Raw genomic sequence first — 140501 nt, 5'->3', positions numbered from 1 at the left:
ATGGACGGAAGGGGTGAGCCGCGTGGGAACCTGGAGGGGGCCCCAGCAGGGGACAGGTGGGATGAAGGCCCTGAGGGGCGGGAGCTCGGGTACCCAGGGCACAGTGGGGAGGCCAGTGTAGCGGGCAGGGTGGAGGGTCGGGGAGGTCACTGGGCAGGACTGGTGGGGACTTTGCCTTTGAGCTAGAGTGAGTGGATGGAGTCACGGGGTCTGACTGAGACCCTGTGTGGGAGCTGGACCTCTGGGGCAGGGGGAAGGACCAGAGGGACCATTGAGGAGGCTTTTGTGTCATCCAGGCCAGAGCCTTGGGGTGGGGACCGGGTGGTGGCAGGGGCAGAGGGAGAAGGCATCAGACTCTCAGGGGAGGGAAGTGACAACGTGGTCACCCCACCCCAGCCAGCTGTCTCTCCTCCATTTCCTTCAGAGGTCGGAAGGCAGGAGCAAGCGATGGGTCCGTCTTCCACCTTCCTGGGTGGGTGACGAAGGCCTCCCGAGTCCTCCACAGAGACATCCTGCCAGGAGCCCACTTGGCCTTCGGTGACGGGTCCTGGGAGGCCGCGTCGGGGCGAGAGGCAGAGCTGTGAGTCCAGTGTTTGGGCAACGGTATCAGCTGAGACGGTGGCCGTGGAGGCCAGTGCCCCGTGGGCAGGTGTGTGTTGTCTGGACACCACCCTTGGCCACCGTATCTCATGCCCCTCAGCCATCTCGCAGCGTGTGGCCCTTGCTCGAAGGGTCTGCATGAACCCGGGGTGCAGATGCCTCATGATATAGGAGCTGAGTCCCAGCTCTGCCACTCACTAGCTGTGTGACCTTGGGCAAGTGACTATGCCTTTCTGAGCTTCAGTGTTTTCATGTCTAAGTTGGGGACTCAAACAGTGTTGATTTCAGAGGGTTACGGAGGGGGTGAAATGGGATGATGTCATTAAAGCACCTGTAAATGCTGGTAACTCATGGGCCCTCGGTGGGCTGCAGGAACAGCCACGAGACTGAGCAGTTCTGCCAGTCAAGAGGTGGAGTCTGTTTGCCCCCCACTTGCTGTGGCCTGGCCCTGTGGCTGGCCCCGTCTCCGGGAATGCAGGGGCGGCCGCGCTGTGCAGGTCTGGGCCTAAGCCTCAGTGGCTTTGAGCGTCTGCCAAGTGGAGAAGCCTGAGCTAGCCTCTTGGAGGATGAGGGACCTAGAGCCCTGCAGCCCTGCAGCCCGGCCAGCCTGGTGAATGACGCCTAGATCGTCCAATCACCATCTAACTCACCAGCTGCCTGCAGACACCTGCGCAAGCCCCATCAAGATCAGCCCAGCCCGCCCAAACCCCAGGACGTGGCCAGCCAGCTCAGAGTCATGAGCGAAATCGAGGGTGGTTGTTTTGAGCCACACATGTTGGGGTGGTGTGTTGTGCAGTAAAAGCCAACTGCCCCCCCCCCAAGCCCCCTACGTTATGCCTCTACCTGTTGTCCAGACCCTGGCATATGTGGGAAGCTAAATAACGGCCCCGCAAAACGTCCGTGTCCTGGTCCCCCACATCTGTGCCGGTGTGACCTGGCCTGGCAAGAGACTTTACAGGTGTGACTCGGTTGAGGAATCTGAGATGAGGGACTGTCCTGGGTTGTCCCGGGGGTGGGCCCAGTGATCACAAGGGTCCTTGGAAGACGGGGCGGGAGTGTGAGGATTACGGAGAAGGGAATGTGACAAGAGGCAGAGAGAGCTCTTGGAAGACGCCGTGCAGCTGGCCCTGACCATGGAGGAAGGGACCACCAGCCAAGGGATGAGGGCGGCCTCTAGAAACCAGAAAAGGCAAGGGAACCAATGCCTCCCAAGACGCACGGCCCTGCTGACGCCTCGACTGCACTGCGGGCCTCCGACCGGGAACATGTGCTCTTGGAGGCCACGGAGCTGCGGATGTCACAGCAGCTGGTGCGGCACACTCGCCTCTGTGCCTGCTGATGTCCCACCCTCCCGCCAGCGAGCTAGGACTTCCTTTCCCCAGGACAGGTGACCGTGACGGTCAACGAGTCACAGTAGCGCCCTGATGACAGAGCCGGTCCTCTCTGCGGCCTTCTCAGGTGTCGAGCACACCAGGCTAACGGCTTCCTACGTATCCTGTCAGTTCATCTTCACAAAAGGCCAAGGAGGAGGTACTGTTACCATCATTCCCATTTCACAGGTGGCAAGGCTGAGGCACAGGGAGGTTGTAAAATGTGCCCGAGGCCGCACCCCTGGGAAATGGCAGGGCTGGGGTTCGCACCCGGGTCTGTATGTTCGCCAAGCATCAGTGACACTTAAATCTTCCTGGACTCAGCTTGTGCGGAAAGAACCCCCCTTCTTGCCTCCCCCCGCCCGGGGGAGGGGCCTCCCACGCATTTCCCTGGCCGCCACTGGCCCCTATCCCCTTTTCTTTCTCCTCAAGCCTCCACAAAAGGCTCTGTCTCTCTTCATATGCCACTTCAAACGGCACAGACAGGCTGGCATTTCTGAAAGGAACTTTATTTCTTTTTGGCTGTCCCTCAGCTTTGTAGCAAAGGAAATAGAAATCGCAAAAATATAGACAAGTTCTCAGACCGCAGATTTCTGATCCCGAGAATTCCTTCCAGCCAGGATGGGTTGGCACCGCTGACTGGCACCATGCCTGGCTTCCTGTCCTCCCAGCTCTAGGCCCCCACCTGCTGGGCACATCTTGTCTCCCATCCTTGGCAGAGGTTTACCTAAAATTAACAGTACGCGCTGGTCCTGCTTGCAGAAACATCCGGGCTTTTCCCTTTACCCCTTTTTATGTTACAAGCACCCCAATTTTTTTTTTAGGGCAACCACAGCTCACTCCCTCTGAGGACAGGTGGCCTTCATGGGGCTGACCCTACCCCCAGGTCCTGGGATAGGCAAGTGAACCCAGGCAGGCCAATGAGAGTACCACATCCCCTCTCTCCACAGTGATTGGCTCAGGCATGAGCACATGACCCACAACGAGCCTATCAGAGCCAAGGAACAAGGATACCTGAGGTCTCCTGGGGCTATTGGGTAAAAAAAAGTCACTCTCCTTTTTGCTGTGTTCTATACCTGGAGCAGCCCGGGCCATCTCTGCCAATGTATGAGGAGAGGCTGCTGAGGATGAAACCAACACGGAGGAGAGCACGACTTTCAAATCGAAAAGGAGACCAAGTTGATGACATTGCTTGGGGCCCTGGATCCAGCTGTGCCTGAAGTCCCAGATATATAACTATAAACTTTTCAGTCAATGAGAACATAAAGTGTTTCTGCTTGCCACTTTGACCTGGGTGTCTAGCTCACCCTGCTCCTATGATGCAGTGGCTAGTAGTTATCGAGCCCCGTCTTAGTGTGGGTTCCCCTGGAACCAGAGCTTGAGACAAGGAGGTGCGTACAGATCATTTATGTGGCTGCCAATCTCCAGAAGCTCGAGGGAGGGACGAGGGAGAGTGATTCGGGGAAGGAGGAAAATCAGCATCAAGGTGCATTACTGAGGTTGTCAGTGCAGACAATGGAGACTTGATTTCTCTGGGACCTCCCGAGGAGTGTAGAGAATGCCTTCCAGAATGATCTATGGAAGACCAGAGGGCTGGAGCTTTGTCCCCTGACTACCATCCTCCACTTTCTGAAGAGCTGAGCCCAGGGGTGATGTGGTAGGTAAAATAACCCCCGAAAGCTGTCCACGTCCCAGTCCCCAGAACCTGTGAAATGTTAGGTTACATGGCAAAAAAGGGGTGCAGGTTGCAGACAGAATTAAGGCTGCTGTTCAGCTAACCTTAAAATAAGGAGCCGGTCCTGGATTGGCTGGCTGGGCGCAATGTAATCGCGAGAGTCCTGGTAAGTGGAAGAGGAGGCAGAAGCAGCAACCAGAGATGGCAAAGGGAGAATGCTCGGCTCAATACTGCTGACCTTGAGGATGGAGGGAGCGGCCACGAGCCAAGGAATGTGGGCTGTTTCTAGAAGCCGGGAAAGGCCAGGGAGTGACCCCTCTGAGAGCCTCCAGAAGGAAGCTCTCGTTAGTCCTTGATTGTAGCCCAGTGAGACCACGTTGGACTCGTGAGCTCCGGAACTGTGAGATCGTAAGTGTGTGTTGTTTCAAGCTGCTGAGTTGGTGATCATTTGATACGGCAGCCAGGGGAGACTCACAGAAGCCCCAGCCTAGATGTCCAGGCGCCCTGTGTACAGCTGAGTGGGTTCCCATGGCGTCAGACAGTGTCCGGGCCAGAAGGAGGAAAGCCACATGGCTCCTGCTTCAGGTGGGATGCTGTCAACACAGACCTGACCCTCAGCTTGCTTCCACAGACCGGCGGTTAGAGGTGGGCTGGGGCATGTGACAGGAGGAGCCAGAGGCAGCGGCCACAAGCCGTCCTCACGTGCCGGGCACTGTGCTAAGTGTGTAGCATTCGATATCCTGTTCATGCCTCATTCAACTCAAAAGGGCTTCTCTCCTTTCTTTATGCACATCTCAAGGGCCCCCAAGGGCCTCTCCCCTCATGGGGGTTCCAGTCCGAGGGACCCCCCTGGTGTGCGGCTCATTGGCACAATGATGCTGATGACCCCTGGCTCTCACTAATGATCGAATGGCCCTTCCTGTCTCCTTGGCTTTTGTAGGAGTCACCCTTCGGGTGCGCCCGTCTGGTCACCTCTGACCCCGCAGTAGTGCAAACGTCCACAAACAGCTCAGTCCCCGGAAACGCACGGGGATCGTCCTTTCCTCAGAACCTGGAGGCAGCTCCCGGGGAGGGCAGACGGGTGGAGGGGACCCTGCCCGTGGCAGACGTCACCAGTCCGTGGCGGATTCTTGCCCACTAAGCCCAGACACGCTCGCAGCATCTTTCTCGGCACACGACTCCCGATGGCGCCGCCAACGTCACGGGAGTTAGAAGAGTGGCCACCGGTGACCACTCATGTCCGAACCGGCCCGGCCACAACGCAGCTTCAGACACCTCCCGAAATTGAGACGAGAAAACGCTGGTGGGCAAACAGCTTTGCCTGAAGGGAAATGTCGCCTGAGAGCCCCACTCTGCCCTCTCTCGCCTTCACCCCCAGGGCTGCCAGTGCCCCGGGCTCCTCGCTGGCAGCAGGATCCGCAGCAGGGAGCCAGGCTCATGCGCTGAGGCCCCCCATGTGTTAGGCGCCTCCGTCAAGCATCTCAGACCCTCCCACGGCGAAGGGACCAGCCTGCTTTGCAGGTGAAGAGACTGAGCTCCAGACGGTTAGTGCCTCTCACTTGCCCGGGGGCACACATCACTGCCACCCCTGCTAAGGGAAATGTCCCTTATTTATTTATTTTATTTTTTTATCCTCACCCGAGGACATTTTTCCATTTTTTTTGTTCAGATACAGTGGGAGGGAGAGAGAGAGAGAGAGACATCGATGTGAAAGGGACACATCAAGTGGTTGCCACCCACACGACCAACCAGGGCCGGGGACAAACTGCAACCGAGGTACATGCCCTTAACGGGAACCGAACCCGGGTCTCTCTGGACCGCAGGCGGACGCTCTCACCGCTGAGCCAAACCGGCCAGGGCAGAAATGTCCCTTTAAAGGAACAAAGTGAGCCCTGGCTGGTTTGGCTCAGCAGTTAGAGCATTGGCCCTCAGACCGGAGAGTCCTGGGTTCGCTTCCCACTAAGGGCACCGAACCTTGGTTGCGGTTTTTCCCTGGTCCCAGTTGGAGTCCTGTGGGTGGCAACCACTCGATGTGTCCCTTTCACATCGATGATTCTCTCTCTCTCTCTCTTCCTCCCTCTCTCCCTCCCGCTCTATCTGAAGATAAATGCAGAAATGTCCTTGGGTGAGGACTAAATAAATAGATAAATAAATAAATAAAGTTAAAACCTAGTAATAGTCCATTGAGTATATCACCCTTATAGATAAAAAATGAAAATAAAAAAAAATTTTCAAATGAAGGAACAAAGCGAAGTCACACTGCCTGGCTTTAACCCTGCGGTACGAGGACGGGGCTCGGGTGATTTTAAAACACGCAGCGCGGAAACCGAGCGGAAAGGCGTGTGAGGAGAGGGGTGCACTGGTGTACCCTCAGGGCTTTCTGAGCACCCACTACGCGCGAGGTGCGGGGCTGCTCCGCGTCGTCATGGCGTCTACAGCCTTCTGGGCAAGGGGAGGCCAGACACACACACCAATGAACAAGTGACAGGCTTCTGGGTCCTCTTCCGTCTCCACAAACACCCTACCGTCCATTTCCTGGGAAGCCCCCAAGCCGATCGTTGTTCTCCTCCATGCCCACGGGCGCCCGGTCCACTTCCTCAAATATTTAGCCCGTGGGCACCACTCCACCGTCACTCCCACCCGGTCTCCCTAATGAGGGGCTGCGGTGGAGGTCGTCGCTCCTGTCCTGATCAGGCACTTCCTGGGCATCGACTGTGTGACGAGCACGGCCCCAGGTAGCGCGAATGCTGTGGATGCCCGTGAGCTGTGCCCGCCTGTGTACCCAAGCTCCGGCGACAGAGGGCTGGGGTCCACCTCCCACGTGTCAGTGGATCCCTGGCGCCGAAAGGGTCCGAGGTGTTATGTGCAGGGCTTGGCAGTTCAAATGCGCACAGTGGCCAGGCAGGAGCCATGAAGAGTGGTTGGGTGGGAGATAAAAAGTGACTGGACGGCCCTGGCCGGTTTGGCTCAGCGGTTAGAGCATCAACCTGTGGACCAGAGAGTCGAGGGTTCGATTCTGGTCAAGGGCACGTGCCTCGGTGGCGGTTCAGTCCCTGGCCCTGGCCGGGGTCACGCGGGAGGCAGCCAGTCAGTGTGTTTCTCTCACACTGATGTTTCTCTCCCTCCCTCCCTCCTGCTCCATCTGAAGATAAATACAAAAGAAACGTCCTCGAGTGAGGATAACAAAAAAAACAAATCACCACCAGAAATCCAAATGTTTATATAAAGTCTTGCAATTTTTACAGTTTGGTAACAAGGGCAACAAAAACTAAAACCTGAACCCGGCACATAGAACTTCTCGTCCACATACAGATCGGACTCAGGCGTCTCATTTTAGAGTTGGGGAGACGAGGCTGGAGTGGTTTGCTTAAAATTTCACTGGGGGTCAGCCTGGCTCATTTTCCTTAGAACCAGAAGCAAGTGGCACTCGTCCTCCAAGTCACTGACCCCGTCCGGCATCCCAGGCCGGGGCTTCCGTGGGGCGGGGGCGCCTCGTGGGGGCCAAGGCCAGCGATTTGTGTGCAGGGCTCACCCAGGCTCCCAACACACTGCTCAGGGGCGGGATGCCCAGGGTGCGGGTTCGAGAGTCCTCTTTCCTGCTCCTGGTCTGTCTGTCTTGCTGCTTGTCTTTCTGTCTTCTGGAGACAAATGTTCTGGCTGTCCCTCGTCGGTCTCACTGTGTCTTTCCCCCTATTTCTCGGTCTCTGTCTCTTTGTTTCTCCCCCTACAGCCTTTCCCCCTCTCTGTACCTTCTTTCTGCATCTCTGTCTATTTCTTGGTCCGTAGTCTTTCTGTCTCTCATAATCTCTGCCCCTCTGTCCGTCTGTCTCTCTCCGCATCCGTCTCTCTGCTTTTTCCTCCTCTCTCTCCCTCTCTCCCCATCTCTGCCCCAGTGACTGACTCCCCTCCCACGCCCTTGTCCCCGGGGCCTCGCCCCCCTGCCCTCCAAGTCCCTCTGGCCACTATGGAAAGGTTACTGTAAACGGGAATGAAGCCGAGGGCAAAAGTAATCAACCCCCCGGCTGACCTCCGATCCCACTCCCCACGCCCAGGATGACAGAGCTGGAGTCCAGGTCGCTGGCTGCGCCCCCTCCCCTGCCACCACCCCCCGCCCCCTCCCTCCTCACCCCCAGGTCCCCTTGCTGACAAAAGGCCTATCTTCTCTCTGCCTAAATGATTTAAATTCTAATCAAACATCATTTATAGTACATCTCGGTACCGTCTCCTGGGAGCTGCTCCCACATGAGACGTTGCCATGGCAACCGGGGGGTCTTGTTTCAGAAATGTCAGATTGTATTATTGTCTTCACACTTCTCTGATAACCTAGTGTCTCTCTCTCTCTCTCCCGCTCCCTCACTCACACCACCATCCCCAAGATTTTATTCCTCCTCTCTCTCCCTCCGTCACTGCTCCCTATCCTCCACGCACCCCCCAGGGCCCCCGCCTCCTCCCACCCCAGGAGAAAGTGACCTGATCAATCTCATCCCCAGCGTCTCCCAGGCCTGCCCCCTCCCCCGAGTCTGGCCCTGGGGCCTCCCCGCGTTGGGAAAGGTGTCTCCCCCACCCCTTGTTGTCCACAGACACGCTCCCCCTCTAGGGGTTTGCTGGAGTGTTCTGGTGTCATTTTATTTTGCTAGATATGAAAATGAGACATAGATTTTTCCCGGTGATGCGTGTGTGAAGTTCTAATCTGGCTTTTCAGAATCTTTTTTTCTCTTGGGGGAGGGGGTGGTGGTGGAAGAAACCAAGCTCCTAACAGGATCCAAACGGAGGGTAGAACACTAGGCAGATGTGCTGTGGCATGTGTGTGTGTGCAGATGTGCCTGCATGTGTGTGCTGCGTGTGTATAGTTGCATGTGTGTGTCTGCAGGTGTGTGTTGTGTGTGTGTGCCTGCATGTGTGTGCCGCGCACGCGTGTGTCTGTGGGTGTGCCTGCATGTGTGTGTCTGCAGGTGTGCCTGCATGTGTGTGTATGCATGTGTGGCTGCATGTGCATATTGTATGTGCATGCATGTCTGTTTGCATGCATGTGTGTGTGATGTAGAAGATGCCTTCCCCAGCCTGGCTTTTGACAACCGACAGACAGCTGATGGGCCTGCGCAGCTGCCTCTGTCATCACAGTCTTTCCTGAACACAAATGGGCACATTTTACCAAGATTTCCACATTCGGGTCAGATTCTTCACTCCATCTGCTGCCGAGATGCATTAACCCTGAAAGTGGCCCAGAGAGATTTTTCTAAATCCAACAACCTTTTCATTCCATAGACGAGAAACTGAGGCCCAGGAGGAGCCGTAGCATGCACCAAGACCGAGGTCACAGTAGAGACAGAGGTGAGCCCGCCTCCCCTTCCCAGCTCACGGGGAGACTGGCAAAGTGGAAGGGGAACTGGGGCCATCCACCCTTCGGCGAGTTGTCACTTTGGAGGGGCTGGGGCTGGCCGCATGTCCGGCAGCCCCACCACGTCCCGCAGGGCTGGCAGGCCAGGTCCCTGGGTGCTGACACTGCTCAGCTCCTACAAGAATTATGTCTCCATTTTGCAGACGGGGAAACTGAGACTCAGAGAGGTTACGTGAAGCAGCCCAAATGTGTGGAGCCAGTGAGTGCGGAGGCGAGATTCGAACCTGGGACTCTGTGGCCCTAATGTGTTCATTTTCCATTGACCATGCCGCTTCCCGTGGTGGAAGCCGAGGAAGCCCTGCCCCCTTCAGCCCTGAGCAGATGAGGATGGAGGCATCTGGCTTTGTCCCTGACATCCAGAGGGTCACGTCATGGGCAGAACGGGAGCTGACCAGACCGAGGCCACCAGGCACGAGTGGGCACAGGCAGGGCTCAGAAGAGGCGGAGGGAGAGCGGTGAGCTCCTGGACACCGCTGAGGGTGTCCACCAACTGCAGCGGCCAGGAGCAGAGTGTGGGCTGGAAGACCCAGGGCGAAATGACCAAAAACTAGATTGAAAACAGCCCCGAGATTCTCCCTCTGTCATTTCCCAGATCGGAAAACTGAGGCTCAGAGAAGGTCAGGAACTTGCCTGAGGTCACACAGCTTGTAAAGGGCAGAGGTGGCCCTCCACCCAGGCTCAGGGACTCTGACCATTTCTACCATGTGGTTAGGAGCCGGATCAAATCCCAGCTCTGCCCCTCACTGGCTGTGTGACCTTGGCTCTACACCTAACCTCCCAGAGCCTCAGAACGGTACCTACCTCATAGGACTTTTTTTTTTTTTTTTTTTTGCATTTATCTTCAGATAGAGAGCATGAGGGAGAGAGGGAGGAAGAGAGAGAGAAACATCGATGTGAGAGAGACACATGGAATGGCTGCCACCCACACGACCCCAACCGGGGCTGGGGACAAACTGCAACCGAGGTACGTGCCCTTAGCGGGAACTGAACCCGGGACTCTGAGTCCTGACTCTCTAACTGCTGAGCCAAACCGGCCAGGGCTAGGACTTTTTTTTTTAATGTCCGCTCAGGGACGGTCATCCCTGAGAAGTTCCAGAAACTGGGAGCCCCTACCTCTGAGCGTTTGGGGGATCAAACCCTTAAGAGATGCCAGCCTTCCCCACTTCCCCAATCTCCCCAGTGAAATGGGGACAGGAAGAACAGCGAGTGCAGATGGCCGAGCACCTCTGCCCTCCTGAACCCGCATGCACACGCTCGAGAGGGGCTTGGCGACAGAGGCCAGGAGGCCACCTGTGCAGTCGCACAGAGCCACTTTGAAATCCTGAATTTTTGAACAAGGGCCCCACCCACATGTTCATGCCTCACTGGGGCCAGAGAGGTGCGAGGTACGGACCCTGGCCGAGGCCGCTAGACACAGAAAGAAAACATGTTGCCTCTCTGTCCCTCTGGGTCTCTCTCTGTCTCGCCGTCTCTCTGTGTCCGGGCAGAGACAGAACAGGGAGGCGAGAGACGAGCGGGCCGAGGCCCGGCGGGGGAGGCGGAGGCCCGGGCGCTGTTTGTCCAGCGCGAGGCTCATTGATCCTGCGGCCGCGTCACCGTCGGATAAATCCGGCCGCGGTAATGAACCTCCCCACACACCGCTCGCAAAGCACACACCAGCCCTGGCCCCAGCGGTTAATATTTAACTGAATAAGGGCCATAAATATGGAAAATGGGACTTTTAATTAAATAAGCAGCTTTTAAAAGGGCCCTTGGGCGGGAGAGGCTTTTGTTTAAATATGATTGATTTGACATGTCCTTTAGCTCTCACACTCTCAGGCTGGCTTCCGACGTTAACTCTTGGCCCCAGTCGGAGGAGCAAGCTGGAGAAGGCCAGCCCCTGTCCTGCTGGAGAACGGGGTCTCCCAGGGGGAGGAACCGGGGTGCCCTGGGAAGGAGGTGCCCCGGGGATTAAACATCCAGCTGCCTGGCCTCCCACATTTTGGTTAAACCACATCAGGCTGCCTGAATCGGGGGGGGGGGGGGAGGGGGGGTATGTGTTGCATCGTTGAGAAGAAATGGGTTAGTGGGGCAAGATGCCCCCAGATGTTGAGGTGTAGGTTCCCAAAGACCCAGCTTTAAGCCACTTCCTGCACCTGCATGTTCTTTGTTGGTCCAGCTGGTTGTTTTCCCTGCTCTGCCTCAGCTTCCTCATCTGTGATATGGGAAGATACTGAGACCTACTTGACGAGGCTGTGTGCAGAGTCAGTGCATTCCAGTGCCCTGGGAGGGCTCGAGATGTCGGTCCCCTTGCTGGTGCTGCAGGGTTGTGGCTGGAGGCCGGGTGACCACCTGGAGGCTCAGAGAGGCAGCTTGGAGGGCGCATTCCTGTTCCAGGGCCAGCCTCGTGGGTGTGGGACGGCTGCTGCAAGACCTTGCTCTGGAGGGCCCGTGCTTGGTTCAATGCTCTGTTGTCGCCATCTTGCAATTCGTTGTCATTTTGAACAAGGGGCCCCGTGTTTTCATGTTGCACCGGGCCCTGCAGTGCATGGAGCCGGTTCTACCTAGACCCACCCACAGCCCCACAGCCTTGGTGGCTTGGGAGGTAAACATGATCGGAAGAGCCTGGGATTCTCCAATTCCTGGGTTGGAAGGAGGACCTAGCAGCCAGGGAGGTCTGCCTCCTACCTCCCTGTCGGTGGCCTTGAACTTTCAACGCTTCTCCAAAATAAGAAATCACGTTCTATTTATTACAGATTCGATGTCTATGAAGCACTTTCTACAGGCAGGATTCTGTGCATGCCTGACCTCACAGCCCTGTCGGTCTGCCCACGTCCTGGGGCAGGGACTTGATGCTGAGAGAGGCCGAGTGATCAGCCTGGGGTCGCCCAGCTAAGGAGCAAGCAGAGCTGAATTGGAACCCAGGACTCTCTGTCGCCACTTTTGTGTCAAGTCCCATGCAGGCCCGTGTAACGGTCGCTTGTCTGCTTTCGTCCTGACTCGGAGATAACCTAGAGAGCTGGAAAGGGCCAGAGAACGTGTCTCTTCTGTAGTCACATCCATGGGCAAGTCCCTCCTTTGGTGCCAGCTCCACGGACAGTTGAGGGTCCGTGCACCCCTCTTGGGGCAGCCAGAGCGCTGGGTGAGGCTCAACGAAACCTCCCATGCTGCTGGGCCAGCTGCCTGTTGCCACAGCAACCCCTCTTGGGCAGCGCCAGGTCCTGGGTCTCTTTCCTGGGCCCAGTGTTGGAGGTCAGCGGGGCTCAAGCTGGTACTGCTTTGGGTGGAGACAGGGAGGCAGAGGCACAAGCACTTGTAATGCGGGTCACCAAGTTCTGGTCACCCACGGCCGGGACAGCGCAATGGGAGTTGGCACCTGTGACCCCAGAGCAATCTGAGACAAAACCCTGTGTCGTGGGCATGTGAGCGGGGACCTCCCTCCTAGGCACCCCCCTCCCAAGACAAAGAGCCCCACGATTCCACCTTCACACAGCCTCAGCCTCTCCCTCCTGGGTGCTGGCAAAGCCTCCGAACGGGGCTCCCGGCAGGAAATCTGCCCCAGGTGCCCGTTCCCCCTAGAATGCAGGGGAGCGCCTGGATCCAAAGGTTCTCCATTCTCCACGCAGCAAACAGTCGCCTAGGCCGGCCTCCCTCCCTCGGTCCGGGTCGCGTCCACCGGTGGGCAGGGTGACTCCCGTCAGGCCCAGGGAACAGCGGGAATCAGGGAGACCAGGGGCAAAGGTCGGGGTGAGGCCGACTCTGTTTGTGTCAAAGAAGATTAGGAGGCCTGCTCTCAGAGCTGAGGGCTGGGGCCGAAATCAGCCTGTGATCCCAAGTGAGATGAGTTCAGAGGTCACCAGCTGGCTCCTTTGTGTGTCAATATTAACACGAGAGTCCCCTAATTGGGGTGGGTCAGCCAGTGGACACAGCCGGGACGCACATCAGAAGGAAAGGGGACCGATGGTCCCCCAGGCACTGTGTTGGGTGCTTCACAGAGTTGGCTCAGTCATGACATGAATATTCCTACTAAGAATCTGAAGGCGCAGACGAATAACCGGGCCGTGGACACTGAATGCCTATAGGAATCATGCTTGGGGTCCGGCTCTTAATTAAACTGTGTCCTCCTTCCAACCCCCTGTGAATTAGCTTCTGTCGCTACCTCCTCCGACGGCCAAGGAAACTGAGGCACGAGATAGTGAATTCAGCGGGCCAAGGTCCAACATCTTGAAGGGAGGAGAGGGGCGGGGATCCAGCCAGTCTGCGTCCTCACAACGCTAGGAGGCGGGGTGCCCATCTCCATGTTATCGCTGGGGAAAGAGAAGATGAAAGAGGGTACCACTCAGTTGTTCCGACTCCGGAAGCAAGGGGCTGACTTTCGCATCCCTACATCCACCCGGCATTGGCTGTGGGCTGCCCCAGGGGCCGGGGGGCACCCCCCTGGCAGCTCCCATTGGCAGAGGGCATGGACACGGAGAAGGAAAGCGCTGGGACAGTGGGGGACGGGGGCACTGGGTGAAGACGGTGGGGTATCGCCTGTATCTACTGTGTGTCGGGCACTGTTTGCCCTCGTGGTGTTGCCCACTTCACAGAGAGTGGCTGTCATGCGCCATGGCTGATTCCGTTCTCCCTCCAATCCCAGGAGACGATGAGCCCACTTAGCAGATGAAAAGGATGAGGCTGCTGGTACCAGAGCCGAGCAGAACACGCAGCTCACCTCGTGTCCCCAGTCCCGTCCCCGGGCCTGGGACGCTCCCTGCCGTGCTGTCGCCAGCCTTGGAGGTCACGGGCGCGGTGGAGACCCAGCCAGCAGCAGGCGGGAGCTGAGGCCGAGGTCAGCCTTAATGGCCCGGCGCTGTCTGACATTTGGGTTTCACTCTCTGTGGGAAGTGTGCTAATTACTGCTGTTCACTCCGAAGTCTGGCCGAACTACCACTTGGATTTTATGGAGTTCTTCGGGGTGGCCATCACAGCGTGACTCCTGGAGACCACGGTGGCAGAAGACACGAGTCTTCCCCCGTCCCCAGCCGGCGACTCCCGGCGACTCAGGCCCCGTGCTGGCCACCGGCTGGGGGCCTCCCTTCCCCACTTTCCGTCCTGGCACGCACCAGCCACCCCAGGAGGCGGTACCGTGAACCACCCCCATTTCTCAGATGGGGAAACAGAGGTTCCAAGAGGTACGTGGCTGGCCCTGCTGCCCACCCCGAGAAGTCCCGACGGCAGAGCCTGAGCCTGGCCACTGCATCACTGCCTCAGCCTCTTCGACGGCCCTCGGCACCCGGAGGAGGACCCGAGCCCCACACTGCTCACCCCGCCTCGTCAGGGCTGCGGGACAGCACAGAGAGCTCCACGTGACAGGTGGGGAAACTGAGGCAAGAACCACGCAGCGAAGAGGTTAAAAGCATGGGCCATTAAGACGGACAGTGGACTCTGGGTTGGTGGCCTGGCTCCCTACATACCATTGTGTGACTCTGAGCACCATTGTGGGCCTCAGTTTCCTCCTCTGTACAATGGGGCTAATAATAGTACCTGCCGGCTAAGCTGGTTGGGAAGATGAAATTGAGGTGCTTCGGACAGCGTGAGGTGGGTGGAAAGCTCTGGACAGAGCTGGCGATTATATGGAGGTGACCTCAGGGTCAGCCTGGGGCTCTAGTGTCTGTCCTCACTGCCCAGGCTCCACGCCCTCCTCCTCCGAAACGGCAACTCTCCTCCTGCCCCACTGGGTGTCCCGAAGTCCTCAAGATTGGGGACTGCTAAGATCTCTGCCCAGAGAAGGTAAGGAAATCACTTTCAGGTAAAGGGGGTGGTTCTGTCTCCCCCAAACCGGCGCATGTTAGAGCAAGAAGGAATTGTCCTGTCCAACGGCCCATTTTACATATAAAAAAACTGAAATGGCATCAACAAGTATTTCTTCATGAATGAATGAATGAATGGAGTCACACGTGAAAATCGGGGGCAACACCTGCCAAGCCCGGGGTTAAGGGCTGGGATTCGGCGGCGGGCAAACTGCCTGGTAAGGTCACTTAGCCTGAGCTCTGCATCGTCAGGGCGCTGGTCACAGGCCACCAGGCGGCGGATGCCTCTGGAATGGGCAGGAGGTGGCCTTATGGTGAAGACACAGTCCGCTCCCAGACACGCATGGCGAGAGGAACAAAAGACAATCACTCATTCACTGCGACTAATGTCATCATAACAGGTGGCGGGGGCTCCGGAGCGGCGTTTGCTGAGCGCCCGCGACACGCGAGACACTGCTGTAGGTGTTCTAGTCCGTTGCATCTTTTTTTTTTTTCCTTTCCTTTATTGATTTGAGAGAGAGAGAGAGAGAGGAAGTGAGAGGGAGAGAGAGAGAAACATCGATGAGAGAGAACATCGACTGGCCGCCTCCTGCATGCCCCCCACTGGGGATTGGGCCCACACCCTGGGCATGTGCCCTGACCGGGAATGGAACCAGTGACCTCTTGGTGCAGGGTTGATGCTCAACCACTGAGCCACACCGGCTGGACTCTGTTGGATCTTTTCATTAGCCCTGGATAATGGCTATTACCACCCCCACTGTACAGACGAGGAAGTGAAGGCTCAGAGAGGTTAAGCAGTCAGCCCAAAGCCACACAGGAAATGGTTGATATACACTCCAAACCCAGCTGGTCTGGGATGGTGGCATGTCTGCTGCTTCAGAAGAGGGAGGAGTGTGGGGCTGGAGGGTTCTCCTCTGGAATGTGACCCCCAAGATGGGCAGCAGCCACAGCAAACACAGCTAAGTTCATCCAAGCCAGAAACTTCTTAGCAAACCCCCTCCCCGTCCTCGCCTCCTCCTGGGATGGGATTGAAAGTGAGTTTCCCCTTTGTGTTCCGTCTGGAAAGCAGACATCCTGCCCCCATGGGGACTCTGGCTTCCTCTCCACCCCCTGCCTGTCCCTAAATTCCAGTGGCTTTCAGCGCCCCACCAGGCCCTCCCGACAGCTGACATTTCACACTGCCCTGCGGTCAGCTCTGGGCAGCGATAACAGGATTAGCTCCGTGGAGGCAGATCACTTAATTAAACTTCGGGAGGAAGACGCTGTCTTCTCCACTCCTTGCATTTCTGGGGAAGGGCACAGGGGCTCCTAATCGGTCAGGCTGAGGAATTTTAACTCCTTGTCATCAATTCAGGCTCAACCAAAGTCAAGAACTTTTGTCCATCATCCCTCCACCTGTACATCCACCCCACAAATGCTGCCGAGCTCCTCACCTGTGCCCACACTGTGCTGTGTGGGCACAGATAAATGGTGGACCAGACTGGCTTCCAAAGCTGGTTTGGCCCATAAAATGCTGCAGAAGACACGTCGTGCCAGCTCCGAGCCGAGACCTCCAGAGACCCTCAGCCTCCACCTTGGCCTGCAGCCCCGCCTTCCCCTGGGGCATGAGCCTGGGCCAGCCGGCTGGAGAGTGTGACCACGTGGAGGAGAGCCATTCTGGGCCAACTGCCAGCCAGCTGACCCTCAAACACGGCCGAGAGGCCAGCCTCGGTCAGCAGTCACCTATGTGACCCACAGCTGACCATAGCTGCATCGGAGAGCCCAGCCAAAGGCAGACCTTGACCCACAGACCCACGAAGCAATAGAAAATGCTTATTGTTTTAAGTGACTGGGGTGATTTGTTTCGTGGCATTATTTAGCCATAGCGATACAGCCTCCCTGTGCTTTTTGTATCAAATCCAACTGCCCCCTGCCCTCGTCTCTCCGCCCCTTGCGCTCTCCCCTCACTCACTTTGCTCTGCCACGGTTGCCTTCTTTGTTTCCTTGTGAGAATCTTGCTTTTTCCCTACTTCCTGGTCCTCCCCACCATTCCGTCTGGCTCATGGTAGGGCCCCGATCAATATCTGATGCATGAATGGATGAATAACAAACAGATCAGCCGTCCCTGGTACACTGGGGCTGGCCTGCCGTGGGGGGAGGAGATGTTACCAAACCGCACGCTCTGCACGCCGCAGGGGAAAGCATGTCAGGGCTGAGGGACGCAGGCTCTGCCCCGAGGAGGTGACGTCCGAGCTGGAGCTGAAGGGTCGATTAGGCCCGGAGGGCATGGACGAGCATCTCGGCAGAGGGAACAGCATGTGCTGAGCTTGAAGGGGTAAAGAGAAACAAGAGTAGGGAAGTTTGATGTTTTTGTTTTAAGCAGCGGGAGGGTGGCCCCTTCCTCTGTTGTGCGTGCCCACACTCTTCCTCCTTAGAGAAGGGAGGACCTGAATTGAGGCGGGAGATCCTAGCTTTTAGCCAACCACTCTGGAAGCTCCCACCAGGATCTGTAAGACCCAGCCTCTTCCATGTGGGCTCGAGTCTTCCAAACGAGGCCACCAGAGGCCCATGTCAGAGCCAGGAACCACAGTGCCCGTGCACGGGGCTCTTATAAGACGTGTGCTGGGGGTTCCACGCTTTTAGCTCAGATCGCAGGACCTCCCGGGCCCAGAAGAAACTAGTTTCTCTGCCTGAGTCTGAACAGCGATTCGCTTCGATCTCCAAAGCAGTGCGATCTGGCTTAACGGGCGCCCAAAGCAGGAAAGAGTGTCGCGGTCGATTACTCACGTCTGCCGTGGCACAGAAACGTGGGTTTGGTCACCTGCGCCACGTTTGCCATCTTGCTTTAGAAAGTGCTGTGGCAGGTCTTCGAAGAGCCCAGCTCAGCGTGGGAGCCAACCCTTGGAGGTCAGCTCCAAACTGACCGGCCAGGGGAAGACTTCCCACCAGGGCCAATGTCAGAGGCCCAGCGAGGAGGAGGGGGTGGGGCAGGGAGTCCCAGAGGCTGCGACTTGGACAGCCGAGGACATCCAGTCTGGCCTAGGTAGGTGGACTGGGGAACCGATTCAGCTTTTGGGACTGCCCCGCCCCCCAGGCCTGATGCTCAAACGTGTAACTGGGGTCACTGTGTCCCCATAGAGCCCCGATCTGGGTGGGTTCCTCATGCTACGACTTTGCCATTAGACCGGGACAGTGAGGCCGACTATAGACTGTGTCCTGCGGCCCAGTCTGGCCTTCAGCTTGCTTTTGTAAATACGTGTTATGGGGACCCCAGGACAGCACCTGTTGCAAGTTGTTCCTGTCACTGGGCTACGCGGCCGAGGAGCTGCGGCAGAGACACCTGGCTGCAGGGCGGCAGCGTTCACCCTGGAGAGAGTGTGCTCGCCCCGCATCGGTCACCGAGGGACGTGGGTGCACCCCGGATCTCGGAGCAGAGCGCAGAGACCGCCCCCAGCTGTCCGGGGGCTGCAGCCCTCCCAGGCTCCCCTCCCTGCCCCCACGCAGGAGGCTGAGAATTCCCACTGCACGGGCGTGGAGTGGTGTGAAGAGGAGAGTCCGGGGCGAGGGGAGGGACGGGGGGGAGGGGCGGGAGTGATACCAGAGGGCTGGCGCTGTGGGAGGCCAGCAGCCAGCACCTACCAGGCAGGGCCCACAGCGCACTTCTGATCTTCCCAGCGACCCGGGAGGCATCCCAACTCCCTCTTTGTGGATGGGGAAACTGAGGCTCATGGAAGGAAGATGACTTGCCCAGGGCCACACAGTGGGACCTAGGGCTCAAACCCATGTGTCGGACTACCGATGCCGTGTTTTCTACATTGAGCCTCTTCTGCAGGTGAGACCTGACCTCGGAGGCCTTCCTCCTGGTTGACATGGGTCGCTGGGGGTGGTTCCCTTGTAAGTCTCTATTGTCTCTGTTATTATAATTGAGTAATTCATCCGACACGTTATACCTGGTTCGCCTTTGCCCTGACAATCACCCCGAGAGCGAGGTCATGTTCTTCTCCCCAGTTTACAGATGGGGGAACTGAGGCCCATACAGGGGCTGTGGTTGGCCCAAGCCCTCCCTGGGATGGTGTGGGATTGGAGCGCACCCCCACCCCTCACCCCAGCCTGCAGGCTTCCTCTGCCTTTGGTGAACACGGTGCATCACCTCCCATATCTTGTATTTTCATGGTCCAGATTCTCCAGAATGTTCCCATCTGTTATCTCCCGTGTGTGGGAGGGGTGCAGGTGCTGAGTGGAGAAGGGAGTTCGCAACCGTTTTCTCTATGGGGAAACTGAGGCCCGAGGCAGGTAGGCCGCCCGTCCAGCTGCAACGGCAGGGTTGCTTCCCTCCAGCCTCTGCAGCCTCCCCTTTCCTGGGCCCCGAGCCCCATCCTGCCGGGCCCTCCCCGCAGGGTCGGCCCCCTGGGGAGAGGAGGACAGTGATGGATCTGGGCCAGCCCTTCATTTTCATTCTCAGGCCCAGCTTCTCAGCAGGCTCCCCCTCCCTCCCCGCCGCTCCTGCAGACGGATGACAAGCGAGAATGTCTGTGACCCAGAGAAATTATCTTCCCTTCTCTTTCACCGCATAATTTTCTGCCCTCTCGTCTGGACAAGCCTGGGTGATTTTTAGCTACAAAAAAAAAGGGGGGAAATTATCATTCAGAAAAAAAAATAGGAGGAGGCTCCTAGCTCTCCGACAGGCTGTCTGCAGAGTGAAAATGAGAATTTCCTGTCTTGTGAACTGTGGGGGACTTCATGGAGGGGGGCATTCACACTCATGGGGTGACTGTGGGCACCCCCAGGGCCAGGACCGTGGCCCCAGGAGATTCCAGTGGTTGCAGGCACCTGCTGACTTTGCCAGGGGCACCCTAGTGCCCACCCATATGTGGGTGTACACCTGGAGGACTTCCGAGGACGACAGCACGGTCGTGGGTCACCTGTGAGAGCCATACCATCACCTGGCAATCCAGCCTCACGGTGCCTAGGACCTGGGCAACCATCCGCCCAGCTTGTGGCTTTCTGGAACTTTCCCCCATCACACCACACACACACACACACACACACACACACACACGACTCCCTGGGTTCTTCACCCAGCACTACCACTTACTGTGTGATCTTAGGCAAGTTGCCTAACCTTTCTGAACCTGTAAAAAGGCCACAGCTATGGATTGTCCGTTATGGGGAAGATCACATGAATTAATAAATATTATATGCTTAAATAGGGCCATGCCTATAGGAAGTGTTCCAGTTCCGTGTTGTGGGGCCCTGTGCCTCTAGTGGGGTATCTCAGGTGGGGGAGGGAGACTCGGAACACATGCTCCCCCAGCCCCCACCAGAACTTGAATCAGCTAGTCTCCCTTTTATTCTACACATCGAGTTGAAAAACTAGCTTCTCCTGTTAAAACCACACACACACACACACACACACACACACACGGTTGTAAAGCCACCGGCACTGAGATCTGAGTAAAGGTGTTGTTGCCAGAGTGAGCTGGTCTAAACCTGGCCGTGCTGTGTGACCTTGGACGGGGACTTTGCCTGTCTGGGTCCCGGTTTCGCCATCTCCAACAGCATCACGGGCTCCTGTGAGCAGTCGCACGATGTGTATGAACCAGATGCAGTGTCTGGCATGACAGAAACACTCCCCCAGTAGATGTTGTTATTAGCTCGGGATGGGACTCTCATCGGGTGGGTCGGAGGGGGCTGTGTTCTTGTTCAGGGCCTGGAAGCACCTGTGGGCTGTTTGGGGCAAACCAACTGGTCTGTATCCTTCACCTCTGGAAGACTTCCCTCTGCCCCAACCGTGGCTGCTACTTTAGGTCAGAGATGGGCCTCAGGGGTTGGTGAAGCCCCTGAAATTATGCACATGCACACTCTTCTTGCATCCACTAAAATGTTTTTTTTTTGGCTTTCATCAGATACTCCAAGTGGTCGTTAACCCAGGAGAGTTAAGACGTTCTGAGGCTTAGCACGGGCTCTCTCTTCCTGCGGGCCGGCTTCTCCGCTGGGGGGGGGGGGACCTGCACCCTCCAAGGCAGTGTTCTGAGGGCGCCCGGAGTCCCAGAGACCCTCCAGGGGATCCGCAGCCCCCGCCCCGCCCCCCCCCCCCCCCCCCCCCCGCTCCACTGGCATCTTTTGTGCGACCAGATTTTCTTCCTACTCCACCAAAACAACAGACCGCATCAGACAAAGCAGAAGCAGGCTGGAGAAACCGGGCGCCTTCTATGAAGCCAGGCGTTACAGAAATTTGCAAAAATGTCCAACAATGCCACTCTTCTCATCAAATGTATTGTGTTTTTTGGAAAATATTAGCTTTCCACATAATATGTGAATTGACTTTTAAGTGAATTCAGTATTTTTAAGTGTTTCCGTTTTAATTTCTGAACACTAAGCATCAACAGCTGGCAGCTCTCGGAGGTCCAAGGTTAAGTGTCCAAAGAGTTCCTGAGACTGGAAAGTTTGAGAACTGGTGCTGTGTGGCCCGTAAAGACGGGGCCGAGGAGTCTCCCCCGGGTATAACCCAGAGGCTCGTTCCCGTGAACGTCTGCTGTGTGAACACCCAGGTCAAGCTCCCTCGGGACCCTCGGTCACTGCCCCACTCCCAGGGGTAACCACTCCCTCACCACCCACTCACGTCGTCTCTCCTCGGGCTTCGGACCAGCGGAGTCACATAGCCATTTCGCCCCCTTCTTTCACTCAGTGCACCTGCTGTGTGACGTCCACTCACTATGTGTGGTCCATCCGCGCTGTGACGTCCATCCGCTGCGTGACGTCCGTCCGCGCTGTGACGTCCGTCCGCGCTGTGACGTCCGTCCGCTGCGTGACGTCCATCCGCTGCGTGACGTCCATCCGCGCTGTGACGTCCGTCCGCTGCGTGACGTCCATCCGCTGCGTGACGTCCGTCCGCGCTGTGACGTCCGTCCGCGCTGTGACGTCCGTCCGCTGTGTGACGTCCATCCGCTGCGTGACGTCCATCCGCTGCGTGACGTCCATCCGCGCTGTGACGTCCATCCGCTGCGTGACGTCCATCCGCTGCGTGACGTCCATCCGCGCTGTGACGTCCGTCCGCTGTGTGACGTCCGTCCGCTGCGTGACGTCCGTCCGCTGTGTGACGTCCATCCGCTGTGTGACGTCCAACCGCTGTGTGACGTCCGTCCGCTGTGTGACGTCCGTCCGCTGTGTGACGTCCATCCGCTGCGTGACGTCCAACTGTGCTCTGATGTCCGTCCGCTACGTGACGTCCATCCGCTGTGTGACGTCCACCTGCGCTCTGATGTCCGTCCGCTGTGTGACGTCCACCTGCGCTGTGACGTCCGTCCGCTGCGTGATGTCCGTCCGCTGCGTGACGTCCATCCACTGTGTGACGTCCATCCCGCTGTGACGTTAATCCTCTGCGTGCTGTCCAGCCCGCTGTGGCGTCCATCCGCGCGGTGGCGCATGGCAGCAGTTCCCTTTCCATGGCCGGCCGGTCTTCTGTCGTGCGGACGTGCTACCCTCACCGACCCCGTCCACTGCTGGCAGGCGCTGGGCGGCTTCTGGTCCCAGCTGTTGCAAACAAGGCTGCCTGAACATTCTTGTGCAGACCTTCCGCTGTCACATTCTTCCTTACATTTCATCCCTGTCACCTTCACCTTATGCCCCACATCCCACTTTTCATGGTACATGCGCAATACCAATACGTGGAGTTGGGCAGAGGGTGGGAGACCGCGTGGCTGCCTCTGAAGCCGGAGAAAGGACCAGCTCGCTGCAGACCAGGGGAGACCGGCCACGTCCCAGTGACGCGGGGTTTCTGCACGTCCAGCTTCCACCAAGTCTTTGTATTTCCAATAACACTGAAGCCTTGGGGTCCTTCCTCTAAACGGCTCTATCCTGACATGTTCCAGACGAGACTAACGCGGTCAGAAGCCTGATCTTTGGCCTTTACGCCGCACCTGGAGTTTCCCAGGTGTAGACTCGTCACGTCCTGGCTGAGGACGGCTGCGCCTTCTTCCCAGCACAGAACGTGGCAGTTTGAACCTTCTTGATTCTGAGTTCTGGCAGCTTCCATGACACCCATCTTTTACATTAACAATCCTCTGGTCTTAGATGACTGCAGCACCCAGGACGTGTGTACGCAGTAGGTCTTTCACACGAGTTTGGTGATTGCATGTCAGCACGCGGCCGGCCGAGGCAGACAGCCACGGCATCGGTGTCCTGGGCTGCGGTGTGATGGTTTCTCCTGGCCCCGTGGTGGTTTCTCAAGGCCCTTCGAGAACCTTGACCTCAGCTGGGACTGGATTACAGGGGCAGCCTCAGGACTGCCCTGCGGAGCCGGGGCTCACACATGTCCAGGCCGTGTGATGCATGCTCTCCACCATGCACATTAGTGGGGCCTCAGCTCCAGGCAGCTGGGCCTGGCGACTCTGGTGCGATTTCTATTTCAGCGCACGGCCTCGTTTGACAAGAATTTATGTGGGCCTGAGAGAACACACAACGCCGAATAAATGTGCTTTTCTTCTTCTATCACTGTGTAAGTCATTTGCCCATTCTTAGAATTTTTCTTTCCTGTTTCATACGTGTATTGCCGCGATGCGCCTCGAACCCTGGAGATCCAGGGGTAGTGCAGGGGCCTCTTCAGAGCTTATACAGAAACATTTTCCTCTCGCGTCTCCATCACCTCTGGCCCTCCCCCATCTGGGGTCAGTGGACACACGAATGAACCCAGGAAGCAGTCTCTCTCGAATGGTGACGTGTCTGCCAAACTTGCTTGTGAATGAGGTAAGGGCCGTGTGTGGAACAAGGATCCCCTAGCCCTTCCCTGTAAACTCGGAACTGGACGTAGATGCTCACGTCTCCGGGAAAGGTGGCTCCCGCCCTGCTCCACCCGAGCAGCTCAAGGCTGCTGCTTTAGCTCAGACTGACCCAAACTGTTCCTTCCCTCTGCCCGGCCCCAACCCCTCCCTCCATGCCCAGCCCCCGAATGCTCCTGACAAATAACAGTAAAACCAACTATCTTTTTAAAAAATGTTTTTATTGAATTTTTCCTGCAAGAGATAAAAACGTTGTGAGAAACGTGGATCGAGCCTGCAACCCGGGCATGTGCCCTGACTGGGAATCCAGCCGGGACCTGTCCACTGAGCCACGTAGCGGCCAACCAACTGTATTCCCTACACAAATGGGGGCCATTTTTGTTTTTTTTTTCATATAATGAAAAAGTTGGATGGGGATAGGTGCTGGTGTGAAGTGGTCCGTCTTTGTGAAGCTCTTGGTTTTTCCCTCGCGGCTGCTGTGGCTCCAGGCATCACGTCAAAGGCAACAAGAAAGGAAGAAAGAAGAGGGTCTGCAGTTCCGCTACCTTTTGATCAGGAAAACAGTTCTGGAAAGCTTCAAGCAGATTTCTGCTTAGATCTGATTGGCTAACTGACTCACACACCTCTTGCTGCAGGGGGAGGGGGCAGGAACAGCGATGGGAAGGCAGCACAGGTGAAGGAGACTGGAAACAACTAGTTGTCCCACATCTGCCCCGTCCACCTCCCACACGTCTCTGTTGCATCGTCTTCTGAATGGCAAGCCTTCTAGTTGCCTCTGTGTGACTCAATATCCCTCGCGTCCCTTCCTTCAATCACCCACTGTATTCCAGGACCCTGGCCCCCTCACACCCTCCAGCACAAAGGCTTCCTGCTGTCTTTGACCTTGCTGGTCTCTCGGCCCCAGATGCTGCTCGCCCACCATTTCCCACACGCACAGGTGTCTTCCCCAGTCTTCAGCTCTTGGCTTAAATGTCACTTGCTTGGAGTGGCCTTCCTGGCCACCCTGCCGCTTTCTCTAGCTCTCATGCCCATTTGAAATGATGCATTTATCTGTTCCTGGTTTATTGTCTCTTTCCCCAGGAGACCTAAGGAGGTACAACTTTGTCCTGGCCGTGTGTCCGCACGCAAAGCACACGGCCAGGCTCTCAAATATTTACTGAATGAATACGTGAATGGGAGGGGAAAAAATGTTGCGTCTTAACTGTTGGCAGATATTGTCGAGTGGAGACTACAGCTCAGATAAGCCCAGAACTGTACATGGTTTACCCTGGACAACCTCAGCCGCCGTTCCACCCCCTCCACACACGCCAGCCCCTGCTCCAGTCGGCTGGGTTCCAGCTTGCAGTCTGCCTCTGAGACCTCCCCCCACCCAGCTTCTGCTCTGACCCTGACTTTGTGGGGTCCAGGGACGTGGGCTCAGGCACTTGTACTCACTGCTCCCTCTGCCTGTCGGGGTGACCCGAGGTGGAGCCCACAGGAGGTGGGGGTTACCAGACAGCAGACACTGGGGACCCTGATGGCACCTCCCTGCTCAAGGACGGGAGGCGACCATCTGGGCCTCGCTGGGAGCCGGTGGAGACGCCACGGGCTTCTCTCTCCAGCGATGCTGTTATCAGAACCAGGGGAGGGCGTCTGAATAGAGGAGCCGGAGACAGTCGCCCCGCCACTGCGGTTTCCAGGCGACACGCAGCCTGTCGCGGTCGCTGTCATACAAACCCTTTTCCCGTAAGACGGCAGGTCCCACGGGGAGAGGGGTGAAGCAGAATATTTTATCAGCCGTGTACACATGTAACCAGAACCAGGGCTGAAAAGCAGAACCTCGTTTGCCTGAATAGGGGGGAGGGGGCGGGGTGGAGAGGGCCCATGGAGGTCAGTGGCCAGCGCAGGGCGGTGGCCGCGCTTTTCGTCCTGTGTTGTCGACCAGGAGGACGTCCCCACGGAGGGCGTTGTGGGGACAGAGTTTACAAGGCACCGTGTTTCGGTATTTACACAAGAGTCCCATATACATATCAAAGGCGCTGGGGGGGGGGGTAAGTATTTAAACGCTACGCAGTAGCAGCAGCCGGATTTCTTGTGCCCCGGCCACCTTCCGCTTCTGGTCTGGGGCCAGGACTCGCCCCCACGGCTCCCGTTCATTCCGCGGCACGAGCAGGTCAGTGTGCGGCTTGGACGGAGTCCGCCTGGCTTCCCCCGCCGGGTCTGAAGAGGCAGGAGGTCGTCGGGCACAGACGGGAGGGTGCAGTCTCGTGCTCTGTTTGGAGAAGGCGGCCATCTCTCCCCGCCCTGCCGAGCACCACTATCCAACGACCTGAAGAACGGGGGAAATAATAGTCATGAAACACTCGCTTTGCTCAAGATTGATCGTGAAAGCGAGCAGCCTTGCAGACAGCCCCCAGTCTGCTGCCCAGCGTGTCTGCTAGTTTGGGGAGTCCAGGGGAGCAGGCGGACCCACATGCCGTCTGGACACGTTTCTGAAGAACAGAGCCCGAGACCCAACGCCCTCCAACAGCTCCGCCCAGATGTGCAGGGCGGGGCTCCTGCCACAAGCTCATTCCGAAGTTTGAGATGATTCAAGTTAAGCAAAGATCGATGGAGAGAGAGAGAGAGAGAGAGAGAGAGAGAGAGAGAGAGGGAGGGAGAAGGAAAAGAGGGATGAGAAACGCAAGAACCCATCTGGGCAATGCATCACATTGAAATTGCCCCGCATTAAAAATTCACCAGCCAGTGAATTTTCAAGGGATTTGTAGTAATTAGATGACAAAATGCTGGCAAGTCTCAGGCTTGCCAAAGATGTTACTCAGGGGTCAAAGACTCGACACTTTCGGCTGGGTAATTTGTAAGTGTCAATCACTCGCGGCCATCAGAGAGAAGGGAGCGATCTAACGGCTGAATTCTAACGACGTCCAGGCGCCCGTCTGCCAGCAAACCCCAGACCCGTGCGCTCGGGGCTCGGAGCCCCGCGGGCCAGCCCGCGCCCGCTGTCAGATGGTCTTCCTCCAGGAAAGCGGTGACGCCCCTGGGGGGGGGGGGGGCTCCCGCTGGCGACGCGCTGTGTGCAGGCGGCTGGTTTCAAGGCCTCGATGCCCATGGCCTCGGTCTTCTCATCTGTGAAGTGGGACGGACGCACTGCGGGCTGTTCTGACTGTAGGAGGCAGAGCCGCTCGAACCACCTACCAGATCCCTCCGCTTGGTGTCCTCAGGCCTCGGCCCCAGTGCTGGTCCAGCTCGGAGGACTCAGCAGTGACCAAGACAGCACACCTGCCCCCGTGGAACGTTCTGGTTGGGGGAGGGAGGAGGAACAACAAACCAATAAAAGAAAGGCCAGAAGGCGGCAACCGCTAGGAAGAAAATGACGGGGTGGTAGGAGGGAGGGCCTCCTGGAGGAGGCGGCCTCTGGGCGGAGCTGTAACCAGAGCCGGAGCGGCTGGCCGAGGCAGGAGACACAGGGACAAAGGCTGGCGGGATACACAGGTCTGCGAGAAGCTGATCAGCATGGCCCTGGTCAGAGCTGCCCGTCGGCGGCACCTGGCCCTGCCCAGTGGGCCCCGCGAGAGGACCAGCTGACTAAAAGCCTGCTCCCGGGCCCAGGAGTTTGCGGGGTGATGGGTGAGGGGCCTTCCTTCCCCTCACCGCTCCTGCCCTCGGGCGTTCTCTGGAAAGGACACTGGCTTTGGAGTCAGACTGACCTTGGGCCCTGAGGCCAGTCCGAGCTGTGTAGCCCTGGGCAAGACAACCCGTCTCCGGGCCTCAGTTGCTGCGTCAGAGAATGGGCACAGGAGCCCCCCCCCCCAACTGTGGACAGGCGTCACTGACAAGGAACTGGCTCAGGAGGGTCTCGGCAGAAGCGTTTCCGACCCTAACACAGCCGATACCCAGGACACGCCCCACCCCGCTGGCCGCTCGAGTGTCCCAATCAGAATTCTGTGGCTAAGCCACACTTAGGGAGACGGACCTCTCCGAGGCTTGGGGGCGAGCCTCTGCTTTCAAAGGGAGCTGGAGCGGGGTCTCTACAGCTGGCTGCAAAGCAGACCGTGTGCCGGGCACCCTGCTGTAGCTGGTGAAGACGCGGCTGCGGCTGGCGGGGGCCAGGGCTGGTCTCTAATCACTCCCCCGGAGCTCTTCCTGGCTGTTCACATTTGTTGGTGGGGCATCACCCAGCGCCCTGCGTGGGTGTATTTATTCCCTCCCCCGCCTCCTTCCCGGGCCTGGTCCCCATCCTAGCCCGGCGAGTCTCCGAGTGGCTGCTGCAGGTTTAGCAGGGCTGTGAACCGCTCAAGGGGAAAACGAGAAACTATCCAGTGTCTCCTGGGGGGCAGTGGCTGGGCCTCCCGAGCTTTGGAGGCTGACCCTCACCACCCCATGGGCGGGCAGAGGACTGAGAGCCCTGGGACTGAGGCAAGCGCCCGCCTGCGGCACCCACTTGAGATGCAAATAAAAATTAGTAGCAGCTGTAAGTTGGCGCCTCCACTCCCCAGGGCCCCTCGTGAATACTGCCTGTCTCTGCAGTTCAGACTGGGGAATTCGGAGCTGACCCAGCATCTGCTTAAGAATCGATGGGGCTGTTCTTTGCCCATAGTAATGCAAAGAACAAAGATAGTCACCACCAGAGTGGCTGCTGTTTACTGAGCACTTACTACGTGCCGGGCACTGTGCTGGAGTGCGTGGCCAGCTTCCTCTCCGATCGTCCTCACAGGGACCCAGGGACAGTGTAAGCAGGACTGTCACTTCCCCAGCAGGTGGGCCCTCTACCTGCTCTACCTGCCAGCCCTTCCCCTCGGCCTGACATCGTTCTGTAGATCACGGATGGACACAGGCTGGTCTGTGATGGAGGCAGATGACCCTCACCTCCCTGGGTCACAAAGGCTGTGAATTTAAACTACCTGTTGGCTGCCCGGGGTCAGAACAAGCGCTGGCGTGGGAGGAGCGTGCCTGGAGGCCACCACGTGCCCTGGCCGCTGTCCGGACCGGCTGGGGCAGCTCTGCTAGGCACACGGCCTTCTGAAGGCTAAGCTACAGATGGCCAGCCATGTGTCCACGCTCCCGTCCTTCCGCACACACGCCCAGACACACCCCCACGGTATTCTCGGAGGGCCAGGCCTGTCTGCCTCCTTCCCCACTGACCCAGCGCTGGGCTGAAGGATCTGGTCAACACTCTGCTCAACGAACAAACGCACCGGCTCCCTCACGGCCTCGCTGCTGGTCTGGGGCTGGGGGCCACACGTCGAAGGACCTGGCACAAGTACCACGCCAGCCCTGCTGACTGCGCGGCTCTGGGGAAGTCTCTGAAATCTAGCCCTGGACCTCAGTTTCCTCGACCGCAAAATGGGGGGACAGCGGTGCCCACGGGGCACGGGGCTGTGCTGAAGCAGTGGCAGCTGCTCACCCCACTTAGTTTTGGCACCGAGTCCCGAGCCCAGAACTCAGCTCTTGAACACGGCCGAGCGGTGAGGACGCAGACCCAGCCCCGAGCCCCCTCAGCTGCAGCGGGGCTGCCCGGCTCCGTCAGGGACACGGGCAGAGGGAGGCCCAGGGCCTGGCCGGTGCTTCCTCCACGCCTGGACGACCACAGGGGGAGGCCGACAGGCAGGCCGAGGTCAGCACGGGGGTGACGAGCAGAGCGCAAGCTGCCTGGCTCTGCCCTGGCGGGGCCCCCAACCTCTCTGGGGTTCTGCTTTCTCGTGGGAGATGAGGATGGCGACAGTGGCGCCCACCTCGTGAGCTGGTGAGGAATTAAGGAGCTCATGCGCAATGAGGGCAGTGATGACGACGGTCACTCACTGGGATGGTGGATGACAAGACTAGAATGGGGGAGGCTGGGAAGAAGGGGGAGTGACCCTCACCCAATGCCCATGGTGCGCCAGGGGCTTTGCACCCGATAGGTAGGGCCATGGCTCAGAGACATGCCGTGTCTGGCCCGAGCCACACAGCTGGGTGATTACCCCCAGGCCTGCTCAGTGAGCTCTGAGGTGGGGTTCCTGTCGCCCCCACTCTATGGGAGGGGATGGGAGCACAGAGAGGCCAGCGACTTGGTCGCAAGGTCACCGAGCTCACGAGCAGTAGGGCTGGATGTCAGCCCGGCCGCCCGCCTGCTCCCACCCAGCTGCCCCGGATTCGGACACCCTGACCTCAGGAGGATGAGCGCTTGGCACCCCTAGAGCTCAGAACGGGGCCCGGGCTCCTCTGATCCTCAGGACCAAGTCTTCCTGGCTTGGTGCTAAGGGTCTGCCCCATCTTTCCTGGGGTCTCTGGCTGGACCCCACATCCATGGTCAGGAGAGCCCAGAGAGGCACTCAGCTGAGGTGGAGAGGAACCTGCAGGGGCCCCGTGGCCCACAGCCTGCTCCCACCCCCCGGGGCACAGGCTGCTTGCCTGTGAGGGGACCCCCGCTCCCCAGGACCACCCTGCTGCCTGCAGCTCAGCTGTCGGGTTTTCCGATTCTGGCCACGTGCTGCCCACACCTGCCGCCGCCGCACACCACTGCTGTCTGTGCCCGGACCCAGTTTGGGGAGAAAGCCTTGCTTATTAGTCAATCTGGGTCCCACTTACTGCGAATTACCAGGCCTGATTAGTATTCAGAGTGGATACACCTGAACCTCACTCAGCTCGTGACTCCTGCCTGGGGGAGGCGGCTGCGTGAGGACGCGGGGAGCTGAGCAGCCCCGAGGTGCGGCGGCAGCCCCCAGGTGGGGACACGGCTCCCTGGGAGCGCCCCGGCTGACAGCCGTCCACCCTCAGCAGAGGCCGGGACCGGGAAGTGCCAGCAGGCTTTCCAGTCTGGGGGTGACAGAGCTCCGTGGGGGCCTGGGCCTCCACCCCAGCTCACCACCCGGTGCTGGCACAGGGGCCCACGTAAAGCTGGGACCAGGCCTGGGCACTCACTTCCCAGGGCCGCCCAGCCCGGGAGCCGCCCCTCGGCTCTCAGAGGAAGCAGGGCCAGGGATTCGGCCTGGAAGGCAGCACCCGGGTGGGGGCCGGAGCTTACCCTCGCCCCCAGGGCTTGGGTTTCTGGGAAGTACCCTCTGCAGGGTTCAGTGGCTTTTGCTCCAGAAGCTGAGCCTCCCAGACAAGATGCAGGACAGTGAGTGCCTGGCGGTGACTGGGAGAAATCCACACGCCGACTGCACCCCCACTCCCGCTGAGGGGCAGAAAGGAGGGGCATTTTCTAGGTGACCTCCTGCACGCGGAGCAGGACAGGGAGAAACGGGCTCCTTCTCAGACACCAGAAAGTTCCAGTTTGGGCTTCTCCAAGAAGAGAGAGAAGCTGCCTTTACCCCCGATGCCCACACCCCAGAAACGAGGCTGCGGCTGACAGCAGGAGGCTCGGGGACGGGACAGGAACCAGAGCCGAGAAATGTGGCCAAATCCCACTCTGATTTCAATTTTAAAAAGTCGATTTGAGAGAAAGGAAGGAGGGAGGGAGAGAAACACCGATCCGTTGCCTCCCAACTGGGGACCGAACCTGCAACCTGGTACTGCCCTGACCCGGAATCAAACCCGCCACCTTCTGGTGCATGGACGACGGTCCAGTCACCCGAACCAGGACTGAACGCTCCCAGGGAAGGCGGGTTTGAACAGACGGCCTCGGGAACCAGGGTGAACAGGTCCCGGCTGGGGAAGGCCCGGGCACCTTTGAGGGCGGAGGGACAATGACCCGAACCTTCCGCAGGAGGGAGCTACCCGCGGTCTCCGCACTCGGGACTGATGGGCGCCACTGGGGCCCTGCCTCGCTGGGATGTCCCAGGCTCGGGCTCCTACCAAGTCCCTGGATAACTAGGTCTCTGCGGGCACCTGGGCCCCGCGAACAGTCGCGCCCCCGTGCGCCCCCCTCCCCGCCGCCCGCCCCCTCCCTGGGGGCCTCCCACGACCCTGCTGCCGGACAGCAGCCTGCAAGTCTCTTGGGTTAAGAATCCAGGAGGCACAAGGGGTCCCTTTTCTCCAGTAAACAAAGAACCCGCGGAAGCACCCTGCCGGCCCTGGGAGGATGCTCACGTGGGGTTTGGTCCCGATTCGGCTGGAAAGGGGCCCATCGGGCGCAGAATGGTCTAGAAACTGCCCGGGAAGGGCCCAGCGGATCCTTCCGCGGGACGAGGGCCGCCAGGTTTAGGGGGGCGGACGGGCTCCTCTCTGAGGCGGATTTACCCACGCGACTGTTTTGGCCACAGGGCTCCGTGCCCCTCCCCCTTCCCGCCGCGGGGTCCTCCGGCCGTGCAGGCCCCTCGGCCCTGAGAAGCCCCCTCGGGTAAACGCTGGTGTCGGGGTCTCGGCCGCGGAAACGCTCTGACCAACGGCGGTGCCCTGGCTTCTGAGCCGGCTGCTCTCCGGCTGAGCACCGGGTGAAGGCTGGCTTGCACTTTGGGGTCCAGAGACACGCTTCCACTGTGAGAGCTGGGCAACCGAACCCGGAGGAGAGATGCCAGAAGGGAGGGCTCCTGGCGGTTCCCAGGGAGGGCGGGAGCAGCTGCCCTCGGAAACGGGCCCCAGACCGGTGCCGCCTGTTGGCCTGTGCCCAGGACGGGGCGCTGCGGCCCCAGGGAGTCGTTTCCATGAAAGCTGCAATTAAGGGGAAGTGGGGTTTATGAAGGGAGCTGGAGGGGACCCAGCCCTGGCTTCTGGCGATGCTGTAATTGGATTGAGGCCCTTGAAGTCTGTGCTGAGCCATGAGCCATGAGCCCGAGCTCAGGCCTGGTGCGGAGCCCCGTGGCCTCCTGGGGCGGGTGACGGTGAGAGCCTGCTGGGAGTGGGGGACACCCCCTCCGCTGGGCGCAGTGCTCAGCGTCCTCGTTCAAGCCGCGTGTCCCCGGTGAGGCGCACCGCTGGCGCCGGCTCACAGGCGCGGGCACCTAGGCTCCGAGGTCCAGGAGCTGCTCCGCCACAGGACCAGGAAGGGGCAGAGGGGGTTCAGCCCAGGGAGCCTGGCCCCGTGGCTCAGGATGGAGAGTCCTGCCACGGTGTGACCTGGTGGGGGCGCTCGCCCTCTGCTCTGGGTGACCTGTTCTGAATAATTTTCTTTATACCGATTCACTATTTCGTTACCTCCTCACAGGTTTGAGGAGTTAGCTATGTATCAGTATTGGTAACATGCAGGCGAAGATAAACTTGTAAATTAAAAATTAAAAGTAAGTTCAACCGTGGGCTGCGTGAAATGGTCTCACGCAGCCGGGAGCTGCTGTCGGCGCGGCCCAGGCGTGTTTGGGCTGGTGGTTCGCTCTCGGGTACGAGGCGGAGCAGCCTTGTGGGCTAGGCTGGGCCCGACTGTGAACTGGGCAGCTCTGCTTCGTGTGCTGTCTGTGCTGGGTTCTGCATGAGACTTCTGTTTGGAAAAGGGGTCCTGTGGTCAAGAGTTTGGAACCTTCTGCCCGGCCTGTGTGGCTCAGTGGATGGGGCATCGTCCCATGGACTGAGAGGTCCTGGTTCGATTCCCGGTCAGGGCACGTGGGCTTGATCCCCAGTAGGGGGCGTGCAGGAGGCAGCGATTGATGTTTTTCTCTCTGTTCCTCTAAAAAAAATCAATAAAACATTATAAAAAAACAGTCTGGAACCATTTAGAAGTGGCTTCAAAACAGGCCGGAAACCTGTGAACTCGGAGCTAGGACCTCCAGGCTCTGCCCACACAGGACTGAGCCCCCCACAGTGCTGCTTAGATTTCTAAGGAGATAATGCTGGCTCGCTGCCTGTCTCCCCAGCACCCAGCACACGTCTGCGTGGCGCATGCACCGAGGCGTCTTTGTGCTCTCCTGGGCCACGGCCTGCGAGTCCCTGACCAGGGCTGCCCCACCGCCCTCACTTTCCACCCTGCAGCCTAGGGGGCCTGGGCGACGCCACACTGAGTGGCGACACTCACCCAGGGACTGAAGGCCTTCGATGCTGTCTGGTCACCGCTGGTGCAGGGCCAGGCCCCCGTGCTGCCCCGGAGATGGACCCGGAGGATGGGAACTCGGCCTCCCGCCACACGCAGCTGGGTGCCAGCCCGCTGTAGAGTCACCTGGGGACTGTCACCTGCCTCTCTGGGCCCCCACAACTATATTCCCACAGCGGGGAGGACAAGGTGGGGGCATCCTTCATCAACACTGCTGAGCACCTCCTTCCTGCCAGGCAGGGGGACGCTGTGCGTGTCTGCTCTCCTGGGGTTCACGGCTGCGACAGGTACCAAGGGGGAGCTCAGGTGCTCCCGGGGCATCCGACGGGGGCCCGGGCCGGTCTGCACAGGGTTTGCAAAAGTCACCTCTGGGAAGGTGTCTCTCACGGCTGGGGCAGTATGGGAGGACAAGGTGCCACAGCACCCCCTTTACCTTTCAATGCTAATACTCTGGAGAAAAGATACGTTTAGTGGAGCTCAGCAAGAGAAGTGGGGGGAGGAGAGCCCGAGGGGCGTCTCCACGGGTGGGAGAGGGGGGCCCACTTCTGCAAGGTGCACCAAAGGGTTAAAGTCATTTTCATTAAAATTTAAATTTCAGCAGGCGCTCGCCGTCTTTTGAACGTTTGACTGGCAACCATTTCATATTTCAATCTCGGCAGAACAAATTGAATTAGATGTTGAAACCAGGCTCGGCTCTGTTCACCAAAGCCTGCACGCTCGGCTCGCCCTAAGCCCTTCCTGGGGCCGCGGAGCACAGGCAGGGCGCGAGGGCTGGCCTGGCCACAGGGCACAGGGCACAGGGCACAGGCCCGAGGCGGCGGCAAAGCGAGGCCGCTGGAACCTCCTGTGCCTCACGCGGGTCTCCAAGTGTGGGGGGCAGACCCAAGTGGACCCAGCGGTCCTCACCGGCTGTCCCCGGTACCCACACAGCGCCGTGCCCACAGGGGCACCTCCTAAGTGTCTGATGGACGGACGGAGAAATGAGGGGAGGACGAGTGGCGGCTCTGCCAGCCTCTGCCTCTGGCCTGTGCCCCCGCCTCACCCCCCGAGAAGACCCAGGCCCTGGCGCCCTCCCAGAGCCGGGCCTGGCTCACTGTGGCCTCCTGCCCTCCCTCCAGCCCCTCCCCGGGTGCACGCCGCCGGAGGACGCCAGCCTGCGTGGCCGGAGGAGGGAGGCCTGGCCCGGGCCCCCCTTTCCTGTGCTTCTCCTTCTGAGGCGTCTCTCCCCGGTCTGGTTGATGGGGCCACTGCCGTCCCATCGTCCCTTCACCCTCAGCGGAAGCCCCTCTCCAAAGCTCTCTGGTGCGCCACTGCCCTGGTGACAACGGCGACTGTCCCCGGGGCTCCCCCTGGTCACTCTGCACGCAGCGGATGGATGACTTTCTCCTAAAATGCTTCCACACAGCCCCTCTTCCCCATGGAGGGAGACAGGCGCCCCCTGTGGGCCGAGCCCTGTAACTACCTGGTGTACCTCACTACTACCTCGCAACTAGACCTTACTGTGCCCACAACGAGGATGACGATCACAACAACAGGGACTGCAGGAACCCCCGGGGCCGCTGCTCCCCACCCCGCACCACAGACTGGGATCCAAACAAGCGCCTCGGTAACCCTGACCTGTCCCTTCCCCTCTGAGAACAACAGGAACTACGAGCGATGCGTGTTGACCCAGAACTGGCATGCCCCTAACCCAGCGGTGGGGAGAGGTGGGGCAGACCCAGCCGTCATCACGAGACCCACGCGGCCAGCAGCCGGTCACCCGAGGACCTGGCCGTCATCACGAGACCCATGCGGCCAGCAGCCGGTCACCCGAGGACCTGGCCGTCATCACGAGACCCACGCGGCCAGCAGCCGGTCACCCGAGCACCTGGCCTGGGGATGTTTAACGCGACCCCACCACACGCCCCGCCCAGAGGCTGCGGCCCCTGCTGTCCCTGGGGCGCCCGGCTGCACACGCTGGGACAGGCCGTCTGGGGCTGTGTCTTACTCAGTCCTGTCAGTTCCCAGATGAGCCAGGACTGATCGGACAGCCCCGTCCCAGGGAACTGGGAAGGTGCTCGGCCGCGCAGGGCAGCCGGGGCCGTAGAGCGTGTCTTGGGTCCCGTGTCTTGGGTCCCAGGCCACTCTGAAGACTGGATGAAGACTAAACCCCCTAAAAGGCACAGACAGAAGGTTCCTGGACTCTCACCTGGAGTTGCCCCCCAGCCCCAAATTAATAGGTAAACAAGAGCGCTGACGAACATTCATTTGGTCCCGGCACCGTCTCTGAGGTAGGTATAACACCAGCCCCCTTTCACAGAAAACGATGCTGAGGGTCAGAGGGGACCTTGGTGGTCTGAGGCTACACAGCCGGGAACGACTAGGCTGAGATTCAGACCCAGGTCACTCGGGCGGTGGTTCTTTCCTCTCCACTATCCTGCCCCCTGCTGGGTGCTGGGCGCAGCTCAGCCCCGTGGGGGAGGCTGTGTGTCCGGCTGGAGGAGGTGTGTGCTCCCAGGCGCCCCGAGCCTGCGATAAGCCTAGGAACACTGCTCGCCAGGGCTGGATGCCTTTCACAGGGCGCCCAGCCTGTGAGCAGGGGCATCCGCTGTGGGGACACAGCTGGGCCCAACCGATGAGACTGGGGTCTGGGCTCGGAGCTCACACCTGCCTAGCGGCTCAGAGGCCTCCCCAGCCCCCAGGTCAGCTGGGCTGGAGGGGCCCTGGGGACTAGACCAGGGCCTGAGTCTCCAGTGCTGAGAAGGGGCAGGACAGAGGTCGAGTCCCAGGCTGCTCACAGCCCCGTGGACAGACGCAACGCAGGCAGGGCTCCAGCTCAGCAGCCCTGGAGGGGAGTGAGAATGGAAGCTTCTGGAGCCTGTCTCACACGCTCAGCACTGTGCCTGCCGTGTCCAGGGATTATCACGGCACTTCCTTTGTCACTGGGGCTCTACAGGGTGGGAACCAGTTAGTGAGAAAGAGGCTGGGCCCGAGCTGCCTAGGTATCTGGGCCAGCGTTCCCAGCTCCAAGGAGCTGCCTTCAGCCCCTGGGCCGGGCAGTGGGCGCCAGGGTTCTTGCTCCCCTGTGCCGATCCCTCTAGACCCAGCAGGATGAGACCCTGTGGCATCTCGGGCTGCGGGGAGGAGGGGCGAGTGGGAGCACACAGAGCAGCAGCACACAGCTGGGTTTGGAGGGAGCCTGGTTGGTTTGGCTGCTTCCAGACCCCTCCGCCACCACGAAGGCTTCCTAAGGGGGCCAGGCCTGGCCCGCCCAGGCAGGCGCAGAGCAGGCATCTGCACAGAGCAGACCGCCGTCCCCTCTGACCTTGAGCCAGCACACCCCCAGCACACCCCATCCCCAGCCCACATGGCGGGAGCGTGGCAGCCGGAGCGGCTGTCCCGTCCTCGGGGCCCTGGGCCACGTACCCTCTCGGTGCAGCTCACAGCTGAAGGGTTTGCTCCTCGCTGTCGTTTTCACTGTCTTCCAGCTGCTCCAGGATCTCGTCCAACACCACAGACCGCTTCTTCTTCGGGGGCTCTGCGGGAGCCCAGATGGCAGGAGAGGAGGAAAGAACAGCCGAGAGGGTTCAGGCAGGCAGGGAGAGATGGCGGGGTGGGGGTGAGCAGAATGGAGGGCGGGGGACCAGGGCGGAAACAGGGATGGAGATAGGATGTGGTGAGAAGAGACAGAAGAAATACGGAAAGACCAGGAGCCGGGAGAAGGAGCATCGGAGGGGGAGGTATGAGAGAGAATGAGGCGGGGGGAGAGAGACTGCGGGTTAGTGTACAGCTCTGTCATGGGAGCGGCCTGTTTCAGGCCCAGAAACCCAGAAACCCTCAGAGGAAAGGATCCCATTTCCAAGGGGAGGGAGGAAGGCCCCCTTCCAACAGCTCCGAGGTCAGCGCATCTCTGCCTGGTGTGGGGGCCCTTGAAAACCTCAGAGAGGCTGAGTCAAGCCAGGGCAATGGCTGAGGACACAAGTGGCAGCTGTTCTGTTTTCCTGGAGGTCATAGACTCTTAACCAGATAGTAGGTGGCTAGCATCCAGCGGGCGCTCAGTAAATACACGTTGGGTGAACAGATGCTCAAGGATTCCAGAAGAGGCAGGGAGGGAATAACAATTAGAGGTGGCTTTAGAGGACGGGCGATTTGACTTGGGCTTTGAAGAATGCAGAGGAGTTTTCTGTGAGGCGGAGAAAGGGGATGTAGTGCACAGCATGAACGTATATGAAAAGGCATGGTGGGCTCAGCAACATATATGCCCTCCAGGCTCCGAATGCTATTGACCAAGTACCTACTATGTGCTACGACTACTCTTCCCAACAATCCTGCAGGCAGGTATTATTACTGCCTTACAGGCGAGGGAACTGAGCCACAGACAGGAAGCCAGGATTTGAATCCGAGCTACACGAAAGCCCAGTGTTTCCACTTTTCACGAACGCCCCCTGCTGGCCAGGGAGACAAAGGGGGCAGGAGGTGAGCTGGTAGGCCCTAGCTGCCACGCACCCTCCTGGGACTGCCCTGGCCAGTCTGAAGCAAACCCCTACCCGCAACGCCCCTGTGCCCCCAGCAGCACTCGGCCCTGCCTCGGCACACTGCCTGGTGCTGGACGAGGGCTCGTGAATATCTGCCAAATGCCGGGATGAGCAAATCGAGTGGGAAGGGGGCACAGGACGCGCTGTCCCTGGCAAAAGTGAGGAGGGGGTGGGAGGCTGCCTGCCACTCGTCTGCCTGGCAGCCGTACCCTCACTTCCAACCATGAAAAGGGACGGGGCAGGGCGGCAGCCCACCGCTCAGACACCACTTGCTCTCCTGCTCCCTCCTGGCGCCCGGTCCCTGTCCCTGCCAGCCCTGGAGGGGCTCGAGTGCCCGGGGATGGGACTGTGGGCCTGTCCCTGACCCCCCAGCTGCTGACCACGGGAGCGGCACTGGGCCAGCCCGTCCTGCCACGCTGTGTTCCGGGCCAGCACACAGTAGGTGGTGCTCCGTCACCATTCGCGAAAGAACCAAAGAATAAATGGTTACAAAGTGAGTGAATTTTTAAAATTAAAACTCTAATATTAGTCAGGACAGCCGGAAAACAAATGGGCCGCAGCACTGGGAGGCGACCGAGGTGCCGTCTGGCTGGGGAAGCAGGCTGAGGGAGGGGACCAGCCGGAAGAGGACACACACAGGACGGGCGCTTCTGAACAGCATCTCCCGAGTTCAAGCAGCCCCTTCGGGAGTGGGTGTCGCCACCCACTTCCCCGGTGGGAAGACGGAGGCTCGGACCCAAGCACAGCCCGAGCCCCAGGCGAGCGTGCGGCAGCCTTGGTGTCCGAAGTGCAGGCCACACCTGCTGGCTGCTGTGGCAGGTGCCGTGCCCCGAGGGCCCCGCCGGGGGCAGGGGCATGGCCGCGGTCACACAGGGCCCTGCGAAAGGGCACGCGGCCGCCGAGTCTGGCTCCAGAACCAGGCGCACTGGCGCTGGCACTTCCCGGACTGGGTGACCTCAGGCAGGGCGACTCCACCACGGAGACTCCATCCCTCACGTTTAAAGTGTGTGTGGGGGGCAAGGCCGGCCCCCCACCCCTCCCCTCCTCTGCAGCCAGCCTCTGCTGACCCCCGCCTTCCCTGACCACGCGGCCATACCGCTCAGGAGCGTGGGTGCTCACACCACAGCCCCACCACGGACCCCGCCCCTCGGTGCCTGTTTCCTCAATCTGAAAAATGGGGACACCGGTAATGACTGCCCCTCGTGGGGCTGCTGGAGGACTGGAGGCGTGGAAAGCCGGGCACTGGGGAGGTCCGTCTTTGTCCCTGTCACTACGAGAGGGGTTGATGGAACATGTCTCTGCCTTCAGGCCAACGCCCGCCGACAGGTGGGGACTGTCCCAGGAAGGCCAGCACATCAGGCCAAAAGAGGCATGACCACCCCCCAGGTTGGAAAACGGAGGCACAGGGTACCCACTGAACGCCGTGGGGCGAGGAGCGTGGGGGGCAGCTGGCGACTGGCTAACTCCACGGCCTTGGCAGCCAGCCACCCTGAGGTCCCAGCTCTGCCGCTGAGCGGCTCAGTGACCGTGGGCAGGTCACTTCCGCGCTCTGGGCCTACACGCTGGGGATGGAAACGGCCCATCTCCCAGGTGGCTAAGGGCTGGCGAGTGCCTCTGGGTTCGGCCCGGCACGCCGTCACCGCCCTGTAGGCCCGAGGCGCCCCCAGAGGACACGCCCAGCACCCACGCGGCCTGCAGCGTGTGGGGCGCCTGCTGCAGGAGCAGCTGCTGGGACCCCACAGCGACAGCAGAGCCTCAGCGGGTTTTCAGCAAACACACACAATGCAGAACAGGAGAAAGGTGTAAAGTAAACAAACGCAACAAGTTGTGTGTTTTCTTTCAGCATTACAGCTGTGCCCGGAGATAAACAACAAAAGAATGTCACCCAACATCCACACCCGAGAAATTAACTTGACAAAAAGCTCAGCCAGCCCCCAGCAACCCCCAGTCCTGCCCCCACCCCCAACCCCACTCTGCATTTCTGGAGTTCCTATCTAATGATTTTATTTTTCAATTAATTCCTTGACAGCATGCCAGCCCATGTCTCTGCTGGCCCTGGCTGGCGCTGCCGCCCCGCGTGGAAGGCACCGGCAGGCGCAGGGGCGGGAGCTGTCGGGAGGACGAGAGAAGGCTCTTCGTGGGGTTTTGTTCCGGGGGCAGAACGCTGAGGAAAGGCAAGTGGGAGGGGACAAGAGGCAGGACGCTGGTCTGCCGGGCACCCTGAGGCACCGCAAGGCGGCAGGTGTGAACAGCCGGGAGGCATGCGTGCCAGCTGGAGCTAGCCTGGCCCGTGCTCAGCGCCTACACTGCGCCCCGCGCCCAGGGGCCTGGCGGAGCCCCTGTGCTCAGCCCCTACACTGCGCCCCGCGCCCAGGGGCCTGGCGGAGCCCCTGTGCTCAGCTCCTACACTGCGCCCCGCGCCCAGGGGCCTGTCCTGGCCCCTGTACTCAGCCCCTACACTGCGCCCCGCGCCCAGGGGCCTGGCCTGGCCCCTGTACTCAGCCCCTACACTGCGCCCCGCGCCCAGGGGCCTGGCCTGGCCCCTGTGCTCAGCCCCTACACTGCGCCCTGCGCCCAGGGGCCTGGCGGAGCCCCTGTGCTCAGCTCCTACACTGCGCCCCGCGCCCAGGGGCCTGGCGGAGCCCCTGTGCTCAGCCCCTACACTGCGCCCCGCGCCCAGGGGCCTGGCGGAGCCCCTGTGCTCAGCCCCTACACTGCGCCCCGCGCCCAGGGGCCTGGCGGAGCCCCTGTGCTCAGCCCCTACACTGCGCCCCGCGCCCAGGGGCCTGGCGGAGCCCCTGTGCTCAGCCCCTACACTGCGCCCCGCGCCCAGGGGCCTGGCGGAGCCCCTGTGCTCAGCCCCTACACTGCGCCCCGCGCCCAGGGGCCTGGCGGAGCCCCTGTGCTCAGGCCCTCAGAGCTCGGAAGCAGGCCGGCACTGCGCCCCGCGCCCAGGCCCTCAGAGCTCAGAAGCAGGCGGGCACTGTGCCCCGCGCCCAGGCCCTCAGAGCTCGGAAGCAGGCGGGCACTGTGCCCCGCGCCCAGGCCCTCAGAGCTCAGAAGCAGGCGGGCACTGTGCCCCGCGCCCAGGCCCTCAGAGCTCGGAAGCAGGCGGGCACGGCGCTCCGCGTGCAGGAAGCGCTCAGGGAGGCTGGTCCTTCGCGTGCCCTTGGTGGAAGCGGCTACTGTCACCTCTGGCCTCCGAACCCAGCAGCAGCCCCAGCTCCGGACCAGGGACCAGCGCAGAGGCTTCCGTCGGGCCCACCCACCCACAGCCTCAGCAAACAGCTCGGGGACACATTAATGGCCCCCACCTTGAGGGCCACGGGCTTTCTCAAGCCACGGGGACATCATGGGCCTGGGCCTGAAGGGCACTGCTGAGCTCCACACCTCAGTGTCCCTCTGTTAAGTGGGGACAGTGCCTGCTCCTGGCCTCGTGGGGGCCCCAAGGGTGCCCGCCTTCAGGCAGGCAGAGCAAGTGTCCACTGAGCACCTACTGTGTGCTGGGGATACGGCACCAAGAAAAGCCCCAAGGATAGACTGGCTCACCGGCCGTGGAGGCCACGCTGGGGCCCCAGGGTGGGCAGGGCCAGAGTCCCTGGCTGCTCTCTGAACTACTCCAGCTCCTTTCTGTGGACATGGCACAGTGCCCGCTGCGGGGAGCTGGTACGACGCGAGAGCGCTGAGCTGGGTGCCAGCACGCAGAGGTGCCGGGGTGAGTGCAAGGACACCCCGAGGGCGGGCACAGCCGACGGCTGGGGGCCAGCAGGCCGGTCAGTGCCGAGGGCAGAGCTGGTGCTGGGGCCGAGGACGCCTGTGTCCTCGCCCGGAGCTCGTCAGGCTCTGGCAGCAGGCTGGGTGGTGCTGTCCCATCTGTCAGCTGCGGAGGCAGCCACCCTGGGGCTCTGGAGAAGTCACGTCACCACTGACTCTCCACCCCGCAGTGAAGCCCACGGTCCCGGGGCTCAGCTGCCCACCCTGCAATGGAGACACTAGTCCCCCTCAGGAGGAACCCCTCAGCAGGAAAGGCAGAACAGGTCGCAGAGCGGCACCCCCCTGCCAGCATCAGCACCTCTCAAGAGGCCGTTGGTTCTCAACCTGGCCACTGGACAGAGCCGTCTGGAAAGCCGCTGCTGTCTGGACTCCGGCCAGAGATGCTGACTTGGTGGCCTGGGTGGGCACTGGCTACTGGGATTGCTGGGTTACCGCTGACGGTAACCACGGTGCTGAGCACGCTGGCTCCGTGAGTCAAGGCTGACCGTGGCGCAGCCGGGGGTTGACCGCGCTCTGGGCGCCATGGGTGTGCAGCGGTTTCACCCGCTGGCCTGGGGTTGGTGAGGTGCTCTGCCTGGCTCAGCGTGGACAGGGCCCACGTCGGGCCGTGGGGCCAGGCGCAGCCGGGGGCTTTCGCGGCATGCGTCTGCACTGGTCAGACGCTGCAGGAGCCGTGCAGGTGGAGAGCAATGGCAGAGTCCCGTGACGGAGGTCAGCGCAGGGCAAGAGAAAAAGGAACCGGGAAGGGTTGGAGGGTGTCCCCCACTCCCTCCTGCAAGCCTGCAGGGACCCATTTCGAGGGGCTGGGTCGACATTAGCGCCCTGTCCCCTTCCCTTGGCACAGGCCTTGAGTTGGGGGTAGAGGCTGGGAGGAAAAGGTAAGGGTCCGAGGTGGGATGATGTCCTCACCAGGACCTGTTAAGTGCAAAGGCCTGAAGGGCCAGGCTGAAAAGGGGTGCAGCCGGTGGTCTGGGTGGGTGACCACAGGGGGGGCTGTGGACTGTGGCACTAGGAAAACCCAAGCACCTCAGCCCAGCGGCCTCATCAGGAGGCAGGACCGGGGCAGTCCAACCCGATTTTTCAAGTAAAGCCAGAATCTCAAATGTCAGGCCAGATCTGACAGCGAAAGAATGGTGATTCATTAAAAAAACCAAAAATCCCCCCCCCCCCCCATGTCTTGAAAATGAAGATCTGTGGCCGATCTCGGGATGGCTCACCCACGCCGCCTCTGCTGTCCTCTCCGTCTGCACACCCGCCCTGGCTTCGCTTGTGGTCCCGAAGCAGTAATAACACCCTCCTCGTCTGTGCTCCCCTCGGCTTCTCTGGCCGGGCCAGCCTAGAGTTCAGAAACAAGACTGGCCGCCCCCTGCCGCCAGTCGCAACCCTAGAGGGAAGCCCACCCCCTCCTGCCCGTTCCTAGCACTGCGGTCCCCAGGCCCCGGACCTTCATCCAATCCGGCCCAGCCCCTTCCCCTCCCGAGTCGCTCTGAAATTCTCCTTCTGTCAGTTTAATTCCGTGATGGATGAGGAAGAGCAGGAGAAATGGCCCGCACAGCTGGCTTCCCCGTTAGCCCTAGCAGGGAATCCTGGCCTCGCCGGCGCCGGCTGAGTGAAATGTTTGCGGAGCGCAGAGAACACAAGTCAATAACAATTTAGCTGGATTGGGAGCAGGCACCTTCCCGCACGGACAGCCGCTCCCAGGGGAAGGGCAGAGAGTGTGCAGGATATTGCTGAAGCACTTGGAAATATTTCCAAAACACCACTCAGAGAGGCTGGGGCGTGGGGGCGGGAGGACACCTGCCGGCAGCTCAGCCTCCCACACCTCTGCAGGGGCGCACTGGGCTCTGGGAGTGTGGCCCCCTCCCCACGGCCACACTTTGCACCCTTGCTAGCAGCTGCCACCTGGGAGCTGCCTTGACCCAGACAATTCCCACTTCCTTTCTCTCCCCCGGATTCTGCCTCCGCCAGCTGGTATGGCTGGGGGCGTGAGGAAGACGGGCCTCCAGGCCCACTCACCAGCACAGAGGAGCAGGGGGAGAGCGAAACACACCCCTCTGGACAGGGAAGGGAGCCCCCTTCCACGACCAGGCAAACACCACCTCCTGCAGGCCCCCTAGCCCTGCTATAGGCCTTTCCCCGCAGGACCTTTGAGGACCCCTGGGACCGCTCCCCTCACTTGCTGCCAGCTGGGGCCCCAGCCCCTCCGGAGCAAGGCTGCCACGGGAAGCCTGGAGGACGACGAGGGGAGCTGACAGGACCCGCCTGTCTCCAGGGAGCTGGGAAAATCCACGGCAAAGGGATATTTTGAATAATAAATTCTGTGACTTCACACACTTACTTGAACTTTCCTGACTGTGACTGTTAAAGCCCGATGATTATGTTTTCCTGGCCAAGATCAAGGAGGTGTATTTGCAAGGGCTGGCGTGGGGATAACGGGCTCTCCTGGTCTCCGATCTTTTGAAAATGTGCCGTCTTAGGAATGATTAAGTTATGGAAGGGGGGGGTGGTGTTGGTGAACTGTTGCAGGCTTTAAATATCATCTGTGTGCTGATGACTTCCAAATTTATGTCTCAGCCCAGACTTCGCCCTGAGCTCCGAACCCATAGATCTATCTGCTCGACATCTCACGGGGAGTCCTAATAGGTATCTCAAACCCAGTGTCCAGATCCCCCCCCACTGCAGCCTCTCCCCAGCTTCCTGGGCCCCGTCATCACCATCCTCTGAGGGGCTCAGCGAAGAACTCTGCACCTGCCTCAGTTTCCCTCAGGCTGGCTCTACCCCACCACAGTGCTCAGTCCAGATGCTTCTCTCCACCCGGCTGTCCCGGCCCAGGCCACCGGCCTTGCTTGCTGGGATGACCACAGTGGGACCCCACCTCCATTCCTGTCCCCCTCCAACGCATGTCCCCGGCAGTGAGGGTGGCGTGAGGCTGTGTCACCAAGCATGGCACCCCCCCTTTCTGCTTCGAAGGTCTCCCTGCTTGCTACAGCTGCTCCCCACTCTGCACTTGTCCTCCAGCCACAGTGGCCTGCTGGGAACATGCTTCCGCCCCAGGGCCTTTGCACCTGCGGTAACCTCTGCCTGGAATGTCTCCGCCCAGAATGGCTGGCTGGCTCCTTCGCATCACACGAGACCCTCAGGAAGACTCGGGCCACTGCACCTGAAACCTGTCCCCCGCTCCGCGCTGAGGAACGCTGTCATCCCCTCTGCTTTCCTCTACAGGGCTGGCTAGCATCAGAACCGTGTCGTTAACAGCCTCCTCTTCATCATCCGTCTCTCCCACCCAAACAGCCCGTGTTCACTGCTCGGTCCTCATGCGGGCAGGTCTGGGCACCAGGGGACGGGAGGAGCTGGGTGGAGGGGTGGACGGAGACGGAGAGCGAAGCAGTGATGGGGCCCCCTTCCCGGGAACGCTGGAGCCCTGCAGCAGAGGACACCAGCCGGGGTGAGGGGGTCTGAGCCTCCAGAACTGCACGCTCTCCGAGAAAGGGGGTCGTGGGGGAGGAGTTGCACCCACGTGCCGCTTTCGGATAAGATAAAGCAGCCGTTTCGCCAGGCTCAGGGGCTGTAAGCTTTTCTGTAAAGAGCGAGCCAGTCAGTATTTCAGGTTTTATGGCCCATGGGGCCTCTGTCACAACTGCCCGACTCTGCCCTCGCGGCGTGAGGGCGCAGCCTGCCCACCCGTGTCCCGCGCTCAACCAGGGCGGGCCGTGCTGAGGGCAGGCGCTTGCTTACCCTCTCCGTCCGTCCGCCAACAGTGAGCCAGCACCGCCCTGCGCAGGGCCAGGCAGGGGACGGGCGGCCTGGTCCCCTGCAGGGAGCACCTTGGCGGGGGGGGGGGCACCGGCCAATCGCACACATGAACACAAAGCAGCAGGAAGATGAGGTGAGGGGTTTTAGAGGGGAACTGAGAGGAAAAGGGGTGACAGGGACCCCCTCGGGGGTCAGGGGACGGGCTGGTGGGACAGGGCTCCAGCAGCCAGCCTGCTCCCCTGCCTGGCCGGGCGTGGGCGGGCAGGGACAGCCAGCCACTTGCCACGCAGGTCACGTCCACGCTCCCAGGTCCGAGGTGGACGGGAGGCGCTAAGCACAGCCCGTCAGCCCTCCCGCGGGACCAGGACCACACGGGCAGCAGAGCCCTGCTCCCGGCCAAGTGAAGGCCCGTGTGCGGGCACCTCCGTGCTGCGCGTGCTCGGGCGCAGGGCTCTCGGTGGGCTGCCCTGGCCGCTCCATCCTCTCGGCGCAGGTACCCGGCCTGCCAGGCCCCGAAAGCTTCTCGAAGCTGCGGCCCTGCTGGTCTGTAACACGCTCGGGAAGAAAAGGACACAGCCAGTGGCCGACTTTCCCGTCCTCCCTCCTTGCTCCTCCACCCTCCCACACACAAGCTCCAGAGCGCGCTTCCTGCTGGGCGGCTGTGATGTGGGCTGGGGAGGGAGGCGGGGCCGGCCGGGAGGGCGAGGACGATTCCATCGCTGTTCTAGCCCTTTTCCGACAGCACCTCTGTCTGGTGTCCAGCCCTCTGCCTAGGATCAGCCCTAAGATGCCTTTCACATGCCTGCTCTTGCTGCCCAACCCCACGGGCATCCGTAGGCATCAGCTCCCAAGGGGAAGCGTAGCCCTGCCGTCTCCAGGGGCAAGGAGAACACGAAGCATCCACAGGATTTGGGGGGGGGGGGTCGTGAGGGGTTTAAACCAAACCAGCGCTTTCGACTGGCAGTAAGGGGCCTGAGGTGTAGTGAGGACCCGACCAGGTGCCCGGCATGTTTATTTCCCACAACTGCGCTGAAAGGCAAGACGTTAGGACACCCCGTTCGCTGCTGCTGTGTACTAACAGCGCCCACTACGTCCACACACTTGAGACATGGACACAGGTGGGAGCTAAGGTCGGACGCAAGCACACCTGAGCACTGCCTGCGTGAGGCCGTCGTACTCGGTCACACACACGCGCGCGCACGCCTGTCACTGTCCAGGCTCATAGAAACCTTTGTGTCTCAGCCCTCTGCCCACAGAGCACCCTTCCTGGGCCGGGGCTGACCAGACGCAAGGACGCGGGCCCATCCTCAGGCCCAGACAGGAGGCAGGACGAGTGCATCTGTGGCAGGTCACTGCCCCGGCAGCTTCTCTGGCAACGTGTCCTTCAGGGCCCGCACGCCCCTAACGAGGACAGTACCCTGGGCCCGTGCAGATGACAAGATGAGGCCGAGCGACGTGCCCCGGTCCCAGAGCAGGTAGGGGACACACGCGGGGGCAGGTGTAAGGGACGGGCACCCCCACTGGTGTGAAAACGGGCCGGCAGGATGGCTCAAAGCCCAGGTCTGGCTTCCACTCGGCTGCTAGCAGCTGGGAACCCTCGGCAAGTGATCTGCCCTCCCGTGCCTCAGTTTCCTCTCTGAAACAGAAGATAATGCAGCACTTATCTCCTAGGGTTCTGCAGGGTTAGCTGTGAAAGGCTGTAAACAGTACCTGGCACAGAACAAGGCTGAACAGGCGAAGGTTGTAGCAGTAGTGATGACAGTCATAACACAATGGCAATAACAACAGCGTGTTATCTAGCCTGACTGCACCTTGAGCTGTCCGTCCACCGTTACCCAGGCTCACCAGGGACCCGAGGGAGCAGAGGCGCCGGTCACGGGGCAGGGCCCCAGGCGCGGGGTGAACTTGGGGTAACTGCGCTGACTGCACCGGCCACGGCCAGCGCTCCCCTCTCCCGCCGGCCCCTCCCACTGTCCCAGAGGGCAGCCCGGAGGCCGCAGTGTCGACAGCGAGCTGCCAGCTGGGCCCTGCCGGATGGCTAAGCCGGCTGCCTGCACCCCAAGGCCCGCATTCCACAGGGGCCCTTTGTTGTGGCCTCGCGCTCTGGCTCCACCTGAGACCTGAGTGCCTTCCTGGCAGAGCGCCGGGCCGGGCGGGAACTGGGCCTGGCTCCCACCTGCCCGGAGTCTGCCAGCACCCTGGAGGCTCTGGACAATGTGGGTTTCAACACAAACGAGCTGGGTACTTTTCGCCACAGGGAAGGGGCAGAGCGGGGAAAGGGGCCTAGCCAGGAGGGCAGGCGGCCAGCAGCCTATTCTGAACATTCGCGGCTGCTGCGGGCCCCTCTTGTTGCCCCGAGAGATCGCACAAAGGGCGGGGTGGGCGAGAGGGCTGCCGTTCCCAGGGCACCTGCACCCCACCCCTGCCCCTGCGTCCTCGGGACGGCCGAATGAAAACGTCACCTGGGTACGGGCGCCATCGCCTGCCTGCACCACCGACCCTGGCCCAGTCCCTGCCTCTCTGCACCTCAGTCCCTTCACCTGTCAAATGGGAGGATTAAGGGCACCCACCTCCTACGTGTTGTGGGGGCAAAAACAAAAAGGCAGCTCCCGACCTTCCGTCACTGCCCTGGCCATCTGCGCAGGGGTCCAGAAGCCGGCACTGCTGTCGCCCTCGTTCGCAAAGTGCAAAACGGAGCACAGACGGCACAGGACTCATCCCGGACACTCAGCCAGGACGCCACACAGGCCGTGTCCCGTCGATTTCAACGTCAGCGCCCTTTCTCCCAAAGCTAACCTTTTGGGGACCAGGATCTCATAGAAAATCCGCTTGCCACAGAGCTAATCTCGCACGCACACACATGTGCATGATGCACACACATGTGCGCACACACGCACACACATGCACACGCACGCACAGCGTTTCGGTTCAGAGCCCTCTGAAGGCAGCCTGGCTGGGACGCTAGACCAGGAAGGCGCGGTGCCGTGTTTGGGCCGGCATCCTTGCCTCGGGCTCTGCTGGGCTCTGGGAGAGCTTGTTGTCAAGGGGCTGCGCGCTATTTCTTGGGAAGAGAACGGCACAGACGCGATGCTGATCACCTTCAGACGCTTCGGCCGCAGCCAGGGGAGGCCAGCTGGAGCCCGACGCTCCGCCGTGTTTGCTGGTGACCCCTCCAGACAGTGGCACCACGAGGACACCCTGCTCGCTATCCCCACCGGCACTGCTGTCCTGCCCCCCAGAAAACCTGCCCCCCAGCCACATGCCGTCCGCGGCCCTGCTCTGTCCCCTAGACGGTGTCACCAGGAAACGGGCCCCTGGCTTAGGGACAGGCCAGGCCAACAGGAGACCTGGCAGGAGGCCAGAGGGAGCAGGACTTGCTCCGGCTCCGTCCCTCCCCACCAGGGACAGCCTGGGGACAGCTCCTCACTCCCGCTCCCCCGGGCCCTGCCCCACCCCTGCAGCCCAGGCTCTCCAGCTGGGCCCACATGGCCCGCGTGCTGGGGAGGGCCGCAGAGCGCCCCCCTTGGGCTGGTGGCCCCTTCTGGCACCTGCAGGGCCATCCTCCTCCAGAGGGACTCGGGTCCAAGCATGTGGCGTGGCTCTGACACTCAGCACCGGCCTCGGGCTGGACCCCACTTCCGAACCTGTTCCCTCACCTGTCCCTGGGGGACAATGTGACACGCACGCCACAGGCTTCCTGGTATACCTGATCACGTCTTCCCTCCGTTTCTGGAAGGACCCAGGGTCTGGCGCGTCAGCATGAAGGAAGCCACGCAGGAGACCCGCCCCAGCCCAGGCGGAGCGAAGGCCCGAGACTGAAAGCGCGTTGGCTGGTTCGAGGCAGCGTGTGCGGGCGGAGGGGAGGCTCTAGTGTGGTCGGGGGTTCATATCTCTGCTCTGCCACTTGCCACCTGCATGACCTTGGGCACATGGCTGAACCTCAGTTTCTCTGTCTATAAAATGGAGGCAGCAGTGCCCACCGCTGTCTATGAGACAGAGCCTGTGCCATGCGGGGGTGGCCCCTGGCACAGAGCAAGTCCCTCATAAATGATAGTTGTCACCGGTCACTCTGATGCTTGGCTGGTCTCAGTCCTCTAGTCCATGAAATGGGGCTAATCGTACCCATCCACAGGGCTGGTGGGGAACCACTGGGCAGGTGCACACTGACAGACAACTGCCGTTACTGTTATTCCTCATCCGGCCCGCCAGGGGCTCGGCCAGCAGCTGGTCCGTGGCTGGGGAGAAAGCCAGCCCCACAGACACGCTTCCGAGCGGGTGAGACAACGCTGTCTGCGGAGCTCAGGCTACTGAAGGGGCTGCTCCCGCCGCGGCAGGAGTGCTGAGCCTGCACGCCCGCGGCGGGCGGGCGGCGGGGACCCGAGAGTCCCTTACACAAACATTTGCCGACGGGGCATTTGGGTCTGTCAATGGCTGTCGATAAGGACAGGTTCCGCTCTGCACGGCAGGATCTGGGGACTTGCTGAGCTGTGAGCCGGGGACTCTGTGCCCAGTCCTGATCCTCCGCTCCGGCCAGAGAGGAGCGAGGGCAGCTCTGGAGGCGGGGCGAGGGAGTGCAGGGGCAGAGTGGGAGAGCAGAGGACCCAGCAGATGCCTGGGGAGGGGAAGGCTTCCTGAAGAAAGTGTCATTTGAGCTGGGCTGTAAGGGCCGAACAGGCACTTGCCAGGTTAACAAAGTACACAAGCCAGAGGGCAAGGCCTGCTCCGGGAGGGGCGCAGGCTGAGCAGAGGGGTTTCCGAGGGTGTGGCAGGCTGAGCTCAGTCCGAGGGCCGCCTCCTGTCCCGGGGGGATGCAGTCTTGCATCGCGGACACTGCTCAGGTCTGCTCGCTGCCCAACCAGACCAGCGAGGCCCCTTGGGAACTCTCGGCTCCCAGGAGCGGCCACAGGCCCCGCAGGTGCTGCCTGACCTGGGCCAGGTGTCACTGGCTGGGACAGAAAATGATCATGTCCTGGTTCCGGGCTCCATCTCTACTGCTGAGTGGGGGAAGGCGGGCTTTGCAGCCATCACCCCCAGACTGTGCCCAGGTGACGCAGGTGGCCCCCAGCTGCCACTGGATACGGGGACAGGTGAGGGCGCAGTGCAGCTGCTGGCTGTCCTGGGACTCACGGGGGGACAAAGGCGGCATGCCACTCGCGATGTCGGGGCTCCGTGGGGGGCACTGCAGGTGGAACACCTGGCCCCTTCACGAGCCAGCCTCTCCACCCGTCCCCTTCCCCAGGGTGTCATGCACACACCAACCCTGGGTCCCTCTGCTCCGGCAGCCCTTTTGTGGGTACACAGGTCCCCTCTGTGGGGAGGCCTCCCCGGACCCCTCACTCAGACAGTGTGCCTGCCTCCTCCACCTGGCCCACAGGCCCACAAGGGCACTGCTGCACCCCAGCCCAAAGGCGGAGTAGCTGCTCCCACGTTCTCGGGGACGGACTGAGTAACTGGTGAGGCCATGTGACACCAAGTGTGTGTGTGTGGGGGGGGTGAGGTGCTGTCACCGTCAGGGCCCTGGTGGGAAGTGGATGGTCCTCAAACGAGTAGCCGAGGGGGAGCGGGGTGTAGGGAAATGGGTGCGAGTGGCCCCCCGGGCCGACCAAGGGAACCTGGACCAAGTGTTGGGTGGTGAGGCCACAGGATGGGAGCCCTCTGGTCGTGTCTGCCAGCCTGCCCCAGCCTGGCGGGGGGATGGGGAGGCCCCCTGGCCCACTCTCCTGCCCCCTACTACCTGCCAAGTCTCCCAGCGACCCGCCCAGAAGCCAAGAGGTCACAGATGCTGTCCACACAGGCTGCCTCCCTGGCCCTGCGGCCGTGGGTCCCGGAAGCCCCCTGCTTACCGTGGAAGTGCTCAGCGGTCTTCCGCCGCAGGGCCTGCAGGGTCACCTCGGCGTCAGCCCACTCCAGGACCAGCCTCCGGCCGTACAAGTGGGTGCTGTGGCACAGGGCGCTGAAGGCTCTCTGGGGGCAGGGACGAGAAATACAACGCAGCGCGTTAGCGACCCCCTGACCTCCAGCACTCCCTCCTGCCTCCTGCCGGCTGGCACCGCAGGCTAAAGGCCAGCTTCGGCCCAGGACACCTGCTCCAGGCGAGGCGGGCGAGCACTGGGCACACATTCCATCGGCGGATGGCGTGCAGGGACAGCGTTGCATGTGCCCGCGTGGTCCACACACCCACACCTGGGCGGTGGCTGGGCCTGGGCCTGGTGGCCTCTTTCCCACGACACACCCTGGCTGGGGTGGGCGACCCCCGTCGCCAGCTCCTCTCCACCCTCTGCCAAGGGCCGCCCCTGTGAGAAAGCTGAGCCCACCTGCACCTGATGACCACAGGCCGGCTGGCCCCCATCCCTCTGCTGCCCTAGGCCGAGCTCCCCTCGGCCTCCTCATCTGGCCCCGGCCTGCCGGCCACCTCCCACCCCAGTGGCCCGTGGGCCCCGTGTCTGCCCTCTCCCCGTCCTCGCCCGCCTGACCGCCACACTCTTGCCCACTTCCCGCTTTCCTGGTTTGTTTTGTGACAGCTGTACACAGATGCAGTCCACGGGCCGCTCTGTACACAGACGCAGTCCACGGGCCGCTCTGTATACAGATCCAGTCCACGGGCCGCTCTGTGCACAGATCCAGTCCACGGGCCGCTCTGTGCACAGATCCAGTCCACGGGCCGCTCTGTGCACAGATCCAGTCCACGGGCCGCTCTGTGCACAGATCCAGTCCACGGGCCGCTCTGTGCACAGATCCAGTCCACGGGCCGCTCTGTACACAGACCCAGTCCACGGGCCGCTCTGTGCACAGACGCAGTCCACGGGCCGCTCTGTACACAGACGCAGTCCACGGGCCGCTCTGTGCACAGATCCAGTCCACGGGCCGCTCTGTGCACAGATCCAGTCCACGGGCCGCTCTGTGCACAGATCCAGTCCACGGGCCGCTCTGTGCACAGACGCAGTCCACGGGCCGCTCTGTGCACAGACGCAGTCCACGGGCCGCTCTGTGCACAGACGCAGCCCACGGGCCGCTCTGTACACAGATCCAGTCCACGGGCCGTTCGAGGCCCCAGCTGAGGTGAACCGCTCGCTGGTCTCGACTATAGTCCAAGTTGCACAACCAATTTTAGAACATTTCATCACCCCCACCCCCACAGAAAGTCCGGACTCAGCAGCAGTCACTTCCCATCCCCCCACCCCAGTGAGCGCTAACCTACTTTCTGTCCCTGTGACCTGCCTATTCTGGACATTTCATACGGATGGACTCACACGGAACCGTGAGTCCCTGGTAAACGTCACTCAGCTTCAGGCTACATGGCACTGGGCAGGCGCTCCTGAAACACGCCCGCGGTGCACGGAGGCCACTGCGCTTCGTGGCCAGGGGCCTGGAGTCCACAGCGGCCCTGCACTTGCTGGCTCCAAAACCATGGGCCTCCGTCCCCTCCTCCAACACGGACAGTGCCCAGCGAGCTGGCGCAGCGCGCAGACGCCGGCCGTGCAGCTCCTCTGCGGAGAGGGCCTGGCCCGGCGGGCGTCGCGCTGGAGGCCAAAGCGGCTCCCGGTGGCAGGCAGCAGCGTCTGCTGCAGAAGGAGAGCCCTTGGGTGTCCTTCTCGTTTCTTCGATGCTTCGAGCAGGCAGCGTATCACCAGGAGGGTTCTCGGCCGAAACCAGCCCACCTCTGGCCCTCAACTGCAGTGTGACTGTTAGGGGCTGGATTGTGCCCCCAAAAGAAGATAAGTGGAAATCCTGACCCCTCAGGACGTGAGCTTGTCTGCAAACAGCGTCTTTGCAGATGCAGCCAGTTCCGTCCAGAGGAGGACATGCAGGAACAGGGTGGCCTGGAGACTGGCCTCCTGGAGGCCGCCAGGCGGGCAGAGCCTGCAGTGACGCACGCACACGTGAGCGCCGGCTGCCACCAGCACCGGGACAGCAGCGTGGGGCAGACGCTCCCTCCGAGTCTCCAGAAGAAATCAACCCTTCAGACACCTGGGTTTTGAACTCCTGGCCACTGGAATTGTGAGACCAGAATATGTTGTTTTAAGCCACCTCTCTGTCGTAGTTTGTTACCACGGCCTAGAAAACACTGTGACCTGGGTGAGCCACTGCCCCACTCAGAGCCTCGGTTTCCTCATCTGTAAAATGGGGCCAACGGTGGGGCTTCTGCGCAAGCCCGGCGGCGGCACAGGCGTCTTCGCAACGCAGACCCGGCCAGACCGCAGGCGGGCTTTGTTCTCCGCTGCGCCTTCCTGCACAGGGCCAGGTGCTGGAAACTTTTCCAATCCTTTTTTTTTTTTAAACTTTAATTTAAAAAACTCGTTCTGACTGCAGCAGAGCCTGTGTGCTTCTCCACGTGGATATAAAAATGCATCTGGACTCCGAGCCGAATGGCCCATTCAGAGCTTCACAATGCGTGCGTCCTCAGCTGGCGAGGCAGAGCAGCCTGGTCGGGGGCTGGGCTTCAAGACGGGGGATTGCTCGGGAGTCTGGTGCGGCGGGGATTCACGCCATCCTGGTGCAGGGTCCCCGAGGAGCTGCGGTCCCAGGGACCCAGTCGGGTGGGGCGGCCAAGAAGCTGCATCCGGTGGACGCTGAGCCCGAACTTGGAATGAAACAACGGAACCTGGGGGGGCCCACAGTGAATGCCCCCCACGCAGCTGCCCCGACGCCAGCCGCTGGACTTCTGATTCTCCTACCCTGGAAGCTCAGGCCCCACTCCCGTGTCACACAGAACCTGGAGAGGCCCTTGTTCGCGGCTGGAGTTGCTGAAAATTCCTCTTGGCCTCCCTCTGACATGACCCCCGAAAGGTCTCATCTCTTTGTTAGGCTTTTCACCCTAAGGGGCGAGCTGGCACAGCAGGTGAGACGAGGGGCTCTGGGCCTGAGCCACTCTGGTTCCAACCCCTGCTCCGCCACTTACAAAGCTGTGTGACCTCGGGAAAGCTGGGTCACCTCTCTGACCTGTTTCCTCGAGCGTAGAAGATAGGAGGCAGAGACTGGGCGGGGGGACTCAACGAACGAACCCTGCAACGCCGCCGGGCACAGCCTACGTCCCACTGACTGCCGGCTGTCATGATGCCCCACCCCGTCAGCACCCCGCAGCGTGGGGACACCGACAGGCAGGACACAAAAGCCCGCCTGCGCTTGTAGTCTGGGCACAACATGTGGTCCCTTAGAAACAGCAGGGTCACCTTTCCTGAGGTAGCCCCTCCGCTGATGGGAAACCAGGTTGGGTCCCGAGTGCCTCAGTGGTGGGAATGAGGTGGCCTCCAATGGTCACAGCAGTGAGACAGCGACTGGGGGCTAGGACTGGCCGTGGGCAAGCTAGTCCCTGCATCTCGCGAGAGCCCAGTGAGAGGTCGTTATGTTTGCGGCAGCTGAGAATTGGGGGTGGGGGTGGGCGTGAGACTCAGCGCTGGGCCTCAAGGGGCTTCGGGCAGGTGCAGGGAGCACACGGACGGTCCCGGGCACAGCGGAGAAAATGTGGCCCTGGCCTCTGGCCCGAGGTCCATGGGCATCGTCCTCCTCGGTCTCCGGGCCCACACCCGCTTCCACTGAGGGCTGAACCTTGGCTCCCGCACAGCTCAGCTCTGCCGAGTCAGCCTGGGGCCTTGTTCCTCTCAGGTGCTCGGGGGCAGCACAGGGCTGGGTGTCCCCAAAGAGGACGTGGGGAGTCAGATGCCCCTGACCCTTTACGTCTCTCCAAATCCTGCTTTCGCGGCCTGGTTGCCTCCCTTGCAGTCCAAACGCCTTTTCTCATCATGGATCACGGGTTTCCCGAGTTCCCCAGATCCCCAAGCACGTGACCTCGCCACCCACGAGGACGGACAGGACTCCCCCATTCAGCAAAGGGGGACGGATGCATGGGCCACGGTCCACACACAGGTCAGCTTCCTTCCTACGTTCTCTTTCAGCCCACGCGTGTCTCGGGGCCTTCAGAGTCCTGCCTGTGCCTTGGAAGGGCTCCCCTCACCACAGGGGCTTGCCGGCAGCCTGGCACAGGCCGGGAGCCTCGCTGTGCCCTGTGCCCCGTCTGCAATGCCGGCTTGCATGCCCGTCTCCTCATCTCGGCCACGAACCTCGGAGGCAGGCCTCCATCTCTGCTACCAGAGTGCGCTCGGTAAGTATTTCTAGAGCAAACTGGTGTCTCCTGCAGCGCGGGTCTCCTGCGTGGGCGGGGCGGTCGGTGGGTCCTGGCTGTGGCTGGAGGGCCACTGAGGCTCCTGCACACCCTGCGGCTTCGACCTGGAAGACGGCGGGGTGAGGAGCACGCCCATCCTCCATGTCCACGCGGGTGCGGTGCTGCCTTCTGCTCAGGACGAGCCCTGGTCTGATATACGGAGGAGAGGCCAACACCCGTGACCTCGGGACTCACAGGAGGGAACAGCCACTGATGCCACCAGGACGACCAACTGCCGAACCCTCAGCCAGCGACCGCAGAGCCTGGGGTGCAGAACGGTGCCCTCTGGGTATGCTCATGGCAGTGGGGAGCCACCCGGTCCTTGGGGCCACTTCCTGTTGTCATTGGACGGCCCAGGGCTGGCTATTCCTGCTCCTCCTCCCATCCCGTTCCCTGTGCTCTTAGAGCTGAACCCCCGGACTGTAAGCCCGGGGCGCCCTGGCCCTCTGGCTTCTGTGGTGGGTGAGCAGCCTGGAGGCACAAGGGCACCGACAGGCAGGAGGGGGCAGTGTTTCCTCCCCTCCCCCTTCCAGGACCAGGGCTCCTGCCCTCCTGGAAGCCTGTCTCCCCTCAAGCGTCCCTTCGGGGGGTGGCGACCGCTCCCAGTGTCACTGGTCCCAGGGGCTCCCCAATCCCTGGTGAATCCAGGCCCTGCTGACCCCCCCACCGCCCTGCATAAATCCCTCATAATCTGTACCATCTGGGGGTGGGTTCTGTTTCCTGACCCAGATGGCTGCCTGAAGTCTGCCTCACCCGGGGCAGATGGACGCCCCGCTCCGGACAGCAGGTTCCGGGCCCCGGCCCCGCTCAGAGGACGAGAGGCCGGCAGGCCTGCGCTGCGCTCCCAGCTGGTGCCCAGAGCTGCCCACGTCCGGCCCTCCGGCTCAGCTGTCCGGAGTCACACCTCTCTGATCTCCTCTGCCCTGAGCCACCAACGTGGTTGCCGTGGGCCCCAGCCTCAGCGGCCTCCCATACTCCCGGGAGGGCCGTCAGCGGAGGCGGAGGGGAACGCGCCGCCTCCACTTCCCGACGCCCGGCAGCCGTCTCCCCAGCACAGGGCGGGCGCTGGGCAGCTGCCAGCACCGCGGGCCTGGCCTCTCTGCGGCTCCCTGCAGACAGCCTCCTCCTCCCGGCAACAAAGCCGTTTGATGCCCTTGGCAGGACTCCCGTCCCAGGGCCACGACTCTGGGCAGAGCTGAGGACGGGTCTCCAGTCTTCCAAAGTCTGGGGCACAATGTGGCCCCTCCTGCTCTGTGTCTTGCAGAGAGAGGGCCGCCTCTGCCAGCAGACGTCAAAGCCACCTGAATACGGACACTGCCAACGTGTCCCAAGCCATCTGTGCCCCATCGTCGGGAGTAAGTGTGACCTAAGCCAGCCAAGAATGACCATGTGTGCCCAGGGGCACAGGGAACAGGAGCACCGGATGGGCTGGAACTGTTGCGGGCGGCTTCTCTGCCAACGTGGGGGAAAAACAGGGCCTGCGACTCCTGGGGGAGGCCTGCTGCCGTGGGCGTGGCGTCTCCCACGGGCGATCTGGGCGCTGAGGGCAGCAGTTCCTCCCCGCCCCTGTCCCCACGCTCTCAGCAAACCCTGCAGCTGCTTCTGACCCACAGGGCAGGAGCTAGGAAGAAGCTGGTCCTGGAATAAGTGGGGTTCTTTGCACAATACGGGCACTGACCCTGGGCCCCCGTGTGGCACCCTGCTGCACGCCAAGTCCTGACACTGTGGAGCTGACGGCGATCTGCCACGAGGACACCCGGGGCCCCATTCCCGCGCTGTCGTGTCTAAAATCTTCCAAATAGCTCTCTTCAATCCATCCATCCATCCGTCCAGCCATCCATTCGGCTCAACCCAATTCAACTCAAAATCCTGGAAGACCTACCGTGAACCAAAGACCAAAACAGGGGACATGAAGGGGACACACCGCCTCTGACCTCTGGGAGAGACAAGAGGGACAGTCCCAGGTGGCCGAGGGTCAGAGGTGCCAGGACGAGGCAGCACAGTCGGGTAGCTGAGGGCTCCACAGTGGGGCGCAGAGTGGGCTTGCGGCCTTCCCGCAGCTCTGGTACTGACTGCCGGACGGATCCGAACGGACACCAACCCAGTCCTTCTCAGGGCTGGAGCCCCCCCTCCTGTCACTCTGACCGCACAGGGGCGGGCAGGCCTCGGTGCCCACGGTGGGCAGTCAGATAGGCCTGCGCTGCTGATCCCGGGGATGGAGGATGCTCCCCTCCTGTCTGAGGCGGCGGCTTGTCCTGATCCGAGTTCCCAGCCTCTGCCTTGCCTTGCATTTCAAGGCTCAGGATTCAAATACACTTTCTTTCTAGCCCTGGACTCTGATGGCAGGAACACAGAACATGGCGAGTGCACACACCCAGTATGCACACCCCATCAGAGAAGGGGGACAAAACCCCAGGCCCTGACCTACTTCTGGTTACGGCGAGACGACTACGGTCAGGGCCTTCACCACACACCCAACACGCGGACAGCGCTCCGCTGCCTCCGCCTCTCTGCGCTGCCTCCCACCTATCTCCACGGCCGCTGCGGGCGCCTCACTTCCCGTCCTGCGGGCCTGTGACCTGGGGTTGGGGGACATGATGTCCCTTGGCCACCGTCACGCAGCTGGGAAGAGGCAGCTATGACTCCGCCTACCCCGGACACGGCGGTGCAGGGAGGACCCGCCATGCAGACTCCCCACAGGCCGTGCTGCTAACCACTGCGCGGCCCCGCCTACCCCACACACGGGCTGCGCAGGGAGGACCCGCCCCCAGACTCCTCATCCCAGGGCCGCTGTCCCCTCGGACCGGCTGCAGCCCACAGGTCCCGTGGAGCCCGCACTGTGTTCCCCCCGGGCCCTCCCTCAAGCCAACGTGTGCGGCACGTGCACCGCTGCTGCCCTGACGGGACGCCCTTTACTGTGCACTGACCCCGGCCCAGCGCCGCTCAGGAAGCTCTGTCTGGCTCGCTCATGGCCACCTCTTTCCACCACACATCCTGTTTCGGGAGAATCTTCAAGGTGCAAACCATGGGCACAGGCAGGCCGAAGGGGAGCCCCTCGGAAGTGCCCAGCATCACCCCACCAGGGTGGGCGCGGCCCTGTGTCCACACCGGGCGCCCTGCCCCTCCCCCAGCAGTGTGCACGGGAGAAATGAGAGCGGCGACATTAACTTGTGCGACCCCACAATTAAAGCTGTGGTTGTTTACCACAGCGAGAGAGAACAGCTCCGCCTGCCAACGCCGACCGCCATCACGTCCCCCTACTGCCGGCTCCCCCCAAGTGTTTATTTAAGCCAACACATTGCTCTGCTAATTGGATAACATTCCATGTGAAAATAGACCTTTTAAAGCAACAGCAGCGGCGGCAAATAAAAACAGCTGCAACTGCAAAAGTACAAAGCGCAGCGCTGGGGAAGGGAGAATTAAAGTCACACGCGCGGGAGAAGCGTTCTGGTGTCTGGGCGGCAAGTCTGCTGCGTCCTTCCCTCCGAGCCCTTCGTCCCTCCTTCCTCCAGCCTGGTCTGGGCGAAGGAAGAGGAGGTGGTGGCTTCTAAGTGGAATCCCAGTGGCTATTGGCAGCTTCTCGGCCAATGGGCGTGGGCACACCCGGCAGGGAACCCGAGGCCACCGGCCCAGGGAGAAGGCTGCTGCAGGAATGAGGGACGCCCACTCCCCCTCCAGGACGAGCTGCTTATTCCTGGGCTTGTTCCCAAGAGATGTTTTTAGGGACAATTTCTTGGTCTTCTTCCAAATGGTCGCTGATTGGCGAGTCCTGTTCTTTGGGGAGCTGCTGGGGCTGGGCGAGAGGTGATGGGTGCATTGGAATGAGGAGGGGGGCATGAGTACGTGGGTTTTGCAATCAGACCGACAAGGGCGATTTCCCAGCTCTGCCGGAACTGGCTGTGGAGCCCTGGGCAAGTGACTGCATCCCCCTGAACCTCAGTTTTCCCATCTGTCACATGGCTTCCTACCTCCCATCCCCTAGACGCTCCGGAGGGTTAGAAATCACATGTGCACACCGGGAGTTGTTTCTATCGAAGCCAAGATGCTGCCCTTCCAGAAACACTATCAGTGCCCAGGGGCCACGTGGCCGGTGCCTTACACAGGACAGCCGGCCACGCACCTAAGTGCGGACCAGGGCAGCAGGAACACCGCTGCATCTGGGACGCGATCGGACCCTTCACTGTCTGTCTGCTTTCGTCAGCTGTCCGCCCCCCACTTCTCTCCACCACGCAGGGGAGGTTCTTTGAAGATGCTGGACCGCCACACCTGGAGGCTTAGATAACACCAGCACTTTCCGAGGGAATGACATTCACTGCGAGGGACACTGGGGCTGATAAAGCGTCCTAGGCTGGGAGAACGTGCCAGCTCAGAGCCTGTGCCCAGGGCTGACGGCCAGGTCCCCTCAGCTCAGCGTCCCCGCTATGGAGCTAGGACGGGGCCTCGCGGCGGTTCGCAGGGCTCAGCGGCACCGACAGAGCTTAGCAAATGCTCAAAGAGTCGGGGAGGGGCTTCTGCAAATCTCCCGCCTGACTCCCAGGCCGCTGCAGGCTGGGACGAGACAATGCGTGTGTGCGGGGCACATGTCACGTACGAAGCCGGCACAGGTGGTCTCGGGAGCCGCTGGCTATTGTAGTCAGTTGCCTGGTTACTCTGAGCTCGGCCACAACAGCTTTCTCAGAGCCTTGTGCTAGAATTCTCTTCCCAGGTTCGAGATGTGTGCTTGACCCGGAGGGGCCTGCCAGATAACGAGCTCCTGCCGGTGTGTGGGGCGAACACGGGGGTCGTGGAGAAAGGTCGGAAGACTCAGAATCCCCGGGGGCAGGGAGCGAGAAGCTGACACGAGCTTGGGGCCCACACGAGGCGGCGGTGCCGGGGGGCTGACTGGGCCAGATCCCCCCTCCTCTGCCAGCTGCGAGGTGGACTGACGAGTGCCGGGGACAGAGCACTGAGCTGGGAGCCGACGCCCTGGGTTCAAGCCCCAGCACCCCCAGACCCCACTGCTGTAGATTCCAGGTTCCACGCTCGGCTCTTCCTCCCTCCCCTCTCCTGCATGCCTGCCCATCCCTTTCCTCGCCTCTGCCCTTCGTCCTGCCCCCATCCGAGGGCTGCATGGGGCCCCCACAGGAGGCCCACAGCTCCAAGTTCAAGCGGGTGCCGAAGCCAAGGGTGACGGGTGGCTAACCTTCAGAGGGCACCTGGGTGGGAGATGGGGAGCCCTGGGGAGGGAGGCAGGGGGCCGGGTGCCATCAGCCCTGGAAGGGTTCTAAGGGAGGCCTTCTTCCCAGAAGAGAAAGGCTGCGCAGGGAGCTGGCCCCGCGGGCCCGAGGCCCAGGACCACGGAGGCGCCGCTGCCAACCCTGGGAGTCCCACGCACTCCTTCTGCGAAGGCATAAAAAAAAAGATTCCCGGGTTTTACTCAGTGTCTCCTTGCAGCACGGCTCACCCTCTTGTAGCTCACGCCCACCCTCGAGCTAACGAGACATTGCAGTGTTCACAGCTCCATTCACCGGCAGGCCGCGCGGCTCTGCGGGTCAGTGCAGTGCTGAGTGCTCCACTCGCAAGACAATCGGGTTCTTCAGACAGGCGGGGGGAGCAGCCGGCTTCTCCAGAAGCAAAAAGAGCAAAGGGAGCGGTGCAGGGGCGGGGCGCGGTGCGGGGCGCTGTGCAGGGCGGGGCGCTGCTGGTGGGTTCCGGCTGTGGGAGGCGGGCTTGGGTGGCGGGCACAAGGTCCTCGCACGTGGGGACATGGGGACAGGGAAGAGCGTCTGCTGGGCTGGGGGCCTGCTGGCCGGGAGAAGCTGTGGGCTGAGTCCTCACTCTCCTGGTGCCCTTTCTCCGGAGCCCAGAAGATGGCAGGAAGGTGGGGGTAGGAGCCGCCCCCGTGCATCAGCGGAAGCCTGGCCCCTGCAGGGAGCGCGGGCCGTTCAGGCAGCCACGCTGCCCTGTCCACCAGAGAAGGCCCTTCCGTGACCACTGCCTCCTGCACCTGGGGGTCCGTGACATTTCAAGACCGGGAGCCTCTGCCTGGTCCAACCCTCCGGAGGGTCTGTGAGCTACTCTGGAGAGAGGCCGTGTGGAAGGATGGCCCCTTCCCCTTCCCTTCATTGCAGATGGTCACCGCTGTTACCACCCTCCACCTCCCCGCGACTACAGGCCGAGCTCACAGGGGCCAGGCCCTGTTCCAGGATCTCACCTCCACCAAACCTCACAACGACTCGACGAGGAAAACCGTTACCATTTCACAGGGGGAAAGTGAGGCACATGGAAAATAAGTCGCTTGCCCAAGGTCACCAGCAGGAAGTGGCAGTACTGGGATTCGAACTCAGGCAGGCTGGCTTCAAAGTCTGTGCTCTGAAGGTGGCCTCACCCTGGCCCCTCCTTCTCCCCGGCCAGCCCGGCGGGGCCTGAGCTGCTGGAAGAGGAGGAAACAGCTCAGCTGTGCGCCAGGCCCAGCGCCAGGGCTTCATGTGCAACACCTGCCTTCGCCTGCGGGGCGGGGCGTCATCACTCCTGCTTGACAGACAAGGAAGCTGGGGCGCAGGCTAGGGAAGCAGACCTGCCCGCGGAACAGCCGGAGCTCTGGGCGGCTCCCCTGGCTCCCCCGAGCCGATGCCTGGGTGGGTGCACGCGGGGTGCTGCCCTGTCCCGACACCCCTTCCTCCGGGAGGCGAGGGAAAGGCTGCCAGCCGAGGAGAAAGAGGAGCAGACGTCTGGACAAACGTGGCCACGTGTCAACGAAACAGGCACTTGAGCTCAAGACGCCGAGACAAAGGTGGCTGGCGAGGCTCCTGAGCCCCGGCGCCCTCTCTGCCTGCGTGTGCTCAGGGCCCACGGCCGCAGCAGCGTCCCTGTGACGTCGCCCTCGGCTCTGCCCCCTGGGCCTCCGGCCACACCAATTCGCAATCCCAACAAACTCGCGCTTCTGGGAGGTGGAGGCTCCCAGCCAGCAGGAGCCCTGCACGTGGCCGAGAGCGGAGACGCCCGAGGGCACAGGCTCTGGGAGGGCCCCACATGAACAGGCCCCCCGTCTCTGGCCCTTCCCCTAGGGATTCTGACCTGGCCCTCTAAGGGCAGGGACCATGGACAGGGCCGGAACCCCAGTCACAGCCACAGCAGCAGCCCCGTGCCTCCTGCCCGGCCGGGCGAGGACGCAGCCCCGTGTGCCACACCAGGCCCAATTCCAGAGGCCGCCTTGCTTATGGAGCAAAGGGTGTCCCGTGTCCCCGGGACCCTGTGCACAGCAGCACCTACCTGGGCTGCAGCCGCCAGGAGGAAGGAGGGAGGGAAAGATGTGTCCCCACAGGTCCCACGCGGGTGCCTTGGAGTCAGCTTGCTAAGAGCCGGCTGGGACACCCTCTGTGCCCTGCACAGCGTCCCCTGCTGCCCGCCCAGTGCACCACCTTGGAGCCTTCCGCCTGCCCTGGGGGAGCCTAGGAAACCCACTCGCTTCCCCACTCCGCATCTCAGATCCCTGCACCTATGACATGGCGGGAGGGCGGGGGACAGAGAACAGCCCCTTCCTCCAAACACAAAACCCAGGCCTTTTCTTCCAAGGGTGTCATGCAAATTAGCAGAATTGGGGGGATAAAAGAGAAACACCGCAGAGCTTTGCTGCTTCTCCTACAAAAGGCCCAGAAAGGAGAGGCCGGCGGGCGGGGGCTGGGCTCACCTTCGCGTCCTGCTTGGTGAGGAAGTCCACGAAGCCGAACCCTCTGTGCGTGCCCGTCCCGGTCATCTTCTTTGGCAAGCGGACGGTCTTCAGCTCCCCGAAGGTGCTGGAGACAAAAGGAAAAACGTGGCAGTTTCAGAACTGAGGCCTGCGGAGGGGGAGGGGCAGGCGGATGCTCACAGGCTCCCGCACACCCCTCCAGGCAGCTGCGGCCCGGCCAGCACGCTGGGCACTGCGGACGGAGCCGGCTGGCGGAGAACGTGCAGTTTCTCTCTGACAGGCTGGCACACGCGTGCTCCCTGGCCTGCGCGGTTTCCAGCCTTCCCCACGCGTGGCCAGGCTGCGGGGCCGAGGGCTGCTCGTGTGTGCCGGCTGGGCCCCCCGCACAGGGTCAGCGGGGCCTCCCGACCTGAATGCACCCCACGGCGGAGCTCTGTGTGGAATAAGCCCCGGACCCGGGATGTGTCTTCAGTGCAAGACGCAAGAATCACACGGCAGCTCCCTCTACACCCCACTTCCCCTCTCTCCGCACTTCCCTTCCGGTGTCTGCTAAGCCTAAGTCAGGTGCAGCTCTGGAGAAGGAATGGCTTGGCTCCCCGACAGGGGCCAAAAAGGCAAACGGCCAGAACCACCTGGGGCCCCTCCTCCTCCTGCAAACACCCAGAGAAATTCCCAGCCGAAAGGACCAGGCCTCTCTTCTCCCGCCTCCAATGCCCCGGCCCATCCTAACGTCCATTTATCAGATCCATACGTGCAAACTGCTGCCGATAAATATTTAATGTGCCCGGCATCTGAGGAGAGGAATTACTTTATCTGAAAATCTACATGCCTTTGCCGGCGCACACAGACACGCGAGGGTCCTGGGGCGCACACAGACACGCGAGGGTCCTGGGGCTCCAGGGCCAGAGACCGATCGGGTAGAAAGAAACACGGTCGGGGCCGTCTCCTCTCGTGCAACGACATAAGCTAAATCCGAGGCGTTAACCCACAGCCCCGCCAGCATGACCAGGCATCTGCCAGCCCAATTTCTGAAGTCAGGACAGTGTGCAGATGCGGCATTATGAGTCCACAAGATGAGTCTGCACGTCTGCGCCGAGCTCTGCCCGCAGCTCCACGCCCCTCCCGGCGCCTCTCCGAGCTGGAGAGGGAACCGGGCTGCTGGCGCCAGGGCCAGCCTCCCAGGGGCGGGCGGGGCCGGAGAGGACACTGGGAGCCCTGTCAGTCTTCCTGGCCCAGGCAGAGGGGGTCGGGGCCCAGGAGCTGGGCAGGTGGGGACAGGCAGGAAGGCGCTCTGACAGCTGAGGAGTGGAGCCCTCAAACCCTGCTTCACTCTGCCCCCTAAAGGCAGCCGGCCCGGCAGACACGCAGCCTCGCCCCCCACGGGAGCCCTGTGCCTCTGGAGGGCCGGCCGGGCGGGAGATGGCTGGGACTCCTTGTGGGTGCCTTCAGGGAAATGGTCCTTCAGCTCCAAGCTCTTCGGAGGGGCACGGGGACCCCAGGGACGGTGCGTCTGGTGGCCTTGAAGGCTGGAGTGTGTGAGCATTCAGGCCTGAGGAGGCTGGCGGGCACAGGAGGGGGGGAGACGCCCTATGTGCCCAGGGCGCACTAGGCACTGTACAGACACGGTCACTGACAACCTGTGAGCGCTCTGGTCTCTCAGCCCGCTTCCCACGCTGCCCGGGCTCTGGGCTGTTTCGGGCCTTGGCTTCACCAGCACGCGCCCTGAGCAGTCGGTGCTGATCTGCCGTGGGCTGGGCTGGCTGCATGCCCACCAGCAGTCGGGGCACTGTGCCGTGAACGCCTGTGACGCCCTCTGCCTCCCCCTGGGGTGGAATTCAGCTCTGCCACAGTGAAAACCACACCTGTGTTGTTTATCACGGGCCTGCAGCACGGAGACCGGTGTGGGTCAGCAGGGACCCCGGACGGTTCTGAAATGAACCAACAAGCAAGCAGCAGCCCTGAAGGCAGACGTGACCACTGCACATTCCGCCCACACCGAGTGCTGTGAGGGTCATCTGCACCAGCCATCACGACCGGCAAGCCCGTTGCTCCTCAGTGTCACCCCCACTTCACAGGTAAGGAGGCCGAGGCTCAGGAGGCAGAGTCCTTCTCGCACGTGGCAGGGCCAGAGTGTCTGAGGCCGAGCTCTTTCTGCGGTCACCAAGTTCCCCTCGGTTATCTGGAGGGGACTGGCCACTTTCAGGAACGGGGTGGCCAGGAATGCCGAGGGGTCTCCGAGGCCCCAGGACAAGGCAGGCTGAGTGCCGGTTCCTTCCACCTGTGCCGTGTGCAAACTCTCGCCTCTGCCCCCGGCACAGTCCTGTCCCCTGACGGTCTCCACGGCCTCTGCCCAGACTTCCCCTAGCCTTGCTAACTTCGGTGAGCCTGCCCGTGTGTGCGCGAGTGAAAGAGAGAGGGGGAGGAGGAGGGGAGCAGAGCGAGGAGAGAGACTGAGGTTGACCCTCCCTCTCTGCAGCGCACGGCAGGCTGTGATGCTCTGTGCATGGCAAGCAGCTACGGGTCCGGAGAAAGGCGAGGAAAATAATTAAAAGGTGGAGAAAGAAGCTGATGAGAAGAGGCTGAAGGAACCCTGCTTACGTGGCCTGGGGACGTGGCATTTGAGAGCGTGGAGGCGGGGGTGGGGCAGCTCCGGGACAGAGGGGTACCCTGGACACACGGGGGACTGTGGGCAGGGATCAAAGAACCAGTTCCTGTCCCAGGCAGCTAGAGGGCTGAGGTCACGGCCGCCGAGGTCTCCAGGCAGAAAACTGAGGGCAAATGAGATGCTGTGCCCCTAGACCCTAGCACCCCCAGACCCCCGTTCTTCAGGGGCTCAGAGCAGCTGGGAGACCGGAAGGAACTTCCCTGCAATGAAGGCTGAGGGTGAGGACGCGTCGCTGCTGCCGTCCCCCCTGTCCCCCAGGGACCCGTGGGCGGTGCCTGTGATGGGCTTTTGAATACACCGTTTCTGGGTGCAGCGACTGGGGCCCTGGGGATACCGCCTGTTTTCACAGAGGAGAAAACCGAGGGCCAGAGGGGCGAGGTGACCTGTCCGGGTCCAGGGGCCCGGGGCTCAGGCCCGACGAGGTTTCCCTCCTGGCTCAAGAACGGCTCCTGTAAGTCCGTGTAGGATAACACAGGGCTAACTCTAGATCTCAGAGAGAGAGCGAGAGAATTAAAGTGGGGGCAAATGGGTTGGGGGAGAAAAAATGTCGATGAAGTACCTTTAGCTCCTTGGAGATAAGGGGCATATAAACACCAGCCATTACTACGGTTCTTATCTGACAGCAGCGCCTACGGAGCCATTTCTGAGTGGTCTGCAAGGAAGGTGTGTGGGGACCTCTGTCTGCTGGGAGCAGAGGCCACTGCCTGGGTGAGGCCGGGCGGCCCGCGGGGCCCAGAGAGGGAGGGGACCCGCAGGGCACCCAGGAGCTCCCCCAGCCCAGACTCTGCTGCTTGGGGACGGAGACACATACACTCCCCACTGTGTAGATAATAGAAACCACAAAGTAGCAATTACTGTATCAGAAGCTGTGAATGAAAGGGACATACCGGGCTTTTAAACATGGCCCTCCTCCCCTCCCCCACCACGCTCACACTTCAGTAACTAACTCACACCTCACTTTTCCAATTATTTCATTCACCTCGGGTTCACCAATTACTCCCCCACGCCGCGGCCCGCCCCCTCCGCCACGCTGAGCACGCATGGCTGGTGGCAGATTTGTGGGTTTTCGACAACTGGAGTTTCTCATTTCTTCCGAGGGCTGTGGGTGGGAGGAGGCGAGGGTGAGGAGGTGGTGGGGGCGCCGAGGTGTTGCCCAGCCTCATAAACAGGTCTGGGCATGCAAATTGTGTTTGCACACAGCCTGAGTGCAGGCACATCCGAGTGTGTGGGCCCTGGGTGCATGTGGGCTCCTCCCCGGGGGGTGCTGGGCGCCCCGACCAGACCTGCTGCAGCTCTGGGTGGCCTGCTCGGGGTCTTTGGCTCTGCTACCAAGAAAGGGGCAAATCGCCTTCTCTCCTCCACTGAAGGACGGAGAGGACATGAGAGGACATGTGGGGGCGTAGAGAGAACCCCCAGAGACACCGAGCATGACTGTTTCACAGCCGCTCTGGAGCCTGGGTTTGGGGCTTCGTGAGCTGGCCGGGAGGCCGCCCTCACTTTCCAGCCTGCATGCTGTCTCCAAGGGGGGCTGCTCCCCGACAGTCCTCGTCACCTTCCACTGGTCAGTGAGCGCCAGCAGGGCCCCAGCTGAAGGCCGGACATGACTTCCTTCCACCTGCGCTCAAGGCGGAGGGACCGAGTCGGAAGGACAGGGGTCTGCACGAGATGAAGGGCAAACCGCGGCTCCGTGCTCTCCTCTTGAGGTGAGAAGAAAGAGCTGCATCTCCTGGACCAGAGGCCTCGCAAACACCACGACTTTCTGACACACATCACGCATGGAACGTAAAACTGAGGCTCCGAAGAAGTCACGTGATCTCTCCAAGGTCACTCGGTGAGTCACTACCTCCCTGGGGGTGAAGTGACTTGCCCCAGGTCCCTCAGGTGGTAGTGAGCCGAGCTGGGGCCACAGTGGGCGGCCTGTCCCTGAGCCTGCGCGAGGCCCCTGTGCGAGGTTTGGGAGGGAGGCGATGGTGGGCCTGCCGTCTCCCTTGTTCTAGGGGACCCTCCCTGGGGAAAAGCCGGCTGGCAGGCAGTGGCCCCCAGGCCCCAGAGAGGACTTGGGGATAAACCCCTTATCTCAACTACGCACAGGCTGGGCTGAGGGCTTCTGATGTCTGCCCACTGTGGCCACCCCCATGCCCACCTCCAGGAGGTCCCACCTGTGAACCCACGGCCCACGGAGTGGTTCCCACGGGGTGAATGACCATGGCAAGTTGGCAGTGGCTTTGCCCAGTGTCTGGTCTCATGCGCCCCTTTCTTTAGAGAGCAGCCATGTGGCCAAGGGCCCCAGCGGAGGCAAGGTGGACAGACACACAGACACAACCCCCTGCTCTGTCTGCGACAGCTGAAGTCTGCAGTAGAAGGGGGCTCACAAACAGGACCTGCTGTCCAAAGTCCCCACGCCCGCGATGGGCACACAGGACTGGCCTCGTCCAGCCCTCCCACCTCCCACGGGCTTTCCTCCGTCCCGGGGGCCACCACACTGTCTGCCTCAGGACCTTCGACCTTGCTCTTCCTTCCTAGCCTGGCACTCCCTTCCCCACACACTCCCACGACCTCCCTGCATGCAGTTCGGCTCAAATGCCACCTTCTCAAAGAGACCTCCTGTGGCTACTCCACTTAGCGACGCTTCCTGACCCCGACCCCTTGGGCCACTAGCTGTCACATGGGTCTGAGATGGCTTGTTTGCATTTTTGTCTTTCTATCCCCGTTCTGGAAACAGAAAGAACAATCCAAGGTGGCAGGGCTCTGAGTGTCCGCAGACCCTGGACGGCGCCCGCACGCACACGACACAGAAGCGTTCAGGCAGTCACGCGGTCGGCATTCCCGGGGTCTCCTGGGGCCAGGTCGCCGTTCTCCCCAGAACCAGCACATACAATCCATCTACCACGGCGGCAGGCCACTCCCGTCTGTCTGTCCTTCTGTCCTGAGGACCCTCTTTCATGTACGACAGTCACAAGTTGCCACAGGGGAGTCTGGCCCCCAGGGCCTTGCTCCCTCCAAAGTGTCCACATCTGTTCCTTCAGTGGCAGTGAATAAGCAACAGCCAGCGAAACAGGGCCGACTTGGTGGTTACCCCAGGACTTGTGGCCAGACTGAGGCCCCCATGCCCTGCTGGGCGGCAAGAAGACAGGGCTCCTTCCGGACGACCTGGCCTCGGTGGGCAAGAGCGGGGTCTCGGCGTGATCCCTGCAGGGGTTGTTTTCACGCCGCCAGGTCACGGGGCGGGGGTGTCTCCACCCCGTGTGGAGCCAGCACTGAGCTAGGGCGACGGCTTCAGGATGGAGCCGTTTAATGGAGGCCCGGCTGCTCCTGGGGACGCGTCCTCTTTTGTTCCCTCGCCCTCTTTAGAGAGCCTTTTAGAGGGAACTTTCCAATCACTCACCGCTCATCACGGCGAGGCCGGAGGCAGAAGGCCGCCTCATCGCCATCAGCGCGAGGCCCCTGTGTCTCTGCCTCTCTCCACGGCTGGGAAATGCCTGTTTCTGAGAAAGCGCGAGAAGAAGGCGGAGGCCGGTGTCTGCTCTTCTCAACAGCCTTTCATGGGCCTCTCCAGGCAAGCGTGACCCTCTCGTTTTCTAGATGAGGGATCCGAGGACAAGTAGTTAGATGGTTTCTCTGAATCAGAGTCAGGGCCCGAGTTCCAGGCGGAACCCACAGACTCTCCTGAGAGGTTCTGGTGGAGGGGACATGGCCCCGGGCGAGGGGAGCTCCTGGGTGAGTTGTTTCCTGGCTGAACTGCTGGGAGGGAGGAAGGGAGGGGGAAGAGGGGAGGGAGGGAAGGGGAGGGAGGGAGGGAGAGGGGGTGGGAGAGAGGGAGTAGGAGGGAGGGGAGGGAGAGAGGGAGGGGGAGGGAGAGAGGAGGGAGAGAGAGGGAGGGAGAGGGAGGAGAGAAGAAGGGACGAGAGGGGGAGAGGGAGGGACAAAGGGAGGGAGAGGGAGGGAGGGAGGGAAGGACAAAGGGAGGGAGAGGGAGAGGGAGGGAGGGAGGGAGAGGGAGGGAGGGAGGGAAGGACAAAGGGAGGGAGAGGGAGAGGGAGGGCGGTATGTGAAGGCATCTGGAGATGGGCCAGAGCCAGGTCAACAGCGGGAAGATGCTGGCCCCCAAGCCTGGATGGAGCCAAAAGAGCTCCAGCTCCGTAGGATCCTGGACCAGCGCAGGGTCATCCTGGAGCTTGTCAGAAATGCACTCAGCCCACCTGTCTCTCTGACTGAAGCTGGGATGGGTGGGGCCAATCTAGGCTGTGACAAGCCCTCCAGGTGAGCGAGTCGGCTCCAGGCAGGGCACCGTGGCCGCGCAGCCGGTCTGGACGGCCAGTGGACATCTGGGCCCAGGACCCAGGTCTTTCTTCTACAGAGGCCTGCGATCTCGGGTCTCTGAAGAAGTGAGATCAGATACTGGAGCAGCCTTCACATTCCACCTCCGCTGTGATTGGTTCTAGGGCACCGGAAGGACTGGTACTTCCGAAATGATGGAGTCTTCTTAGCTCCTTATTACCCGAGACAGGGGTCTCTGTCCTCGCCCTCCTGCCTACTGCACCCTGTTGGCCCCCTCGGCTGCTTGTGTTCACACATGTGGAATTCTAAGCAACTGGAGGGCAGAGTGGGTCTTGCCAGCGTGGCTCGCGCCCCCAGCGCCTACCCCAGGTGCAGACTACACGTGCCCTGCAGCCTCGCCCCCACCACTCTCCCAGACCCAGACCGAGCCCTGGCACGGAGGAGCCTCAGGGCGCCTGGCGGTCCAGGTGCCATGGGTCACGCATGCCCTCGGCACCCGTCTCCTGCGCACGGCTGCGCGCGGGCGCCGAGCTCTGTGCAGGTAAGAACAGCGGCCGACGCGCCCTCGCCTCCCGGGGCACAGACCTTCTCACCGACTAAGCTGATGGTTTTCAATTTCTCCCCCCTGGGGTTGGTACGTATCCCAATAACATAGTTTTGAGTGTTTGTCCCCAATATAGGCACACTTGTAATTTATAAACGATAGCTGTTTACTGCTGTTTCATGATAAAAATACATCTTTGAATATTTAAAAATTAGAAAAAATTTAAAGGACGAAAGAAAACAAATAGAAAAAGAATTTCCAATATTTTTCTCCTGCTCCCCGAAATGACGGTCACGGGCACTTCTTGGAGGCCCACGATTTGCAGTCACTTAATCCCAGGCCTGCCCTGTGCGTGTTCCATGCATGACCTTACGCAGCCCTCAGCAGCCCCGCGAGGCAGGAATTATGCGCCCATTTAACATATGGGAAAGCGAGGCTCCGGTTGCTTTAGGGGATCTGCCCAAGCTCACAAGGCGAGCACATGGCAGGACGTCATTCTGAGGCCTGTGTTCTCCGGAGGGGGCACATCTGTGCATGGCTGAGGGCCTGAGGAAGCAATCTAAGCTTGAACATTGTCTGCTGAACCAGAGTAGAGCCCTTAGGCAGGAACTGTCATAAAACCAGCTTTTAAAATCAGAGGTAACTTTTAAAGAACCGTATTTCTCAAACTTACCCTGAGCGGTGTTAATAGATATTTTACATAAAAAGGCCTGCAGCATTAAATAAGTTTGGGAGACATCTAGTTAAACAGAATTCAGTAGCTCCTCTACTGCAGACCTTGTCAGTGCCTTTAAGGTATTAGGTACATGGAGGATTTTCTGGAAGAGTGAGAGAGAAGACTTTCTCAGAGTCTTCTGGCCAATGAACCCCTCCTCTCCCCAAACAAGAAAACCTATTAGTATTTCTCAGGACACTGGCAGTCCACAAAACACCGTTGGAAAATACAACTTGGGAAGCAAAAAGGAACTAAGGCTGTCGTCATGGAAGGTGAGCACACTCAGTAAGGTGAAAGGGGACGTATGCAGTGGAGACCGGCTATAGAAGTCCAGTTTTGACAGTGAAGGGCCAAGTCACAGCATCACCAGGAGAACCCAAGTTCGGAGTCAGACCTGGGTTCAGATTCCACCCCTGCACTCCATGTCACCTTTCTGAGGCTCAGTTTTGTTACCTGCAAAATGGAAACAAGCTCCCTCTCCCACCAAGGCTGCTGACTCCATGGTTCCCAGCATCTATCATGGATGAAGAAACGGAAGTTGCTGATAGTGCCCATGTCCACTAACAGGACCCGTACTGGTGCCAAGCAAGCGATGCCCCCCCCAACCCTCAGGACATCTCAGGCGGAAGCTGGGAGGGAGACGGGGCAGGCCCCTCCCGGCAGACCCCGGGGTTTCCAGTAAAGAGCTGACACGAGAGCGCGGTGTGACTCTGTTCTTGGAGCCCTGAGAAGAGCAGCAATTCTCCACCTTACCCACGTGTCCTATTGTTCTTATTAGATAATTGGAAGCGATTGTCCCCGAGGAGGCATCCCTCAGCCAGACCCAGGCGCCTTGTCTTTCCTCGGGCTGAGCGGCCCTTTGGAACAGCTCAGGTCCCTCTTCCTTTCGGGAGGAGACGCGACCTCGGGCCCGGGGCGGGCGTGCGGTCAGCTCCGCGCCTCTGCCGCAGCGAGTTAATGGGACACAGCGGACGCTCTCCCTCACTTTCTCCCCTCTGGTCCTTGGCGGCTTCGAGGACAGCTAATCCCATTACAAGAAAATAAAGTGGATAATTCAGGCTAATGAAACCGTTGCAAGAATGTGGCCAGCCAGAGGTGGACATTCAGAACCAATTCAGCACCCTTTGGTGTGTTCTCCTCAGTACAGAGAATGTTTGAGAGGAGGAAGGTAAAAATTAAAAAGGAAAAGGGAAGAAAAGAAAGCTGGCCCCCTTCTTTTCGCTTGGATCTGGTCGAGACTTGCTCTGCACACACCGTGCTCACAGCCAGTCTCCAGGGGGACTCCAGAAGACAGGAAAGGCCGTGGAGAAGGCCCGGGGCCAGCAGCTGTGGTTAGGCTGCTACACGCACCAGGCCCTTTGCTTCGCTGTGTCTGCTGCCGCTCTGAGGAGGACCACTGAGAGGCCCGCTCCCGGGTCCCCACGTAACCACCACACCCAGAAACCTAACAACGGCTAAGCCATCTGCCCCCGGTGTCTCTAGGGGGCAGGAGAAGGTGGATGAGCTCCGTGGAAAGCAGAGCAGGCAGCTGGACACCCTATGCCAATGGCCCACAGCCCTTGTGCCACCTGCTGCCAGGTCACAGCCAGGCTTCCTGGGAAGGCTGAATGAGGGGTGGCCAGTCCTCCCCGGCACCTGCTGTATGCCTTCAGTGCCCAGCCCCCGGCCCTGTCTCCGACACACAGCAAGGGCCATCACTTTCATTTCTGTGGGACCCATTTCAATTCTCAGAACCTGAACGAGGACGGCACATCCTGAGTCCAGACTACCCCCACTTGATTCTCCTCGGCCCACACTGCTCTCAAACCAGTCACAGCCTGTCCTAACTCTCCACTGGCATTCCAGGGATCGAGAACCTCCCACCTGAAGGGCGTGGAGGGCAGCTGCAGGGAGTAGGGAGGAGAAGCAGGTCTCACAGACGGGGGCCCTGCCAGGCTGCAGGGAGTAGGGAGAAGCAGGTCTCACAGACAGGGGGCCCTGCCAGGCTTCAGGGAGTAGGGAGGGAAGCAGGTCTCACAGACAGGGGGCCCTGCCAGGCTGCAGGGTTTTGTAGGGACTTTAAGGGGCACGTGTGGGTAAGCAGAAAGTTCAGGTTATAGGGGGATTAGGAAACTCCCCATTGATGCCCCCCGCTCCCAGTAGAGTGCCAAGCAGCAGCCCACGACTGCCAACACCAGCTCCCACTCTCTGACCCAACGGAACGCATCCTGGGAGATTTGAGGTTGACCACACGGCAGCTCGCGATTGTTGGGGTGCACAGGGATGCATGCTGCGTCACCGCCTCCGGGCCCCATGACTCCTGACTGTCTGGATTAGTGCAAGGTGACGCCTCCACATCCCGACGAGTCTGTGCGGAGTCCTAATGACGTTCTATCTAGGAACAGGCAAGGTGGTGGCAGAAACCCTCCTGGGAGCGTAACGGGGTGTGAGCCCATGCCAGCACGGAGCACCGAGGACAGACTCGGGAGCAAGAGGCTGAGGGAGAAACAAGTTACGTGCTGCCATCGCCAAGCAGGCCCTGCAGCCCGCGACACGCTCGTCTAGAATCAGAGCCCGAAGGAAGGGTCCCCCGTGGGAAAGCCCTTGACCGCACCCCTTGCCATTCGAAGGCCATCGACTGCCAATTTACCAACTTACTTATCTACTCTCTCACCCCAGAGCAGTGAAGAAGGGCAGAGGGGTAACAGTGGCAGTTCCCCAAGGCCCCGAGAGACTGCCAACAGTCTCGATCAGACTTGGGCACGCGTGCTTTGTCTGTAAAGGGTCAGGTGGCAAATATTTCTGGCTTTGCAGCAGCTCAACCCTGTCACTCTAGCACGAAAGCAGTGCAGACAGTAAGTATATAAGTGAGTGGGCGTGGCTTCCTGCCAATACAACTTTATTTATAAAAGCAGGCCGGCACATGAGCTTTGGCTTGCTGACCTCTGCACTAGCCCAAAACCTCTCTGCCTGGGCTCGGCACCCGTTGCGCAGGAAGGGAACGCCCTGTGCGTTTTAGAGAGGCGTCCTCAGCATGGTCAGTGTTGTCGGAGGACTGGTGCTTAGAGGCAGGGGCAGCAGTCACTTCCTGGGGAAGCCCTCGTTCCTCTGTGGGGGAGAAATGACAGGCATTGTGCGGCTGACAAGCTGAGTCACTGTGTGTTTGCACCTAGCGGTGAGTGCCAGGTCCCACAGAGCCAAGAACCATACATCTTGCCACCAGCCTAGAGACCTATTCAGCACCGAGGGAAAAAGGAGACTGTGAACCTAGCTGCTGGCCCGCTAAGCGGCAGACGGAGAGCACGCCAGGGAGCAGGAGCAAAGGGCGTCTTCGCCGTTACCTCCCTCCTCCTCCTCCTCCTCACGGTCACGGACTTTACATTCTGTTGTGCGTTCTGCTCTCTATTTGCTCCAGTCAGTCCCCCTACTGACTACTGAGTGGTCAGCACCCTGGACAGCGCACAGGGCGCGGCAGGCAGCTTGGCGCAAAAGGCCTGCCAAGGGCTGAGTGCCGCCTCCTCGCTGCTGTTTCTGGGCCCTCCTAGGACCCAGGTCCGCAACACCAGAGACAAGCAGTGGGGAGGAAACCATGTTTGCCGAGTGCCTACCCCGTGCCCGACTCCGCGCCCGATGCCCATGTTTGTGGTCCAGAACCACCCCGGGCGGCAGCATCCCAGGGCACAGTGACACCGGGGGTGGGGGGTGGGGAGTGGGGGGGCCTGCCTAGCTCGCAGGGCTTCACCCAGGGCTGCCGGACTGTGGGGTTCGCAGATGCCCACTGTGCTGCGCTAGGCCCACTCCGGGCAGGGTAACCCACCTCTGCCCCTGAACTCACTCCTCGGGTGGGCGCCGGAGCCCGCCAGCCATGGGGCAGCTCTCGGCCAAGTGGCAGAGGAAGCAGAGAGGGCCGAGGAGATGGTGACAGATTGGGAGATGACAGATGCTGAAGAACAAGTACTGCTACGGGCTCCGACACCGGCCACTAGGAGGGACACTCCACACGCCCACAGCATCAGGAAGCCCACTGTGGGGGCTCCTCGCCCCCGGGTCAGAATCCCAAGCATCCATCTGACCTTACTCAAGGTTAAGAAGACGAAGAGAATATGGTCACCCCGACTTCCCAGACCAACAAGTCACAGGTGCTGCGGGGTTCGGATGGGGGTGAGGTCAAGTAACCCAGCAGCCTCAACACCCGAGTTTCCAAAGAAAGCCAGGACTATCATCATCGGGGATGGCGGCCGAGACGCCCCTCCTGGGGGCAGATGGGGACAGGGCACGGAGGCGAGGTGAGTCACGCCGCGGAGCCCGCCAGCACGGAGGGCGGGGAGAGACACTCACCCAGCCAGGACAAATGTTATTTTTAAAAGTCTGGGAAGGAAAACAACAATAAAACAACTCAAGCTGAGGATGGTGGGTGAGTTCTAAGATGCAGTGAGAGTTGAAAATGGATTTGGGGGGGGGGGGGCTGTTTGTTTGGGGCCAAATAAACCAACACAGAATGTGCTTCAGCTGCAGAAGGGGGAGAGGAGTTCAGAATCAGACGGCCCATCGGAAGCCGAGGCCTAAAGGTGTGTGACCTGGGCCGTGCATGGTCTGGAGTCCGGGCCAGAGAGGAACGGGCACGGAGGGTGGGTGGGTTCCCGGTGAGCTGGTGGGTCCCCCGTGGGGGTCCTGGTGTGGGTGGGGAGGACTCACTCCACGAAAAGAAACGCAGACTGGACTGGGGCGTGGGAAGCCCAAGACGCTCGGGGGGGGGGGGGGGGGGTCGGCCTCACGAGCACTCTGACCTCCCGCACGCGCTCACGAGCACTCTGACCTCCCGCACGCGCTCACGAGCAGCGTTTGCAAAGTTCAGAGGGAAAGTCAACTGCCCTGTCGGGAGGCACAGACCCTGGACACGGGCCCCTCCGCTCCCTCTCAGCGCACAGGGAGGGGCTGTCTGTGTGACTCTGGCCGCGCCTCCTGTCCACCTCCTGCTCCGCCCCCTGTGCGAGAGAGAAGTGTGCTGGGGTGACGGTGCCTAGGGGTGGGGTGGAGCATTCCTGTTGGAGGAAAGTGCGCAAGGAGTTCTCACACCCCCGCGGGCCAGGTGGGGGATCATCTTTGGGGGGATTCAGGGGATTCAGGCTCCCAGCGGAACAGAAACCCCATCTGGATCAGACAGGGTGTTTCCCACCCCCTGGTGGGGAGCCCACGTCACAGAGGGGCAAGGGGAGGCGCTGGCCCTGCCGACCTTCAGAATCCCAGCGGGCTGCCGTGGGGCCTGGAGGTGCTCAGCTGCTCTCCGCCTCCCCCGTTCCGGACAGCGGGGCTCCACTCGGGCGTGGCTTGCATGTCGGGATTCTGGGGGCCAATTTCACTTAACACAAGGTTTCCCCTGCGGGGAAAAACCCCTGTGCCACACCAGTGACCGTCAGTGTGTTCTAGAAAATTCACCGGAGGTGCACGGGGTGGGGCCAGTTCTGTGGCAGCCATGACCCCGCCCCCCAACCTCCCAGCCCCTGCGGGCAGGCGGAGTAGGTGGAGCCAGGGACCCACATCTGGCCTGTGAAACAAGCAGAAGGCCGACCACGGCTGTCCAGCTCTGTCTTCCCTGCCGAGAGCCCCCCAGACGCCCCCACCCACGTGCACATCAGCCGGGCTGCATCCGCTCCCATGGTCTAAGACAGCACATCGCGTCTGTCCTGACTGATACAGGCCCTGCAGCACTCGGCGGGCGATTCCCACCTGACACGGTGATGAGCAGCAGTGACTGGCCTTCGGACCAGGGGTTGACAGGCCATGGCCCGTGGGCCCAATGTGGCCTCTGTGTTTGGGCGCACGCAGTCTCACCGAACGCGCTGGGCTCCCGGGCTGACGTCTTGTCTACGGCGGCTCCTGCGCTGCGGCAGTGGAGCTGCGTCTGAGACCACGGCCAAGGCTGAAACTGTCTCCGGCTCCGGAACAGGGTTCTCCAGAGACGCAGACACACACAGAGATCTACTCGGAGGGGCTGGCTCAGCGGCCGTGGAGGCTGAGGAGTCCGCGATCGGCTGGCTGCCTGCAAGCTGGACCCAGGAGGGCTGGAGGTGCAGCCCCAGCCCAGCCCCATGGCCCAAGAGCTGGGGAGTCACGGTGTTAGTCCTGGTCTAGCCCGAGGGCGGCCGTGGATGGCCCAGCTCAAGCAGGAGAGCAGATGTGCCTTCAAGGGACTGGCCGAAGCCGCCCACACCAGGGAGGCACCCGGCTTCCCTCAGCTCACCACGTCGAATGCCAGTCCCTTCCAGAAACACCCCGACCAGCTATCAGGGCACCTGGCGGCCCTGTCACGTCGACACATAAAATGAACCATCAATGGCTCTTTATAGAAGCCTGATGACCCCAGTTCTAGACCAACCGCGTCCCTGGCTCAACGCCACCCCACACCGAGGCATTGCGGCATCACCGCCCCCTGCTTGGGCCCCTCCCTGCTCTGCGCTGTTCCCGTCACCCTGACAACCAGGTGTCTGCACCTCCTCACTCCCTGAGCTATTTGTTTTCCTTAATCAGGTACTTACTAGCTCAGGAGCACTCATTAGAGGCCGTGAGAAAGTCCAAGTCAACTGGTAATGAGAGAGGTTTGCAGGAAGAGTCATTAGGCCTCCTCACCTCGGCCTCCCGAAGAGCCCTGTACCCGAGGGGCCGTCATCACGGAAGGCTGAGCCCGCAGCCCGCAGCCCGCTGCAGCCCCCAACCCAGCTTCTCCCGGCAGGGCTGGGAAAACCCGTCCCCTCCCCTGCCACGGGCGCGACGAGACACGGTGCTCGTGCTCAGAAGGAACAGGGTCCCCCTCCCCTGCCACGGGCGCGACGAGACAGGGTGCTCGTGCTCAGAAGGAACAGGGTCCCCCCCTCCCCGCCAGGCACACTCCTTCACCCAACAAACACCCCAGGGCACAGGGACCCCAGAGACAGGAGAAAGACAGTCAAGGTCACCTATTCGAGAGGGCACGTTAGGAGACTGCTCCCCAAACTAGATCCTCACCATGAGATTAAGTGAAAGGAAAAACAAGCCAGGTGTCAGTTACAGCACGAGGGGCCACACCTTGCCCCCACGTTGGGCTCGGGCAGAGGCCGCGGTGGCCAGTCTCGTGAGCTCTACACTCTCCCTCCTTGCCAGCCTCCCACCTCCAGCCCGGTTGGACTCCGGGTTACAGCCACGCTGATCCAGGCTGGGGCTCCTGGCACCCCACCTGCCTGGTCTCTGCAGGTTAGACCTTTCTCCTCATCGGAGTCTCAGGTCAGTCACCTCTTCAGGGAAGCCTTCCTTGACCTACACTCCCAGGCACTGCCGACCCCAGCACCCCAAAACAAGCCAGCATGCGTGAGTCACGCCGCGAAGGTACCCGTCTGTTGTCCGCTGCCCCAGGTGTGTGCGTCAGCTCTGCCAGGGCAGAGTCTGCACTGGTCTTGGCCACCAACGTGACCCATGGCCCCACCAAGTACGCAATAACTCCAGAAAGAAGTGGACAAAGGGAACAATGAAGTCTCCCTGCCCCCCAGTTCTTGAAACAAGCTGTCACCTGATTTCACTTAGTCCGCAGACACCCTGGAGTTCTGGGCCTGTCAACACAAGTCCATCACGCACTACGGTCTCCCTTCCCCGCGGTTAGCTTCCTTACACACACAAGGCTGCCCCAACAGGGCGCGACTCTAGCGCGGGTGTGGACGAAGGGGGAGCCCTGGGACACTTCTCGTCTTGGGTTCCCCACCAGGCCCCACGATGACTTTTCCTGACCACGTTTCTCGGCGGCTACGGCTGCAGAAGTGACAGGACGGGAGGCGGGTGCAGTTGCCATGACATCGCTGCCACAGTTTAGTCTCAGAGCTCTGGGTGCCCTGGAATAAGGTGCGGACCTGTCATGGGAGGGGGGAGGAGGGCAAGCATCATGTGGCTGGATGTCCTCACCTCCGAGAATAGTCTCAGCGTCCGTGGCTGGGGCGGGCCCCAGCTGGAGAGATGGAGAGAGAACATCTTCCCCGGACCCAGGGGGAGCCTTCCCTCTCTCTCTTTGTGGGAGGGAAACGAGAATCAGACACCGTGGGGATGTCTACTCCAAACTGCCTTCCTCTGCCGCCAGTTACTTTCCTTTTTATCCAGAGTGTGGAATGTCTTCCTTTAAAGCAACTGCTCATCAAAGCCTTTGACTAGCTTCCTCCCTCCTTCAGGGAGGAAGAGGAATTTGGGAATGGGACGGCAAACGATGCCTCCTCGACGGTTTTGGGCAGTGGGTGTGAACAAAGGGAGCCCTGTTCTGGCCCCGTGACCTCTGGTCTCCCCGCCTTGAGAGGAGGTTTCTTCTGCAGGCTGCCAACACCTGCGGCTTCCTGGTACCACCAACTCCCGGAAACGGCCGGGAGACAGAGCCCCTCACCCTCACCCCCACCCCACCGGGGAGACAGACAGGACACGCAGCTGAGCAGGTAGCTATTCACTCAGGACCAGCTGCAGGTTAAGTGTGATGGGGACTTAAGGCAAAGTGAGGGATGACAGCGTGGTTTCACGTGCCGCCTCGGCGGGGTGACATGTGAACATGCTGCGAACACCATGGCCAGCAGGGCAGGGCCGTACCTGGAACAGGGGTTCCGGGCGCAGGGAAGAGCACAAAGGTGCTGAGCGGGCCGGGAGCCAGTGTGGCTGGGGCGACGATGTGGGCGGGGGGCCGCCATCAGGACCACCAGGCCCAAGGACGGAGGCATCTGGCCAGGAGATCACATAGGACTGAGAGAAGAAAGTCTGTTCTCCCAGAATTTTCTAGAAACTCTGTGCTGGAAGACAACTAGGTGTTCCTCTAGATCAGCAGCTGCCAAACTACAGCCCAACTGGCCGTGACCATCACCTGTTTCTGCACAGCCTGTGAGCTAAGAATCGTTTTTACATTTTTAAATGGTTGTAAAGAAAAAAATAAAAGAATACTATTTCATGACACAAGACAACGGTGTGAAACCCGACTTCCCCATCCACCAGCCACGCCTGCCAGCCACGCCCACTGCTGTCCCTGTTCGAAGCTGCCCTCCCACACCAGGCGGGCATGGACACAGGGCCGGGAGCCCGGAGCTGGAATCACTCACCTCCTGGCCCTTCTCAAAGTGAGCCAACCCCCGACCTCGGCGAGCGAGCCCCAGCCCTGGCCGCAGACTTGGATCCCCTGGGCGTGTTCAGAAGAAATGCTGACACCCAGAGGTGCGATCTCCCGGGCTGGCCCGAGCCTCGGGCTCCTGACTGTGTAAAAGGCCGCCCTCTCCAGGTGACCGGGAGGTGCGGCCAGACCTGTGTCGGTCCCCTTGCCTTGCTGCCCTGTCACCCATCACCAAGCCGGGAGACAGAGATGGACACAGAACGCCGACTGTTGAGATTCTGAGTCAGGGCCTTTGTGAAACCCAAGGCTCTGAACACGTTCCCTTTGAAAGGCCATTACATAACCGACCTGTTTCACGCCATCACACGCGATAGTCCTGAAGAAGCCAGTGTCACACCACTGAAGGGGTACTTGGTACTCACTGCGACCCATCTGTACACTTCTGGCCAAACCTGGTCGGCCCTTAAACCTCATCTTCTAGGTCCAGATCCCAGTGGCCACTGACAGCGCCGGCGCATGAAGCGTGCGTTCCGCTATTCACGTGGTTTCAGGTCCTTGGCAGGTACAATAATTACTGCAATGTCCTTACGTTTGTACTCTGGGTTTTTTAAAGCCCCCGAAATGCATTATCTCTTAACATTCACAAGAGCCCTGGCCAGGTGGCTCAGTTGACTGGAGCATTGTTTGTGCACTAAAAGGTTGCAGGTTCGATCCCCGGTAGGGGAGTGTGCAAGAGGCACCTGATTGATGCTTCTCTCTCACATCGATGTTTCTCTCTCTAAAATCAATGGAAGCATCTCCTCCGGCGAGGATTGAAAAAAAAGATTCTCAAGAAAGACAGACGAAGTGGGAGGATGGGTATCATTCCCTCCCACTTAACAGATGAGGAAACTGAGGCTCTATGAGGATCAGTGATGAGCACAGTGGTTGACTCTGGCCTCTGACAGGTCTGAGTTTTAACCCTGTCTCCCCTGCTTCTTGGCTGCAGGCAGGATGCTGCCACTCCAAGCTTCCCTTCCCTTCCCTACCTCTAAAACGGAGGTGAACACAGCCTCCTCCTGGGACTGCCGTGGAGACGAAGCGGCATTGAGCACAGGTCATCACTGAAACAAACTGAAGGCAGTTCTTAAGGGGCGCTGTCCCCCAGAGGGCCTCTGGGGGTCTGTGGGGCTGCTTCTGGTTGCCACAGTGACGGGGAACGTTGCTGGGATTTGCCGGGTGGCAGCCCTGCCATGCCAACAGCACCCCTACTGAGAGACACAGACCCCACAGTGCTGTGTCCTCTGCAAATGAGGTCCCTTTCCCTTGCAGGCTAGTCCGGGGTTTCCCAACCTCGGCACTACTGACACTTTGGTGGGTACTTCTTTGGGGGTGTCCTGTGCACTGCAGGATGTTCAGCAGTACCCCAGCTCCTACCTTCTAGGTGCTAGTAGCTCCCTGCACATTGTGACACCTCTAAATGACCTGAGACATTGCCAGCGTCCCCTGATGGGCACAGGTTGGACACTGCAGGAACACAGCCTTTCTCAGCTCTCCGCACCGACTGGCAAGGAAGATTGGCAGGGACGCACGGGGTGCACACCTGTAACCCGAGTCCCACGTTTGACGGCAGCAGCTGACACCCAAAGGGAGAGACCCCACGTGGAGGTCCGTGGGGACGTGGGGACTTCTGGGTAACCAACAGGAACGACACGTGGTCTCCCGTCTGGCACACCAAGATTACATTCTCTTGCAGTTGCCATGCACCTGAGATACCCCCACGGGCCCTCAATTTAAGGCAGAAGTATGCTTGCTTCCCGATCATGGAACATCTGCTTTCTGGTGTCGCTACATCCCCCCCCCCCCACACACTTAAAAAAGAAAAGGAGAGGACGGATTTTAAACTGCTTAGGTAAAAGGCAGTGAATACAAAGCATCATGTATTCCCCCGCCGGCTGCACAGCTCTCGGAAGGAACACATGGATGACTCGTATCACGGAGAGAGGAGACTCTTCAGGGCAGAAGGGAAACGCATCCCCGACACTTCAGCCCAGGAGGAGGAGAGAGTAGAAGCCACAGCTGATCAGAGCACCTCCGCTCCCCGCTCCGGCTCTAGGGGCCGGCAGCTGGGGGCCCGGGAGTGGTAACCTCACTAATTCGGTAAATGAACTCTGACAAGACGAAATGGTTGTCTGGATGGATCCTCTCTCATCTCCCCTTCCCCTTGCTGCCCCAAACCTCAAATAAAACAAATTAAATAAAACACGAGACACAATCAGTCTGTTACGGCCCGTGTCTCCAGCGGGGGCAGAAAGACGCCACAGGGCTGAGCCAGGCCGGCTTTGGGCTGGAGCGGCCAGGGCGTCTCCCTGCCTCTGCTCTGGCTGGCTTCTCCTCCCGGCCCGGGGCCCTCCCTCTCCGTGTCTGCAGGCTGGACAGGTGGACATTCTTCAGCACACTGCCATGGCGTCTTCAGCCAAGCGGAGGCGATGGCAGCCGCTTGCACCTTGCTGACAGCTGCTGTCAAAATACTCTCACAACCGGCGGCTCGATAATAACTCGAAAATGAGATACAAATGAGGGACTCTTCTCGAGTGGGGCCGTGAAGCCACCCCCCTCCCCACCAGCTTCCGAGTGTCGGGGGGAGTGCTGGGGCGAGGGGGGGATGCTTGGGGTGCTAGAGATGATACACACTTTGGCCACGGTGGAGACATGGGTTAAGAAGCAAACAGAAAGACCCCATCAAACCAGCTGGTCATGTAAGTCCCCCTCCCACTCCCTGTCCAGGGGTCCCGCAGGACTACAGAGCAGGTTGGGAATCCTTCCCAGAGGGAGGCCACCCACTCCGAGCTGCACCGGGATGGGCTGGTGGGGTCTGAGTGGGAACGATCCGGGGTATTTTCTGTCCACCGGTCCAGGAAGGCTGCATCCCAGACAGAGGAAGAACCGTGGGTTCCGCCCCAGGCTACGCCACATGGGTCCCTGGCCCCCTCCGTGGTCTGCAGCCGGGCCACTGGGCTGTTTTTCTGTTTTTATTTGTCAAGCCAACTGTTTTCCTAAAACTTGGGCTGTTTCTCCCAGGGGAGTCAACCCAGCACGCCGTGTTTGGAAGAGCACACATGCGCCCCAGGGAGCACGACGGCGTGGGCAGCACTTGCCCCGGTTCCCGGGACGGGGGGCTCGGGGCAGCCAGAGGCAGGCAGGCCTGGGCCGTCCTTCTCGCTTGCCTGGGTCTCTGCCTGTCAAGGCAGGGTCCGGGGTTGTCCGGGCGGGCAGGGAGGCAGGGAGGCAGGGACTGGGACATTCGTTTACCTGAGGCTACAGAATGTCTATGAAAATTCCATCCTCACCTGGGAGGCTCAGAGGCGCTTAGGAAAATCCACTGAATTTTTTTTTTTTACTGTTCTGGGTTGAACTCAGCTATATTAAGAGAAGCGGAGGTGATGGCTCAGGCTGGGGTAAGGAAAATAAAAGCGCTTTTGCAAACAAGCCGTTAAAGGGTCTTTATTTAAATTCAAGGTAGGCAGAGTCTGATTGTCCCAGGGACGTGTGATGAGGCCGCCTGGACGGAAACCCCCTCCACCGCCTCTCTTCCCACGCCGTGCCGTCCAGAAAGCCTTTATTCCTCCGTCCGTGTGTCGCTAAACACTGAGCCTTTTCCACTTGTGTGTGACAATGTGCATCTGAATCACCCGCCTGTGTCAGCCACACTACTTTAAATAGTAAACTCCCACAAAGAAAGCATCAGCCCGGTGCAACCTACTCTCCGAGCCGAGCCATTATCGGAGGCTTTTAAGCGCCGCACTCGGAAGGACAAGAGGCTCTCAGATCCCATGAATAGGTGAGATTCCAATTTGGGGTTACGTCGAACCTCACCGGGGCCCGGGAGAGAAGGCAGACGGGAACTGAGGCTCGGGCCTCGGGCTGCCACTTAACGGGCTGCGAGACCTCAGGCGAGGCACTTAACCTCTCTGACCCTCGTCTCCTCGTCTGTGAAATGGCGACAGTAACACGGGCCCCGCCCGCAGAGGCCGGTGAAAGGCTGTCCGGGGCTGGGGCTGGGGCTTCTGTCCATTTCCCAGCCTCTCCAGAGTGTGTTACTTTTCTCATCAGAGAAAGACCTTCAAAGGAGTCAACGTCTGACTTGCTGATAACAGAGAAAGCGTCAGAAGAGTTTTGAAATTACACCAAGCGCCAGGCAGAAGAAACCCGTGACAGCGGCACTGTCCTGGCTTCGTTTGCTGCAGTCTGAGTTTTACAGGGGTTGGCTCTGGAGTTCACGAGCCACACTGGAGAGAGCTGGGCAGAGAGGATGCCGAGTCACCCACAGGTGCGTTACAAGGGAGCTGCGCCCTGAGTCTGAGCCCGAATATTTCGTGACACCCCCTCCACGCCCTCCTCCGGCACCTCTAACAAAGCAATGGACGACTGTCTTGTTTTAAATGAACGTTTTCCTTCTGACTCTAAAGCAACCTCCGTGCTCAGAGTAGGCAACCTGCCAAACACAACAGTAACAGAGAAGGAACAAAAAGTACCGACAAACCCACCGACAATAACTGTGACTTGGGTGCATTTCCTTCCAGCCTTTTTCCTGTGTTCACTCAGTGATCACACTGGGAATACGAGTTAGATTCTTCCTTCCTTCACTTAACTGCTGGATCAAAGCATCTCCCCTCAGGAACCTCCTTGACAAACAGACTGGTGTCGCTCTGGCCCTCCAGCCTTAATCCAGCCCACCCTCTCTCTCCGACGAAGATCACAGCGCTGCCAATTTTTTCTCACAAACAACCCTTCATGGGCAATCCCTGCATATAAAAAATGTTATCAATTCTCAATTATTCCTATAGGATAAAGCCCCAGAAACAGACTTACTAGGTCAAAGGGTAAGCGCGTTTTCACTGGGGCTGGAGCTGTCCTAGCGGGACGATCTAAAACTAAAAACACTCCTTTTGCCGTTTAAGGCTAAATTAAATAAAATTAAATTCAGTTCCTCAGTTGCACAAGCCACATGGTGAGTGCTCAGTGGTCCGGGATTTCTGTTGCTGCAGGAAGCTCTATGGAACACAGCTGCCCTGGGCACGCTGCTGATGCAGGGCGCAGACGAGCTTGGGGGGGTGAGCTCGGGTGGGGGGGGTGAGCTCGGGGGGTGAGCTCGGTGTCAGGCCTTCCCTGACTGCACCAACAGCCCTCATTCATCTCTTTCTCTCCACATGTGGCTTAAGATGTCTCAAAACTTAATGGAATACTATGCAGCTGTAAGATCTCTTACCCTTTGGAACCTGGAGAGTATCAGGCTAAGCTAAACAAGCCAATCAGAGAAAGACAAGCACCTCATGATCCACTTATTTGTGGAATATAATGAACAAAATTAGCTGATGAACAAAACTGATCCAGGGCCATGGAAGCAGGGAACAGACTGACCAACCTCAGAGAAAAGGGGGTTGGGAAGAGAGAAACCAGAGAACCTACATGCATATATGTATGCACAACCAACAGACACAGACGGCAGGGCGGTAAAGGCAGAGGAGTGGGGAGGGGGGACTGACGGGGGTGGGGAGAAGGATGTCAATGGGGGAAAATGAGAAATATCTGTAATAAAAAATAAAGGCAACATGAATCTCCTGGGGGGGGGGGGGGACGACTTCTCCAAACATCCCAGCATGTACCTTATCCCAATGGCAGAAGAGACTGAACACACACGTCTAAAGACTGAGTCTTACTCTAAGTTGTCTTGTGCTTATTTTAACATTTCAGGTGAACTTGGCACATTACTCCACAACAGAGCTGTATTTGTGCCAAAACAAAAGATGTCCTTTTTCCTTCTTCTATATTCCTGAGTAAAACAAGCTTCAGGAAGATGATCCTTGTTAATCTTGTGGTTTGGGGTACAGTAAGTTCTGCGACTTTACGCTAAACGACACGTAACGACACCAATTTTACCGCAGGCTACTGGAGATAATCCAGAGGCACGTCCCTATGGCACCTGGCGCCGCTGTTCCAGGACCCGCTGGATCAGAGGGCAGACGGAGCATGCTCTCTCCAGCTTGAATCCCAGGACCCGCTGGATCAGAGGGCAGGCGGAGCATGCTCTCTCCAGCTTGCATCCCAGGACCCGCTGGATCAGAGGGCAGGCGGAGCATGCTCTCTCCAGCTTGCATCCCAGGACCCGCTGGATCAGAGGGCAGGCGGAGCATGCTCTCTCCAGCTTGAATCCCAGGACCCGCTGGATCAGAGGGCAGGCGGAGCATGCTCTCTCCAGCTTGCATCCCAGGACCGCTGGATCAGAGGGCAGGCGGAGCATGCTCTCTCCAGCTTGCATCCCAGGACCCGCTGGATCAGAGGGCAGGCGGAGCATGCTCTCTCCAGCTTGAATCCTAGGCTCCATCCCGTCCCCGGGAGCCCTCCACAGACAGAGCTTTTGAGAGGGCAGGACTGAGAGTCAGCAGGCGCAGGTGCCTTTTCCCCTTCTTGCTGTGTTTGCTAGGAAGCTCAGGGTTAAGTTTAGTGCCTCTTTCCCGAAGTATTCCTCAATCGGGGAGCTGTAACCAAATTTTCTTCCAACTGACATTTTTCTTGAATTTCCTCACTGATAAATTAAGGTCTTCATACTTCTGGAAGTAAAGAACCGACTTGCAAATAATAATGATAAAAAATGTATATATATATATATACAAGGAACCCTTACAGATTCCCAGGCAAGAGCTTCATTTTCCTGGAAAGGGAGGAAGCTGCTCACCTGCTCCTCCGAATGAGGAAGTCCTGGGCTAGGACTCGCGGTCTGGCTGCCTGACTGCGGAGCCAAGCTGTCTCCATGGCTTTGTACAGGCTCAAGAAGGACACACTGGTGGGACGATGTTAAAGCCACAGAGGGGCAGCCACACGCCCACAGATGCCCTTGAGCTTTCTGATACTAGACAAGGACTGTTCCCTTCTGCAAGCCTGCTCTCTGGCAGAAGACAAGGCCCATCACCGGGGACACAGGACACAATGAGCACAGCCGAGGCCAGCAGCCAGGAGCCCCATTAACCAAGGGTTCTGCCTAGCGTGGTGATAACGGATACTCATGATGATGACCCGGGGCCCTGCAGGCCCTGAGTCACCTCCTGGATCATCAAAGATTCAATTACATTCCATCAAGTTCCAGTGGTAAGTATTTTTATTCTAATCTTATTCCCGGGAGGTTGGCCACCCATGGTTATGGATGGTAGCTCTCCATTAACCATGTGGGTCTGCCAGGAAGCCCCACCGCTCCACTCGGTGGGGTTGGAGGGAGAGTCCATCAGTCTGTAGAGGACAGCGGGCCAGCCGCAGGGCTGCGTGGACAGGGAAGGCCGGTGGTGGGGGAGAACAGCCTGGGCTGGGAGGCAACCGGCTCTGCCACCTCCCCGTTCTGAACTCCGTTTTCCTCATCTGTGAAATGGCCGCACAAACCCCGCAGGGAAGAGAGAGCGCCGGTGTGACCGGCTAAACAGATGGATCGCCAGACCCCTTTCCAGAGCGAGAACAGCATAACGAGACTGAACACAGCACCATTTTCATCTAAATGGACCAACATGACTGCACGTGCTGTCTACCGGTGCACACGCGGACGGAACGCAGAGAAACATCCAACAGCAGCTACGGCAGAGGGTACCGTGGACTCTCTGGGGAGGCAGGCGGCACTGAGTGACTTTCTTCCAACAAAGAAGAACAGTCGTTTTAGTTGTGCAATTAAATTTGATTTTTTTAAAAAGGAAAAAGACCCAAGGGAGTCAATGGGGGAAAAAGGGAGGACATCTGTAATACTTTCAACACTAAAGATTAAAATAAGTAAACAAATAAACAGATAAAAACCCCACACATACACAGAGAGCACGTATGCGCATGTGAGGCCTAACTGTGGGGCTCAGTAAAGGGTGGAGGTTACGACTAGGCTGAACCCAGTGAAAGGGCCCTTTCTGCAGGTCAAAGAGGACCTGCGGGCATTCTTCACAGTTGAACCCCAAACCCGTGGGCTGACGAGTCCCCCAGCCCGCCAGATGGCCGGAGGCGGCTGGGAGGAGGACAGGAACGAAGACAAAGCAGAGCAAACAAACCAAACACCCCTGGGCCCTGGGCCCTAAATCTTCCCTGCTAACATGCTTTCTTCCCGGCTCGAAAAGTCAGGGTAGCAGCAGCCCCGTCACATAAGATGCTGCTGAGAGCGCAGAGGGGTTCTCAGCGGGGGGCTGTGTACTCTTCAGAGGCTGAGGGCAACCCAGGCCATGCCCTGCAGAGATCGGGTCCAGACCATGGTGCCGGCCGCGCCAGGAACACGGGCAGGCATGGACAGTTAGGGAACAAATTCTCTTCTAAGACGTTTATGGTTTGGATGCTCTCATGACACCCCTTTGAGATGACTGCAGGCAGCCTGGGGATTTTCCAAAATCTGAGCTGGGGACCAATGTTCTGAGTGCATTTCACAAGGGCTCAGAGGTGAAGGGGAGGGGAGGCAGGGGGAGCAGCCTAGTATCCCTGGCCCCACAAGTGAAATGTATGAAGAGTCGAGACAGGCTCGATCCGGAGGACTGCAGGGCCTTTCTGGCCATATTATAATGTAATAACATGAGGCCACAGGTTCTCCAAGTTTTCGGGATCACGGTGTCCGTAGTGACCCAGTAGGGTTTTCATGACATCCTTTGGCCAAAAAATACCTAAGAGTTCTGTCATAACTTAATAGTCTAAACGATGAACAGGTCTAAACAACTTAACAGTACTTGGCACCATCTCTGATCGATGTTGCTGTTTCTACAGAAACTCTACAGTATCCCACAGTGCACCTGTGTGAGGTCACTGAGGCACCCCAAGGTTCCTCGGTGCACAGTTTGAGAAGCATGGCCCTGGGCACACTGTTTTACTTTCATCAACTCATTGAAACCTCCCAAGTACGGACTGTGGTCCTCACGTCACTCAGTCAGGGTGTTTCAATGACACGACCGAGCCTGACAGCTGGAGGAGCCAACACTTAACACCAATTGGCTGGTCAGCTGCCCAGGCTGAACAAGGCGCAGCACTAGAGGGTGCCCCTCCCTCAGCACCGAGGCTCTGAATTAAGCTACCAGCTGCTCGTAGATTTCGCACAAAGCCTCCAGCTGCGCTGAGCAGCCTCTTTGCCTTCAATGCTCACCTTGACGGGGCCTCTGCCCACACCCTCTCCCCAGCAAATTCAGACTGGCTGAGGAGCTCCAAGCAGCTGAAATGACCGACTCCCACACTGCAGACCACACAGAAACTGGTGGCATTCAACCACCGTGGGCTTGGCAGGGAGAAAGATCTGCAGGTCTCAGTGGACCTGAGTATCGTGGACCAGAAGTTTGTAGTAAGGTAACAGCATAGATCTGGGGCCTCTCAGATAGATTTAGACATAGGTACGTGTGAGGGTAGGGTGGGGCTGTGGGGAGGATTCTGTATTTTTGCAGGGTAGTTTTTAAACTTCCTACTTGCGTTTAGACAATCTGAGCTTTAACACGTGTACTAAACAGTGCTGGAAAGAGACTCGGCACCAGTGGTGCAGGCACGCTGACCGCAAAGACTCGCGTGAGCAGCGAGCACCATCACGGGGGGTGGGCATGGGTGCTACATCTCGGGAAGCTGTCTTCGCCCAGACCTACCTACGACAAGAGATCAATTAGCGAGAAGGAACACAAAAATGCTTTTCTGTTCTTGATTCTAAGAGCACTTGGTTATCCATTCACTGATAGTTTCAATAACACTACAATGCTAACTGAGCTTTAAGTGTCTAAGACAGCTTTGTAGGAGGCCACAGCGAAAGAGGCGTTTGATGACCGACTGAGACTCAGATGAGCCTCAGGTCGGGGTTCCCATTTGCACGGGCTCACTTGGCAGCCGGGCACTGTCTGCTTCGGTACCACTGACGTGAGACAGACCCAGATCTGGACCTGAGGCGACATCTTTCTAATATTAAAACCCACGTTCTGAATCTCGCTTCCGCAAAACAGTGCCATCCATCACACTAAACTAATGTTCTTAATTTGAATTTTATTGATTTTAAATTTTGTTTGTGTTTAATTTGAAAATGTGTTCTGGTTTTATAGTCCTGAGAGAACCATGAGCGTAAGTTGTCAGTTTATTCTGAATTTCACATTTGTACAAACTCAAGTCACACATTAGTAACGCTACCCACATTACACTGTGGGGGAAGGGCCACATGCTTTCTCTTTTCCTCTAAAAGGGCTCCTTTTACATTGCTCAAGTTTGAGAAATACAGGTCACGGCCCCCGATTTTCTGAAATGTTCCTTTAGAATAGGAAACCCCTTCAGAGACGACCATGTTCTTGAGCCCCTTCACTTCAGTGTCTTTGGGGAGGACCAGAAAGATCGGTTAACTTTCCTAGGAGCACACAGCTAATTAGTAGCAGGGCTGGGAGGAGGAGCCCAGCCCCTTGCTCTCGGGCCGTCCCAGTGCACTGCAGAGACCTGAGCCATGCGGGCATGACAGCCACCCCTGGGCCGGGAGGAAGGCCAAGTCCTTTACCAGCATCGCTGACCTTGTCCTTAGAGCAAACCAGACACAGCGGCCGTTCTTGCCGTTCTGTAGGGACGGCTCTGAGTCCTAGGGAGTTGTCCCCGGGCCAGCGACGAGAAGGCCCGCCTCTGTGTCCGGCGTTAATGGAGTGGACTGGTTTCCACCCCCACGCCAAGACAGGCCTTCCCTTTCTGGAGTTCACGTTTGTTTCTGTAACCCAGCACCTGGCACAGTCCCTGCCTCATTAGAGATGCTTAGTAAATATTTGCTAGCCCGACATGTTCCTCCTTAACTACGAGGCAGTGTCCAGACCCCCCCTTGCCAGGGAAGCTCTGAGACACGAGCCGCGGGAGGGGACGGAAGCTGCTCCTGCTCAGACGCCCCGAGACGTCCTGGGCTCCGGCTGCCTCTCAGCACCCAGCGCGCGGGAGTCGCCGAGCACAATGATCGGCTGCAACAATGAGCGACTGCCGCCCTCCCGACAAGCCCGGACAAAGCGCGGAGACCTTGTAGCTGAAGAGGGAGTGAATGGAGAGAGGGGAGGTGTGAAGCAGGGTTAGAGCGAGAGTGGCGATGGCGCCCGACTGCGGGAATCAGGGCGCACAATGCCGCCCTACCGCCCCCCAAGGACTCGCACATCCTCCCCAGGGTGCCTGTCCCACTGCCTGGGCCTTTGTCACCTGGTCGGAATCAGCCTGGCTGTGGAGGGAAAGAAAACGTCGCTGCAGTGAAGACCGAATCTACAGATCGGCAACGAAAGGAAGAAGCCACAACCAGTAACTCTTCTCTGCTCCGAGTTTACGATTTTTTCAAGAGGGACACTATCTGAGCTTCCACAGGGGCCCTGATTTGGGACTGCCCCGCCAGTCATACGGAAACGGAAAAGCTTGAGCGATGTGTGATGAACACCATATTTTTAGGCAAATAGCCGGCCGGGCGGCTTACCGACTGCAGGAGGCCCGTGGCAGGCATCACTGGTCAGTTACCACGCCACTGCCCAGGGAGCCCAGACGGCCTCAGCCCTCCATCAGAGTTCCAGCCCACCGTGGCCAACAAGAGCTGGTGCTGGTTTGCCAGGCGGAAGCGACCCACCCTGGCTGGCCCCGCCAACCCTGTCACTGCCTCCTTCGAGAAACAGAGGCTCCGAGAAGCCGCGCCACCGCCAAGGCCGCACTATGGGTGCAGGACGGAGCTGGGGGAGCATTCAGGTCTCCCGACTCCCTGGCCAGTGTTCTTCTCACTTGGAAAATCACACTGGCTCCTCCCCAAGCTGACAGCCGACTCCTGACGACGGAAGGACAAGGACAGTGTGAAAGGGAGAACCCGGGTAACCCGAGCGGCCTGGCGTTGGCAGCTGACCGTCCCTGGTGGACGCACTGAGAGGCAGAGAGTGGGATCACTAAAGAAGCAGATGCAAAGGGTCTGGAATAGGTTTCTGCAAAGGGGCCTCTCGAATGAAGAGAGAATCACCCAGCGCCCGTCCCCAGCAGACTCCTTGGGGCCGTGTTCCTGGGGATCTTAAATGGGGGAGCATGCGGAGGAACCTGGCTTTGCGCACAGCCTGCCGGACCAGCAGCCGGAGGGACGGAGGTTGGTAAGAGCCTGAGGAAGTTACGTGCTGGCTTCTTCTCTGGAGAGTGTGGAAACACCTGTGTTTCCTCACCCCACAAACAACTGAAGCTTGATGTTTTTCTACATTCTCTAGAGCAGCAGGCTCAGGCAAAAACCTACTAAATAAAAGCAGGTCCTAGGAGATCAATATACTTACTAGGCCAGCCTGTTCATGTCCCTGGGCTCAATTTGCCTCGATTTAAGTAATGGCGTGCATATACTCTTTATATATACAGAATATAAAAGTTGAAATAATTGCCCCCATATCTACCACATCACCTGGCTATTAACTGTGTGGCTGTTGAGCGTTAATTTCCTTCTGACCAAAGAACAAGACTACCTGTGCTGGATCCCAAAGCCCAGAGGACTCCTTCTTTGACACCCCCTCCCCCCCCAATATTCTACTGTTGACATACTTCGGGGCGCAAGTGTCTCAAAGGGAGTGAGCCTGGTCTCTTACTCCATCAGAAATCCCTTTACAGCATCCTTAATTGACTTAGCTTTAGACTTTACTTGCTTGCCCCTGGTGATGGGCAACTCACTACTGCAGAAAGTGTCCTTTTCTAATTCTTTATGGTTGGGACATTCTTTTTCTGTTGTTTTATCTTGAGATAACTTTGGACTCGCACGCAGTCATGAGAAATAATCCGTTACTCCTCACCCAGTCTCCCTTAAAGGTAGCATCTGACAAAACTAGAGCACTGCTTTGTGTGTATATTTAATTCTATGCAACTTGATCACATGTAGACTCGAGTGACCCTAGTCAACAGTGCACAGACAGAACGATTTTATCATGAGGACCCCACATGCTATCTGTTACAGTCACACCTACCTCTCCCCCTACTTGCCTCCCTAATCTGGGGCAACCACTCATCTGCTCTCCATCTCCATCATTCTGTCACTTTAAGAATGTTATATATGGCCTCCCTTACATATGGAATCTAAAAAACAAAACAAATGAATGAAACCTAAGCAGACTCAGCACAGGATGGCTCCCAGAGGGGCCAGCGTGGGGGGATAGGTGAAAGGGGAATAATAACAGCAGTGACGGAGGATGACTAGAATTAGTGGGGTGATCACACTGGAAGGTGTAAAAATGTCGTATCACCATATTGTACACCTGAAGCTAATATCTCTAAAACTGTATACCAACTACACTTAGGTTAAAAGGAAGGAGTATTGAACCAGGCAGCACCTTTTAGTACTGGCTTCCCCACTCAGCACAGTTCTCCAGGTGCATCCAGACTGCTACACATATGAGAGTTCGCTCCTTTTTCTTGCTTAGGAACATTTCACGGTGCGGACGGACCTCAGTTCGCCTCACCACTCGCCCCGAAGGACGTCTGGGTTGTTCCCGGTTTCTGGCCGTTGTGCACAAAGCTGCTGTGGACATTTGCACAGGTTTCCTTCCTCCCTGCTTCTCTTCCTCCTCTCCTTGGTAACAGCTTTATTCAATGTAACTCACCACACAGCTCACCCACTGAACGTGCACCAGTCACCGGTTTCTAGGATCCACGGTGGATCCTAACTTTCGTCAGCGTGGAGGAAACCGTGGTCCTTCCGCTGTCACCTCCCCCACCTCCAGCCCCAGCACCGGCCCTCTCTGTCCGCCTGTTCTGGACACTCCCTACACACGGACCACCCAAGCGGAGTCCCCTGGCGCCTGGCCTCTTGCACGCGGCGGTGCTGTCCAGGTCCGTCCAGGATGTCACGCGTCACTGTTCAGCCCTGTGCGTGGCAGAGTGACATCCTGCTGTGGGCAGACCCATGTGGCTGCCCTCGCCGGCTGTGGACGTGCGCTTCCACTCCTCCGGGGATGCCCATGGGCGCGATGGCTCCCACGGTGAGCGCGTGCTGTGTCGGTAAGCGCGGCCGGCCGTGTCGCACCCCCAGCAAGGCGTGAGCGACCAGCCTCCACGTCCTTGCAGGCATCCTGTGCCTCTCCCGTGCTTTCCCGCGGCCATTCAGAGAGGCGTGGGTACCTCCCTTGACTTCCTGAGCAGAAATCCGGTTCTCGGGACCCCCTGCTGTGAGCCTCCGCCCCGCCACCTCCCTCGGGCGCTCCTTCCGGAGGCTGGCCAGCGGAGGTGCTGCCTGGACCTCGCCTGTGAGCTCAGGCCACTCTCCCCTAAGCCAGTGGCCCCACTTCAGAACATGAAGGGCTCCAGTCAAGCTGTGGTCCTGCCGTGCGCAGGGGATCTGGACCACGGGATTCTGTTGAGATGCCGTCCACACCCGATGTGAATCCTGGAGTCCACTCAGAACCCCAGATCTTTTTTTGCAAATGAAAAGATGTTAGGCAAGGGGATGTTGGACATTCTCTTCACGGAAGAATGGATTCCTTGGTAACTTTTGTTCCTGCCCTGTCACCATAACCATCTTTCCAGGTGGGCCATCTTTTCCTTCGAATGGAGGGCTCTGGGGCAGGAGCAGGAGCTTCAAGACTGGCTCAGCGCTTCCGAGTATTTGCAGCCTGGCCGTGCTGAGCATCGGGCGTGTGCGGCCTCAGAGGGGACAGGGCTGGAGGCAGGTGCGGACGGCGCCCTCCGTCCCTGGAGTTCGTCACGGGAGAGTGACTGGGAGTGCGAATCCGGCCATGCCGCTTGCTCAGGTTTATGGCCGGGCAGCCACCTGCCTCCTGAGCTTCAGTTCCCCAGGCTCGTCGGGGGACAGGAAGTGACATCATGAGCACAAAAGCACTGTGGGCCCCGGCAGGGCCCTTTTAAGGGCTATGCAACGTCCGGAGGCATCATCAACACAACCTGGACCCCGGCACAGGACACGCCAACAGGGGAGGGCGATATGGCAATGAATGTGCACCACTGACATCTAAGAAGCGGACGGAGACCCTGAACCAGAGGTGTTGACCAGAACCGCGAACACGTGCGCGCAAGGACGGACCCACAGAGAAGGGCAACCTGAGCACCACCAGGTGGCCACTGGCTGTGATGCATCACGGCAAGGAAGGGGTGGCATGCGGAGTGGGGCTGACCCCTGCTCCACCCCCAAATGTGCCGCAACATCTAGTGACTGTCGTCCTTGAGTCTTCTCTGCACCCGTCCCCGCTGAAGCCATCAGCGGCTCTCTGTAAAGGCACCCCCCAATCGACCCGGCACCCCACGTCCACCACTGACTCCTGGTCAAGCCAGTCACCGCTGGCCCAGGTGACCGCAGAAACCTCCTGGGGGCGGTCTGCTCACACCCACTGACCCTCTGCTCCTCAAGATTTCTGACAACGAAGTCAGACCCGCTCCCTCTGCTCTGAACCTCCGCTCCTGGGGACGAAGACCCGGGGCCTGAAGTGCACAGAGCTGGACAGCCAGGCGGCCCCGAAGAACAAAGACAGCAGGTATCGAGCTACAGCAAAGCCACAGTAACTAGCACCGTGCGTGTCGGCACAGGGAGGGATGGGCAGACCCGTGGAATGAACGAGAGCGTCCAGAAGCAGACCCTCACGTACACGGCCACCTGATTTATGACAAAGTCAATACCGCAGAGCAAAGGAGAGAATGGTCTTTGCAACAGATGATGCCGGGCCATTGAACATCCACGCAGGGGGAAGTGTCCCTCGATCTCTACCTCACGCCATACAAAAAATCAATGGCAGACGGCGGCACAGCTGAATGTGAAAGGTCAAAGCGCTCAGAGGAAAACGCAGACTTCCTTCATGTGCTTGGAGGAGGCAACGGCTTCTTCAACAGGACACAGAAATCCTACCCATGCAGGGAAAAAACGACAAGTCGACTATGTTATGAGCCTCTGTTTCTCAAAGGACACCATTAAGACGACACCATTGAGCTAAGGACAAAATGGGAGAGTGAGAGATGCCAATCATACATCCACCAAACAACCAGGATTCAGAGTATAAAAAGTTATATATAGTGACTAGAAAATTAGTATTAAAGACTGATAAAAAAATCAGACAACCCAATTAAAAAAAAATGGACAAAAGACTTGAACAGGCACTCTGCAAAAGTGTATATCCAAATACTCATAAACATATAAAAAATAATTCTGATTGCCTTAGCCATCGGGAAAGGGCAAATTAAAACCACAGTGTGACGATGCCATTCTTTACCCACCGAAATGGCTAAAAAGAGAAAGACAATATTAAGTGTTAGCGAGGACAAAGGGCAACCAAACATCCAGACTGATGGTGGCGGTGGAAACTGATACAACTACTTTGGGGACGTGTTTGGCGATATTTACTGATGCTGAGATATGCACACCCTGTGACGCAGCAATACCACTCACTCCTATGTGGACACCCCACAGAAACCAAGCACATGGTCACCAAAAGACACACAAGAATGTTCACAGGAACAGCATTTGAAGTAGAAAAAAAAACAGCAAACTGCCCAAATGCTCCTCAGGACAAAGGGTACACTTTGGGGCAGTGAAATTACTGTGTGATGCCATCTGGATGGACACATGTCATTATGCAACTGCCCAAACCTACAGAATGTACAACACCCAGGGAACCGTGATGTAAACCACGGGCTCTGGGTGATCTGTCCACAGGTTCGCTGACTGTCACACTGCCCTGCCGGGTGGGGGCTGCAGATCGTGGGGGAGGCTACGGCGGGTGGACCGGGGTATGTGAGAACTCTGCTCTCCTCGCAGTTTTGTTGTAAACCTAAAACTGCTCTTAAAAAACAGTCTTAAACAAAACAAAACAAAGCAAACCCTCGGCGGAGTGGGATGGGCAGGCCCCATGGGGAAGCGGGTCAGAGCGGGAGTGACTGTAGAAGTGAGCGTGGAAACTGGGCTGGGCCCTCTCCTCTTGTCCTCGGGGGGGTCGGGGGGGCTGCAGCCTTATCTGTGATGTGTGTACGTTTTATAAAAGGGGGAGAAAAGATATCCTAGATGTGAAATTATGGCTAAAAGACAAAACCCAAACCCTTACCTAGGGCGTGCCTCTCCGCAGAGGCCATGTTTGCCTTAGTCCAGGGGTCAGCACCCTGTCCCCAAACAGGGCCAGAGAGCCAACCATTTACAGGCTTGAGGGTCACTGGGTCTCTGACACAACTACTGGACTGCCACTGTGCTGGGATGCAGCCCGGCACGAAAACGAGGGCCTGGGTGGGCGCTCTCCACCATGGGTCTCTCCTCAGAGGTGGGGGAGGGCACGGGCACAGCCTCCCCTTACAGCCCTCCCCACCCCTCTTCTCAACCGCGCTGGGCTGGGCTGGGGAGCTGCCCACGGCTGACTACTTCCTGTATTTTTTTGCAGAGCTTCTGCCCCAGGAGGCCTGGTGAGCAGGAAGCAGCCCCACCGCCCAGCCCATGACGGTGCTGGAGGCTCACAGCTCCTGGAAAAGCACCACCGACAACAGGAGGGCACAGGGCAGGGACCCTGCGCCTGGCGAGGGGCCTCAGTCGGCCAGCTGTCCTCGGCCTCCCTCCACGGTCGCGGTCATGGTCGCTGCGAGAGGAAATGAAAGGTCAGGGACAGGCAGGCGCTGTCCACAGTGGACACGACAGGTGCGCGGGGACAGGAGATGCAAGCCTGTAATTGCGGCCTCCGGGCCCTGTGGCGAGCTTGCCCATTCACACCCTCGCAGGTGGTCACACCTCTGAGAAGGAAACTAGCAAAGAAAAAGAGGCTCAGGAAAAGCTCTCCGTCTGCAGCACGAAGCCTCCGGTCCAGGCCGCCTGACCTGCCAGCAGCTCCCAGGTCCCTGAGCCCTGGGGACAATTCCTAATTTACTTATTTATTTAGTCCTCACCTGAGGACGTTTTTATTGATTCTAGGAAGAGAGAAAGAGAGAGAGAGAAACGATAGGTCTCCTGTGCACCCCGATCGGCCATTGAGCCCGCAACCTTCTGGTGTCCGGGACGACACTCCCAGCTGACTGAGCCACCAGCCAGGGCCGAAGGCCTCACTGTAGGTGGCAGCAGTGCTCACGAAGGCACAGCCCCGCGCTGGTAGGTCTGCCCTCAGGCAATCCTGAGCAGGGTGCCAGGCTGGCTGGAGCCGCCTGTATCATCAGCTGGGCGGCACGTTCTTTTACCCATTTCACAGATGAGGAAAACGGAGGTGCACAGCCGGGAAGTACACAGCCTAGGAAAAAGGGGAACTGTCTCGAACCCACGAAGTCTGTCACCAGAAGTGGCCCTTTGCCGTTACTCCGCCTCGCCCGCCCCGAGAACTGTCTGGATGCTCTGTCACCTGCTCCTTAGCCGTGCTCCACGGAGGTGCTGGTGCCGACAGCAGACCAGCCTCTGTGAATTGCCTCCCCACACTGAGCCTTCACTGTCGGGGATGGGGGACAAGCAGGCATGATTTTCAACCCCACCCCGCAGATGAGGAAACTGAGGCCGGCCAAGTACCAAACTACACTCCGACTCCAAACCCCAGGTCTTTCTGCGACTCTGCAAGCAGGAGTGGCTATGCAATTCGCAGAGCCCAGTGAAATGTGGAAATTTAGGGCCCCTTGTTCAAAAATCGAGGGTTTTAAACGGTGGCAGCAAAGCATTAGACAACTAAGCGTGGGGCCTCACGCGACCCCTCAGGTCCTGTGCTCACGGGGCCGGCCCTGGGGGCAGAACCTCCTTCCTGAAAGATTCCTGCCTCCAGAAACCCCGTTTCTAGCAGCTCGCTTCTGGAGTGGGCTGCAGTGCGGGGGTGGGGGACTGGGGGCAGGCACATACTCGGGGAGAGGAGAAACAGACCAGAGACGCCGCAGGGAACTCTGCTCAGCACTGCTGCGGGGGAAGGCTCTGCGGGGTCAGACCTGCCCCGAGTTCGAAGCCTGGTGCTGCCGCTGGCTTTGTGCGGCCTGGGGCCGTGGCTGACATTTACCGCCTGCCTGCTCTGCATCAGGGGCTCCACGTGCACAGTCATTTACTCTTCTCAACAGCCCCTGCTGCAGCCACACGGCGAGGGAGCTGGGTGCCAGCCCGAGCCGGCTGACCACCCAGCGGAATTTGGGCTCTGGAGCTGGTTTTGTTCACTGGGAAACGAAGACAATGATAAACCACCCTGCAGGGCTGTTTTGATAAATGGACATCTAATAATGAAAAGCATTTCAGCCCACAGTGCTTGGCACAGAGGCCGGGGCCTGAAAACAGCGCTTAATGATAATGATAAACACGACCATTTATTACTACAGCGTCACCGTAAATCACAACCCGTGCTATCATCAGGACTTTGTGCCAGGGGAAACTGAGGCCCAGGGGGAGGGTGGCAGAGAGAGCACCGCTGTCTCCTAGTGCCCTGCTGTGCCTGCTCTCGGACTTCCTGGAAGGGGAGCCTCAGTCGTCTCGGACGACCCTGCAGAACTACGTGGTGGCCTCCAGGCTAACGCAGCGTGGCTGGGAAGCTGCCGGCCCAGCTCACGCCCCTCGGTGGGTGGCCTTGAGAACCCGCCCGTGCTCGCCCACACCCTGCCTGCGTGTCTGCACACCTGGGCGCGTCACTGCCTGGCAGTCTCATCCTCTCCTCCCCGGGCCTCCAGACAGTGAGCTCAGAGGAGCCGTGTCCCCCCTGAAACGGCGGTGCCCTCGGCGCCGGCACGTGCCCGGTGCAGAACTCGGAGCCGTGTCCCCCCTGAAACAGCGGTGCGCTCAGCGCCAGCACCGTGCCTGGTGCAGAACTCGGAGCCGCGTCCCCCCTGAAACGGCGGTGCCCTCGGCGCCAGCACGTGCCCGGTGCAGAACTCGGAGCCGTGTCCCCCTGAAATGGCGGTGCCCTCGGCGCCAGCACCGTGTCCGGTGCAGATGGTGCCCGGGGGTCACTAAGATGATCTGGGAAGCGACGGTGGCCTCTAGACCTGGCAGACGGGAGTGGTTCCAAGCCCGGGCTCTCGGTCAGACACTGACATTCAAATCTGGGCTCAGCTGTGAGCTGAGTGGTCCAGGCAGGATGCTTCAGGTCCCCCGTTTCCTTTGGGGTACAGAAAGGATAAGGGCATCCCTCCACTTCTCTTTTGCAGGGCTGCTGTGCTGCTACAGAAGACACTGCATGGGAAGCGGGCAGCACAGCCTGTAACCGAGAGCTTGTGAGACTGTGACTACATCATACCTGGTAGGGTAAGTCCACAAAAGCTGCCTGGCAAAGTGAACCAGACTGGCTCCCCCACACCCTGCAATCTCCCCCTGGCTCTGACCTTTGCTGGCCACTGGCTTTGTCTGAATCCCTTCTGTGGTTATCTGGACCGGCTGGGCTCCCTGAGAAGGCTCGCAGTGGCCCCTGCTGGCCGCCCCGGGGAACTGCCTGAGACGCCCGGCTCCAGCACACAACAAAGCAAGGTGAGCCCTCGGAGCCTTTCCACCTCCAGGGGTTGACGCGACTCCCAGCAGAGCAACGGCAGGAAGAAGTGACACGGCTCACAATGATGCTTGGCGGACACTGACTCCCAGTCTTCTTAAAATAAATATAAAACACGAGATCAAACAAAGCGCTTTTCCCCTTCCGTGGTGGTCTTTTGTTCCCTGGATAAGTCATCCTAAAGCCAGGCTGGTGTGGCTCAGTGGCTGAGCGTCAACCCTGCACCCAGAGGTCGCCGGTTCGATTCCCAGTCAGGGCACATGCCCAGGTTGTGGGCCCGATCCCCAGTGGGGGGCATGCAGGAGGCCGCCAATCAATGTTCTCGCTCATTGATGTTTCTATCTTTCTCCCTCTCCCTTAAAAAAACAAGAATGGAAAAAAAAAAAAAGAGTCATCCTAAAGACTGCGGAACCAAGCAAGACTCATTTCGACAGGAACTATCCTGACCAACGCGTGCCGCTCACAGCGATCCCAGGCTGAGGGGCAGGGCAAAGAGAGAGGCGTGTTGACAAGCAGGCCGGCAGGCTCGGGCCTGCACCTGCTGTAACGACGACCCTGCTCGCGTGTTCCTCTCCGCTACATCTGGGCTGCAGGAAAACACCCTCGGAGTGAGACCCCGTCTCACCAGGCCGTCCCCACCAAGGGGACCCGGATTCGCAGCTAAGACCCTGCCACTCAGAACCCGGCAGGGCTGGCGTCTTCTCATCAACCCAGGCCAGCTGTCTGCTCGGGGAGTGTACACCAGTGTATGACTCAGAACGCAGGCAGGATGGGGATCTCTGAAGCAAATCCTCTAACGGCTCCCCACTCTTTAAACCACCGAGTAAGAGCGAAGAGGCAGATTCACACGAGAATACTTCGCCGTCTCTACATTACACAACTTACCTTTCGTACCCACAGCCGACCTTGCAAGATGCTAACTGCAATTCTAATCCGAACTTAGCTCTTCAGGCTGCAACTAGGCGAACACGGGTGGCACGAATGAGGCCTGGTATGCAGAATCCTTCATGTTCACCCACGTAGGTTTCCAGAACTCTCAGATCCCAGCCAAGCCCAGACGAGCTGCTTGATTGGGGCTATGTCCCCTGCCGTTCCATTCTGAGGGCTAGACGGCCCTCTCTGTGCCAGCCAGCACAGGCCCGGGCACTGCCTTGGCCTAAAAATTTCCCCCTATGTCCTCTCACGAAGATGCTGCATCCAGGCCTGGTGCTGGGCGACACCTACCTGACCTAGAAAACCGGACAGGGCAACGTACCAGCACAGGGGGTACCAACCCGCACAAGGGGTACACACTGGCCCACAGACTGCACGGTGATTGATGTTAGAAACGAATGACTTGTCAACACTCTCCTCCTATGAATTCAGATGGCCAGTCTCCCTCCAGACATGGGAAGGACTCACTGGCTGACCAAACCTGCATTTGTGTGTGACATCACCGCGTCAGCCCCCACCCAGCCTGCTCCTGCTGTCCCCTGACCCGCCCGGCCCGAGAGGGCTCTGCTGGACAGCACTACTGACGTCGGCGACTCGCCCTCACCTCGAAAGTGCCCCACAGCAGCCCTGCGGCCCTGCGGCCCAGCCCCGGCCGGACACCGAAAGCCCGGTGTCTGGGCCCTGCCCTGACAAAGGCAGGTTCGTAAGTCACCAGGTCACTCGAACGCTGCCAAGGCGAAGAGCCACTGCTCCACGAGGAGGGGCCGAGCGGAAGGACCTCCAGGCAGATCGAGGCCGAGCTGCTGGGAGCACAGCACCCCTTTCCTGCCTCGCCCTGGAGGGAGGCTGCTGGCTCTCTGCCCCACGCTCTGCAGAGCAGCGGTGGAGATTCAGGGAGATAAATCAAAGGCAGCCACAGGTGACCTTTGAGAGACACGCGCTGGCCTTCAGCAGAGCCACCGCGGACCCAGAGGCCACCTCCCCAAGGCCCCGCAGGTCCCCACGCACACGTGTCCCGGGACCGAACCGGCGCGTCTCACCTGAAGAGCTCGCGGATCTCCCGGCTGTCAGCCTGGAAGGGGATGTTTCGCACCAGAATCTTGGAGGTCGTCTGCTTTCTGGACACTTGCTTCTTCCGAGTGGATGTCACGGCTGGCCTGGAGGGTGGGGAAGGGCGAGGTCACATGGGGTCAGCAGTGCTGCCTTACACTGACTCGACCGCCCTCCCCCAGAACCGAGGCTCGTCTCACGTTCGGGTGAGGGAGTCGGGGTGAGAGCGGCCGAGGCCACAGGGAGGAGGAGTCTCCCCGGGGATATGGACCATAATCATCATCTCTGGTCGGCACAGCCCACCCTTAGGGGTCTCCTGCCCTTCATCCGAGAGACTTAGGGGCTATCGGGGACTGGAGAAAGGAGCCCGGATGAGGGTGAGGCCACCTTCTCCCCAAATCCAGTCTCCTGTCTTTTTCCAGGTGCAGACCTGGCCGGCCCAGAGGTCTTGTCTGAGAGCTTCCGTCACTGCCCGAGGAGCACCACCTGGTCTCCAACCACGGAGATGGGCCGTGGATGAGAACAGAAGCAGCCTGCAGCCCCAGGCCAGCCTAACGAGTCCTGCCCTTCCTGTCCCATCGAAGCAGGGTAGGGTCAAGGCCTGGTTGTGTGCTAACCACCTGGGAGCAATCCCAACTCGGCCACTTGGGATCTGTGTGATCGGGGCAAGCTACTTGGCCTCTTGGGCCTCAGTTTCCTCAACTGCCGAATGAGCCTAATGATAGTGCCAACCTCATCCTAGTGTGTGAGGATGTAACACGAGAGGATGCGTCAGACACTGCCCAGTGCCTACCACGTGACAAACATCCAACAAATGGCAGCTATTATCCCCGTCACAGTTGTCACAACTCGCTTCCTGTAAGCCTGCACCCTGGCCCCTCCTCAGAGCCCGTCCCGCAAGTGCGACTGAAGTGACCCGGGTGCTCTTCTCCTCCCTGGCACAGTCTGAGCCCACGATGCTGAACTGTGTCTCCCCCACGGCCTGTCTCCAGCGCTGCGCTGGCCAATACAGTGGCCTCTAGCCACACGTGGTAGCTACAGCCAAAGGAAAACAAAACAAACCCAGAATTCAGGTCCTTGGCTGCCGGGGCAGCCAGCCTCCAAGGTGGGCCCCAGCGGCCCCTGCCTTAGCTTTCAGGCCTCGTGCAGTGAGGGGCACACGCGGCATCAGGACAGGTCTGAGACCAGCAGAAGACACCGGGACTGGGGCATGAAAGATAATGCTGTTTCCTCCCACACCCTCTTGGATCGCGTGGTCACTTGGGGAAGGGGCTGCGTGCTGTGAGGACACACACAATCCTAGGGAGAGGCCCGCGTGGCGAGGAACTGAGGCCTCCTGCCCACGTGAGGGCGCCACAGAGGTTTTATCAAGAACACTGCCCTAGAGAGAGAACCATGCAGAAATGCCGTCCCCGGGACCCGGGGCGTGTCTGGTGCACGGCTAGCTGGCTCTCTGGGCTTGGTGCTGAACACAGGATGGTACTAGGACCGAGAGCATGCAAGGTGACTGCAGCCCGACTCCCTCGAAACGGGACTGAAGAAAGATCGGAGCCCTGGCTGAGGCCCGTGTGCCTGGCACCTGCTGCAGGCTTTCCACACAACCCCGGTCACCAGGGTTGATTTCCAGGCAGTCACCCACCAAGGTGCTGAGAACCCAAAGCGGTGGGGCTCAGCAGCCAGACTCCCACTCTCACACCACAGCTCAGGGACCCGACTTCTGAGGGCTCCTGCACGGAGCCCTCTTCTCGCTAAGGATGCTCGGACGGGCGAACCGCACCAGAGGCGGCAGCGTTGATAGACAAGGAGAAACTGCAGGTGAGCCCACTATCGCTCCAAGACCACACGCAGGACCAGGGCCGTGGGAGGCGCTCCCTCCATCACTGGGCAGGTGGAGGACGACGACACGGCTGACGCTGCGCACGTCTGTGTCGGACACCGTTCCGAGCACCTCGCGTATATTAGCTCATCAGACATACAAACGGGTGCAGATGTCTGGGCAAAACTCAACCTCTAAAAAGTAACAGCTCCCTACTTCCGGGAGGCAGGCACTGGGCAGATCTGCCCGTCGCCAGTCCCCACCTTTAACACCTACTGAAGCTCTTTCTAGTTAACGGGAGGCCGCCTGGGCACTGCTGCCGGCTCCCGAAAGAAAGCCCCAGAAAGCGCAACGTCTAGGTTTATAGCTGCTTCTGGTTCGGCCAAAGCACCAGCAAAGTGCGAGTCCCCGCTGGTTTATGTGCGTGGCCACGGCCAGGGGGACCTGCTCGTTTCTCCTGCCCGCGTCCCTTCTGTTACAGTACACGCGCACTGACCATTTCCTCAAGTACCGGCCTGGTCCCAGCTCATCAGGCAGACGGCGTGGGAGTTGGCAAGGGTGACACCACCTTCCTGAGGGAGAGGGGTCGGCTGAGGACGGTAAGGACCCAGCCAGCACCGGGGCAGAGAGGACGGACTCGGCTCCAAGGAAAGAGAAGGCACCGGACACTCACTTTGTGGCTCGTTCCGAGATCCGCACTTCCAGCTTGTGGTTGTCCACGACGTGGCCCTACGAGACAAGACAGCACGGAGTGTCCCTCTGTCCCTTAGACGCACTGGCCCATCCCCTGCCCTTCCTGAGCTGGCTCCAGCTGAGCGAGGCGCCAGGGAACTTCGGAGGGGACCCACTGTTCCCAGGAGGGCGAGCTGGGGTCCCGGCCAGAGAGTGGCGGCCCAGGCAGCAGAGACCCAACCCTCCACGTGCTCTCGAGCCCTGAGGGGCCTTGGCCTTGACGCCACCAAGGGGCAGACTCTTCCACCTCTCATGGGCGTTTTCAGGCCGAGCGGGCCCCCCAGTCTGGCCCACAGAGAGCTCAGCTTAGTTTGTAAGTTTTTAGCTTGAAAGCCCCTCTCTCCACCAGGGCTCGAAAACTCAGATGCCCACGGGGGCCAGGCGGGCAGTGTCCCTGAGGGGCAGCTTTATGCAGAACACAACCCTGGCTCCTGCCCTGTGTAAAGGGGCAGCCACTTCTCGGCCTCGGCCAATGACTGCCTCAAGTTAAACATTAGTTTAAAAAAATCCTAATTCACAGTGGAGTCACACCTAAACGAGGCTCTAAGGTCAGTCCCTTAGGGCAAAACTGGAATATGAGCAAAATTACCCTCGAAAATCCCTTAAATCACCCATTAAATACAGTGTGCAGCTTTGTGTAAGCAGATCTGTGGCAATGAGCACGCGTATCTACACACGGGAGGGACAGGACACGGTGCACGGACCCTGCTGACCCTCCACACACGGGAGGGACAGGACACGGTGCACGGACCCTGCAGACCCTCCACACACGGGAGGGACAGGACACGGTGCACGGACCCTGCTGACCCTCCACACACGGGAGGGACAGGACACGGTGCACGGACCCTGCTGACCCTCCACACACGGGAGGGACAGGACACGGTGCACGGACCCTGCTGACCCTCCACACACGGGAGGGACAGGACACGGTGCACGGACCCTGCTGACCCTCCACACACGGGAGGGGAAGACGCACTGCTGGACATCCAGGGCGGGGTCCAGTCGCGTGAGGACGTCTCACAACCAAGCTGGACGTCCAGGGCCCCACCCCCCAAACAGCAGCCAACAAAACACCAGAGACCGGGTGTCGCTGGGGCCCACCTTCCCATGAGCAGTCACTGGCCGAGGCCGAGAAGTGGCTGCCCCTTTACACAGGGCAGGAGCCAGGGTTGTGTTCTGCATAAAGCTGCCCCTTCAGGGACACTGCCCACCTGGCCCCCGTGGGCAACTGAGTTTTCAAGCCCTGGTGGAGAGAGGGACTTTCAAACTAAAAGCAGAGGCCCCTAGAGACCATCATGTCCGTGTTCATTCTACCCAAACCCAACTCAGCCCTCTGCAGAGTTGCCTTGAGTCAAGAGGAAGGTCAAAATTCTACTAAAACAATTGTATCGGCCAAGTGCCTGGTTATAGTTTCTACGACCCTAAGGCCATTCCCTTGACGAAGAAGCTCTCCCGGGACACAGCTGTCGTGTGGATGGGTCCTACAAATAAGCAGAGCTCCCCAGGGTGCCGGCCCAAGCACCCTGCCTCACCCAGGCTTGTAAAGCTGGCCCCGTCCTGGCCTCATGTGGGCAGGCCTGCGCCCCCGCTGTGCAGACCCCTGGCTTTCTGGGTAGGACTGGAAAGCGTCCCTGGGCCCCCTGAAGCCCTTCCGGTCTGTCCTAGAGGCACCTCACGAGCACCCAGTCTTCCGTGTCACCCCTACCTCACGAGCACCCAGTCTTCCGTGTCGCCCCCACCTCACGAGCACCCAGTCTTCCGTGTCGCCCCCCCCCCAGAACGAGAGCAGGCCAGCAGCAGGGGGCGAACGGGTCCTCAGGAAGAAGAGGTGCGTGAGAAGGCACTGATCCTCATCCCCGCCACCTACGGGCCTGGGACGTGGGGCCTCAGGGACAGGCGCTGAGGACACCACTCCAAGCTGGGGCCCGGCTCCCTTCGGAGTGCGAATCCCAGGCCATTCTGCCCCTGCAGTCCCCACCCCCCTCCCGCTATGGAGGACCCGGCTGGCCCTGCACTTCGGGCCCAGCAGGGGGGCACTGCTCCCTGCGGTCTGCACAGGGCTCGAGTCTATGTCTACACACGAGTTCAGCCCCTTCTCCCACTGGCACGGCCTCCAGCCTGGCTCTCCTGCCCGGTTGACGCAATGGTCTCTCACCGGCCCTGCCGCCATTCTCTCTCCGCACAGCAGCTGGAGAGCCTGCCGAGGCAGAAAGCAGATCCTCCCCGTGTCGGCCAGCCTCCCGATGACACCTCACCGCTGTTAGGCTGAATTCTATCGGCTCTGAAGGCCTACAAGATCCAGCCCCACACACCTCCCACCCTATCCCTGCTGCAATGGCCTCTTCCTGCCCCTCAAACACAGTAAGATCACTCCTGCCCTAGAGTCCTGGCCTCAGGCCCTTTGCACATGCTGTTCCTACTTCCTACATGGCTTCCCCCCCCCAGAACTTTGTGTAGCTGACTCCATCTTGTTATTAGGGGTCAGCTCAACTGTCACTTCCTCAGAGAAGCCTCCCCTGACCACATAGTCTAACGTCGCCCTTCCCCCAACACAGTGCCTGCTTTATTCCCACCCGGGCACTTCTCATGACCTTGTGTATTTACTTGAAGGCCACATCCCCCAGGCCGAGCACACATCAGGCCCTTGATACAGAGTGGTGCACCACGGTGACTATGGGATACTTGAGGAAGGGGCCTAATTTTTCTTGGGCCACAGTCCCCCAGAGAACTGGAGAGAGCGTGGGCTCATCTGTGTTCCCACTCAGCATCAGAGGGTTGACGGGACCCCTGCCCACCGTCTCCAAGCGACCCCCTTACCTCTCCTGGGGACCCCCTTACCTGGAGCTGCTTGAGCGCCTTCTGGGCCTGCTCCGGCTTCCTGTACTCCACGAACCCAAACCCCATGGACAGCAGCGCTCCTGGAGGCGGAACCACCCATGACGGGTGGAGAACCAAGCGTGAGCACAAGGCCCGGCGCGGGGGCTCCGCCGTGCCCGGGCCCTGGCTTCACAGCCTCATTTCTTCACACCTCTTCATTCCCCCAAATATTTCAGCTCCTGGCTTGCCATTTATTACTAGTCATCTCGAAGAATCAGCCAAGGTTATATAGCCACCACCTGAGGCCCGGCTGGCCATTAATTAACAGGTGATTGACATGGCAATTAACTTCATAATAGAATTCCGCCTTTGGGAGGGAGAGGGACTAACAGGGATGACCATTGCGGTGACAGTGACAAGAGGCAAAACCTCCACCACGGCAGTCCCCTGCCCCCTCCCCCACCATGCGTGAGACGCACGTACGCGTGAGAGTCACACACCCAAGGCTCCCTCTTTACAAGGAGTTCTGACCATCCAATCGGGTCGGTTCCCGGGTTTCAGACATAAAGTTGAGAGAGGGAGGGAGGTGGCGTCACTCAGACCTGTCTGGTGCCCTGGTTCTAGGTGGTGAGCGGCAGGAGCCCAGACAAGAAGGGAGAAACTGTGGCTTCCTGGCTTCGGATCGAGACACCCAGGGCAGGGGGTGTGCAGGACACACGAGAGAAGTGGACTTCAGGAGGGCTGGCTTGTCGGATGGGCCCAGTGAGCTCCAGGTTCGCTCCCTTTGTCTGCTCAGCACCCCCACCGTGTCCTGTCTTGTCTGTGAGCACGGGCCCGGTCAACAGGGCACAGGGCGCTGTGGCCACAGATCTGAGGCCGGCAGGGCTGCTGACGGACAGGCAGCGCCACCCTGTGGTGACTTCAAGTATTTGTTGTCCGGTGGATGTTTGAGAACCTTGGGAGGTTCTAGGTTGTGAGGGGTGCAAGGTTGTAGGGGGTGGGTCATGGGGTCTGCGGAGACATGCTGTTTAAAAGCACCTTAGGTTTGTGTGAAAGGCACTATGGAGAGTCAAGTTCATCGCCTGTCACCGACGCTGTCAGACTCTCCCTGCCCTCCTGCTCTGGGTGGACGACCTCAGTGTAGGTCACCCAGCGCCCGGCCTGGCCTCCCAATGGGCGAAGCCAATGGGAAGCCCTGATCTGAGGCTGGTAAAGGATGTGAGGGAGGAGAGCCTGAGACGTGGGGGGGCTGGGGTGTGGGGGGGGCCTGGCACGTTAAGGGGGGGAGAGCCTGGGACATGGGGGGAAGAGAGTCTGGGACATGGGGGGGGAGCCTGGGACGTGGGGGGAGAGCCTGGGATGTGTGTGTGTGGGGAGCCTGGGACGTGGGGGGAAGAGAGTCTGGGACATGGCGGGAGGGGAGCCTGGGACGTGGGGGGGGAGAGAGTCTGGGACATGGCGAGGGGGGAGCCTGGGACGTGTGAGGGGGGAGAGAGTCTGGGACATGGCGGGGGGGAGCCTGGGACGTGGGGGGGGGGGAGAGTCTGGGACATGGCGGGGGGGAGCCTGGGACGTGGGGGGGGAAGAGAGTCTGGGACATGGCGGGGGGGAGCCTGGGACGTGGGGGGGGAAGAGAGTCTGGGACATGGCGGGGGGGAGCCTGGGACGTGGGGGGAAGAGAGTCTGGGACATGGCGGGGGGGAGCCTGGGACGTGGGGAAAGAGAGTCTGGGACATGGCGGGGGGAGCCTGGGACGTGGGGGGAAGAGAGTCTGGGTCATAGGGGGGGCCTAGGATGTGGGCTCCTCCCGCATGTCCCGCTCCGCTGCGGTTCTGGCACTCTGTGATGTGGGCCCAGCCTGTCTCTCCAGGTGCCACTCACAACCCAGTGATACAGAACGAGGATCCACTGCAGGGAGGACTCGGCTGTTCCCGCCTCCTTCCTCCTGCTCTCTGTCCCTCACCTCCCAGCCTCAGGCTGACGTGGAGACCCCGGAGCTGAGCTCCCGCCCCCCATCCCCGCCCCACTGTGCTGCAACCACCAGCCGGTCTGTCCCTCAGGACACAGCTGTAGGTGGACGCGTGTCGTCCCTACAGATGCCACCCAAATGGAAGGATGGGGACCGCACGGCTGTGGACAAGCAAGGCCATGCTGCCTGTCTGTCATGGGCAAGAGGCCAGGGCTGGAGAAGAGAAATCAGAGGACCAGGGACTCGGGACAGCACCCGCGGCTGAAAGGGGATGAGGGCAGCCTCTGCCTGGCCCGGCACCCACGGACCAGGAGGTGAGCAGCTCGTGACTCCCTGGAACGTTCCAGATGTTCTACGTCTGGGTCACTTCTCTAGGAAGGGGAGGGGAAGCCTTAGATCGGTCATGTCCTGCTATCCCTCAGGAAGTGTCCAGAGCACAGAGGTGCTGGGAGGGGGGAGAGCCTCCTGCCGCTGAGCAGTGTCGCCCCGTCGGACCCGGAACGCCTGCCCCGGAACCATCTCTGAAGAACCCGACCCACGACGGCTTCGCTGGGAACCAGGTCTCCAGGACACGGGGACAAGGACCGCTCTGTACCAGCCACACGAGTGAGGCAGTGACGCCAGTTCAGAAAGGGGACCATCAAAGTCACGTGGGCGAACCGCCCTCCCCCGCCCACACCGCCTGTCTCTCTGGGAAGCACCGGGCTCTGGCTGAGACCCGTGGGCAATACCTGACTTGTCCTTCTTCCTGGAGACGGAGCAGCTCTTCACCACGCCTGCCCTGGCGAACACCTGCAAGAGGACAGCCGCGTGTCCCAGCAGCTCCCGGCCAGTCCCGCCACCCTGCCGCCGGGCTGCGGGGACGGCCGAGGGCCTGTCCCTCACGCGCGGGTGCCGCCCAGCCCGGCCCGGCTGCTGCTCGGGTCTGGGGGTGAGATGCTGCCTGCACAGCCTGGCAGAGCGGCCAAGCGGGTGGGCACTGGCCGGTCAACTACCCATCAACACGAGGCACGCTGACCGGCAGGACACGGGCAGTGACCGCACGAGCCAGCCAGGCCGGCCCGCCCCGCGCTGTCACTCACCTCCTTCAGCGTCTCCTCAGTTGTGTTGAAGTTGAGATTTTTAATAAACAGGGTACACCCAGGAAGGCTCTCCTCCTCCTCCTCCTCCTCCTCCTCCTCCTCCTCCTCCATCTTTGATGAAGAGTCGGCTGCTCCTCCCTCTGTTGGCTTTTCACCTTCTGGGGTCTTGCTGTCTGGCACTGGGTCCCCACCAAAAAAACCCCCAAAATCCGTTAAATGATGTCTACCCTGTCTGAGTCACAGAACCTGTGTGTGTGGACAGCGTCCGGAAGGGACACTGACTCCTGGCCCGTGAGGAGGAGAGAGCCCGCCCGCGTCCTTCCTCAGTCTAGGGAGGAAGGGATACGAACACAGACCGAAAACGATGGGCCGTAGGCTGGACTAACCCACACTCGTCTCTGTGAATTGTCCTACTGAACTCCAAACCTCCGCAACAGTATGTTTTTTATAAAAAAAAACAACAACAAATACTTAGTGAACTTTCAAACTAAAATGCAACTTTAAGACTTTTCACACACAGAACGAGAACAAGACGTAGAACGTGCTAAATAGCCCGAGGCCAAGGGATGTTCCATTCCATTACAATTCCAGTGTACCAAGCTTCAGGGGGCACACGCAAGAGTGTTTCCACCGACACGTGACATGGTCAATTCGGTCACGCGTAACAGTGACAGCTTGGGGAAAACGCCCAGTGTGCGTACCCAGGAGGTCAGGAACGTCGCCGAGCCACCCAAGGCTGGGGTAACATGTAGTCGCTAAGAATAACGCTTCAAGGACTGCGCAACCACACGGGCAAGCTCACGGGCAGTTCGAGTTGCTCAATGGAGAACAATGCTCATTATGAAGAACTCGGAGGAAAAGTAACATATGCAACAGCCAACAACGTCTCCCCCACATTCCGTACGCAGGAGAACAGAGAGCCCTGTGGTTTCCCGAGGTTGCCGGGAGCCTCACCGGGTGCCCTGCTGCCTGGGAATGTGCTCTATTTCGGTCAACCCCCGATTTTCCCCAAGTCACGTGACTGGGGCCGGGGACAAATCTGCCCTCCATACCCAAGCTTCTGGAGCCCCTCCCACCTCCCGCGGGACATGGAACCCGGCTCAGCAAGAGGCACTCAGCAGGCTGTGCCCTCACCCCCTTGCTTCCGAGCAGGTGGCCCCGTCCCTCCCCGCAGATCTAAAGCCTCCAAGGGCGGGCCGGCCGGGGCCCGGGAGGCGGCTCTGCGTGCCGGCCCAAAGCTGACGGACACGACCCTGATCCCTCACATACACCCACACTCAACTGCTTCAGACTTCTGAGAGACCCAGGGGGGCTGCTTGGGGTAAAAAATCAGTCCCCCACACTCTCATGCCAAGCACTAAAGCTTTGCTGTCCGTCCCCCTCACCCCCACTTTCTGCCGTAAGCCTAATGCCTGCAAGTCCTAAGAAAGCGTCGACTGCTTTGTTGTAAAACGAGCCTTTGAAGCCGACAGCGCGACAGTGACCACGCTGGCTGCTGAACTCAGATGATCAAGCAGCCTTCGCCCCCCCGGCTCCCTGGGAGGTGAAGCAGAACCCACAGGACCCAGAGTCTCCCCAGGACAAAAGGAAGAAATCTCCATAAAGGCTTCTTTCCCACACAATTTACCCAACAAGGGACTCCGTGGTGGAGCCATTTGTGCTCGAAACCCAACTTTCAAAGCAAAGCAGGGTGCAAAGAATATTACTAATGACGGGCAGCAAAGCCATGCGAAGTAGCTGAGACTCCGGACTCCGGATGAGAACTTCGGTCGCGAGGAGCACCGTGACCTCCAGCTGGAATGACATTCCCACCCGCGGCTCCCCCTGCACCTGCCGTCTCGGAGAGGAGAGGAGAAGACAAGGAACTGACGGGTCCCACTCTCCCAGCACGGGCCCAGCGCCTGTGTGCCACCCCGTCAATGCCCACAGCAGCCGCATCACGAATGGGGGGCCCAAGGAAAATTCTAGAGGCCGCTCTATCTGAACCCCAAGTCTCAGGCATCTCCAGGCTGGGGAGAGATACGTGAAAGGCTAAAGAAAAATTATTTTGCGAAGAGAAAAGGAGGGTGGGGCTGACTGGTGACCAAGAGGGACCCCAGCGGGTTAGGGGCGGGCCCTTCTTCACACTGACCCACTGCTGTCATGCAGGAAGGTCAACCCTGGGTGGCAGATGTTCAGATATTTCAAAAGAAGCTAAAAACCCAGCTTTGTACGGGAAAACCCATGGTTTAAAAACCTTGGCAACTGCCTCAAAGGCATGTACGTGGCTTCTGACAGGCAGTGGTCAGCCAGTGGTACCAGGGGTCAACAAGGTCTCCGGGCTCCACCCCACTTCCGGCCTCAGCAGACTCCTAGAAAGACCGCGACCCTCGCTTGGCCTCTCCGGAGGGTCTGGGCGCCAGCCAGGTCCCAGCGTGGCGTCCTGGGCGTTCGCAGCCTCCAGGGCCGGCAGCTCTGAGTGCGGCCAGAGTCCCGTCCACCCCGGCCCGCCTCCCGCCCAGGGGCAGGGGCTCGTCTGCTTCAAGTGCTTGCCCGAGGCTGCAGGAACCTGCCCGGGAAGAAGGGTGGCGTCCGCTTCAGCGACAGAGATGAGCTGACAGGCTGCACCGGTGCCCCAGAAACAGAACGAGCCCCTCCGTCCCTCAGCCCCAGCCCAGGAAGAACGAGGGGTCTGTGAGGACAGCCAGGACCTACCTGGCTCACCTGGTTCCTCCCACTTCGAATGAGTCAACCAGCACCCCGACCCCCACATCTGGGAGGAACACCCGGATGGAAACAAAAGGCGATTAAACACAGCCTGGGCAGCCTCCGGCAGCAGACAGTCATCGTTTCCTAACCCTGTGTCCCAGCGCCCACCTCCCTGCACCCGTACGTCCCCGGGGTGCGGGGGGGACTAACAAGACACGGGAGTCACAGTCCTGAGAGCTGCTGGAAAAAAGGGGCCCGGAAACGCCGACCAGGGGCCCGCAGACTGCAGCCGGGAGGCAGCACGGAGCTGGGGAAGTGCGTGGCCTTGGAATGAGAGATCGGGGTCCATCCTGGCAATGCCACTACTAGCAGGGAGGCCCCGGGCAACTGTCCTAACCACTGTGGCTCAGCAGCCTCCGCCAGAAAACGGAGTCACACACACGCATGCGCAGAGTCACACACATCCTCTTGCACTCCTCTGGGGTGTCTGGAAATGCAAGTGTCTGCCCCCCCAACCACATGCTGGGTCCCTGGTCCCAGGCATCACTGCCTCTCGCCTGGGTGACCCAGTGGCCTCCTCGCTTGTCCCTGGCCTGCCAGCTTCTCCCACCGTGTCCCCTCCCATCCAGCAGCACAGGCCTCTATTCTGCTGGCCAAGCCTGCCAAACCCTGCCCTGCCACAGGGTCTTTGCACCTGCTGTCTCATCTGTTCTGCTCACCTTCCCAGGCCTGGCTTCTCATCAAATCTCAGCTCAAATGTCCTTCCCTCAGAGGTCTTCCTGTCCACTCTAGCTCCAGGGGTCCCCAGGCCTAGCCACTTGCCATCACATCCCCTGGGTTCCACTTTTCAGAGCCCTTCCTCTGACCGAAAGTCACCTGATCAGTGCGCTGCTCTGTGTCCGTCACCTGGAAGGGGAGCTCCTGAAGGACAGAACACGTGTGCCCTGGTCACCACTGCGTCCCCTCCACCCGCTCAGAGCACATGCTCCAGACGCACGTGTGGACGAGGCCGTGTCCAGCATGAGCGTCGAGAACTCGGTCGGAGCCGCAGACGGCACGGGGAGACTGAGTCACAGGATGAGCACAGGGCTGGGAGCTGGTGGCTTTGAGTCACATCCTAGCTCTCAGATGAGTGACCTTGTACAAGTCCCTCCCTCTCTCTGTGCTTCCTTCTTTCCATCTAAAAAAAGGGATGGCGTTTGCAGAACAGTTATGAGGATGAACACAGAAGCCTGTGTCACCCCAACGGCCCACGCGGCCCAGCCAGGTCTGGAGAAAGCAGGCGGAAATGTCAGAAATTCCAAGCCCTGCAGGTAGGACAGTCAGCAGAGGGGACCTGCGCCCCTCCCCCGTAGGGTGGGCGGCTGGCTGGCTGCTGCAAACGGCAGTCACACTGGAGTCCGGGCCGAGTCCCTGCCAGCCCAGCCCCGGGAAGAGCTGCTCCCAGAACGGTCAGGCCCGCAGTGTCCAGAGAGGTGTGGAGACAAAGGTCACTGTAAAAAGCACGTCTGCTCCTGGCCCCGAGTGGAGACGGCGGAGACCAGAAAGCTAGCACGAGGCACTGTGCAGCCACAGACGTTCGCCAACAGAGCCACCGGGAACCAGCCAAGGCGGGAGAAGTGAGAAAGGAGGCAGGGCTGGGCCCCGGGTGGGGAGAGGGGGGCGCACGGAGGGCTGGGGAGGCCGCCTTCCCCGGCAGCCAGCACAATGAAACCCAGTCACGCATCGCCACACGGGGCCTCGTTACAATCAGGCTGCGGAATCCGCGTGGCTCCCTCCCCTCCCAGCTCCGCGGCAGGCGGACAGCACACTGTTATCAGTTACGAGCAGCTTTGCAGGACCTCCCCCCACTCAGAGCCTTTATCTGGAGGTGAGGGTCTTGGTTGTGGGGAGATAAAACACACAGTTCCTCTCCCTCGGGACGGTACAGAACGCAGGGCTCTGCAGAGGGGGAGGGGAACACAAAGCTCCGTCCGAGCCCCTCCCCTCGCCTTCCCTGGAACCCGGGCAGGCCCAGGGCTGGGCTGGCTGAGTCCCCTGCCGCGGGGATGGGGTCCGGAGGCCGGGCGCGGGGGAGGGGCGGTGACAAGGAGCAGCGCAGGGGACAGAGGAGACCACGTGTGCCATACGGTGAGGGAAGAACAAAAGGGGCAGAGAGAAGCCCGAGGTGGGCTCTGGGGGACTCACCCGACGACAGTGTGACAAACCAGCAGACATGGCCCCAAATCCGGACCCGTTTGCTGGAATGACGCACCCCTCCTCCCGCTCCCAGGCCCCTGTGTGAGTCACGGCAGAACCCTGGATACCAGCCAGAGACGCAGGGCCATTTGGGAAGTCTCTCTGGGACACTTGACACCGGAACCTGGGCCCGGGGAAGCTGGGGACATGGGACGGGCTGGGCAGTGGTCTAACTTCAGACCGGGGCACACTGTCTCTGAGAAGCACCCCACATGGGCCACACGCACAGAGCCTCCCGGCAGGAGCGGGTGCGGCGCCCTCAGATGCACAAACTGCGCCAGGGACGGCCACCACCACAGCGAGGCGAGGACATCAAGGGACAGCAATTCCCAGGAGCTGAGTCCCACCTTCTGAGGGACCCAAAGTGCTCAGCACAGGGCTTGGCAGGGAGCGAGTGCCGCTTCTGCCCGTGGGTCCCCTCAGCACCCACTTACGCTCTGGGGCCGGGCACAGCAGTGGGCGAGAGGACAGGCACTGGGCAGGGAGTCGGCACCCGTGATGTGTTTCGGGAAGTGGTGAGCGTCTGAAACAGCTTGGGGTGTTCACGGGGTGGGCATAAACGGTACGGTACCCAGTGCGATGGTGACGGACCGACAGGGTCACCATCACGGGTCACGTTGTGCCGGTGGGCTAACGAGAGAGCAAACCTCCCAACGTCACTAAGCTCCCACTGTGCGCCAGAGGCCCGGACATAGAGCCACGCGACCCGGCCCACGTCTTGCATCCACGCCCTCCCCCGCACACGTTCATCCAGCGACTCCTGCCTAGGGCCTCGTCTGGGGAGAGGACAGTGCCCTCGTGGTTCACTGTCCGGCAGAGACGAATACTAAGTACAGACAGACAGACAGAGTGTGCCCAGCGTTTCAGGAGAGAACAGAGTGGAGGGAGGGAAGCAGAACAGCCCCAACAAGAGCACTGCGCCCCTCAGTGCCCGTGGCTCCCCCTTCCCTGCCTTTGCAGTCGCTGGACGCCAGAGGGCGCTGCGCCGCCCAAGGACCCTCCAGAATCCCTGGCCTGCGCTGGCCACCCTGGCCCAGGAGGCACCTGGCGGGTGTATGAAATGAGGCTGTTTCCCCTCGCTGTGTTCTGAACCCTCATAGGCTCTGGTTTATTCTCCATACGACCTCTAACTGACGGGCAGAGTTGGTTGCCTCGTGCCGCGCCCACCGTCTTTACGCGCTCTTTAAGAATATTTCACGTGCCCGTAAAACCCAGGAGTCTGCGATCCCCAGTCTCCAGGGCGAACGGAGGACTTGAACCTCATAAATATTAGTGCTCGCCCACCCCTCTCCCTCGGCCCCGCCCAGGACACCCTGATCCCACGCAGCTCTCACCGGTATCGGGCCCGGCCCTGTCCTTGTTGGCACAGCCCTCCGGTGCATCTCGGTGTCCCTCCTCCTGGGAGGCTGAGCTGGAGAAGACGCCCACAGGAGCCCACTCCAGGTACAAGGGGACGTGGTGAAACTGCAAAGACAAGGGTGGGGAGGGACTGTCTCACACAGATGAAGAGCCCAAGGGTCAGAGAGTAGGAGCGATTCACCCAGGAACGGAGCCAGAAGGGGAGCAAAGCCCAAAACCCACGATGCTGCAGACCCGAGAACACCCTGGGGCTCCTGCTCCGAGCACCTGCCGTCAGATCTACCTGTGCCCCTTGTGGTCCAACCGGAGCACGAATGGGCCGTGAGCAGGGGACAGCAGCAGGGACGAAATGCTGCTGCCCCTCAGGAAGTGCAACAGGGCCGCCAGACCGTGCTTCCCCCAGGACACACTCGCGGGCCCTGCATGTGCGCGGGTGTGCCCAGCTGTTCTCCAAGAGGAGGAGCCAGGCGCTGAGTGTGCAAGAGTTAATGTGCCTCATGAACAGAAGCTGCTCGGAAGGGGCTGGAAGGTCCCCTGAACCTGTGCATGTGCCCTCATTTGGGAAAAAGGTCTTTGCAAGTGTCCTTCAGCGAAGGACCTTAGAGTGAGGTCATCCTGGGTTATGTGGGCGGGCACATGTCTGAGCCCAAAAACAGAAAGGGAGAGAAGGAAAAGGCAGGGGAGACCGTGGCAGAGACGGGGTGCTGTGGCCGCACCACGGGGACTCCTGGTGCCACCAGGAGCTGCAAGGGGTGAGGAAGGAGCCTCCCCCGGAACTTCGGAGGGAGCACGGCCCTGTCACACCCTGAGCGGTCTGGCTCCAGCCTGAGAGCACGTCCCTGTTGTCTGAGCCACCGAGTCTGTGGCAGCCTGTCACAGCAGCCACAGAAACGGACACCCGATGTGTGTGTGTGTGTTTTCACCCAGATATGAGACAGCCCACCTATGAAATCTACTCTCAAATGACTAGAGGTACAAGATCCCCAAAACACCGAGAACGGTGGTTCAACTCGAGGGAACAGAAGCCGAGGGGACCGACCGGGTCAGCACGGAGCCCGGGTCTGCTTTCTGGAGGCTCCCGCCCCCCAGTCTCCACCGGCGTTCCCAGTGGGGAGAGCGCTCACAGCCAGGACACAGCAGGTGGCTCTCAGACCTGCCCTGCGGCGGCTCCCTGGCTCCCTGTCCGGGGAAGCAGGTCGGGCAGCCCACCTTGGAATAGGCCAGATGGCGGAAGGCCCTGCGGGCCTCCAGGGGCTCCAGGAACTCGACGATGGCGGTGACGCCGCCCTCGGGCAGCAGCACGCGGCCCAGGCTGCCGAACCGGCCGAAGGTCTCCTGGAGCTCGGCCGCCAACGTGCCTGCCGGCAGGTTCTTCACCAGAATCACGGTTTTGCTTCGCTCCGCAGCGGGCTGCAAGGGGGCAGACGAACACGCTTGGGACACAGGAGAGCGAGTCCGGGCCCGATGCCAGCACTGATCTGCGGGCAGCTGCAGGCCAGGCACCCCTCTGGGACCTCGGTCACCAGGCACTGTGAAAGCGGTGACCGCAATGAGGGTACAACATGCCGCTTCTCACGGACGCGGGGCGCGAGCTTGGAAAGGCGCTCTGGCACGTCCTGACGTCAGCCAGCAACACAGTCACCTCTCCATCCAGACAGCTCCCCCCACCTCCCGCCCACCCCTCCACCCTATACAGCCATCAGCACCCACCTGAACCCCAGCCCCAGCCCGCCGGGGCCCCGTGTGGCTGAGCCGGGAAGCGCACCCACCTGGCTGAAGGAGTCCAGACAGACCCCGTTGTCGAGGAGGAAGCGCCGCACTTCCTGGACGAGCTGGGTCTCCCCCAGGGCCACGCGCACGGCCACGCTGCCCTTGGTCTCCTGTGGGAAAGGGAGGACGAGGCCTTGGCTGTCGGGCAGGGGACCAACCAGCCGCCCATCTCCCAGCAGCCTCGAAGGAGGCCTGGACGGAGAGGACACACCAAGACGGAGAGGACACACCAATGCCCGTCAAACCCAGACTTGACGGCTCTGGCTTCTGCATCTATCACTGTTAACCAAGGGCCCCGTGCCCACCCCTTCAGCCTCCCCTTCCCTCTCCCCACTCCGATCACACAGGCCTGTGTGCTCCTCCCAGATGCCAGGCTCACCCCGACCTCAGTGCACCTGCACTGGCTGTCCTCTGCCTGACCCCTCCTCCATTCAGTTCCTGCTGGAAGGCCACCCGCTGACCAGCCTGCCCTCGCTCACACCCCATCGCCCCTCCGGGGTGCCCTGATCTGGACCTGGCACCAACATGCTACACCTCTGCTTGTGTATCAGTATCTTCGCTACAGGAAGCCTCTCGGAGAGCGGCTGGGTCCGCGAGGGCCCTGCTGCGTGCCCCGTGCTCGGAGAGCGGCTGGGTCTGCATTGGCTGCAGCCCCTCTGACTGGCTAAGCTCTGGAGCTGGGCTGCCTGACATGGTGACACGGTGGCCCTGAGCCCCTGGACGCCCGGAGCATGTCCGGATCGAGAAGCTCCATGAGCGTAAAACACACACGGGACCGCGAACGCTCAGTGAGAAAATGGGAACGCAAAGCGATATGGCAGATTTTTAGATTGCGTCTGTGGCAGAATGATACTATTTTGGCTCCAATGAATTAAATAAAATCAACTAGGAAGTTAATTTCACCTGTTCCTGTTTGCACTTTTAAACTGGGGCGCCTACAGTTACACAGGGGCTGGGTTCTAGTTCTAGGGGAGCGCAGCCCTTGACCATCAGGGGGCAGTAACGGCACAGGTGGACTGGCCAGGGGCCACCCCCACGGACTCTGCTGATTGCTGGACATCATCCTCCAGGCCAGGCCCAAGGTGGGACAGGACTGAAAGGAAGGTGTGTGCCCTGGAGGGCAGGCTCCAGACAGACGGGGAGAACCAGGGGAACAAGGTCAGGAGAGAAGGGGGGTCGAGACCAGTGACGCCCCTTTCCTCTTCCCCAAGACCTGGGCTGGCCCGGCCGCGAAGTGGGGGCCGACCGGGAGGTGCACCTGGGTTCAGAGTGAGGACGGGTCAGGTGTCCTCCCACCTCTGCCACCTTGGGCGAGTCACCTTGTGTCCCTGGGCCTCAGCGCCTCCATTTGGGAAGGGGGGGAGCAGCACCTACTTCCCCAGGCGTGGGGAGGGCTGCCGGCCTCTGGGTGGCCCCACGCGGACCCGCAGACCCAGGGCCGGAGCGCGGCTGGGACGAGGCAGGACCCGCAGACCCAGGGCCGGAGCGCGGCTGGGACGGCCAGGCCAGAGGACGCCCACGACGGCAGCCCGAGCCCGCTCGCAGGCGGCCCAGCACGGCGCCCCCGCTGCCCTCTGACCCTTGCGGTCGGCCCGGGGCCAGGGCACAGCCGATGGGCGGCTCACTCACGTGGTCAAACACTTGGCTCTTGGTGGCGCTGTACTTCTGTGCGATGGCGTCGGCCACCGCGTTCGGGCCCATGAACAGCGTGTTCCAGTTGTGAGAGCTGAGGGGCGGAGGCGGAGAGCCCGTCAGGCCCGGCCCAACGCCAGCACGTGTCTCCAGGTGCACAAGCTTTAGGACACGAGCTCCTTTCCTCACCCCAAAGTCCCCCCAGCTTGCCTAGCGTGGCCATGTACCCAGAGCCCGAGGACGAGGACTCAACGGTGATGTTAACAACCCTTAACGTTTGCCGAGCCCCTGCTCTGCGCCCGGGACTGAGCACTCTGTCCACGGCGACTCGTCTAGCCCTAGGGCTCCGCGTGACTGAGCATCCGCTACGACTCTCCCAGCGCCGCGGATGAGCAAACGGCTGGGCGAGGCTACAGACAGGCTGAGCCCACTGCGCGGAGTCGGAGCGCCGAGGCGGCTGGGAGTGGGCCAGGGCAGCGGCAGTGGGCCAGGGCCCAGGTGGGTTGTGGGAGGAACCTGGAGCTGTTGGCTTTGTCTTTGGACTCCTTCTTCTTCTTGTAAGAAGACGACCCCGGGGCGCTGGCGTCCTCGCCGGCTTCCTTCTTGATGGTGGAGGGTAACACGTGCAGCATCCTGCCCTGGAGGGAGAAGGAGGTGAAGGCAGGAAGGGGGCAGGTGCTCCTGCATCCTCCCAGGACAGCCGCCTCTCCACAGGCAGGCTGCATGGCACTGAAGCCGAGAAGACATGGCCTCAGGCTGAACGACTTGGTTACCCTCAGCCCAGGACAGGGACCCGGCACCTGACAGGCCTGACTGGCTGACTGGGGTGGAAGCCACGTGACAGCTTCACAGAGACTGAGAGCTGTCAGTGCCGCCGAAGCATCGCCCTGAGGCCCGGCCATCCTGGCCTGCACGAGGTCCGGCCTGGAGACCGCAGGTGGACGCACGAGCTGCGTGGGCGAGCAGAGGCGGCGGAGGGAAGGGGCGGCCGGGACGGGGGTATGCACTGAGCACCCAAGGGGACGCTGGGACAGACCAGGGCTCCGCCAGCGACTGCGGCCACTTCGCAGGCCGCGCCAGCTCCTTCCTGCCCCTCCCTCCTCCAGCTGCTATTCCCCAGAGAAGAGCGTGCTTGTCCCTTTGTTCCCAGTGCTGCTGTGTGCCAGGCGCCCGCAGATGGCTGAAACCAGAGCCAGCCCTGCCCTCAGGGAGCTACGCTCAGGGGCTGGCCTCGGGGGGGCTTCCTTCGCGATATGGGGGAGCTTCCTTAGCAATGTGGGGTGCTTCCTTAGATGTGGGGGTGCTCCCTTAGAGGATGCTTCCTTAGCAATGTGGGGGTGCTTCCTTAGCAATTTGGGGTGCTTCCTTAGAGATGTGGGGTGCACATGCGCACCATGAACACGTCCCTCCCGGCCACCCGGGCGCAGCAGCCCGCCAGCCCCGAGCGGTCACCTGGAACACCTGCCCGTCCACCTCCGCGTAGGCCTTCACGGCGTGCTCAGGGAACATGAAGGTGACGAAGGCAAAGCCCTTGGGCTTCTTGGTCAGGCTGTCAATGGGGTAATGCAGCTCGGACAGCGGACCTGCGGACAGGAGAGGGGGTGACCTGTGGGCCGGGAAGGGCCCGCGTGCTCGGCACCGAGCAGGTGACGGGCCTTAGCTGGAGAGCGCGTCGGGCTGCTCCAGGTCGGCCCGAGGAAGAGCGTGGGCAGCAGCTGCAGCGCGACTACCTCAAAGGTCATCAGCCCAAGGTCAAGAGCTGACGGAGGCAGACTGGGACCTGAGCAGCCACCTGCCTGCACCGGGGCCCGCCCTACCGTATTTGGAGAAGATCCCTTCCAGGTCCTCCTCGGTGCTGGTGTAGGGCAGGTTTCGCACAAAGAGCCTTCCCGAGTCGGCCAGGTCCTCTTCCTCCTCGTTCTCCCCGAGCGTCCGGCCTTGCCAGGATTTGGTGCTGCTCTTTGGGGGCCCCTTGGCTATGGGGCCACTCTTTTCCCTGAACACCTCGATGTAGCGGCCACCTGCACGAGGAGAGGGGTCAGGGGAGGCCTGGGACTTGCAGTGGCTTCTGCCTGACGATTCTAGACTCATCTCTGCTGCCTTCCGGGTGCCAGGGCGGCAGCAGCCCGAGCCAGCGCTGGCCCGACCAGGACGCCCCGACTGCACTCCTCCCGCACGTTCGGTGTCCGCCCTGGGAGAGCCTGCCGGGCCGCCTCGGTCCCAGGGCACGGCCCCCGGCAGGGCTCGCTCTCTGCCTCGGGCAGCAACACGTGACAACAGGACCCTGAAGAGCCAGCCACCTGCACTGCCGATGAACTGCTCACAGGCGGCGCCCGAGGCCTGGCCGACAGTGCTCGTCACTGCCTCCGCCACAGCACGGAGCAGGTGACCAGCGAACAAGACCATCGAGGTGCCCGCCTTCCCGAACAGAACCCGCGTCTTCACTAGGGGCCGAGGGCTGGACCTGAATCACCTCCTTGGAGAGTGTTCAGGTGACCTCCCAACTGAGGAGCTCTCACGTGCTGCTCCCCGTACTGTTCCCCGTACTGGAATGGCCTCCCCCGCTAAGGCAGTGGACACAATCCTGTGTGTAAACCTGACTCCTCCTCCCGTCCTGACCCGCCCCTGCTCCCTAGTCCCCACAGCACAGGCCACCGGGTCCTCCCTGTCTCTCTGCCTTTACGTCCGTCAGCTGCACAAGGGCGGGGATGTGGGCCCTTCCGCTCGCTGCTGTCTCCCCAGTGCCCGGAGCAGTGCCTGGCTCACAGCAGACCCGCGACCGGAATTCACGGAGTAAAGAACGCACGCACCCGCCACTGCGCAGGGCGGCGCCTGTCGTGTCCTTACCCATGTATTCTCGGTTACATTTCAAAGCTTTCTTCACGTCCTCTTCGCTGCTGAAATCCACGAAGACGTACCCTGAGGAAGGACGACGACAAAGGTCCCGTCTGCAGACACTCTCGGGAGTCTCCACACTGTGCCAGGTGTGTGGGAGAATCTCAGCAGAGTGGGGAAGAACTTCCATTTTTGCCAGTTCTCCAAGCGCAAAGGCTCCCTCCCACCCACCCACCCACAGCCAAATCTCCCTGCGCCGGGAGCGATCAGCCCCTGCGGCCCTGCTTTGCCAGGACGGAGGCGGCGCTGCCTCCACCAGCCCACCCACCGTGACCGGGGCAGCCCCTCGGCCTTCTCTGGGAACGCCACGCCTGTGGTGGCCGTGCTGCGACCCAGCTCAGCTCCAGAGGGGCCACATCCACCACCACTCTGCTGTGAGCTGGAGGCCCCACGTGCACAGACGCAAGCGTGGGAGCCTCTGTACCCTTGACCTCCGGGGCCGCAGCCCGGCCAGGCAGCAGAGCAGCGGAGTGCCGCTCCCAAGGGCACGGGCCGGCAGGTGCAGCGCTGCGACTAGGGCACGGCCGCCATGTCTCTCTCAAGGCTGCTCACTCTCCCGTTCCTCCTTCCCCTCGGCTCCTGCACCCAGACACCTCGTCTGCCCACAAGCACCCTCCACTCTCCCCTTCCTCCTCTCCCCCTCCTGCAGCCCTGGCCCGGCCCTGCCCATGGCTCCTCTCCCCGCAGGAGACTGCAAAAGCCCCACCTGCCTCCTCGGGGGCCCTGCCCCGGACCTGTCCACTCCCAGCCAGGGGCCGCCCTGAATCTGAGCGCGGCCTCCCCAGGCTTTAAGCTCCAGTCATTACTGACCCTCAGCCTGGGGCCGCCCGCCTCCTCGGCAGCTCATTGGTGGGGACGCTCTGTGGCTTCTCTAAAGTGTCGCGCCCACAACCCGGCTCTCTCCAGCTCCCAGGCCCCCAACGTGGCTTCTCAGTCCTGACAACTCCAGTGTGTCCCTCCCTGTCCCTGCCCCCCTGCTGGCCCCTGAAGTGCCGTGAAGGCGGGGTGCCACCACTGACAGTGGCTCTCAGGGAACACGCAGCTCAGCGCTGTCCTGAACCCGCACCGCAGACTGAGACACCACCACCCTGCGGCCAGGGGAAGGAACGGGCTACGTCCCAGGTCCAAGGCCCAGGACTGGCAAGAGGTCGAGCTGGGACCTGAAGCTGGACAGGGACTCTCTACCTTCCCCTGGGCTGTCCCCAGACAGGGCTGCGAGGAGAGAGGGCTGGCTGGTAAATGGACCTGCGGCCTGGCGGGCAGGGCCTGTGCTCAGAGAGCCGGGGAGGAGACACAGAAACCTGATGGGGACCAGACCACCCCTAGAGCAAGGGCCCTTTCTCCCCCGAACGGCCCACAGATCCCCCTCAGCCCACGCCAGCACTTCCCGGCAAGAGCAGCCGGCATGCCCGGCACCACAGAGCGCCTCAGCGCGGCTCTCCGAGGCCAACCGGCCGCTCCGTGTCCAGTAGCCCCTGGCCGGGCAGGCAGTGGGCGCAGGCAGGCTCCCCCTCCCCGAGCTCAGACCCTCCCTTCCAGCACGGTCGCTGCCCGAGTGGACACCTGGGAGAGGGCAGTGGGGACACAGCACGACCTCTGCACTCAGCAGCGCCTGTGAGCACAGCTGCTGGGATCATCTGGTTTTAAAGCGCAGGTGACCCACTGGCAAGAGCGTAGGCCGAGGTAAGGGCGGGAGACGGAACCAGATGAGAGCCACACAGCAGGCTGCAGGGGCAGACCCTTGCCCGGTGCAGTTCAGCCGATCCAGAGCCGGGCCTGCACGGGACACAGAACCACCGCCCTTCCCAGCGCTCCCGAGCTCCCCGGTCTGCCTCCCCACCCCCAGACCTCACCTGTTTTGTTCCCGTGAGCGTTTCTCACTATTCGAATGGCCACGGGCTTCAGGGGCGCCAGGAACTCCGTAACGTTTTTCTATAAGGAGAGGAAAGTTTTCCCCTTTACCGACCCAGCAACGAAAGTGCAGCCCAACTAAAGAACCATGGGCCCAAGTCCCGAATTCGGGAAGATAACCAAAGGGCCTCATCCTCTCCGGTTTCTCTCTCCTCTAAACTATACTCATCCCTTCTCCATCGTTAACTAAAACTAACTTGGGAAATTCTGAGAAAAGTTGGAGACGAAGAACGTAAGTGTGTATTAGTAACGTCACTATCAACACGTAAAGCGTGTGTGGGGTTTCCCCCCTTAAGGATACATTCCCATGAACGTGGGTTACTCTGGACTTTTCCGCTGCTCATCGTGAACACGGCCCGTGCTGCTCCCCACGAGGGCAAGGCTAACTTCCAGGGCTGCTGCAGGTGCTCCCCTCATTTCATAACCAAGTCTCCCTTCGAACCATGAGGGTGACTCAAACATACGTTAAAAATGCACAGACATGGTGGGTGTGGCGCAGTGGCTGGAGCTTTAGCCCACACACTGAAAGGTCGCAGGTTCGATTCCCAGTCACGGCATGTACCTGGGTTCATTACCCCGCCCCAGTCTGGGCACATGTGGGAGGCGACCAATTGATGTATCCATCACATCAATGTTTCTCTCTCTCCCCCTCCCTCCCTCTCTCCTTCCCTTCCACTCTCTCTAAAAATCAATGGAAAAAACACCTGTGGATGAGGATTAACAAGAAATAAAAAAGAAACACAGGACAGAAGCCTCTGCTCACACACAGAGAAAATGTGCAAGACGCACGCGGCTCCGTGTGGCTGTCGTGAGTGGGACTCTCGTTGGGGGGCTGTAGGGACAGTGCTGCGCCATGGAGGCCCCGCGTCAGCCGACCGCAGCCTGGGGCCACCCTGGCCGGCTGCCTGTTCTTTCCTGGTTCCGGTGGCCCACAGCCGAGCCTGCTCATTGCCCCGTGGTCTACGGCTGCCTCTGCTGCAACCCAGACTCCGGATCAGAGCCTTAGATGCTTGGCGGCTGGGCCTTCCCCTTCTTCTAAAAGGAGAAGTCTGTCCACACCTACGACGGATCGGTGAGCGAAGCCAGCCTTTCTCGGGCTCGGTATGGCCGCCCGTTTCCTAACCCTATCGATGCCTGAAATCTCGTTGATCAGCCTTTGGGCCCCCAATTCTTTCCTGCTCAAGTCCCCAATTAATCCTGAACCCCCATGCAGCAGAGGCTCCTGGCCCTTGTCCCGTCGGTGGCACGCACCTCTGTGACGTTGAACGGGGCTCCCCGCAGCTTCACGGTGTGGGCGGTGCTGGGTTCCCTGGGGACCACTGGCCTCTCTGTCTGCGGGCAGAGCACACACAGGTGCAGTGAGCTTCCTGGTACAAGTGGCATCGCTCCTGGACATGGCAGTGCATCCGCACAGGCGTGGGCTGCGGGACGGGCAGGGATGTCCCCAAGCACTGCCTGCCTGTAGTCTAGCCAGAGGTGGAGGGGCAGGAGATACCAGGGGCCCCAGGGCGCAGGCGCGGCAGAGTGTGGAAGGGCCGGGTGGGGTGATATTTGATGACACTGATCCAGGGATGACTCTGCAGGCAGCTCCTCCTGGGAGCCGCCTGTGCCTCCGCTTCCCCACCTTCTTCACCCCCCAGGGCTCGCTACCTTTGCCTCCCCGTCTCCTAGCTCAAGGGCCCTTCCTCTGCCTCTAACTTGTCCCTGAGCCCCCTAAGCCCAGCTGGCTCACTCCTACTACCTCTGTAACTTTGTCAGTAAGTTTTCTCTTAGAACTTAAACGACAAAAAGTCTTAGAGAAATTGAGGGTTCAGGATCTTTTCTGTAATCATGGAATCCAGATAGCTCTGAAAAACCCAAGTTCTGGTCACTTCTTTGGCAACCAAACCTGCCCAGACTTGAACTCATTTGCCAGGAAACCCGCTCTGAGCCGATGTGAGGGAATTTCGAGTGGACATTTGTCTCGTGTGGCGGGTATGGTCGTTTCTGACTCACTGCAGAAATAGTCATGTGCTTGATCGGGAAGGGGGTGCCCAGACCCCCTGGAGAGCTAGACTGTACAGGGTACGGGGGAGTTCGGAGATCGAAACCTCCTGAGTTCCAGCGCACATTCAGGCGCAGGGGCTTTGGGAACGGGGCAGAGGCCAGCGCCCTGTGGTCACCCTACATGGAGGTGACCCTGCGCGAAGGTGACCCTGCGCAGAGATGGCCAGAGAGGCGCGTCACCCCAGGTTGCAGAGCCGGTGTGGGTCGGAGCTGGGATCTGAACCCACAGCCTGACTTCACATCTGAGACCTGGCTAGGATACAGGTTTTTAGGAGAAAAGGGCAGGGCACGGCAAGTAGGAGGGGCAGAAAATAAAAGGAGGGAGGGGGGTGGGGAGAGAAAAGTGGGAGATGGAGGCCGGAGCTTTGAAAAGAAAGGGCTAGGCAGAGGCAGGGCTGACACTGAGACCTGGGAGGCGAGGGGATGGGGACCCACACACACGACACAATGTCCCGTCTCTCAGCAGAGGAGGGAGACGAGGTGGCTGCCCCGAGGGTCGCACCCATGTCTCTAATCTGAACTTCAGAGCCCGGCAGGCCTGCGTCTGAGTCCCGACCCCTCCACTTCCCAGCCGTGAACTTGGGCAGGTCACTCCCTGCTCCGGGTCCCAGTTCCCTCGTCTGTAAAGTGGGACATGAATACCTGCCCCCAAGATCGTCTCGAGAGCTGATGGCAAATGGCAGGTCGGGTACCTAGCAAGTAGCAGTTGCTCCATTACTTTCCTCAGCGCTACTGAAGGTGGGCAGACACCTGTCCACTCTGCCGCTGGACACAAGAGCCGCGCGCCTACCGGCAGCTCCCTGGGGAGGAGGCGGCCCTGCAGCGGGAAGTGCGCTCAGCCCGCGTGCTGGCCTCGGCTCGCACGGAGCGCGCGGCAGGGCTGAGATCCCGGCCAGGCCTTGGGCACGGCGGACCCCGTCTCCCCGGGTGCTCCAGCACACCCCGATCCACACACACCTCGGCTCTGGCCTCCTGTGGCTTCTTGTTCCCGGCCAGCGTCCCTTGCTCTGGGCTGGGCCCTGTCCCCTCGTGGTCCTGCTGGGTGGGGGAATCCTCCTCGGCCTCACTGCCTCCATCACAGTTCACAGCCTCGTCTTCACTCTCTTCCCCCTCCGAGGAGGACGGGGTCCCGGCCCTCACCACCTTGGATTTCAGGTAGTCCATGTCCGACAGCCCCTTCTGCACGGCTGCCTTTGGCTCCAGGCCGTCCTCTGGGAACACAGGAGGGCTGGGTCAGGGACAGTCACACACACCCCAGGCCTGGGGTGCCGGGGGCTTGGCGGTGCCACTGGTGGGCAGCATGAGGGTCACACCCACCACTACCAGGGGCCCTGTGCCACGCAGCTCTGCTGAGTCCTCCGATGACGTCAAAAGGGGGAACGCTGGCGCGTCTGTTTCACATGTCACACGTCAAGAGCCCCGCGGTCCCCGCAGCAGCCCTGCCTGCGTGTCCATTCCCTCAACTGCGACCCGTAGGATTTGTTTTGCTCCTCCTGGATCAAACCCTCTCGTGGCTGCTAGGCGCTCGCAAGAAGAAACCCGAGCTCCGGCTCGTCGGGCCAGCTGAGCCAGCAGGCTGCTCTCTGCTCCCGCCCCCCCAGCTGCAGCCCCGCACCTGCATAGCGCCCTGTTCCCTCCACCTGCAACCCTTCCTGCCCCCCCACTGCGTCCCAGCTCCCAGGGAGTCCTTCAGACCCCAGCTCTGCACGAAGCGTCACCATGCATGACGTTCCCGTCAAATCCAGCTCCTGCTGTAAGCGCAGATCGCTGCCGGCCCTCACCCACTGCCTGCCATGCTGGTCTGCAGCTGCTCCGCACCCCGTCCCCCCACTGCACTGTGAGCGCCTGAGACGGGGCTCAGCCTCACCCCTCCCGCCTGCCATGCGGACTGCAGCTGCTCCGTACCCCCGTCCTCCACCACACTGTGGGCGCCTGAGACGGGGCTCAGCCTCACCCCTCCCGCCTGCCATGCTGGTCTGCAGCTGCTCCACACCCCGTCCCCCACCACACTGTGGGCGCCTGAGACGGGCTCAGCCTCACCCCTCCTGCCATGCCAGACTGCAGCTGCTCCACACCCCGTCCCCCCACTACACTGTGGGCGCCTGAGACGGGGCTCAGCCTCACCCCTCCTGCCATGCTGGTCTGCAGCTGCTCCGCACCCCGTCCCCCACCACACTGTGAGCACCTGAGACGAGCTCAGCCTCACCCTTCCCGCTTGCCATGCGGACTGCAGCTACTCCACACCCCCGTCCCCCACTACACTGTGAGCGCCTGAGACGGGCTCAGCCTCACCCCTCCCGCCTGCCATGCGGACTGCAGCTGCTCCACACCCCCGTCCCCCACTACACTGTGAGCGCCTGAGACGGGCTCAGCCTCACCCCTCCCGCCTGCCATGCGGACTGCAGCTACTCCACACCCCCGTCCCCCACTACACTGTGGGCGCCTGAGACGGGCTCAGCCTCACCCCTCCTCCTGCCATGCGGACTGCAGCTGCTCCGCACCCCGTCCCCCACCACACTGTGGGCGCCTGAGACGGGCTCAGCCTCACCCCTCCTCCTGCTATGTGGACTGCAGCTGCTCCGCACCCCGTCCCCCACCACACTGTGAGCACCTGAGACGGGCTCAGCCTCACCCCTCCTGCCTGCCATGCGGACTGCAGCTACTCCACACCCCCGTCCCCCACTACACTGTGAGCGCCTGAGACGGGCTCAGCCTCACCCCTCCTCCTGCCGAGGGTCACCTCCTCAGGGCCCCCCCCAGAGCTCTCCTATTCCCCGCTTCCCTCTGTGGCACTGTCCTCACGTAACATCCTGATCGGGGGACTTATTTCTTCACCGCGTCTTTCCCCGAGCGGATGACAGCTCCGCGGGGGCAGGATTCTGCCGTCTTTTGCTCACTACTGTGTTCTGTGCTTAAAGCTGTGCCTGGCACACAGCAGGTGCTCAGTGTTGGAGTGACGACTGAACGACTAAGTGACCAAGCTCAGTCAAGGCCGACGGACCTGCGGCTGGGTAACCACCCCCACTGCAGGGCAGGGTCTGGCACCCAGGGACTCACGTCTGTGCACGCTCAGGAGAGCACGGCCCGCGCGCAGGGACCCACGGGTGCGGGCAATGCCTCACCTTCCGGGTCCTCCGCGGCTCCCTCCGCCTCACTCTCCTGGCCCGAGTCCGAGTCAAAGTTCAGGTAGTCACTGGCCGGCTCGCTCTTCCCTTTCGGGGGCTCGGCGTCCAGGGCATCGTTAGCCCAAGTGGCCACCTGCGTCCGCTTCTGGTGGACTGACAGGAACTCCTGGAACTCGGTGTCGTCCTTCAGCTGGTGGCACCGCAGCGGGAAGAAGGAAAACCAGGTGAGGAAGACTCAGTCAGGATCGCCCCACCTCCTGGGAGGTCAGAGCAAGTTCGCCGCCCCAGTGTCTAGAGGACCCCTGGGGCCAGCTGGGTCAGTCCCGGGGGGCAGAGTGGACGCTTCACGACGAGCAGCCTGAGAACCCAGACACGAGCCTGCTGGCCTTCTCCCAGGCTGTACAGCTCCCAGGACCACTCCGGGAGCCACGCTCCTGGGCAACAGGGCAGACTCACCTTCTCTAGCTCACCTGCTGCCTTTTTCTTCTTGTCCTAAAAACAGAAGACACAGATGGTGAGGATCACAGGCGAGGGGCGGAGGTGATGAAACCCCCGCGCTGGGAGGGCCCGCCGGCAGGAACCGTCCGAGAGGGATTCTCAGGTCATCCGGTTCCCACTGCCGAGCCCCGGGGGTGACCACCCTGCTGACACCGGCCTCTCGAGCGGGAGTGACCTTCTACGTACCTTCTTAGTTTCTGGGGGGACGGAGTCTTTGTCTTTTGCAGGCTGCTCTGATTGGCTTGGTTTCTGGGCATGCCTGCTCCAGGCTCGTGGCTTTGTCGGGTCCCCAAATGACTTGCAGAACTCCACCTGCATGGGAGAGAGAGGGTGGTGACGGTGAGACCTGCCACTGTGCCCAGCCCGAGGCCGCATTTCAGCACCTGGGAGCCTGGGCTTCTGAAAAAGGTAATGGTCACTCACCAGCTAAGTTCGCTGCAGCCAATTACTTAATCCCCCTTCCCCCTCCCAACCTTGGCTTCGCCCTCTTTAAAGCCACATACATGGTCACAAACATTTACCGAAGAATTCCACACGCCAGATGGTCTTGGCGCTTTGCAAGTATAAACACACCGAGCCTCCCAACAGTGTGAGGGAGAATCCATGGCTCTTCCCACTTCTCGGGCCAGGCAGCTGGAGCCCAGGGAAGTTATGTCACTTGCCCCTGGTCACTCAGGTAGCAAGTGACAGAATGGAGACCGGAACCTGGGGAGTCTGGCTCTGGAGCCGAGTTCTTAGCCATCCAACCCCAAGGGTGGCACAAGGTCACGGGCCAGGCTCTGTGGGGCTAACAGCTATGGTGTTATTCTAGTTACTATGACTCGAATTCAACTGGCCCAGGACAACTCCAGGGTAATGACGAAGCAGGGGACACCCCGGAGCATGGGAGAGAGTTGGGCGTGAAGCCGGAGCTGACACACCTCTCTGGCTCTAAACACCTCCACTCACTCGCCCGAGATGACCTTTGTGAGGGTGGCCCCCGGGGGACCTGCCAGCACTTCCCACCAGTCACAGGGGTGCTGGTCAACCAACTATTCCCCCGGGAAGGAGTTGCCACACTACGTTGTGTGACCTTTCAAAATAGTTCTGTTGTTTCTGTAACAAGGGCACGTGCTCAATGTGTAAACTTCAAACGGTCGAGGAAAGCACAGGAAAGTAAAAACAAAGTTTTGCACCCAACTCCTTCCCACCACCCATAGAGAGAGGAAGGACTATTCTGGCATAAACCCTTCCACATGGTTCCATGCACATGTCACACACGGAGACGGAGGGATGTGACTATAAGGGGGGGGGGGGGTCACACGATGTATACTTGGCCAATATCTGTTTTTTTTTACCCTTCTCAACAGTGTTATAGATGCTTTTAAGCAAATCGTTAAATGCACATGAGGGACAGAGTGGGGCCGCCTCCTCCAGAAAGCTTTCCTGAGTCCCCATCCATGCCCCTGGCAAGGGCAGGGGTCTCCTTGTTCTTCAGCACTGACCACACTGATTGGAAGCAGCCTGTTTACCTGGCGGCCCATCTGCATAGGCTGCTGGCTCCATGAGGACGGGGCCAGGGGTACCACAGTCTCTAAATTCCCGGCTTCAGGAAGCGCTCACTGAGTGCTAGCCGAACAGGTGCAGGAATGAATGATGTAGATCAGTGGGTCTTGTTTTGGGACCAGCAGTATCATCACCTGCGAGCCTGCTACGTACTTTCTTAGTTTCTGGGGGGATATGCAAATTCCTGAGTCCCCCTCCAACATACTGAATGAGAAATTGAGGTCTACGGCCATACCACCCTGAATGCGCCCGATCTCGTCTGAGAAATTGAGGATGGGGCCCAAGAAACTGGTTTAACAAGCTCCCCAGGGGATCTGTAGGCATGAAAGACTGAGAACCAGTGAGGGACACCGATGACACCAGTCTGAAAGGGGACAGGAGTGTGGAGGGAAAGATCGCAGGCAGACTCACTGTGATCCGGGACGTGTTGACAAAACTCTTGTTGAAGTGGTTCAGTGCCCTCTGGGCCTCTTCCTCAGACTTGAAGCCGATGAAGCCAAACTTGCGGAACTTGCCGTCTTTGGTGAACTTCAGGCTGCAGTCCGTCAGCGTGCCGAAGGCGGCGAACATCTTCCGGAAACGCTCCTCCTTCATCTAGGGCAGAAGGGGCACCATGAGGGACAGCTGAGCGTGCTCAGGAGCCAGAATGGAAGCTGGGATGGGAAGGGTAGCCATCCTCATCCATCACAGTGAGGCATCAAGAGACACTGTCTAGCCCTGGCTGGGTGGCTCAGATGGCTGGAGCATCATCCTGTACACCAAAGGTTGTGGGTTCGATTCCTAGTCAGGGCACATGCCCAGGATGCAGGTTCGATCCCCGTAAGGGCGCATATGAGATTGATGTTTCTCTCTCACATCGATGGTTCTTTATCTCTCTCTCAATCAATAAAAACATATCTTCTAGTGAGGGTTAAAAAAAAAAAAAAGAACAAAAAAACGCCTAAATCTGATGGATAGATTAATAACAGGTATTTTTAAAGAATACCATTTAAGATAAATGACAGATGAATTAAAAAAACAACAAACTGGAAGGGAGGAATAGATTACCTAGGTTCCCCTTCTTTCATAGTGGGGGGGTCAGCAGATAGTCATTGGGGTAAATGGGCCAAGAAATGGAGGCGAGAGCACACAATTCAGACAGAGATGCCTATGAGGAGCCTTAAAGACAAGCCATAGAAGATTATTCCTGGAGAAAGATGGAGGATACGATGGAACAGTTCACTTCTCATCTTACACACTACTGTACTGTTTGAATTTTAAAAACTATGTCACAACCCCCTAATCCTAAATCCGTGATGGGGGGGAGGGGGGGAACAGGTAAAATTAAAAAACCACTGCAATAAAACAGAAATGCCTCTTTGTCTTTATTCTTTCTAAGGTGAGAGAGTCCCAAGGGTTAGAGTCAAGGGTACGGACGATCTCTCATACCGTCCAAACGGCATATTTTGGGTTTTGGGAGTGACTTTATTGGCCGTACCAGCGGTGTGGCAAGTTTTCCACACATAGGTTAATATGTAAAGACGATCGATCCCCTGCACCCGATTATCTGATACCACACATTTTCATCTATTTCTTCCCTCACTTATTTACGCATATGTTTACTGAATGCCTATCACAGGCTCTGCGCTGGACTCGAGGGAAACGGAGTCCAAGTACTGGATAAACGGTTTAAAGCCTTTCACACCCACCCAGTTGTCTTAAGCTAATCCAATCTGCCCTAAAGAAGTGATTGGGAACTAGGCCTAAACCTACTGTTCCCCGACAGTCCCGAGCGGGGAAGGGCCATAGGTACTGTGCGACCCGGTCACCAGCCAACAACACTGGGGTCGGACGCGGGGGCTGGGGGGTGGGGGGGGCAGGCAGCTGGCACGAGGTGGGGCCTGGCCCTGCCCCGGGAGAAGCTGTAGGCTGGGAGTCAGGCACCCACAGGCCCGCTGTGAAACCCTGAGCAGTCACTACACGTCTCTCCCGATGTCAAATGGGATGGGGATAAGCCGAGGATCCTGCCCTTTTGGTTTCAGAATCCGCCCGGCGTCCTGCCCCAGAGGGAAGACCCATCAATTCTCCCAGCCGCCTTCCTACCACCCCTTGGCTCTCGACTGGTCCTCATTTCAGACTCCCGGGTCCAGGCCCCTGCACTCACCCCATTCGGGAGGTTCTTCACGATCAGTCGCGACATGGCGCACGGTCGGTCCCACTATTTTGATTCCAACCCGGATCGACAGCGTCTTCCAGCAACCACATTCACGCTGCAGCTCTGGGCGCCGCCATCTTTAACAAGCCGGAACCGCGTCACGTGCTCCAGGCCTAGGCCCGCCCCATCCGGAAGTGGGCGTGGCCAAACGTGAGCAGCCCAAGGAAGTCGCACCCACAAGGGGCGGGCCTGAGTACTTACAGTCTGCGTAGGCGCAAGCTGTTAAGCGGCGCCCAGTGAGGCCAATGCAAAGTCGGCAGGGGGTGCTAGTGCCTAACACTGGCGGGGGGTGCGTGCGCCCCTTTAGTGTTTGAGCGCTGAGCAGCCGAGGAAAACATTTCCGCCTCCTTTTCCACGTAATCTTACTATTGAGTCCTCATCTGAGAAGGGGGGCAGGACTAGATCCTTGCCTCCCTTTTACAGATGGGGAGACTGAGGCGCAGAGAGGCTGCCAGGCGCCATGAATCAATGACTGAGCATCACCTGTAAATACAGGGAATGCGTACGTTTCCTGAAACCAACATCCCCGTTTTGCCAGCGAGGAAACTGGGATCCAGAGGAGCAAGGCAGCTCGCCCCAAGTCGCGTGGCTCCCGAGTATTGAATAGAATTAAGGACTTTGAAACATTAAGTAGTTTTAAGTGGTAGGATTATGGGTGTGTTGGTTTCCTAAGGCTGCTGTAAGAAACGACCCGAAATTTAGAGGCTTAGCAACCACAGAACTCTGCTCTGTCCCAGGTCGGGGGCCCAGGTGTCAGCAGGGCATCCGCGCCCCTTCCAGCTCCCGGGCTGCAGGTGTCCCTGTCTGTGGCTGACAGGCTCCCCCTCTTCCTCCACCCCCTCTGGGTTTCCCCTCCCAGGTCTGAGCCAAGCCTTCCCGCCTCTCTTTTCTCTTACTAGGACACTGCCATTGGGTTTGGGGCTCGTGTTAAATCTAGAACGGTCTCATCCTGAAATCCTTAATTATATATGCTAATAAGGCCACTGCTAGGTTCCAGGGATTAGACCAGGGTCATATCTTTTCCCCAGGAACACTATTCAATGCCCCGGCTTGAGGATTTATTTGTGTGGTAGTGGGGTACTCTCAGATCAGATGTCACCCCCTCTCTGTCTTCTTGAACGGTCTATTCAGTGAAAACACACCTGCACGTGTAAAAATCCACCCTCCAGCCTAGAGCCCATGACTTCAGGGGTCAGTGAGTTTCATAGGCATTTGTTTATTCGACAGATATTTATCGCTATGTATGAAAGTACTCCCTTTAGTTAAATGACAATTCAGGTGTTTTTTTTGTTTTGTTTTGTTTTTTGTTTTTTGCTGCAATCTGTGACCTTGGTCAAGACGGGATGGAGCAGGCTTTAGGAAGCAACTCTGAGATCTTGGCCTTTGATGAGGGGTCGAGTGTAGGTTGCCCAGCCAGTCCTGGCTTGGTGTTCTTTTATTTCGTTATTTTCGTGAACTGCTTTTATTAAAACGCACAGCTCCGCGTAGCCCTCCCTAAATAAATTCACAAATCAGAAGGCATTAAAAGTAAATGAAAAGTTCTTTGCCAATCCACACGCTTCAATGCTGGGCCGAGAAAATATGGTCGCCACATGTCATGGAAGGAGGGACCTTTCCTGGGCTGCAGGTCCCTGTGCATTTAATAAACGGCCACGTTATGTGGTTGTTATTAGTCTCCTTGCTCTCCTGACTTTGGTCTCCTGTCTCCTTTTCTCTCCCAGCAAATGTGATCCGGGGGCACCTGGACCTCACCGGGCTGGCCTCTCTGATTACACCTGGGATTAAAATCAGCAACAAACCAGGCAGGTCCGAGCCAGCCCCACCCACGGCTGCCTTCTTGAGTGAGACTGTGAGAAGTGTCTGGACCTAAGGGATTAACTTCCCACCAGGGAAAGCCAGTGAGCAGAGAGCTCGGGAGGGGTGGGGCGAGGCAGGATGGCGAGAGAACACTGAACGTCTCCGTAGGAGAAGTTTAATCATGGGAAAACATTGCACAAACCCAATGGAGGGACAACCTAAGCATTCCTAATCAGAACTCAGAAATATCAAGGTCGTCCTGGTGGAGTAGCTCAGTTGGTTACACCACGGTTTGGGGTTTGATCCCTGGTCAGGGCACATACAAGAATCCACCAATGAATGCATCAATAAGTGGAACAGCAAATCTCTGTCTTTTCTCTCTCTCTCTATACATATATATATATTTTTAAAAATCAATAAAAAAGAATGATGTTTTGTGACCCATAAAAATGATGGAAAATTCAAGTTTCAGTGTCCATCAATAAAGTTTTATTGCCACACAGCCACACCCATTCATTTATGTCTGATTTAGGCTGGGGAGTCTGAAGAGGCCTCCTGGAGAAGGTGACCTGAAGGCTGTGGGAGGCCCTAGAAAAGAGGGGGTACCTTCCAGCAAAGGGAACAGCAAGGGATAAGGAGGCAAGAAACAGCAAGGCCCGGCGGGTGGGGGTGGGGAGCTGGGCACAGAGGGAAGGTCTGTGAAACCCCAAGACCAGCCAGAAGAGGGCCCTGGGCACACATCCTGACTCACCAGGACTGGTAGGTGACCCCCGGCAAACTGTGTAATCGGAGCTTATCTTCTTTCCTATAAAACTGGGTATGGTAGGACCCAGCTCCTGAGCACGTGAGAAACTACAATACGATGATTTGTGTAAAAAGTAGCATTCGGGAAAACCTGTGTATATTTTCACTGTAACTTCAAAAATATTTTATTGAAATACGTGCAATCCACCCTGTGTCTCTTCACCCGGGTTCACCAAATAGTAAGATTCATGTCATTTTTTTTTAATCCTCATCCAAGGACATTTTTCCTTTTTTGTTGTTGTTGTTCAGATAGAGTGGGAGGGAGAGAAAGGAAGAGAGAGAAAAACATCGACGTGAAAGGGACACATCGAGTGGCCGCCTCCTGCACGACACCAACCAGGGCCAGGGATGAACCACAACCGAGGTACGTACCCTTGACTGGAATCGAACCTGCGATTCATTGGTCTGCAGGCCGATGCTCTAACCACTGAGCAAAACCGGCCAGGGCAAGATTCACGTCATTTTAACCACTCTCTTTCTATATGATTGCTATTACAAAACCATTTGCAAGTACTTGCAAACATCACGCCCTTCACCCCAAAACACTTCCGTAAGTATTTGATACATACAATACAGTCATCAAATTTGGGAAATTTAGTATTGAAGCAATACTTTTTTTTTTTTTTGGTACGTGCCCCTAGCGGGCACCGAACCCGGGACTCTCTGGTCCGCAGGCTGCCACTCAACCACTGAGCCAAACTGACCAGGGCTAAAGCAATACTTCTTGTCGAATGATACAGATTCAAATGTCTCAATCATTTTTTTTTCCCTCCTGGTCCATGATTCAACCTAAGACCATGCCTTGTGATTCCTCGTGACATTTCTTTAGACATTTAAGAATCTGCAGTATTTCTTCGGTCTTGCTCCATCTCTCAGGAACCTGATGCTTTGGAAGGTTCCAGGCCGGCGGTGTTACAGGATGTCTCTTGATGTGGGCTAATCTGATAGTTCTGGTTAGATTCAAGTTCACACGTCGATTTTCCCCAAAGTGGGTGATGGCTAAGGTGGTCGCCTGGTTGAGCAGCTGTCTGCCAGGCTCCTCCCCTGGAGAGCTTTGCTTGTCATTCATAAGCCATGCATGGGTTTAAGAAATGTTGCCCGTACTTAGAAAGGCTCAGAGATGAGTTAAGTTTCTCTAGGAGTATACAGGTTCTGGGGCAATGTTTTTCCTAGCTATTGATACACAGGGCAACTGAGGCCCAGAAAGAAAAACACTTGCTTAAGATCACACAGTAGAAACCACGGTCAGGTCCCAGTGGACTCCTCTCTACCTGTGGTCACTTCCCGGAGTCAGGAAGGTGCTGGAGACCACCTGACACCTAGAATTTGGCCGCAGCATTTCAAAGCCCTGTCACCCCAGCAGCCCCCCTCAGAAGAGCAGCCCCTACTCCCAGGCATCTGCAGAAGAGCCCCGGGGAGCAAGGTGGCCAGAGGCTCTGGAGACAGGAGAGCAGGTGTGCACCAGCCTCAGCCACACCTGCATGGACATCAGGCAGCAGCTCACCTGGGGCAGGTGGCGGCTGCAACTTGCCCCTCCCTTCAGGCCCTGCTGGGGACTGCACATCAGAGAACAGAAGGCCCCTCCTGCTCTTGGCAGTGAACCATAAATATTCACAGCCGAAGTCACAAATCATTCATCAAACAGAATGTGGCCGGGACAGAATGTGGCCGGGAAGGCGAAGCCCACTCCAAGGGGACAAGCCGCAGGGGGTCTCATCCTGGATTCCTGAGGCTCCAGACTGCCCTGCCTGTTGAACCCCGCTGGCTGCCATGCTGGCCTGGGGCCAGCGAGATGATCTGGGGATGACCTGGGAATAGAACCAGAACTGGCCTTCATTTTCATTTTCTTATTTTTCTCAGCTGCGCTGCGGGCTGATGCCTCCTATGGACAGGAGGACCAGCAAGGCCTGGTTTGAACAGAAAGTTCATTTCCTGACTTTGGCCTCAAGGTCCTGCGAGGTGCCGCCACTGACCGCGGCTCCCGACCCCTCAGCTCCCTCCACACTGGCCCCCGCCTTGCAGATGAGCCAGGCAGTAGCAGGCGATTCGCAGCCTACATTCTATCTACTATGACATACAGAGTAGAAGCTGCTCCTTGACTGGTCAGGGGCAACTTGACGCCTCTGCTAATTCTGAATTTCTGTTTCCTAGTTCTCTTGCGAAATGCCCATCACGTCCCACAACCCTCCATCTCTTCTTCCCTTTTGCTGGTTGGGTGAGAAGCATCATTTCTCAGCAGATCTGAGCGCTGCCCAGTTAGAGCGGCTCTCTACTGATACGCCACAAGGCGGCGCCAGAGGATCGTGTATAAACCGGTGTAGACCGTGGGCACCTTGGGGAAATCGCTTGTGAACCTGAATCCGCGGGGCAGGACGTTTCCGGGACGCTGCCCACGGGCCTGCACCACCGCCACGTGCCCAGCTGGCTTGTGCACCATGGATGGAGGTTATTCCCTATTTTGTCCATTTAGGGAGACAGAACCCTGCCTCCTTGCCAGCAGGACTCGGCTCAACGTGCTGCCTGACTCTAGTTGGGCAATAAATATTCCTGGGTAAATGGATTGGACCTGGCGGAAGTCTAAGAAAGGGACACTGCTGGGCAGAGTACCAAACAGAGAGAAGGCCACTGAGGTCTTGCAGATACTTCAGGGAAGGGATGACC

General features: G+C 59.8%; 1 protein-coding gene across 1 annotated transcript; it reads right to left on the bottom strand.

Annotated features, from left to right (window-relative positions):
* Nucleotides 1-25685: 25685 nt before the first annotated feature.
* On the bottom strand, nucleotides 25686-135306 carry RBM19 (RNA binding motif protein 19). Its single transcript, XM_036276588.1, has 25 exons — nucleotides 135189-135306; nucleotides 133457-133639; nucleotides 131687-131812; nucleotides 131459-131494; nucleotides 131000-131192; nucleotides 128835-129088; nucleotides 127083-127163; nucleotides 125774-125852; nucleotides 123873-123944; nucleotides 122843-123046; nucleotides 122478-122608; nucleotides 121542-121663; nucleotides 121023-121119; nucleotides 119393-119503; nucleotides 118833-119033; nucleotides 117599-117728; nucleotides 111339-111517; nucleotides 110988-111048; nucleotides 108309-108388; nucleotides 105412-105467; nucleotides 102913-103029; nucleotides 63296-63401; nucleotides 51311-51431; nucleotides 36832-36943; nucleotides 25686-25878 (listed from the first exon to the last, which is right to left on the bottom strand). Exons 1-24 carry the CDS (start codon nucleotides 135222-135224, stop codon nucleotides 36846-36848), a joined length of 2874 nt encoding a protein of 957 aa, XP_036132481.1. The 5' UTR covers nucleotides 135225-135306; the 3' UTR covers nucleotides 25686-25878; nucleotides 36832-36845.
* Nucleotides 135307-140501: the final 5195 nt, after the last annotated feature.

Source organism: Molossus molossus, unplaced genomic scaffold (assembly GCF_014108415.1).
Source record: "Molossus molossus isolate mMolMol1 unplaced genomic scaffold, mMolMol1.p scaffold_m16_p_22, whole genome shotgun sequence".
NCBI classification, from domain to species: Eukaryota; Metazoa; Chordata; class Mammalia; order Chiroptera; family Molossidae; genus Molossus; species Molossus molossus.
The sequence above is the reverse complement of the archived record's forward strand: the minus strand, read 5'-3'. Positions and strand labels throughout refer to the sequence as shown.

Coding starts and splice junctions, on each gene's coding strand:
- RBM19 (XM_036276588.1), bottom strand. CDS start 135,224: ATGTCGCGACTGATCGTGAAGAACCTCCCGAATGGG. Junction 133,640..135,188: donor TGAAGAACCTCCCGAATGGG/GTGAGTGCAGGG, acceptor CTTCTGCCCTAG/ATGAAGGAGGAGCGTTTCCG. Junction 63,402..102,912: donor GAGATCCGCGAGCTCTTCAG/GTGAGACGCGCC, acceptor TTTTGTCTCCAG/CACCTTCGGGGAGCTGAAGA.